This window comes from Vanellus vanellus, assembly GCF_965231255.1.
Source record: "Vanellus vanellus genome assembly, chromosome: 6".
Taxonomy (NCBI): domain Eukaryota; kingdom Metazoa; phylum Chordata; class Aves; order Charadriiformes; family Charadriidae; genus Vanellus; species Vanellus vanellus.
The window spans coordinates 62,604,973-62,749,151 of record NC_138911.1 but is presented as its reverse complement, the minus strand read 5'-3'; the positions used below and the strand labels follow the sequence as shown (position 1 = coordinate 62,749,151).

Genomic DNA, 144,179 nt, shown 5'->3' with positions numbered 1-144,179 from the left:
AGGAAGAAAAGGCAATAATAGCCTTTGCCAAAGATGCCCTTACAACTTCACCATGTCACATATTATTGATCTAAGAACGTCACTAATTTCAAAATACAAAAATGTCTGTGGCTATCCTGAAAGAAAGAAATGTAAGTTAACCGGGCACCTAGGATATGACCTTGGTTCAGAAATTTCTCCCCTGGCTAGAAATCTCTGGTTTATTTAAAAAAAAAAAAAAATCAGCTTGATTGGGAAGTTATCCATTTAAATAGAAATTGTCAATGCTGATAAAGATATTGTTTGAACACTTTTTTCAGAGTACTGAACACAAAACCCACTGAAGATAATAGGATTTTTTCAGTGGTTTGGATGGACTTCATTCATGCAGCTCTTATCTCCTTGAAACATTTAAGACAGATATTTATACTGCTTTACTCTAATTTTTCAGTCTTCTAAAAATCAGGTTTGTACAGTAAAATTCTAGTCCCCTTTTATGGATTTTACCATTTGCTTTACTAATGCACCCAAAATCTCATACTTGGACTCTAGCAATTTTTAATAAACCTACATTAGCAGATGAGCTTTATACTTGTGAGTGATGGGTGTAAACTAAATACTAAAAATATAAAAAGATCATATGTAGGCCAATGTTTAGCCTCAGCTAGATCAAGGAAAAGCTAAAGTAATTCAATAGATCAAAAATTTGCAGTTTTACATAGAGTCTCAGTGGAGATTGCGGTTTGTAACTTCCATCCACGATGGATGGAGTGGCTCTAGATACATTATTTTCTCATCTCGTCTACAGTCTAGCAGCTACACTCATTTCAGTGAAAGTCACGATCACATGAATGTTAGTTCTGCGTAAAGTGTTCCAAGACAAACCTTGCTTCGTTTTGACTATTGGTGATAAATCAAAGCTCAGCAGAGGTGAGCTGAAAATTTATAGTGGATGTATTGACGGATTTGTTTTTGTTAGCTAATTCAGCCTATGAGAGAATGAGCAATAGTCACCCAATAGAATCCCACATCTCTAGATTAAAGATACTCTTACACTCAGTTAAGGCTCTCTGATTACTACCAGCTAATTTCTAATGAGGCTGGGCTGTAATTTGCAGGTTTGCTTCAAGTCCAACTTCCTCCATCCTCAAAGCCAAGTGTTACATCAAATAAGCCTCAAAATTCCCACTTAATTTTGACTTCCACTTAACTCTTTGACTATCTGCCACTGCTCCCTCCCATTCCCACAGCTATTATTTATACAAACACACAGACATGCTCGTGCTCCAGTGCCATTGGTAGCATAAGGATCTTTCGCTGAAAAGGGCCTTCTTTTTGATGTAGAATGGCTGCAGCAGAATTCATCCTTTCCCACAGGCTCCCCTGAAGTTTCCATTCCTGTGAACCTAAAACCAGAAGAGAAAAAAAACCCATAGATGTGAAAGGGAAGCTTTAAGGACTCTGGAACTTGCAAAAAAAAATCCATGGCTTTGTGTTCAGGAAAACCCAAATCACTAGGTTTCCTGAAGCCTCTGGCAGTACCACGGGCAAAATATAGGTCCAGATCCTTGGCGGATGTTAACCGGCAGGGCTATGCCTGGTGCCTCAGCCTCGTCTGGCCCTTTATGATTTCTATGCCTTTTTTTTTGCGTGTGAGTACTATTCATATCCAGGAGCATTCAGCATGTTTTCTTTTCTATATTCTTTTTCTCTGGTTATCTGACTCACTACCAAAACAAATAAACTAAAATAACCCTACACACATGTCTATTGTATTGTATCCACAAAGGATTCTGTTATTACATATGCAGAAGCGGAACTTCTAGAAAATAAAACACGAAACAGTTTGAGTCTCTAAGGCCAATTACAACTACTCTGATTTAAAAGGATTATAGAGAAGCAGGCTCTGTGCAATAATTTCCAGTCTAATTACAATTTACAAAGAATCTTCATTGTTGTCAAAAATATTTAATGTGCCTTGGCATTTAGCAAATAATCTAATTCGATTTTTTTTTTTTTTTCTGGTCACACAACATGATCGCACACAATTCTCCGAGCTGTTTACAGTGAGCAAAATTATCCTTGCAGCTAGATAGTTAGATCCTTCTGAATTGGTAATCAAACATGATTGTGATTGCACTGAATTTTTAGTGCTGTCACAAGTGTGTACTTACTAATCGCACAACTATGAGAATAGCTGCAAAACCCTAAGCTTTATGAATAAAATCCACCACGAGAGCAAGAAAGAGAGTGAGAGAGAGAGAGAGAATGACCAGTCTTTAGTAGGATTATTTGCTGTCTAATAGAGGTCAGAACCCCAATACAGTTTAACAATATAACAGGCATACACCTAAATGGATATGTCAGTTTTTACAGTATTAAATTATTTAGCAGTAATTACCTCAGCATGTGGATACTATAAATGTAGGTCTTATAAGTACGAGAAAATAGTCTGCTTTGTTCATTCAAATTGATGGTTTGGCGGCCAGCTATAAAAGTACCGATAGTTGCCAGTGTTCTGCGTTGTGTGCAAGCAAGAAGTGGATAGAGACCTTCCCCGGTGGAGGAAAATTTAAAATAAAGCTCAGGACTAATGATAAAGGTATGTAAAAAATTTGAAGTGGAGAGTGGTCTCTTTTCACAGAACTGGAAAAGTAGAACTGGAGCACCACAATGGGGCTGAAGAGACATTCCTCTGTGCAGCCAGAGACTCCTGATGTTGGCTCCAGAAGAGCCCATGCTGAGTCTAACAATCCGTTCTACATTGGCTTTTCTGCTGAGATTTCCAATACAGCTGAGAGTTATGAAGATGAGTTTTAGAGGTGATAGGTCTGACTGGTTGGTAGAAAATAAAAATGCCATCCATTGTTATGCACTGCTCAACCTTGATTAAAAGACCAACAAAAGAGAAGCTCCACTGACCAGATGCCAGCAACTAAGTCATCCACATTTCAAAGAATACGTATGATGCAAGACTCATATTTGAGGCAAGGTCCTTTGGATTCTGCAGCAAACTCTCAAGTCTGCAGCAGCTTCCTTCAGTATCTCGGTGCTGACATTTTAATTAATTAAATATAAAACTGGATTATGCAGTTATTAAAGAGGCATCTGCCTTGTTTACTTTGACACTAGAGTCTCAGCTTGAAGAATATGGGATGTAGTTTGTGGTAACAAGATAAACGTTTTATGAGTTGTTTCCCTTAAAAAGACAAACATTGAAATAACACGAATTCAACTGATTCAACAAGATCCTGGATATTTAAGTAATAGTGATGGTATTTGAACATTCATCTTTACATTAGAGAACTAACAGCATTTAGGAAGAATTTCAAAATTCACATTGCTCTGCAATTATTTGAGGTTGTCATCAGATTTGGGAAAATATCACTGCATCATCTTATACTCTACGTAATGTTCACTAACATGAAGGAGCCTTGATATACTCTGATAAACTCCAGGTCTGTGAGCTACGATTTGGATCCTTTGAAAAACAGGAAAAAAGTAGCTATGTTCTTTACTCAAATGAATAGCGACTCTCTGTAGGCAAATGGGTGAAATTAGATATTTCACAGCAGACTTGAAAATAAAGAACTTCAGTTCAGTAGTTTTGTTATACCAGAGAAACTGTTCTCTGACTCAGTATCACGATATTTGCATATATTACAAAACTTCTGCATACCAATTGTGTTGCAGATGCTAAATCATGCAGAAGAATCTTATATCCCACACAGACGTATTCAGTGGATGGGGATGGGGTACATGTTTATCCATTTAAAAAAAAAAAAAAAAAAAAGATAAACATAAAATAGATAGCAGGCATTTTGTTGTTATGACAATTTGGCATCTTCTGAGCAAATGTATTTGCTTACTATATATACATCTTCAAGCTGTCAAGTAATTGGACAACCATTGCCCTCTCCTCATATTACAAGTTTGATTAAAATGGCAGAGGCCAGATGCCCAGCTCACTCACAGATTCTTTAATTAGAGGGTCTCCTGAACCTCCGAACCACTTGAATGAAAAAAAAGAGCAATTAACACTTTTCCAGGGCTCCCTTCGTCCATCTGCCACAGCACAGGTGAAGAAAAAAAAAAAAAAAAAAAAAAAAAAGAAAGGAAGAAAGAAAAGAAAAGATGATAATGGATCCTTTCTCCAGAAAACACTGGACTCTGAGTGTGCTCCTCCAGCCAGTCCATCAAAAACCCTCCCTCCCCCTGCGGAAGATGAAAAGCCTCTAGGTTTTCAAATATGCTAACTGCGCAGTACATCGTCTGGGGGAGAAAAATCATGTGGAAGCTACACAGACGGGCACAACATGTCTTTAATCACCCCCGTTTCCATCAGGCAAGAAAGCTTCACAAAGCTCGGTTGGTTAGATGCAAGGGCTTGACATGTGAGGGCATCCACTTCCCACCCCCATGCTGCCCCCCCAGCCATCCGTGGTATCAAATGAGATCTGTTATCAGCCTTAGTTAGATCATAATGAAATAATTGCAGGACTCAGCTGAGGGTGACTGCAGTGTAGTGAGGTGAATTAATTTTCCCACCACAGCAGGGCATGTCAGATCTGGCCACAAGCAGGTCAAGCCATTATTTTTTTGTGGGTGTGTGAAAGTGATTGACTGGATTTCTGCACTTTGGGAGGGTTTGTGCAAGAAAAACAAAGGTGCACCTCAGTCAGGCTTTATCCTTTAAACGGCAGGCACAGATGAAAGTAAAACAGTTCATAAATTCACACAGAAAGAACCTTTTTATTCCGGTGTAAAAAGACATCTCATGCAAGTTGCGCAACTTCAGAAATTTTGTCAGGCATCTGTAAAATATGCGTTTCAATCCACTCCAGGGAAGATGCTGATTTTTTTGGAGGTTTAGAATAAGTTTATGGCTAAAACGTTAGCAATATGCAACTTCTAATGAACAATATTGCAGCTCCCACTCCCATAAATGGGACCGCTACATTGACGATAAAGCATTCAGTGTGGCTCAGAGAGGTATTTTGGATCCAAATACTTTGAAACATTGTACTGAAGGCCAAACAGCACATTATGTGCTCAGAAAAGCTAACCAAATGTCTATCATTTTTCCCCAGCTATTTGGGGGTAGGCACAATTGTGATTTTCAAAATTTCCCCTGTTCTTGTAGGTTATGAAAATTGCTGCTTTTGTGAATTTTGGTAAAAGCAAACAGCTTTTTATTTAAAAAGAGCTACTCATTTTAATCAGAACTTACGTAACCCTTAGAAAAGAAAGCTACCTTGCAATTCTGATTTTTCTCTTAAGAAGAAACTACCTAAAACAAAAATGAAATTTCTGCAAACGTTTTTCTTTGTACTTCCATATCAAATTTTTACATGCTGTTAGCCCAGCCTTTACATTCACTAACAATAAAAGAAAAAGGTGGAGCCCTACTATAGTGCTATATTATTTGGTAAAGATTTTTTTGTTGTGGTTTCTTTTTTTTTTTTTTTTTAAAGTAGCTACTACTGAGGGAAAAGCCTGCTTGAGTTGTATGGTTGTGTTATACAATTTTTCCGAGAATGGTGTTGTCAAGAAATCATCTTCGCTGAAGCCATCCTCAGAATCTGCTTCGACTCACAGAAGTCCCCTGGCAGTTTCCATTGTGGCCATGAAGAGGAAACACAATGTCTTACCTCAAGAGATGGAAAATGCTCGCTGAAAAAGTTCACCGCCTCTTGCAAACTGCTAGAGATGATTGGAAAGACTCGGAGACCACTGTAATCTTATGGAGGAATTAAGTTAGGTAATTGAAGCTTATGATTTTAATGTAAAATACTCAAGGCTGAAGTAACTACTAAAAACCAGCATTAGGAAGAAAAGACACCTGCCCGGCAAACCTTAACGTTTCCCCTCATTTTCTTTTTGAATCTAGAACTGATGAGAAACAGGGTGTTAGTTACATTCTGTATTCATTTCCCATTGGTGGATGGAGGAGAGAGAGACATTCTCAGAGGTGACTTTGCTAATTCCTCTGTTTCTTTTTTCCCCGTAGCATTTAGAAAAAGGGAAAGAGATGAAGGAAGGGAGCACTACTCAGACTTCTCTGGTTAAAAATAAATGAGATGAGAAAAAAAAAAAAAATTGTGCAAACATCTATATAAACCCCAAGCTGTGCTTTCTTAATTACAGAGGAGGCAGAAACACCTCTAAAATACCCCTAGCAATTATTCACCTATCTTTCTTTTTAGCAACTTTCCAGGTCCAGTCACCTCAGAGGCTCCAGTGCGACCTCCTGACAAGCTGAGTGAGAACAATGTGATTATTTAGCATCAAGAGAATATAAAACCTAATACTGCAGCACCTCAGTTGAAAAAACACATAAAAAAATACATCCCTCAGGAGATACTAATACCAGCCTATACCAATATCCAGACTGCAGCAGGAGGTACCGACAGCTCTTCCTCAAAGAAAAGGAAAGAGAAAAAGTGGACAGTGAAGGATGATACTCTCAGACTTTCCAGACCCGGGTTGTTTTGCTTCAACTAAAGGTGGTGGCTCATTTTCACTCCTGATGCATGCAAACTGCATCGTTAGAGACAGCATATATTAATGCCTCACAAGAAATTGTATGCCAAACCACTTTTAGGGACGATTCTTTCTCTGCAGTGTCTGTTTTCTGGATGTTTTATATACCTGTATCTGTAATATATACAAATGTATGTATATATGTGTGTGTGCATATATTTCTCTCCTGTGTCTCCTCACTGATGAGCCTATCCAACTCTCTCATTAACCCCTGGGCTGCCTCTTCCAGTCCCTCAAACTTGGGCACTTCTCTGTTGCTGAGTGCTCTTTGGGGACAGAGGAAAATACCAGACTCTGGCCCCAGGCACTGATAGAAGTCCATGGAACGTTTTCTGGACAGCTGTGACAGCAAAGGGTCAGGAAGAAAAGGTAAGGAATTTTCTTGAATGGGGAGGAGTGAAAAATCCTTCAGTAGATGCCCACATCGAAGTATTTTCTGGGCTGGCATAACTCACAGCAACACAGGGCTGCTTGATAGTGCTTCGAGCGTCAATTTTTGCCCAGGAAGCCAAAAACTGAGCAATTAGATAGTGGCCCTTTACACATTCATTGTCTTTTCTCAAATATCTGCTTCAAACTATGTTCCTCAGCTCTGTTCCTTGCTGCTTCCCGTCGATGCTGCCCATGAGAAGGGAAGCAACCTCCCCTACCTCCGCAATCCGCTGACAAAGCACAGTACAAAAAAGCTGTTCTCCGGGGCACACACCTGTGTTTTATCGCACCACCTTGTCTCCCTCCCTCCTCCTTCCCACTGCCATCCTCTGATGTCTCATAAACAGAATTTCCTTGGCCTGAGACTGTAAGACCGTCCGGGCAGAGACCTCGTCCTTTTGTACATTTGTAAAGTGCTGCTCCTTCCCCTGGAGTTCAGCTCTTCGTTGCTCTTCCATCTCTTCAACAACACAGAGCTTTATTCTCTCTCCGACATAAAATCCTGCTCTGAAAATGCTTCCGTAGCGTTGTGGGTCTTGAAGCTCCAGTAGCAGCAAGGCAACGTGTTCTATAAATGGCACGAACGCTGATTGGTAATACCATGTGTTAATTGGCAATATCTGCCTTCAGTAGGCTCTGCAATATGTGTTGTATCACATTGACTAGTTACATACCCGTGATAGTAGGTATTAACTGTTTGCAGGATAAATGTGGGCTCCTTTGAAAGAAGCATGTGAATTTAGTAGTTTTGTTTAATTAGCCTTTACGGCCTGTCAAAAGCTGAAAAGTGAAGAGAGCATCCATCGAACGTGACACGCTGTCAAAACCAGGCAAAGCAAGTATTGTCTCCCCCACTGTACAGTTCCCTCAGAAACATCCCCTTGAGATAATCATCTCAGCAGTATCAAATTCTTGGCAACCCTGACCTGATCCAGAGCTCACAAAAGGCAATAGGAGTCTTCCACAGACTTCACTGGTTTTCAAGTGCATCACTGTTGCTCCTTTGGTCTTAGCAGTTAGACAGGATTCAGTTCCCCTCAGGACCACTCTAGATGAGAAAACAGTGACACAGTACAGTGATCTTCTCTAGGTTGTGTTTTTACATTTCCTTTTTTTTTTTTTTTTTTGCCAAACCGGAGGTGTGTTTCCCTGACCATGGAGGGGGTTTCTGTACCCGGTTTCTGTATCCAGAATTCACCGTCCATCATCACCAAGACCCACACCTGAGACCCTCGGTCCCGCCCCTGCTGCCCCAGCCCTGCTCACAACTGCTCCTCCTGGATTTCGGGTGAGCCACCAGACGTTCAGCAACAGCAAACCCAATATCCCATCCCCTGTGTGCCACCAAGGAAATCCCCCTGCCCACACGCTCAGCTCTGACCTGCCATGTGTCATCTGAAATCCCTCCGTTGTCGCCGCCTGATATTTTCTTCCTATTTAAAGACGCCCGGTTGCTGCTTCTTCAGAGCCTGAAAAGGAGTGTTTGGCAAACCCACTGATTTTAATGAGATCTATTATTGTCTTTGGATCAAAGGCTCACTTGATCGCAGCTATTAGCACCTTTCACCATAACAGTAATTTAAGGGTGACCACAGGCATCTTCTGTTTACTCCTCAACAGTACCTCCTCTTTCTTCCACCCAGACTGGAGAGGTCTGTGGGCACATACTTGACCAAGAATGAACCTGGTGCATGTCTTCACTGTCAACAAAGGTGTAGGAGGGGGAAAAGGGAATCTCGGTATTATAATCCACATTATTTCCTTGCAAATTCAGGTGGAATAAAAGTTTTGCTTTTCATCCTTTTGTAGGCACCACTGTAATCTCTTCACTTACACAGCTGGCTTTACCTAACTGGCATCCAATATAAACTAAAGCATTCAGTACACCCCAACAGTATAGGAATATATCTAGTGCCCATTTTTGACCTTGCCTAAACCACTATTATTGGGGGCAATTACTGGTTTTACTAGGCTGGCCTGTTCCACTTGAGAGAAGTCATCTCCATCCTTTCTCCTCTCCTGCCACATACTCTCCTACCACAGCCACTTTATCCTCATGAGTGAAAATAAAACAGAACTTTCTTCTAACAACTTAAGACTTAAATTAGGCTATTTCTGAGAGAAAAGGCAGACCAGAAACGTAGTTATTTTAATAAACACCCAAATTTTACTTTACACAAGACTGAGCTGATAATCAGTTGCTAGTATCTGAGGGTAATATCTAATTTATAATACTGGTATCACAGATTAGATTTTCCAGGCTGTCCAGTTGATGCACAGGAGAATGCCAGGTCTCTGGCATGTCATTATTCAGAACGGGCTCCCGATAAGCAGTGCTGTATGTTAAAAGCCATTAAACATGCTAACACCTTCTTCTATCTTCCAAATATCTCCTAAGCCAGGTGCAGAGGCACACGGCTGAACCTAACATCCTTTTCAAGATATTAACATTGCATATAACCGCTATTTATTATAGGACTACGAAAGAAATAAGGAAAATGAAACACTTGCACTATCTCCAAGAGCAATGGTTTCATTCTGTCTGTTTGCATGACCTATAAAGAAATTTCACGTAACTATTCTTGTCAATCATGTTCAAATAGCTCAGCCCTGCCCTTTTTCTGTCACTCTGCCTTCTCTCCATTGTGCTCGCAATCACCGCTGCCACCCTTACAGCTATTAAAGCAAAACATTCAACCACAAATTGTTAATTTCTGCAGTTATATGTACACTGTCTCTTTTCTGTTTCATGGAACTACCATGTATGTAGTTGATTTTTTATAATGGTTTCCAATTAAATACCACTAATTCAGTCTTAACATCTCATTTTTTACTTAACTTCAAAGGCGACGAAGCAACTTATACACCAAATTAATTATGTCTATTATCACTTAAAGAAATCCACTTAATTCTGTCAAGCCTGGCGAATGATGTAAAAATGTTGGTTTGATAATATTAACATCAACAACTTAAACTGTATTTAAACCGGGGAGGAAAAAAATAGAAATAATTAATTGCTCATCACAAATCTGCCCAATATGGAATGCCATGTGGTTCTGCTTTTCTAATAAATTAGTTTGCTTTCTCTGCACTATTCTTTGTGAGGTATATAAGTAGTTAAAGGAGCATATTGAAAAATGAACAATCAGGCTAACGAGGAAAGTGATTAAAAGTTATTAAAACCAGAGCCAAAATACTGAGGGAGATGGAGAAGTTTTGAAAATGTTGTCCCACGCGAGCAGGACCAGAAAGCGTTCACCTTTTCCTTTCTATTCTTCTGTTTGTATTTGTACCTAACCAACCCGAGAAAATTTTATGACGAAGAATAAAACAAAACAACAAAGGAGAGGAACCGGGACAGTCACATTGCTGTAAGCGCTCAAACCCACGAGGGGAGGAACAAAATTCAGGTGATCTCAGGCCTCCAATGTTAGGGACGCTTGCGCTGCGATGAGTTTGCTGGGGCTCTGCATGGGAAGCGGGTATGGCCGAGCAGACCCCTGTCTCTTCACGTCATGCCGGGGCCAAACGTTGCGGGGAGAGCAGCTACGAGCAGCCGGCACCCCCCCTCGCTGCGCTCCAGCCGGAGCGCCTGGCAGCCAAAGGGTGCAGCGGACGCCGGCACGGGCGGGTGTCACGGCAATCTAAACAGACAGAGCAGAAATGAATTTCACCACCAGAGATTAGCCAGCAAATTAAACTCAACCTCCCTGACGGAAAAGCGCAGGGATGGAAAGCACCTAACTCTTCGCCACGCTCCCGAGAGCGGTCCCTGCCCGCGGTGCTCGCTCTGACACCGGCTCCCTCGGCCCCGCTGGACCCAGCCATGGGCAACGTCCAATTTTTTTGGCTGGGAAGAAGCCAGGAGGAAACGATGCGTTGCTGGTGCAGCCCCGAAACAAGGGATGAGGCCTCAGCGCAGACCACTTTATGCAAAATCTTCCCACAAACCAGAGCGCCGGGTCCACCACAGTAAAGTTCATTACGGTGTTTACCCAAAGGGAGCAATGTTGACTTACACAAGGTGACGGCCCAAAGTCCCACATTTATTCCCAGGGCACAGGCTCATTTAGGTGTCCAGTCTGCCCCCAAAAATAAGCTCTTCATGGTAAGTGTTTGCAGAGTGAGGCACCTATTTTGAGACACCAGAAAATCCCCCGCTCAGTTTTCTAGTCCACATTCTCACACATTTTTATCAGTTTATCTTCTAAGGCCGTGTTAGCCAGGTGCATACCACGACCGGAGCTGGCTGCCAAGGTGATCTTTCTGAGGGCAACTTTGCAGTTTTGAAAGAACCAAAAATCCACATCAGAGTGAAGAGCGGAGATTTCAAAGCCGGGAATGGAAAGGAAAATTTGGGCTGGGAAAGCTACTGTCAACGATGGCAGTGCTTTGGTTAGAAGTCCTGAGATCTGGCAGGGGAGCCCCAGCACAGACACCTCCAGCTCAGCTACGGCCCTACGAGCAGAACGGGGCAGCGGAGCAGGGTGCCCTGGAGCCCCAAAACCTGCTGCCGCAGACACACGCCTGGCACCGGGAGCTGCAAGGGCACCGTGGGGCTGCAGGACGGTCACACCAGCAGCAGGGATGAAGCCTGAGACCACCCCAGCCCTGGCAGCCCATGGGGTGGACAGCAGAGAGGGAGCAGGAAGGAGCCAGGCTGGTTTTGATGGAAATCTGCTTCACTGTCCAGTTTTGAAATCGTTTGGAAGCTGTGTCAGAACAGGCCTGTTCTTTTCAAACGTCTCAGTGCCAGCAAACAAGTGTGTTTTTAACGGAAGAAATGTTTCAGCACAAAAGCTTTGACCAGATTCGCAGAGGAGCACAGTCTGCTCAATGTCCTCCTCAGCAGTCAATCTATAGGATATGAGAGTCTGCTTTAGCCAGGAAAAGGAAAGCCCGGTTTCTCAATTCGTGCTGTCACAGCTCAGACCTTGTACCTTTAGCGGTCAACCTCCAGCATTTAGCCAGGACAGCAATCTGCAACAAGACCTCTGCTGACCGCTGAAGTCCGCGTATAAGCCTGATCCAAAGTTCAGAGAAGATGGCAGGAGGTTTTCCATCAGCCTCAGTATACACAAAGACCTTAATGAAGAGCGTGGATGTTCCCAGACAGTTTTCACACATTCACGACTGTTTTTCCACCCACTGAAAGGGCTGATTTTATCTTGTATTGCTTGAGTCCAACCATGAGATGTACCGATTGGAAAATCTCAGTGCATGAACGAGGAACATCTGCTAAACAGGGATACAGGATTCTGCCCTGACGCAGCCCCTTCGCTCCACTTCAGTGGTGAAAAGGGGATATCATGCCCCCGTTGCTTGCCGGTACTGAATTCCCAAAGCAAAGGAATATTTTCTCCTACCATAAAACCCCCAGAGGCGTTTCCTAATGCTAACCTCACCTCCTTCAAGGCAGGGAAGGAGGGAGACATGTCTGGGAGGGTGTTTGAGGATGTAATCTCCATTTTGTCACCAAAACCTCAGTGGCAGAGATCCCCGTAGCAGCTGTTTCAAATCAAAGCAACAAAGCAGCATCTAACTCGCATGGGGAAAGGACGGCTGGGAAATCGGGGAGTCGGTCTTCTACTGAGCAGATCAGAAAAGAAATTGGTCTTCTGCATCTAGTGTCCTTCTACCAGAGTCCGCCCTCAGGAAAGGCAGCAAAACGGAACAAAAATCACCTATAACACAGAGCAATAGACATGGATAATTTAATAACCACCTGGAGGATGAGCCGTTTAAGCTCTCGGGCCGGCAGTGAAAGCAAGCTGTAAAGTCAGAGCCTTTCTCCCTGGCAAGTCCCCAACGAGCAGCTATTTCTGATTTGCGCAGGCAAAGTGTGTTTATACCTTTCATGCAAATTCCTATGCAAAAGAGGGGCTGCACAGCAAAAATTACCCCTGGCCGCTTTCCCCCGTCGCCCCCGCTGGAGAGCGTGGAGCGTGCTTGAGAGATCTTGTCCAGCCCCACTGGGAAGCTTTGACAAGAACCCTTTGCTAGCACATGGTCCTAAGTGGTATCAAAAATAGTAATTCAGCCATCTCTAAGCAAACAAAAACAGAGTCTGCAAGAGACAAGAGGCTGCCAAATCTGAAGTGATGCATGTAACGTTTTTCTTTCAGGAAGAAGGGATGTTTTCTCTTTCATCTGTTTTCTGTTTGTTCATTTGTTTTCATTCATTTACAAGAGTCTCATTTTAACCAAAGGGGGAAAAGTTGATGTTTATTTACATCCTCTCTGCATAATAAGGCCCTGGCCCTTGCACACATATGTGTAGTACCGCTTAAGTCAATGGGATTACTCGCCTGAGGAAAGTTAAATAAGTACCAAAGTCCTTGAAGGAGCACGGCATAAAATAGCTACCTATGGACATAAAATAGCTGCCTATTGCGGTAACCCAAATAAACAGATTCGGCAGTTGTCCCCCTTTTTCCTCATTTAATCCATAGAGTTGTGTCCTGGTTTATTGTTAAATCAACGTAAAGTTATCACCGATGTTAAGGAGGCGGCACCCAGTCTGATCTCCACGCTGCCCGACATGCAGCCCTTTGTTGTAATCATCATAATAATATTAAATAAAAGATAAGGACCGCTGTCAAAGAGTTAATCATCAAAAGCTGGAAATCACACAGTGAATCTGTCAGTCGTCTGAACTGGACGGGGTCATGAAAATGAAAGGGAAAGAATGCGCAGTCCGCAGACGATGCTTACATGCTAATAAAATCCAGCCAGGCAAAAACATATATGCACAAGACTGAGCTATTTGTCACCCTGGGCTATCATGGCTGTTCCCCTGCCTATTGTAACAATGCCAGCATTCAAAATAGTCAGAAAGGAGCTTACAGGAGCTGAATGCCAGCACATGTGTTTTTCCAGCTGGAGCCGAGTCCTGGACCAGCTTCTGAATTCTAGTTTAAGTTTCTTACTCGCTCCCTCAAACAGGAAAAACACATAATGCAAAGACTGAAAGCCCTAAAATAAAAATGTTGAAGAGAAACTAACGCTGGAAAGAGTCCTAAAAACATAGCTGTGGATTTGGAAGTGTTAACCATCCCCCTGCTGCACACATACCTTCCTCTCCAAAAGAGCCTCGCCGGGGCTCGCCTTCCCGCGGCGCGGGAGCCCGGGGACCACAGACACCCCCTGGCACCCACCCTGCCTGGCACCCACAGCCCAGCACACCCTCAGCCCTACTGGGGCTCTCGGGCTGGGAAGGGAGTTCCAAATTTGCCTCAGCCTGGCATTGAACACTGTATCCTCCAAAAACTTTCAAATGCTTCAATCCTTTCACTGTTTTGGTCTTGCAGTATTACTAGAGCTTCCCTCTCAGCCCCTCGCCTTCTCCAGCAGCAATAGTTCAGTGCTGTGCAAGAGCTTCTTTAAAAAAAAAAAAAAAAAAATCGTTTGCAACCCTCTCCAAAGTTTACAGTCATCTACTCCAGGCATAATCATTTCAAACTCTGCAGCACTTCACATTTGGTTAAAACCACTTCAGTTTAGAAGTGATTAGAGGTTGAAGATTTGCAGTTTAAAATTTAAATTAAACTGTTTAAAATTATTGGAACACTTCACACATTTAAAGCAAATAATATTTTTTTTTATATTTATTTATCCTTCCTTCCCAGTATTTCTGGATTTTCAGTAGCAAACTGCAGAGCAGAGGCAGCTATTAAAGAATCAGAAGGGACCAAAAGTCAGATTTAGGTTTTCAAATCCTAATAACTTATAAACGAGAAAGCTGTGTAAAGGACTGTGTTTCCACAACGGCAAGGACAGCAAAAATATCTGTAGATACATCAAGAGAGAAGCATGGGAATGGATAATAATAGTGTGTGGTTTAAGGCTTGTGCTAAAACATTGCCTCTGATCATCTGCAGCCAAATTCCTTTATTTATAAAAAGCCTGTACTAGAGGCACATAAGCACACTATACTCTTTTGCCATTTCATTTTAGCTTTCTAAGATTTCATATTTTAGTTAGACAAATTAACAGAAGGACAGTAACAATAAATCCTCCTCTCCAAATGAATGTGTCTTTTTCTGCCCCTCCCAAAGACACAGACAACATCCCCAAACTTATCACTCCTGCAAATCCATGTGGCACAACTTATTATCTGTATTTGACCTGTAAAGTAAACCGCTATCTGTTTCAGAGAAATTAATCCCGAGTTCGTCCCAAGAAGCACCAGTGTTTGCGTGGAATTGCAGCTCCGAATTCAGAACAAGAATCGCACGGTGCGCACAGGAACGTAAACCAGAGCTGAACCGAGCTGTTCCACAGAGCACAGCCTTATGCTGTCGGCTCCAAAGGTCTGACAAAGCCAGCCGAAAAAAAAAAAAAAAAAAAAAAATATCTCCTAGTTTACATCACTGCTAAAACCAGGCGATCCCCACTCTCGGGTGGGCTGGGAGGGAGGAGAGGAGAGCAGCTTCTCAAGACGGTTCAAAAACAAATCCCTGTTGCAGATTTCAACCACACACACAGACACACAGACACACAGACACACAGACACACAGACACACAGACACACAGACACGGGCAGGGCCGGCAGCCCGCGGCCGCCCTCCGGCCGCTCCCGCCGCTCCGCTCCGCCCCGGCCCCGCTCCGCTCCCCGCCGCCGCCCCGCTCCGCTCTCCGCTCCCCATCAGCCTCCCGGCACCGCTCCCCGGCCGGGCTGGTGGGCAGCCACCGGCCTTTGTGTACCTGTCAGCTGGAAGAAGACGTGGGCTTGTTTTTTTTTTCTTCCTACGGGGAAGGAGGTGGAAAAGAGGACGGCCCTCATATGCAATTCTTTTAAGTGCCCCTAAACCCACATTTTTATATATATATACTTATCACCGGCTTTCATCAGTGTTCCTCTGGTGTCAAAGATCAGTGAAGGGCCTTTATAGTTAGCAAGGGGTCATGTACAGTCAGTTTTTTATAGTGCTTAGACTCCTCAATATTGCCACAGAAAAAGTAAAGTAACATAAAAGTAGGTGAAAATCAATACCCAACGCATACAGCATCATGTTTAACAAACCCATCAAAAGCAGTTTTCATCCCTCTCTTGCATACCCTTCCTGTTATCATTAGCTAATAAACCATGTTTCCTCATTAGGTTCATTGACAGCTATATATGTACATGAGAGATTAGATATACAGGTTTACTAATTCTTCATAAATGTGAATCCCCACCTACATTAAAAAAAAAAAGAAGAGGGGGGCGGTGCAGAGAAAGAAAAAAGAAAAAAAGTTGGGTTTTTTTTCCAAGTATCCACAAGTAATACTCAACACTTGTACATTTGGTATTCAAATCTTTTATGATCTTTATATTAAAACTTCCTACTTGCCACATGCCTTTTTAAGCAGTACTAGTCTTTGACACACACACTGAAATCTACCCAGTGTGTTAAAGTTATTGAACTGTCGTGAGCTTCCTGACAACAGTGCTCTGCTAATGCCAGTTTTGATTCCACTGACATTAATCTTGGTAGGGCTGAGATGCTGTTAATACTCACTTCCTAAGCGAGGTAACCCCTTCAAAGGCTGACACACACCACCTCGCCTTGTTCATCAAATATATAATCTTACTAAATGCTGTAATCTTAAATCCCAACCTAGAGTAACTAGCAGTGCTTACATTATCATTTTTCTTTAAAGTTCATCTAAAGGGAAAAAAAAATTATCTATTAAATAATTGCAGATTTCAAAAACTACACAATCAGAACTTAGGACCAACACCTTCTCCATATACTGTACCAAACTGCTTATTAAGCTTTAACATTAACACAATCTTAGATTATTCCTGCCTTTCTGCCAGTCCACCCACACTTCCATGCACACAACACACATGAATCTTCCAGAAGGTCCCATTGAAATTTTAAAAAGCTCTTTTTTTTTCCCCCATTTGACAACTTTACATCCTCAAATTAAAAAGGGGGAATGTGGTTATAGCATATGATGTAGAAGGAATTATAAAAATGGGCCTTCGTTGCCAGTGCTATTCAATGACAGCTCATTTTCTTGTGCCAATAGGAAGAACAAGATTAGAAGTGACTCTAATTCTTACCCAGACTTCAGGCCGGTGAAAGTCAAGTTAAAGAAATAAGGCTCTCAGTCTCTGGAGGGCAAGGGTACCAGTCACTTATTTCTTATGAACGCTTGCTGACATGTGCACTAAGCATAATAATAATAATTTTATTTATAAAGTGCTCCCCCACCAAAGTGCTTGGGGCATTGTACAATATCATAAAAGCAATTTAAAATACATTTTAAAACATAGGAAATAATGGACCACCCTCTAATAATAATAATTTTTATTTAGAAAATTATGACAGGAACACTGGCCTAATGTTAGGCACTCCCATCAGCTACAGCAGAGGAGAACGGAAAAAGGAGAAAGAAGGAAAAAACAGGAGAGGAGAAGAAAAGAAAAAGAAAAAGAAAAAGAAAAAGAAAAAGAAAAAGAAAAAGAAAAAGAAAAAGAAAAAGAAAAAGAAAAAGAAAAGAAGGAAGAGGAAGAGGAAGAGGAAGAGGAAGAGGAAGAGGAAGAGGAAGAGGAAGAGGAAGAGGAAGAGGAAGAGGAAGAGGAAGAGGAAGAGGAAGAGGAAGAGGAAGAGGAAGAGGAAGGAGAGATGGAGAGAAGCAGAGAGAGAAGGAAAGAGAATTAAGTGAAAAATCTCTTCTGGTTTTGATTCACAAGTTCTGAGGCTCCTAAAGCATCTGGGTTTAAAAAATCACACATTTGAAATAGAGCTGTTTTCCTATGTATAATGAAAATCATAAGGGAATAATATGACTAGCAAATTGCAGTCAGGTAGTTAATTCTCAGCTCCTGTTAGCTGGCATTGATGCTTCAATTTTTCCAGACTAGTTTGAATTACTTAAATTTCCCGGCTTTCGCTAGGAAGTAAGTGATATTTCTTATAATGTTAATGCAGGAGCAGTTGTTGGTTTTTTTTTTCCTTTCATATACTTTATGTATGTAAAAATTTTAATTAATGTTTATGTAGGGATAAAAAGAAGATTTTTTGCATCACAGGAATGGCCAAACTTGTCACACATGCTAATCTACTAGAGTCAGCAAAGTTACCCTGGGGATATATTTGGCTCTATGTATCACACCATCATATGGAATTCCAATAACGGGCATCTCCTGGGGAATAAGAGAGAGAAACCAGAAAGAGAACTGGGAAGTTCAGGGTGGGATGCTGGAAGATGCTTTGACAGCGCCTGGCGCTGGGCAGCTTCGCCCCACGCTGGTGTGGAAGTGGCAGTAACACTGGCGCACCTATAGCGCCGTCCCAGCCGAGAGCCCCAGCCAGACCCCGAGGCTGAAGCGCTGCTCGCAACCCAGGGCTCTGCGCACAGCGGCGCCAAAAATGGATTTTTTTTTTGCTTTTTTTCAGGAGGCCGTCCATGAAGATGCCCACTGTGATTATCACACATCCAGACAGATTCTGCAAAGCAGGTTCAGACCCACAGAAAATTTTGGCTAAGTAGGACTGGGCAGGTCAGATGATAGAAAGCCTGCCTTGCTAGGCACAATCAGAGAGCATAGATCAGATTCCTAATTAGGACTCTAATAATTATTTTGAAAGGGTGGATATGCTTAACAAGGAACTTCTGCTGAGTGTCCTTGTGCACTCCGCATTTCCTGTGCCATCAGTGGTTTTGCACCCACACTTAGAGGTTAAGATTTTCAAGGAAGACTCAAAATAGACTCATTTTAATAGAAGCTGCTGAATAACTCTCCAAATTTGCTTTGAAAATTTCAACAACGGTGGCAAGGAACCCATTAGTCAGTCTGTGCGCTCCCAAGAGAAAGGATTATAGCTTTACTTATATTTTGGACAACCCCGAGCAACTCTTCGTACTTAGCAAATACAAACACATTCAAATCAGACCGACTGGTCTCGCATTCTCAAATGCGCATATGCATCCAACAGGCAGACGGTTCTGCTCAAGGAATAGAACTGAAATTATTATAACCAACTCACCACTTGATTTTTTTAAGCCTTTTTCTGTGCCGGTTGCACCTTTTCACTGAGTAGATTTACTTTCGTCTTTAAATTGTATTTTCCTCATTGAATTTCCTCGTTGCATGCTCCTTTGCATGTTTCATTGCTCAGCATTATCATTCATTAATGTTTCAGCCGCTTTCTTTTGTCTGCTGCCCTTCTCCTGTTAACATCAAGTTTCTTTGCTAGTCAAATAAGTTATCCCACTCTTTTTATAATGCCTCGGTTTCAGCTTTTTAAAAAAAAAAAATAAAAGCAGGAGGATACAAAATCTTCAAATGGCTTATTAGAATTCAGTATGACTGGCAAGTGTCATTTAAAAAGAGATACTGCACCTTTAATAAATTTAATCCACGTCTGATTACAGAGGAAGAAAGCTCTTTTTTAATCTTACAGGGCTGGAATATTGCAATAACTGTTCCATCTGATTTTAAAAATAAGATTTGCTAAAGGTCAACGTATCTCCTGGCCACATATGCAGCAACATTGAAATTTCCTTGGCCAGGGAATAAAAAGATTCTATCATTAAAAATAAAAGCGCAAGGACATCTTGCAAGCCCATAGGGTTTTTAGAAAGAGAAGGAGACATTTCGTTATCAACTAGCAATCATAAGATTTTTAAGCAATATCTCTAATCTGCTTCTCTTCCCCCCACCCCCGCTCCCCACAACCCCCCTTTCCTTTTCACATCAAGGTCTTTTTATCTTCCAATTTTGCATCTAAAGATGAGGTGAATGCCATTAGCTCAATTCAACCTCAAGTGTAGTCAGATGTGCCTGTGATTTCTGAAAAGCACTGTCTAAGGTCACATTAAAATGTATAAGAGCTTTTCTATTCCTGAGAAGGGGGCTTATTATCCATCCATGGTGTAAGGGAGTAATGTCAGTGGCCATAGACTAGGGTGAAAACAAAAGAGATACCGGGGTTTCAGGCTTTTGTCAGGGAACCTCGCTGCCTCCCTTTTATTGCCGTCTGAAGCCCTACAGATAGTGCCAGACTGTAAACTTGGGCAGCTCTGGGGGAGAGAAAAACAAGTTCAACAGGCTCAGACTCTCCTTCCCTGAACCCGCGTCTTTAAACGCTTAACTCTTTCCGCAAAACTAAAACCCCACAGCACTGCTCGGCGCCCACCCAGGGGTTTTGTTTCCCAGCCGGAGACAGCGGCACCCGCTTTGCTTTGAGCGCACCGGCGTCCTCGGAAACCAAACCCGGTAAATGCTCCTTGGGCTTAGAGTCGGGACAAGATCAGAGCTGCCAAATTTGGCAGCAGCTTGGAGTGCCTTTTTTTTTTTTTTTTTTTTCCCCTTTAATTTAAAAAGGGCTGTCAAGAAAAGTTAATGAGTGTTTACCTGGGCATGATGTCCGTATTTTCCTGCAATTGAATTAAGGAGCTGTCACTCAAGGATAATGCGAGTCATCAGTAAAAAATATTACAGTATCAACAGTTTCTGTTTCCCTTCTTTAAAAAAAAAAAATAATAATGGTCAAAAGGAAAATTCAGTCACAGGGGCTTTTCAAAACCGGATATTCATGGCCTGTTTTAAAACACGTTTCAAATGTAATTGTATATTTTAGACTCGATTCCCATCTCAGACCTTTGTGTGTGATGTTATAGCTTTAAGTACCTTGTGGCTATCCCTTCAGGGCCATGCGCATGGCTGGCTTACAGCAGTCTGATGTCTTTAAGAGACTGCAGGCATGCTCTTTCTACTGTACAGCTCCGCACTGAACTCCCATGACCTGGTACAGAAGATACACTCTCTTGGTGATCTACTCCTGAAGCTGCAAGTAGGCCTTTTCTGGAAAAAACAAGGGATTGTTTCCACAACTTCAACAGCCATCTGCCTTAAGGAATGGGCAAACTAAAAGCATGAGACAGGTTTTTTCTTCTTTTTTTTTTTTTTTTTTTTTTTTTTTTTTTAAACAGCAGGTCTGATTCATCTCCTCTCCGAAGCACATTAAACACAATCTAATTTATAAAGGGTGGGCCAAATGTATTCAGGGCATAATACCTCTGAATGTTACACTAGGAGTTAATCTGACCCATAATTTTCCAGCTTGGTAAATTTTCCCATCTTGCAACAGTGATGCCAGTTAAGTGACTCACTGTGATGAGATAATGTAGTGACTTAATTACAATTGCGAACAATGAAGTTACCGTGCAGTTTGTGTACCTTAAAATGGCACGCAAGCCGGTAAAGGTAATTCCTGGCTTTAGTGTGTACCAATGAGCTTATCAGAAGGAATAATAGATTGATGTTTCTCTCTCTTTGTCAGTAGGGTTGATAGCTTCCGCAATATTTTTTCATGGTACTGCCTATTTTCAAACCTTGCCTCTGAACCCATCAGCTTTTTCCCATGCAGGCGACTGCCTGTGAAAAGGGAGCTAAGGCATGTTTGCAAACTCCAGGCAGCGACACAGATCTGTGACGCAGTCTGCACAATCATCGTGGCACGCAAAGACAACCGCTCGTGCAAAGGAAGCTTTGACGTCTCTGAGATGTTTTTTTGCCTGGTAGACAGTGTGAGTTTGAGTAGAAATCACTCTGGTTCTACACGCGGACAGTGCAGTTGACACGTACAGGTGATCCCACTATGTAGGTTTCGTCTATCTATTCCAAGTATAAATAGCAATGAAGATTCAGCATCCCAGGCTTCTAGCTCAGGCAAGGCAAAAACCCTCCTCAAGTTGCTCTGCTCAAGACCATATCCAAAGGCAGGCCAGCTCTAAGCACAGCGGAGACAAAGCAAGCTCCTCCAACCCTTGTGGAAAGATAACTAGTGTTGCCTTTGACCGTCCTTGAGAAAAAAATGGCCATTGGTTGGACAACACCCGTTCCTGGCCTCGTGTAGCAACAGACACAAAAAATTAAGCTCTTGGTTACAGCACTGCATTTACCTTATTTGTCATTTGGTTACGTCAGTGTTGTCACCTTCCATCAACCCCACGGAGCACAGGCAGCAGATGGCCCAGCTCTTCAGCCTTCTCCCTGGCCTCACCAAGTCTGGAGGCCACCCCTTGCCCTCAGTACAAAGCACACCTGGTGCCTCTCACAGGACCGAGATCGCTTCCTCTGCAGACTCCAGCCAGCCTGGGATCAGAAGGATGAGTTAAATACATAACTTCAAATATAGTCAAAGTTGCAGTAGGCTACTTGGTTGGTTTCCACACCCCACATGCCAAATACATCCTCTAAATTACTTCCTTATTTGTCATTTATGTACTTTTGAATTTTAATGAATAGTTCTCTCGTTCTTTGCCAAACTCCTATATTCATAGAAAGCTGGCATTTCACAAATATCAAAGAGTGCTGCTAAGTGAACCAACCTCAGAGAAACTCAGGAATCATCATTCAAATTCCCTGTTAAAACAGGAAAACAGCTAACTGACATTTATCTGTTAAAATACAAATAATATTTCTGCTTATCCCTTCAGTGATCCTGCACAGCCCAGGAACATCTCCCGGAGTGCCAGGGCTGCAATTTTGTTATGATGCCTTGAGCTCAGCCTTCAAAATCCGTAGCAATATGAATCAGATCGGACTTGCAGTTTTCTGCTGTTCTTTTTAACAGGAAGGCTCCTAAAGAAATTGACCCCTCTTTTTTTGGCAGCCATTTGACAGTAGATCATCTTTCTGTTAGTAACCCACATCGCTGTTTCCACAGTAATACCGCAGTATTTCCACAGTAATACTGCAGAGCATGGACATCAGCATTCTGATAACTACAGCAACGTGCAACATTTGTCTCATATTCGCCTAGTTTTGTTCTATTTATTTATTTCTTTAGAAGGAAGGGTTTTTTTCTGATAAGCAATCTCTGACTTAAGGAACAGCTATAATTTTGTTTAGGGAAGATGAAAGACCTCCTCAGAGATCAAGGAAAAGAAACAGGGAAAGAAACGAAGCTGAAATCAACCCAGGTGATTTTTTTCACAGAGCTTTCCAATATAATGCATTGGTGAAGAAAAGCGAAGACAGATACGAGGCACCAATCACTATATTCTTCCACAGCACGGAGAAAAAGATTTTAGAATCAAAGAGCATTCGGCTATCTTCTGTGATGAGAGATGGCTGCTTTGCTTAGATGGTCTCCACTAAAACAGAGGGAGTGACAACTTCTCAGGTACAAAATTGGCTTGTTATGTGGGCTTTAAAATAAGCTGAAAGGAGAAGCTTTTACTTAATCCAAAGAATCAAGTGTGTGCTTTTAACACACAAAATAAGACAGAAGTTGAGGCCGTGAAATAGAAGATGAATAATAAAAGTACTAAAGTCATAAAGTGGCTTTATGTGAATGGAAATTCTGTATGGGAAACAAGCAAGAAGAACTAGAAGTATCACTAAATAATGGAAAGTATGAGTGCAAGTGAAACCTTGTAAAATGATTCTCATAACCAGAATATCAGTACGGACAGGTTCAATTTATATAGAAGAGATACAACGGGAAGAGACAGAGGAGGGCTGGTTTTGTATGTGAAAAACATCTCCAATGCCAGCAGACGACAATATGAAAATGGAGACTAGGGTAGTGAAATTCTTGGATAAAGACAAAAGGAATGGAAATCAAAGGGGAATCTACAGGAGGTAAACGCTATAGATCACCAAGACTGGAGGAAAGCAAGAATAATAATTCTTGGACCAACTCTCAAGATACTTGTAACCACAGGATACCCTCCCCATTGGAGAGTTTAATTTCCCAGATATTTACTGTGCAGCTCGAGCAAGATACAAGCTACATCAAAGAGATTTTTAAATTGTGTGGGAGACAGCTTCATAATCCTGACAGGAGAGATTCCAACCGGTGGAAAAGTCAACCTGGAAGTAATTCTTCCTCAGAGGCTTGAATTAATCATGTAGAAGCGACCAGTAAAGAAACTTAGAACGAGTTAACTACCATCTTCGTGCACTGAGAAGAAGGGATTCATGGCAAAGTATACATTTTAAGAAGCCATATTCTGGGTAGGAATGTTAATTTAAACCCAATGCTCCTGCCTTCAAATCAGTGACAAAGCAACCATTGATTTTGTTCTTTGATGCTGGCTTTGTCTTCATCTTGAAGTCAATTCACATTGAGGTGAGAATTTGCAGCACACCAGCAAATCTGCACGAAGGGGAGGGATTCACCTAGGAGATGTTACAGAGACACTGTCTGACACCAAACCCCAGTGCCAAATCACACCGCCTAGTCAAGGGAGACATCTCCCCAGGGCGTTTCAACCCCCCTAACATCTGATTGCCCTCTGGATACGACTAGGCTTCTATGTGAAGCACCTTAGGCACCTACAGTTAGGGAGAATTAATCCCCTGTTCGATCCTCACGCGGATGTTGTTATGCTCCCACTAAGAATATCTTTATGTGAAGCAGCTTACTCTGACGGTATCCATATGGAGAGGGGATAGGAAATAGTTTCAGTGTTGCATACTGTATGCTACTTTTCCTACCTAAAGAAGACTGACAGATATATTAAAATTCATCTGTGAGAACGCAAGCTGTGAAATCTCAAAGGACATAAGAAGCGATTGGTTTTAGGGTCTACGCGTAGCTCTCAGCCATTGCTTGACCACAGAATGGTGGTCTGGGTGATTTTTATACCATTTTTGCTTGCGAAGCTACAAGTAACGCTCTCAGGCAGGAGGGCTGAGGCAGGACACTAGCTTCTCTTGTCGGGTCCTTTCTGTCTCTTTTCCTGAGACAGGTTGCTTCCCTGTCTTCTTCCCAGTAGATTCACGTATACATTTTTCCCCCAATTTTTCCCCCATCTGGATAAGAGGGAAGAGAATTACGCCATACACGCTATTCCAGAGGAGATCATTCTCATGCCATCTGTAGTATCGTTAATATTTTGCTATTTTTACTAGGTCTGTCTTACCTGGGATTTCATTTGCCTTTTTCACAGCCACATCATTGTCAATGGCTTAGGCACATCTCTGTGTATTCGTCTGCAATGTTTGAGATGCAGACATTTGCCTTCTGTCTAAATGAGTCTCCTTTTTCTAACAGAAATTCTTGTTATTGTTTCCTAAGTGAAGTCTTTTTCACTTTGTACTACTAAATTTAAACCAATTTCTAGTACTAATATTCTCCAGACCATTTGTATTTCTCCTTCTGCTAGCTTTTGGAAGCATAGAGCCAGTTACACAGTGATGATGGAAACTCTCATGGTTTCTTGTAGCATGAAATCTGGGGCTAGCGGCAAAGCCCAGAACACAGAGAAAAATCTTCAGACTGTGTAAATCAACAAAGCTCCTTTGATTCGGTTTTCACAAGGATGTGCCTCCAAATCTCTAGCATGTGTTCAAAAAAATGTAGTCCAGTTAATGGGGAAGAAAATCCAAGTGCTATTGTCATTTTGATGACTTAAGATTATTATTCATGAAATGCACTGGGACAAGAGAAATCTCATAAAGAAAAAGCAAACCGAGAAAAAAAAAAAACAAATATGTAACATTTAAAATTAACTTGAAGATTTTTATCTTAATATGGAAAATAATTTTTCTACCATAGATTTGAGATGTTAATAAGTTTTCCCTTATGCAGACTAACTTGAAAAGAATACAAATGTCATAATCTGGATTAAAATCATTCCTACTCTATTTGAGATATACATCTCGTAATCAAGAACATCCAGGTCCCCCTTTCACAGGCACTGCTATATTCCCCAGGGGTTTTCCATGCTGAATTTGACTTATGCAGGTAGAAAATTTAGACAGAGCGAGGCTTGGAACACCAACATGCAGGGCAGGAATCTATAAAGCTGAAAAAATGGATGAACTCATTTTAAAACCGATTTTGCTAGATGCAGGCTGTCTCTTAAGGGCTGTCTGTTGCCTCTCCTGGATTCTCAGAGCTCTCTGTGAGTTCAGAGTTGCAGCTCCTTACTGGATAATCACCAAGGCAGCTTGTGATAAGTATCACGCACGGTGATGGAAGCAGTTCAGAGTTTCTGAAGGTAAGGTAAATAGGCTTCCATTAATTGGAAAGAACACTCTTTAATTACTTTTCTAGCCTGGACTAGCCTATTCTAATATATATCATAATTCAGAATACAGTATACTAACTAATGTCTACAGAATTTTCATTACAAAGGGTGAAGAGCTAACTTTTTTGGAGCCAAACGTAGTTATGGCATTGATTTTAACAAGGTCGAGAATTCACCACAGATAAATAAAGTTATTCCTGACTAGCACTCAGTGCTTGTACAAGCAAGAGCAAGTCACTTCTCCGGGCTCCTGTGGTCTCTCCCACAGCTTGTTTTTATAATCAACCCCATTAGCACAGGGACTGTCTCCCACATTTGATTGACTGGACCTAAGAGGGTGGGAAGAGCAGCAAATAAAAGGTCTCAAGGTGGTAAAAAAAAAAAAAAAAAAAGCTGATAAAAATAACAAAATAAACCCAGTACAGGACAAGATTTCTAAGCACCGGACACATAAGAACATGAAAGCCATCCTGGATCAGACGACAATCTGCCCAGGCTGCGCCCAGAGATGGATGCGTGGGGAAGCAGCAGAGATGAAGCTCCAGACTGGAACTTGTCTCCAGTTTACCTGCCAAGCTTCCCACAATCAGTTTTAAAGACCCCGTGAAGCAGAGTTTACTTCTGAAACATACAGTTTAACAACCACCGCTGGACTTCAATGAATATGTCAAATTCTTTTTTTAACTAATTTTTACTTTTCACTTCCACTATATCCTATTCTCTGCTTTGATCGTGCACTGCATGAAAAAGGAAGGTTTTGTTTTGTTTATTGTAAACATAATAATTTCACTGGATTGCGAAAAACAGAGCCTAATCCTTTCCTTATCACATTCTTTGCAATATTAGTTATATTAAAGACTTCTGGCATATCCCCTCAGAGATTCTTTTCCAAGCTAAAAAATCCAACTCTTTCCAATCCATAGTGTATGGAAGGCATTCCTGCGTGTGGTAAAATACATCCCATTTCTGTACTGCTTTCAGGTTACCTTTGTCTCTTTTGAGAGGATAAACATTGAGTTATGATGCAGATTGAGTTAAGATAAAGATATGCCACGAACATGCATAATAACACAACGATGCTTTAGATTTTTCCCTCTATTCTTTAGCTAATCATTCCTAATGTTCCCTTTGCCTTTCTTGAGCTGATCTTTTTGAACAACTCTCCAAAACTATTTCAACATCTCTGGGTACCTATACCATCCTGTCTATAGATAGATAGACATGAACAGACAAGGATTTTAGGGAGGATTCCTCCCATTATATAACCCTTTTGCAGTTACTACCATTGAATTTCATTTGCCATCTTAAAACACAGCCTCTCTGGATCATGGGATACTTCAATCAAAGCTAATAAATGAATGCTAGTCAAAAGTTAATTTTGGCAGATGAAACTTTTAATAATTTTCCTTTATATTAGTTGGTCCTATTGTAACCAACTCAACTCCAAGTTATTCAGGAGTCTGACGAGGTTGCAGAGTCTCACAGGAGTTCCCATTGAAAATGGGAGGTAATATTGATGGCACAATAGATCATACTGATGCAATCTTATAGGAGCAGACAGCATACAAGAAGACACAGTTGATGCTCCATGTGGCAATTGCAGAATTTAGCTGTAGCACTTCGGTTGAATACTTGTACCATCCCCTAATTAAATGATTCCACTTCATAGGACAGTCATATACTCCTCTGATTGAGTAAATAAAGGACTGTACAAACATCTTAGCAAAGTTTTTTTCCTTTTCTTCTTTTCCTTTTGGTCTTAAATGATCCTTCTGCTTCTGCACCTATCATAAGGTAGGAAATATAAGAGTGGAAAACAATTCTGAAGAATAACTAACATAAGATGTTATGGATCTCAGCATCCCTGTGGCACATATGTTTTCAAAAACAGCAGCCCAATATATCCTAACTGAATTATATGTTAAATCTCTCCTGCTTCTAATTAAAGGAAGCTTCCACTCTTTTCCAAAAAATAGGATATTATATATATGTAAAATATCTAGGATTACTGAAGGAGAACATTTTCCCAACACTGAGCCAAGGAGGGAATCATTTGGTAAGTAACGGCAGGAGCCTGATGCCATCCCTCCACTGCACAGGCTACCAGCCAACGAGCACCACACAGCTGCAGTTTTACAGACGGATTTTTGGAGTTCTGTGACAATACCAAAAAAAAAAAAAAAAAAAAACACCAAAACCCAAACCTGTTTTCCACTTGTACTTTCAAGACAGCAAGAGCTTTTCTGACATTTTATTGTATTTATAAAGATATATTCTAAACTAACACATAAACACATTATTTTTTACAAATACAGATATAATAATATACGCATAAGGTATATGGTTATGCTTTTATAGATACGAATAAGATCATTCTATAGGTCCAATATGAAAACATAGATAAATTATACAGTGTAATATCAGGGGCTAAAGGAGTTATGCCCATGATGTTCTCTTATTTATTAATTTTATATGGTACACAGCAGATATACAGCTAGCGGAAAAGCACAAAGAGATCATAGTTCTTAACTTATTTGGAAACTATCAACTTATATGACATCCCATCACTCTTAGGCTGCTACTTTGGCATGAAAAGAGCGAGCCAAATTCACCTCTTCTGGAACATCAATGAATTGTCTGATGGGTGAATGGTCATAGGTTTCCCTATGATTACGCATCACACAAGGTTCATAATTTACTGGCAATTTTATTTTAAAACAAGCCTCATGTTCTATTTAGGATGCATCAGTAATTCCAACTTTTAGTGCATAGCCTGGGACTGGCTTTTGCAAATTTGCAAATTTACCTTGTAAATCTGGAGAACCCCAAAATTAGGTTCTCCTCCTCTGTTTACAGAAGAGAAACGACACATGTGGTTTACAAAATGTTTCCCCAGAAGGAGAGCACTAAACATCTGAGTAATGCATGAGATTTACAAACTAAAGCCTACGAAAGTGGTTTTCCAAGAGTAGCAATGATTAACACAACCCGTCAGAGCTTTATTTATTAGTTGGGCTCTCTTTGCCAACTCCAACCACAGAGTTGGAGGCATGAGCACGCGTGCACTCATACACACGCGTGCACACACACACACGATGAATTTGCTGTTGCCACATGCTATTAAGATATTTCCTTCCTTTCGTACAGAAAGTATTATAGAAGATATTAACCAGCTCTCCCTTTTCTTCCCAGCACACTGTGATTCTCAAAACTCAGAATTTGTGTAATTCTGAAATTCAGACCGGAGGAGGTTTTCCTCATTCTGTGCAGATCAAAGGCAAACAGGAAAAAAAAAAAAACAAAAAAAAACCCAACAAAATTATGCCTCATATACAATGCAAGGGCCTCTTCATTTCTAAGTTATGCAGATGACCCCTCCGCAAAAATAACAATCTCTAGGAACTTGGAAGAAGAAACTGTAGTCCCAGTTGCTTTGACCTAAATAAAGTGTCTGTGTAATTATCTTCAACAGGGCTTGCCAAAACATCATTTTATACTGTTCAAATGCATATTCTAAGAGGGGATGGAAATTTGAGGGACAGGATGGCAAGCAAAGTACATTTTATTTCTCTGAACAATTAGAAAGATTATAATAATACAGCAAATACTGTGCATCCTGCCACTATGTGCCATCTTCCATCCCAAAGGATCTCAATGGGACTTGTCACCAATTCCATTTTTCTCGTTCCAAAATATAACATGTTCAACCTTTAACTATTTTGTTCCATACAGTACAATACATGCTTAAATTTCCTACTTTCCTTTTCATTCTCATGAAACTGTCACTGTGCATTTGTTTGGGTTTATTTTCCAGTGACTTGGGATTCCATGCAGCTTTGATAAACAGGCATCTTTGCTCAAATACAAGACAAATTTTGCTTATAAATCATAACTTCCTTCTTCATTGCAGACATTTTGCAAACCTTTTACCCAAATACTGGAGAAGATTGGGCAATTTTAGTTATGCAATAAGAAAACTGATAAAATCTTATTTTGAAAGGATTTACGTGGAAGCAAAATCTCAGTTCAGTTGGTGAAAACTGAGGAAATGAGAAGTGAGAATTTCCTTTTTTTATGAATACTTTTTTTAAAAAAAGTGAACGATTGATCAAAATGTCTATTAAACAAACAAACAAACAGACAAAGCTGTTTAAAATTGATAATTCATGACACTAGAAGACGTGATTTACAGGATGATGTAAGAGTTCAATACCATAACATCTTTTTTCATGATAGAAGTACAGATTGATTTGTGAGATACACACCCCAGCAGCTGCCTGAAACAGAGGCTATGTCAAAAAATGGGAGAAACATATTCAACGTTCCAAAATGGTTTTGCAGTTTTTTAATAAAAACTGAAGTTCTATTTCCTCAAAGTTTAGAATACTAGAAAAAAAAAAAGAATAAACAGCTCAGCCTTTCTCCTCATTATCTTAAGCTGACATTTCCTTAACCTGCCAAATTAAATTCAAGAGTCTTTAGGACTTGACTGTTTGTAACTTCGAGAGGGATTTTTATAGACAGAAAATGATTCCCTGACTTGGAGCCTGGCCAGGGCACTGCAGAGAGCAGCATCTTGAGAAAAAGCGATCTGGTCAAAACAAGGGATACGCTCATGCTAAACTGTTTAATATAAACCCCTCCTCCTGGAAACGAGACGAACTGTCAGACACTGCCACAGTGACCATCCCAAACAAAGCAGTAAAGCATTTCATCACGAATGTTATCCCACACTGTGTAATTTCAGACAATAGACACTAGTTTGTTCGCAATGAGTTTGAGCAATTTACCAGGAAATGTGAAAGCTGGTCAAGTAGAGAAAGGAAAAAATTTCCAGCCTATTACAGAAAACCTCAATGAGGAAAAAAATAGAGCGAGAGGATCTCTCCCACACAAGGCCTTACTCGGTCGATATCTAGATGCATGCCAATAGCCCCTGTGTTGTTAGAGCTTTATTAGAGCCAACAGTGAAAGGGTAAGTAAGACAAAACCTGAGACTTCCAAAGTTCAAAGCATACGGTAGCTGAGGTACTAGCGACATCTCAAAACTACCATCAGGAGACCCTGTTGGGATCAAATGTAATCTCAGAAGAAATAATATATTTGCGAGGAAGATACGTGTGTTGATCAGATAAAGCTTCAATCACGCAGCACAGCAGTGTCTGGGCATATTATTCACAAATATCACAGATAGATACACACTTATTACGAACTCAGAACATTAACATGAAGGTGGTACTGAGACTCAGTCGGCAGGATGTGGAAAGGAACATAGCAGACAAACAACCAGTAAACATCAGAACAGACTTTCAAAACACCCTGCTAACAGAAGAACCAAGTACAAGCCAGTCTCTTATCATCACAAGAATAAATTGCATTGGCACCAACATCAAGATGCCTGCAAGGTAAACACAAGACTTTGTACAATACTGGCATGAAAAAAAGTAACTCTCTTAAACCCAGAAGAAAACACTGTAATTCTCCAAGCGAGTTGGGAGCTCACAAAAACTATAAAAGAAGGAATTTGGTGTGAAACAATGTTAAGTTGTATAATTGATGAGAATTTTAAGCGTATAAGAAAGTTCTGCTAACCACATTAATGTTGGTATTTAAAGTACGGTAAAAAGCATATTAGGAAAGGTGGCTTCCCACGAAGGGATATTGTATTTTGATGGGCTGATTATGTGACACATTTATTCCTGATATCTTTCAAAACTGTGTTTTCAAGAAAGGCTTTATGAGAGAGGACACTATACGTGTAGGAAGGACTAAAACCTGAACTATGCTCTGCTTTGGCTCTCTCTCTTTCTGTGCTTGAACATCAAACACCAAGGACATCACTTCACTTTTAGTCCACCTTTTTAGCTTACCCAATAACCCTTAACACTTCCTTTCAGGGAAGTATAACTTCTGGGTCCTGCCTCTTCTCCTTTCTTCCCGTGAGTGCAGTAAAGATGAAGCTACTAATGTCCTTCAAATGAAATGACAACAGCTGTAAAAGAGAAGGCATTGTCTGAGGTTCTGAAGAGACATGTTACTTGTCACCTTCTGTGTTACCGTTAGTGCTGTGTTGACTTATTGCTTTTTTTCTTTTTAAAGTGGATTTCACATTTTTCTCTAGCAGCTCCTTTGGCTTCTGCAGGCCTTTGTTTTCTTGTTTATTTTGTTTTTATCTGCAGGAACAATGCATGCTGGTTTTCCCATTGTGTTTTTCTACACCGTGACCCAAAATCTAACACTTCCATTTCTTATTATCTACAACAGAAAATTCCAATATCTTGAATTAACTTTTCTCTTGAGACCACCCTCCTCCCAGCACAGGAACCATCACGTAGCATGGCTGTACGCTGTACTGTGGGTAGACACGAACACTCTGCCAGCGTGCTAAGCCAACCACACTCCACTCAGCCACAGTTAGCAAAGCATTAAAGCTGACATAATAAGCCCAGCTGATAACGAACCCAAATATGCTGACTGCAAGAAGGCAGACGATTATCCCACTTCTTACGATGTCCCATTTTTTGCAGCTCAGCAGGGTTACGTCCACCTACATGTCAAATGAGCGTGCAGCTCACGCGCCATATCAAGGCACCCACCTCCGAGAAGAAGCCAAGCCAATGGATTCACTTTGTGTATCTACAGCCACTAAATATTTGCAGTGAGCTAAAATACACATTCAGATTACAGCTTTCCCTGCTAAGACTCATGTTTAAATAATTTTCAACTTCCTTTTTAATTATGTGTCTTAGAGCCCGCTTTCCAGATTGAATCCTTACACTAGGCAGACTGGATCTATGCTAGAACAGAATGTCTCGTTTCAGCAGTTATCTGGTTGGAGATGTCACCCAGAATGCCAACTGTCTTCTGCAGGGGAGGATGAAACACAAAGGAACAAAACTGAGGGGCTGAGGACCCCACTACGAGCAAACACGGTGAGCCGATTTGGATATGCATGGCATCCCTGTCCAGCAGTGTACTGGTGAGCAGAGCCTCTGATTCTCAGCCCCAGGCAGCAAGGGCAGCTTGCAAAGAGAAGGCAACCAGAGCCAGGCTCAGCCTCCCGAGGCCAGAATTTGCCCCCTCTTGACTCAAATTCAGAAAGAAAAGCAAGGAAGCTGCTACAGATGTCCTGAATTGTTGGCCTGTCCTTTTAGAACAATGTAAATCATGTGAGAGGGATCAGCTGAGGAAGTGAAGGCCTTCCCATCACACGTCTCCCCAAACCCCACCAACTGAGGCAACACTCAGAGGGACAAAGAAATCCATTAATTGTTTTTCCCTGAATAGGTCACAAACATCTCTTGCCCTGTGAACTACTCTCTCCTGTACACCCTGAAAAATCACAAAGCCAGATTATCAGAACTTGTAAAAAGCATCACATTCAACAATCTCTACAACACTACAATGGCTGAAGATTGGATCTGATATGTCGGATGGTTATGGGCAGCAAATTCCAAAAACCCTTTATCATTTCCGTTCTGCCTGTGTGATTTATGTGACACTGCATTAAATGATGGGTTTTGGTTATCTGAAGCTTAATTTCCAGAAGGATTCTCTTCAAAGCTTCACTGCCAAAAAGCAACTAGGAAATTTGTTTTCCCCACTGAAAACAGCTCCTGATTTTGGGCGGCATTGGAATTGGTCATTATTAATCCTTCTGTGTGAATATGATCTCCCACAGGCAAGTAGTCACAGCAGGTACCAACAATACACACCTACGGACTTCCAGTCACTCAGTGTGGGGGCAGAACTGAAGAATTTCTTCCTTTGGTCACAATTATTTTTTGTCTCTGCTTATCTATAGCTTTCTCTGTAGGGAAAGTGATATTTGCTGTCATGGCTTCAGCCTAAGTATATAAGTTAAAAATATGCCCTGTCTCCATTACATGATTACAGGCAGACTTTCAACTCTGATAGTCTATGAGCTAAAGTCAAGGAACGTGCGCCAGCTGTTACAAAACAGTTTTCCTGGAAAATAGCCACCGGACCAGCAGTCAAACTAGGACATTCTACATACAAGGAAGAATAAAATAAAAAAAAAAAAAAAAGCACAGCAGTACAACACATGATTTTAATAAAGTCAGGAATGCCATGAAATGTCCAGAAGAAAACATGTCTATACTAACCACTAAATTTGATGATCCATGAACATTCACTGCAAGAAGAGTACTGTGGCACTGAAACACTCACCCCAGCATCTTCACTTGCCATTGAAATCTGTTACAGAAATTCAGGTGTCTTTCTGTCCTGTCGAAACTTGGATACTTGCTCATCTGAGTATCTGAGGACATCACATTATGTGATGTGTCTCACATCCATCACATGTTCTTTGTTCTCTCATCATCTCCCCATGGAGGAGGAGTATGTGGCGCCAGGCCTCTTGTTTTCCTAGGCATTTTTTTTTTCTGGTTTTGTCTGCACATGTTGCTGCATACTGGATAAAGCAAGGTCACAAAGCATGTCTCACACTTGGAGTGGAAGACTGTGAGGCTTGTGATGGTCCTTAGCTTCTTAGGCTTTTGTTTTAATTGCCAGAGAGCTTTCCTAAGGCTGTATTTCCTTCACAGACAAGCTGTGGAAGAGTGGAAGAGTGCTCTCTTGAGCCAGAAAAGCAAAACTGTTAGTGACCACCACCAGAATGCCATTTATGTAGCTTTCTACAAACGTCAGTGGATAAATCCCAGGTGTCCCCTAGAGAATTCAAGTGAGAAGTTGTGGCTTGCGCCCATTTCTGATCAGAAATGACTTAGCCTAATGATCCTCATACTATGAACTGCGACAACAAGAGAAAATATGGGTACTGTAGCTTTATTTAACACCCAAAGCAACCTCTGCAACAAATGTTCACACCATTTAACTTCAGGAGAGAACTTTGGTGACTAAGACTGAACTCCCACGTGTTCAGAGGCTGGGGTTTCAGAGCTAGCGGCCTACTTGTCCTCCCAGAAGCCCAGGCTCTTATGCTGATTTCCTAGTGCCAGCATGGACACAAATCACACCAACGCTAACCACTGACCTACTCACAAATAAGAATGAATGTAAAAACTCAGGTCCCTCCAGACCATAATATTATGTAAAATCCAGGAGGAGCAGTCGCAAGATGTGACAATACCGCGTGGCCATGATTGCTGGCATATATCATGAGAGGAAGGAGGATGTTTAGTCAGCTTGTCCAGGATGTATTGAGAGCTGTTGGCAGCCGGGAAGGACAGTTTTGGGCAGTCGTCAGGGAAATTACAGATGGATTAAACACTTTGGAGGATCTGGGTATCTCAGTCGCAGGCAAATGAGCAGCTGGGAGGAGAAGGGAACTGTGAGCACCCTCATCGTGGCTGGGAGGTGATTCTCCGGGGCTATCTCCGGTTGACCCTGTGCGTTTTGATGGCAAAGCAAAGCCATTCTGCCATCCAGAACTGATGGTGCAGAAGCCAAGGTGCATGGGAGGACATCGCTAACTGTTTGGGCTTACCTTTTTGGCTATTCTGCTGCAAATTACCCAAAGAAACTGTTATTTCTGGTGGCTGAGTCCCCACAGTGTGGGACTGAAAACCTAAGTCAAAGAAAAGGGAGAATGTGCACGTGTGTGTAAATACGCATATTAGCTATCTTGAAGATTCAAAAGAGAATTAATTGTTCTAGAAGCAAGAAAGCTTACATTTAAGACAATGAAAACAATGTCAGGCCACCGAGAAAAAACAGAGAATCACATGTTTAGCATATGCATATCAAGGTTTTTCATTTTATCAGAAGGGAAGTTCTTTCAAGAAATGCAAAGTATCCTGATTTGGCTTGAACATAAGTATTCCCTTAGAAATGCTAATCAGTTAGGTAAAAATCTACAGAAGAATATTTTGTACAGATCTTTTGTCCTAGATATGGGTGAAACAGGAATAGTATGGTGCGTGAGCATTTTACCGTGCATTGCAAGCATCATTTCAAGGCATCCTATTCATGTTGTGCTTCTAAATGTGCACAGATGTGTTTGGACAGGGCAACACGGGTTAATTGTAACTTTACCAGTTATATATTGCAAACAAAACACTGACAATAAAACAAGAGACAGAAAATCAATAGGGTGTCAGACAAATTAATTATCAATGGTATATGGAGTTAAAAATAATGGAATGAGATCATCCACTTAGTTATTTTCAATGGTCTGCCTCTCTGTGATCCTCTTCTGAGTTCAGAAAATTCTCTACAGGTCTGCAAAAGCAGAATAATTTCCTGTTCAATCAAGCTCCTTTCTCCACCTGCTTCTCCAATGAAAACTCAAACACACTTCACCAGCCTCACTCGTAGCCCTTTGCCTCAGATCATACCACTTCCAGCCTTGCTGGGACCTCCTGGTGCTCTTATGCCTTATTATCCCAACCAGGAAACGAGGACTTCCAATTTCCGAGTACTTCCAATTTCCAAATCCTTCCCCCTTCTCCCACTTCCACTCAGGTGCCCAGCACTGAAACCCACCTAACCACCCTGCTGACCTTCACCTCCCACAAAGCCCTGCTCTTTCTCACTGCCTTCCCATTTCCCTGGCTGGGATTTCGTTCCCACGCATTTCTCGTTCTCTCCTTGGTTTTTTTGGTCTATCCCCTATTTTGCATCTTCCACATCACCCAGGCTTTTTGAACCTTTTCTTCAAACCTGTCTGAAGGGCTTCCTCAGCTCCATCCCACCTGCAACCCCTATAATCTCATGTGCTTCATGCCTTCAGGCCAGGTTCCCAACTTGAGTGATAGTTACAGACTGTCCCTTTCTCAAGACAAAAACAGATGTCTTTGGGCCAAATCCTGAGCTGATATGCATCAGCTTGTCTCCCCTGATTGCAGGGAAAGGGTGCAGTCTCAGAGTAGCTGAGCAGCTCATAGGCAGCTTCGCCTTAGGAGATGACTGCAGCACATCACGCTGAGAGTTGAGAAGTTCTCATTACCCCAGTAATGGCTATGGCTAGTCCTGCCTGAAAGCCAAAGACGGGAGCTGGTATATTGTGTTTTTATAGTTGTGGGTCATTCACAGTTCTGTCAGATACATAATAATCACAACAGACTTTGTTTGGCTGTTTTCAAAAACTTGGAATTGCTTGGGGGGAAAGGGTTGAAAAGCAACAAAAGGACTTAATTAAAGTGTATTCACTGAGGTCACCGAGTTATGACACATACATTTGGTTAAACAATTACATTTTTGTTCATTGTCGCAAAAACTGGCAGTTCAGATTTACAAGGCCAGTTTCTGCCTGTTAACTCGACTCGCTGGTCTGTCTGGAGTCTCCCCTAGTGTCAGCACATGAAAGCAGTGGCCTCCGATAACCAAGGTTTACATAGGACAAAATGTGATTATTTGGGTCCTCCTCCTTGCCTGGATTACCAACCTTTAATTAACAGGACCCAGAGGTCAGTAACTCAGTCTTTCTGCGTTATGAGACCCTTTCATCAACAAATTATGGCTCAGATCACCCCTCCAGGCGCAGCCCCGGGGACAGCAGTAGGTGACGAAGACGAGTCAGCCCAGGAGCAGCCCTGGGAGGCTGAGCAGCTCAGACACGGCCCCGGCGGCGACACACAGTCCCTCTCCTGCCCCTTCCTCGGGGCAGAAAGCACTATCTACCATCAGCCTCTTCCAGCAGCAGCCTAAAACCCTCCCGTGACAGCCCAGCCATCCCTCTGAGCCGCTGCCCGTGGGAGAGGGAAGAAGCCGAGGAACTCCACCCGTAGCACCGCACACCTGGGCACGGGCAGGTTCACAACATCCATACTCCTCTGCACGGACACAGAAATCTGCCCCAACAGGTTTCTCGCCCCAGCCACAAAATGACTGAAATATTCTGCAGATGATAGGTCTCTGAGCAAGATAAATGAATTAACAGCCAGGGCCAAACCCGCAGCTGGGGAGATTTAGAGACGCACTGATTTGATGCAATATGGAGATTTGCTCTTTTTTTTTTTTTTTTTCCTCCCCACCCGATATTTCCCTGCAAACTAAAGCTGTTGTCCAGCAGATTTTTCTTGCAGTAAATTTCGCCTAGATATTCTCCTATTGCTTTGGCCACCCTTCTTTTTCACCCCTTTCATTATTTTTTTTTTTAAATCACATTTTAACCTGATAGCTTTTAAATAAAACATTTCAGTGCTTACATAACTTCCAGCGTGCCATCCTGACTGATGAAAGCCAGCAAATTTCAGACTAAAAACCCGCCTGAATAATGGTGCTACAAATGAAGAAATAGAAGACACTTAGCAGAAAGTTGCCAAGAGAGGCTGCGAGATGCCAGATAAAAGCCGGGGATGTATCTGAGGAAACAAGGCAACTGCAAGAGATAAGAAGGCAGATATAGAGATTTAAGCTCAAGAAATAAAGCAGATTTTTGTAAATCAGGACAACAATATAAAGACAAAGATGAGAGAGGAAACCAGGAAGAACAATATTGAATTTATCAAGACAACACTGAACAAACAAAACAAAACTTGAAAGTACCATAGTAGGAAGAAAGCACAAGAGAGGGAAATATCACTTTATTGCAGTGCTGGGAAAAAGACAGAACTCCGTAAGCGACAGGGCACAAATCATTAAAGGGACTGGAGTATTCTACAGAGACTCAGAGTCCTGCGTTTAGAGCAACTAGCCGAGAAAAGAGTTTTTGCCTTCAAAAAGCATCTCTGAAATCACAAATGAATGGAATGCGTGGCCTGACCAAAGCGTACAGAAGGTCAAGGCACTGGCAGGCAGTTGCCTTTGATAATCCATGGAACAGCCTGTCAGACAGCAGTGTGCCCTTTCTGATGTCTGTTTGGTGTCCTGTATAAAAAGAGCTGTTGGTTCCCCTTGCAGGAGATGTTTGTCTCTCTCACAAACAGCACCAGGGCAGTTGGCATGACTGATTCTCCGAGCAGAGGTGCTGAGAGCTGACTGGACATAAAGGAATATTTTTGGTATAATATGGGCCACAGAAACAGAGATACGAACAATGAACAAATACAGCATCACAGTTGCAAACACACAAGATGGCCCCAACTAGGAGGGCCTTTGAAGATTGTTTCACAAAATTTTAGAAAGGTGCCATGAAGTGCATACACCAACCTATAACAGCAGCCACACAGATTTGACGGTCAGCCCCCGAGTATGACCATAGCAGCAATGTGTGGGGTCTGCATCTTCTTTCTCCAACAGGTGCATACAAAGCATCTAAGATCAAGGCAACATGTACATTTCTCTAAATAATCTTCCATTCTCCAGCCCTTTGTGGCTCAGCAGCTACCCAGGCCAGAGAGGGTTTGTGTGCATTCAGGAATCCCCAGAAGGTTTCTCCTTCCGTGAGCTTACAAAGCCTCCCCTTTAAGGCATGCAAACCTTTAGAAAGATACAGCAAGGAGTTCTGCAGCTTACCTGCACACAGGGTGAAAAAACACTTCTGACCTTCCCCAGAGAGCATCATTTCATCCCTCCCTATCCACCCACACGATTTTACAGACCTCCGATATGTCTTTCACAGGCTGAAGATACTTTTCCTTAATTGCCTTCTTTCCATATCTTGGATCTTTCCTGTGGACCTTCTCTGAATAAGAACCATGCTGATCCACTTGAAAACACAAGCACCACCAATGGTCTTTGCAGCTGATCTGTGGACCACTGGAAGGCAGTTTCATATCAGGATTAATGGGTAAAGGACAGAAGGGACCAGAATGGAAAACATCATTTCTTTAAGGAAAACAAGGAAGGGGAGAGTCACGAGTACATTGAAATGAACTTATTTGGGCCCCACACGTGTGTAGATATGCAACGCAGGTGTAACATAGCGTGTCTGTGATAGACACAAGGGCAGAAGGAACCTCCTTCACCTTTTTGATGCCATGTTGCTTTGAAGCAGCCCAGCAGAATAGGCAGAAGGTGCCAGATATCAGACCAGCCCTTCTTCCTTACTGTCTTACCACTGCAGTCCAGGTTGCCATTGCACCCAAAGCTAAAACCCCTTAAGGGTGACAATAAAATATACATTCCTCCTAAGAAGCAGGAGAGCATTGCTGAGCTACCTGAGCACCTTCATTTCACCCCTTATTCTAACCCTAAATTATTCTCAGAGGAGATGATTTTGCACTGTCCTTCTCTTAACCTCCATTAAACTTTCTTTAACCCTACAGTGGTCCTTAATTTTAGTGAGATCAACCACAGATTAAAACACTATTCAGTGCAGGAGTGACCCTACCCTCCATTTTTGCCTCTATATACGAAAGCCTGGGAAACGATTTCACAGCTGATACCTGTTACCTCCCCCTCCCAGATATTTAAGAGACCAGTCTATTTGTTTATAATATTCATTTGTCCTAGCCCAAGCACCCAAGTGCTAGCCTGCCTGGGGACCACAGCAACTCTAGCAGAGCACTAATGGACAAACACAGAGAAAATCTAGACAAAATGCTTGCAAATCCTTAAATTTTCTCTAACATCACCTACAACCCCCTCCCACAAATGCCAGGGTAATTGCTAACACTGTGGGTATGGGCTCCAATTAGGCAGTCTGCAGAGGGTAAACACTTGGGCCAGATCTCTGAGCTTCTGCTGGTTTTTAGCAGCTACAGATCTGGCCTGGGATCTGCTGTTTACCCGCGACAAAGGCGAGAAAGAGTATGTCTTATCCGTCCTGTTAGCATTCGAGCAAACATCGTGTTTAATATTAGAAGCCAGTATGCATGTGGTTGCTTAGGAATGAGAAACATCCCTTCGATATGCCCTCCGATACGCACTGGGTTGCTGTGGGATGTTTTTGTGCATTCTACTTGAGCAGTTACCAGGGTCTGGAGTCCACGGGAACATGACATTGTAATCTCGGTCATGTTTTATTTATGGGGAGTAGTGCAGCAGATAGGGTGTGTTAACAAACAAAGATGATTGCTTCAGGGGCACTCTCTCGTCCTGAGGTAATTAAGACAAAGTAGTTTCACTGGTTGGGGGATTCATACTGCAGACAACCTTTCCCTTGCTAAAATGATCTGCAGCAACCGGGCCAAAAAGGCTAAATCAGAAGCAACATGGGTAGTGTTTTATCTTTGGTTAAAGGTGCATCATTAAATGGCACTGGCATAAATTACACTTCTTAAAAATCCATATAACATTAAAAAGTACGGAGAAGAAAATGTCAGGCTCAGAGATGTGCAGATTTTCAGCTGGAGAAATATCCGAAGGATTGCTGCTGTGGCCCAGCATCTCTTTCCAGGGCCTGAACTGAAAAGAGTGACTGTCACCAAGGCCACCCTAACCACAAACCCTGAGAGACGCCGGCCTGACAAAACATGTAAACTCGGAGTCAGGCTCAGCTGTCAAAGAGTCTCAGCATCACGAGGGAAATCTATTCCACCATCAAAGGTCACAACTCAGAGACTTATGGCCGCTCACATTTGTTGGTTATTTGCAAACTGTACGGCTGCGATCACAGCCCTGCAGCACTCGCTCCAGAGGCACTCGCAGAAACACGCACAAGGCACAGGGCAGGTTTCTCCAGGAAATACACCCAGACCCTCCTCCTCACCCATCGCCTCTTCTCCCTTCTTTTGCCTCTAGCCCCATTCTTTCCACTGCAGCAAGTCCAGTAGGAAAGCTCCTCACGGCTCCTTCTCGCTCCCCGTGGCAGGTCAGGCTCTCCCGGTGATGGGAAGGTGCGTCGGTTGGCTGAGGTCAGGCTGATCCCTTGTGGTCCAACCCAGCTGTGCTGTGCTTCCCCCGAAAGCAGAGAATGGCCTTGCCCCTCTCAGGTTTTACCTGACCCATTGAAACCAATGGGAGATTTTTCACTGACTTGGACAAGCTCTGGGTGAAGCTTGTATGGAAAAACATCTGTTCTTACACCTTCAGATGTCACTTACCATAATAACACATCTACCAAAGGATGGGTGTTCCTTTAGGACTGAGGAACAAGATCAAAACCCACCAGAGTTGGACTCAGGAGTTCTGCACAAAACTTCTGGTTACTTCACAGAGTTTTTTGTATGACCTCAAACAAATAACTTAACCTTTCTGTGCTTCAGATATACCCATTCATAGAGCTACTATAATAAACATTTTTTCTCTTACCGTTTATACGTGCTGCCCAAAGATATTAAGTCTCTCACAAAGCCAGAGGCAGCAAGCTCCAGCGCTGATTTTCTGGGACAGTTATAGGCATATGGGGTATTTCAGAGGCATCAACAATAAAGTATTTCATTTTCAGGATTCCCCATCTTTCACTAATAGGCTACGTTTGCTGTGTAGGATGCTTAGGCAGTGTTGCTGACTTCTATCACCATTAACCCAGAAGAGTGGTCTGCTCAAATGAGAGACAATTTGAAAGGAAAGAATAAATACGCTTAATGAAACCTGACAGGTACCTTTCACACCTTTCGAGGGAAAGACATTAATTGCCCCCTTTGCTTTTAACTGTCCTACGTTGATATTTTAAAATAGATCAATATAGTATAAAACCAGTATCTTGATTGCTTGAACTGTATGTTTAATTAGGCTAATTTGCATTTTTCTCTGAGTTAAATTAAGGGCTAAATTCAGGTCTGGTGGAAGAAGGAGGAACTCTTTTAAAGGTTATGTTGTACGGGCTTACACCAGGTCTGAATCTGGTCCACAGGTCTCTACTTACGTTTGATAAATCCTAGGCGAAGGCAAGTGTTGCCATTGAACTCCCTTGTTTAGCAAACATTTTTTAAAATCTTTGCTTTTTTAAGATGCCAGTCAAGGGAGCTCTGACCACTGATTTGTAAGGAAAGAAAAGATTTGCCGAGGAATCTGAGCTGCACAAGGTGAAATTCCTTGTGAAGGTGCAGATATACCTTTCTTCTTCTGGGTACCATGGAGGTGTATGAAACCATGTTGGGGGAGAACGCCTTTACAACATGTTTTTCCTTACTTGAAAAGAGTTATCTCCCTCCTTCACTTTGGCTCCTTCTGCTCTTTTGTGGATAAACAATCCAAATTATTTTAATATTTCCTCATCCAACATCCACTGCAGGCTTCTGTCCATTTTCTTTTCTCCCTTCAGGACAACCCTCCAACTGGCCTATATTTTTCTTGAATTGTAAGAACTGAAGCCACAACTGCATATCCAATGCTGGCTGGAGTGGACAGAGTACATTCTGTCATTTGCCTGGCCAGAGGAAGAATGACCAAAGCTTCAGCTGTGGGAAAGCAGCATGGTGAAGAGAAACATACTGGCTTTACATTGAGGAATCACTCATCACCAGGATTAAAGTGGTAACATGAAATTGCGTCTGAACAACAGCTAACAAAAGAAACAGTCTCTGAGTATGGAAAATCATGTGAACTCTGTGGCCAGAGTTTCTGCATATCAAGACAAGTACATACTTCTGGGAAAAATTGCTTGAGAGATTACGTCAGGCTGAAATGACAAAAAAGTTACTTAATTCTGCTGGCTGATCATTCACATACATCACAGAAGTTCCTACTGACATGCGCAGTCTACTTAATTTACGAAGAGCTACTGCTTCCTACTACTCTTTTTGAGGATTGACTTACTAGGGAAGTCACACTCAGTATCACAAAGCAATCAAGGTAATTTGGTTTAAAACTCTTCTTGCTTTAAAAAATCTGAAGAACACCTTAGTCTTCTTGAAAAAATATATCAGATATTAAAACCATTTACCAAGCTGGGGTGGCTAGCACAACTTTGAAAATAACTCTCAGGTGATAAGTAAGTAAGCCTAGTTGCATGGGCTCAATGGACCAACGCTGATTTACACCAAGCAATGTCCCATTTTGATTTGCTCGCTCACAAAGCAGACTTAGAAAATGCATTTTCTAACTCGCTACTAAAAAAAAAATCTGCTGGGAAGAGAATCCATCTTCACAGAGATATCCCCATCTCCATTGGTCATTACCCCTGCTCCGCATACATCTGCTCCAGAGTATCGTAGCATCACGGATGGACAAGACATTCTATAGCCATGGTCAAACACCCATTGCAGAACAAGATGTGCCAATTGCAATTGCACTGCTGAGGTCCTCTGTTCTTCTCAGGCTAGCTTGATCTGTCAGCGGAGAACTGGTTGATCTACCTGACTTTGCACTAGAGTGGACGAGGAGCACCCATGCAGGCCATCCTGCAACTCTTTTATAGAAAGGATAAACTATGGCAGAGGAGTAAACTGCAAATACATACCTGTCCTGGTTTGAGACAATATCAAACTTCAAACCTAGCACATAGAAACAGTTTCATCAGTGAACATTTTTCATACAGAGACGTGACTTTTGACTCAAAATGTGTTTCCTCAACAAGAAAGTTCATGTTGTTAGTGGCTCATAGTTTTGGCATTTTAAATAGCTACTGTTTCATCCTATTACTTCAAGAGTCTTTGCAATGAGCCAAATTACAGACTTAAATTTGAACCTCCTGCAGATAGAGAGGTTTCCACCAAGGTGTCATCCAAGACTTTCTGCATAGGACTACTGGAACACTTATAAGCCATATTGGTCTGGAAATGACTCTACAGTCTCTGATATCTAGTGATAAGGTCAGACCACTGTCCTGGCCATGCTCTGTTTACCCTGAATTTGTGCTGTCTATTGGGTACTGTGATGGGTATCTAGACCTCAGATATGGGGAGTTAAGTCTCTCTTTAGTAAAGATGAGGCTAAGCTACAAACTGAGATGAGTCGGGCATTTCAATTTCTCTGTGTTCAAAAATGCTCAGACATTAAAAGTAATAATTTAAGCCATTGGAATCTGAGCAGAATAATATCTATGACAGGAGACTTTTTGCTAAAATAACTTTGGACCACTGCCTTATTTTCAAAAGTCATTTGGAAATGCAAGGCTTGTTAAAAATCAGTGGGTCTTAGAACTCAAGTTACCTCTAAAATGGGATTTAAACTCCCATTTCACTTAGGTATTTTGAAGTGTCTAACAGGCTTGATTCATCAATGATCCTCCAACACATTCCTTTCATCTGAACATTATTACCATGTGAAACATGATTTTGTCCCTTGTTTATATCTCTTAACATCTCCTTCCCCCTCCTCTTCTAATTCTGTAATTGTATCATTTCGTTCTGTCAGTCATTTGGGGGTATTTTGCAGGAACGGTGCTTTTCTCAGTGAAGCTGCATTATGTTACATCATTGCAAAGAATTCAAAGTATTCTGTGATAAGTGCCTGGTTTCTGATTAGATTGCTGCAGCCACATCCTGAATAGAAACTACTATTGCTATCAATATCAATTTTCCCTGGTTTTGCTGATGGTTCACACTGGGAATATGTCATATGAAGACTTTACTCCTTTGGCCTCCTTCTTCACTCCAAAAATTCTTCTCACCGTCACATCACGGAGAGTTAAATGATGAGAGTCTGTTCCGGAGTGTTTTCATGTCTGCTCGGCTTTTGTAATTTATCTTAGTTTCCCTCATCTCTCTACATCTCACACCAGTGGGAAGACCCATGCACCAAGACGACTGAAGCCCCACATCCTCTAAACACACAGGCAGCTACATCCACCTTTTCATATAAATTAATAAATATAATGAGAAAAAGAATTATAAACATACCTCTTAGTGGTACTTTGGTACTGTGGAAACTTCACATGCCCTAGATTAGTCTGGCTAGTCACCGAACTTTGCTTTATGATCTATTGGCTTCTAGTAAAAAACAGCGTTTAGGGATTTTAATAGTGTCTACTAGAATGTTATATGGATGTTGCCCGCATGCAATGGCTACTCCAGTTGTGATTTCTAGAGAGGAAGCAAGGGGTCTTCATTTATCACTGTAATATCCATTTTAAATCAGCTTTGCTAAAGTAACTGACAATCTTAAGAATATAGTGCTGTGGACTAAAATAAGCTCGGTTATGCTTGTCTGTTAATAAGGAGAAATTCAAATGAAATCAATATTATACTCTAGCTTTCTAAAGGTACACTTGAAACTTGAATCTAAGCTACGTACACAGAGATGTATACATAGTTTTTGCACGCTCACACGCCTATAACTCATTGGACATCCATTCTTTATGCTTAAAACTTTTTTAAAGAGCAATGTGTATTTTTTGCATTACTGTAATTCCCAGCCAGTTTATAGGAATCATTAAAACATGACTGTTTGCCTTCACATTTTCATTAGCTTTGATGTTCTCTGATTTCTACCATAATCAGCACTGGCACTTGCCAAGTCTACATGAAAATATGTAAGTGGTCTTCACTTGCACGGGATGTACTTCACAGGTATCCTGATGGAAAAATAAATAAATAAAATTATACACATGAAAGGAAATCTACGTCTAACTTTTGTGGAGAAAAAGTAATCTGTAAATCAGTACGTTGTCTGTATAATGCAATAGGCTCCTGATTAGTATGGGAAATGGAAGAATTAGAACACCTTTGGGAACTAGCCTCACCCTCGAACTACTGTCCAACCAAGCCCTGAAGCATGTGTCCACTCTCAATAGATGTAGTACCATATTGTTATACCCTGTGATTAAACCCATGGGGAACTGGACCGTGACAAAACTGGATGCATATTGTTTTCTTACGGGCCAAACTTTTTTTCAATGGGTAGGTATGAAATTATATTCGATTCTGTTCTGCATAATGTCCTGTTTAGGAAATGTATAGAAGGATATAATCTTCCCTTGGTGGTGGATGGGCAAAAGAGGTGAATAGGTCTTTTCCACCTCCAGCACGTGTGAAGCCAGAGAACGGTCTGTCATCTGTCACACAGTGAAATGTATGTTGTCATTGAGTAGCTAAAGGTCAGTGTTTAGCTGAGCTAGGAGAATAATTCAGAGCAAATCAACTATTAGGCAAATGTTGCCTTTTTTTTTTTTTGCTTACAAGTTGTCTGCAAATAGATCACAATTTTCTCAAATATATTCATTATTCAGAATTATTTCCTGAATGATTTTGGTGTGTAATTATTCAGAAGCCTTTTGAGTGCTCAGTTTTCAAGCTGTTTTAATTGGACGTACAGATCACGTGGTATCTTTCTGTCCTTTGATAGGGTAAATGTAACTCTTTGACTCTACTTTCTGGTGGAAACTTCTCAATTACAGAGTTAGAGTTCAATGGCCACTGCTATTCTGTTACATGTTCTTATCATTTATGCAAATTTTTTGTATGTAAAACCACTAAGCCAGATTCAATCCCATGGAATACTTATGTAAATCAGGAGTAAATCTATTGAATCCAGAGAAGTAATACGATGTAGAATCAGTGTGAGAAATAAGGCCCTTGAGAAATTAAATCACCTTTATAACACATTTCTTCACTATAATAATTACACCGCTGACTTAAAGTACCTCCCATTTCATACCAAAGTTTGGACTCCATTGGTTTCATTTCGATTTCACAAAGATTTTTCTAACCCTTTTTCCTTTACTGAGTATAATAGAGTTCTTCTTGGGTGACACAAGCCTGTGTGAAACAGGACTATCCAACCCAAGGATGCTGCAGAGAGTCTCATTTGGATTTAGTTGTTTGCAGCCTTGTTTGTGTGATTTCTCACATTTCCTCTGTCAAAAGGGTCTAATCCTGCTTCTTTCCTTCATGCCAACATGTGTGAGTAATCAGGGCTCTGACAGACAAGCTCTAGCAGATCCAACAGCGATGAGTTAAGGTATTACCACTTCCAGGAGGTCCATGCTTCTCCTCGCCAGGCCAATACCACCTCCCCTAGCAGAGGCAGCGGACAGAAGGTCCCCTTGAGCCTCCAGACCCTCCCGGCCACAGGCCACGATGCACAGGAGCAGCTGCTGCCGCTAGATCTTCAAACAGCACATCAACATCTGCAAGGCCTGCAACGCCTTTAAAGCTGACAAAACGACACAGCGGCATAAAGCTCCACTAGAGTGAAGTCATGTTTATGGGGTGTCAAAAACACCCCATTCAAATGCAAACTGTACAAAATTTAGAAGTAAAATGTAACAGCCTTTACAGCTCGCTGCAGAAGGCATTCAAAACGAACGTGGCATTTTGGGAATTACAGCGTGAACTATTGCCCAATATAATTGTCAGCGTCGGGTTCTGATCTCATTTTCACCGGATTTTCATGACTGCAACTTTTCAAAGCCTGTGACTTTTATATCACTCTGAAGCCTTGATCCAGCAAAGCACTTACACACATACCTAAATTTAGATTGTAGATTCAGGGAGCCTGAGATCAGGAAGGGACCATCTGTAGGAGCTCTTCTGTAGCACAAACCACTTAGCTTCCCCTCCTGACTTCTGAGTTGAGCCAAGTCCTTTAAAGTCCAGGAGCAGCGCCTTTGAAATGAATTTCAATTACCCACCTGCTTTGAATCACAAGCCTGTTACATGGTTTCTTGGACCGGGGCCTCCAGGAAATCAGAATCTGGTCTTCAACACTCCAAACCTTTCCTGAGCTTTCCAATAATGGTTTGAGTAACAATTCTCTCATTTAAGATTTCCATGCATTTGCTAAGAGATTGGCTTGATAAAGGGTATCAGGACAGTGAACTGCCTGTAGCTGTCAGCTCTTATCCTCAAACTGCAAGTTGGGCAAAATTCTGCCTTTACCCGTGCCCGCCTTTGTCCCTAGCTGAGGAGGAGGGGCAGACCTTTAGCTGCAGTCACATTTTGGTGCTTCTCACATAATTGCACACAGTCTGTGGCCCAAATTCAGCTCCCGGTTAAATCGGTAAGTGTTCTCCCTATTTGCGTTGGCAGCCAAGAAGCAAAACACATTAACAACTTAGGTGCATACAGCACACCGTTAAGTTTATGGGGATGGGAAGAAACACAAGAGCAAAGTTCTTCTCAGTGTCCTCAGAAAACTGCGCTAATAGCCCCAAACGTCACGTAATTTCCTATCAGAGAATTGACTGTTTTGAGCATTATTCTACCATTTTCTCTCAAGACCCCCTACTCAGGAAATACTTTACATTCTATTTACACCCCAGGAATGTAAGCAGGACTTGAGCATCTGCTTGGCATCATGCAGGTGCTCACGTGTCCTCCCCAAGCAAGAATTCTCTCCTGACTGACTCCCATGAGAACCGACAGAAAATACGGCACGAGCTCTAGCATCTGTACTAAAGCTTCAGCTCCTCACTCCCTTCTTTTTTCCCCTTCCCACCCCTCGATTTCAAAAAAACAGGAAAGACAAGATTTGGAGATCAAGTCAAATGTCCAATTTATTTTTATAACTTGAAACTGGAACAAACGTTGTTTTGAACGAGCGTACAAATGAAATGGTAGACACATGCTGAACTCAACATTGTGACAGTAAGGGAAAAAAAAGAGGCCAAAAATCTTGTACAGAGAATAAAAGGAACAATAAATATTTCACTAAGCCATATTGAAATGACCTCCAGCCATCTCAACATTTTATCCATAATAAAAAAAAAAAGTGCTCTCGTTTTTTAAACAGAGCACAAATACCAAGCAATAATAAATAGTTCCAAACTTGTAGTAAAAGACAAAACCTCCAAGTAAACAACAAAAGCTCATACAATAAGTAATAGAAAAAGGTAATAAAAATATTTTGCCTTGCCGGTACAAATGCAAACAACTTAAATCAACGTTACTTTGCTTTGCAGTTCTAAAATACAAAGAGCACCATAAAAATGAGTTTGCCTGTGATAAACAAAACCTTGGACTGTCTTTTACATAGGACTGGGATGAAATGCTGATTTTTTGACCCTTTCCTTAAAACCCGGTATTTTTCTTTCTAAAACCAGGTTCTCAGACCTGTCCTGTTGCCAAGGGAGTCGCTTGGAGTTTTGCTCTGGACTTCAAAGGCAGCAGGACCAGACACAATGGAAGAAATAAATTCAACCTCAAAATAATAATTAAAAACTATTTAAACTGTTAAGAGAACTATGGCAGCATCCTAGCTATTTTATGTCCATGTAATATTGTGCTTATGGCCTAGTAAACTACAGTTCTTCTAAGCAAGAAGAAAAGGAGGGCCATTTCATTACCGCTACAGTCTGCAGAAACACAACCCTTGTGCTTTTGGGTGACTTATTGTTAGTTTCAACGATTCAAGTCACAAAATTAGACAACTGCTGGTGTTAGCTATCCTGGATGATTAAAATCAACAGGGAGACCAGTGCTCCTAAGCAACTTACGCTAAAATGAAAGGTAAAATTCTTTCTCAAAGCAATGAATTGTGGACTGAAAATATGCGGTTAACTTCTGATCTTCGTTACACCGATGCATGTCCAAAGGATTCTACTGAGTTCCGTGACATGACTCTGGATTTATACGAATACCAGAGATCTGAATTTTCAACAAAAAGTGAAAATGTGCCTTTAAGGGACCACATTCCAGCCTCCGCTATGCTGGAGTAATCCAGGACTAAGAGTGATGAACAATTCCTGATTTCTATCAGTTTAATTGAGATCCAGAATTTGTCCAGAAGTCTTAAGGGTACGTCATTCAAGCCAGGAAGACATATATCTATCCGTTAGGTAGCTGGACCAAATTCTCCCTGCTGTCACACCCATGCCTCTCCAATTGCTCCAGCAGTTCTGCACCGATGAAAGCAGCGGAAGAATTTGGCACGGCCATATTTTTTTTCTTGTTTGTGTTTTAGCTTTACCGTCATTTCCTGCAAGAGCGATGAGCATTCTCTCCTTCCCCCCTTCACTAGAGCATCAGTGCCTCTTCTGCCACCTGTCCTCCCCTCGACCCAGAAGGGAGAGAGCATATGAGAGAGAGAGAGAGAGAGAGAGAAAGAACAGCAAAGAAGAGAGAAATCAAAAGGCACAGGATTTCATCCCAGTCCCTCAAACATTCAGAAATTTATGGAATGTACAATTAGGAGTGAACAGCAGCAAAGCAGCTAATAACATGGACTGGCAAGACCTGTACACGGAGTAGGTCCTGTTCTGACAGGGAAGAGGAGGGCCGTGCCTGGACCAATTTTACTTCAACCCGGTTACAGCTGTACCAACAGCAGCCCGTTTTACCATGTGATGTCAAAGTGGATGCAACAGCTCTCACTGTTTGCCCGTACAACGACTTTCTTCCAGAGGGCGGTGGCAGGGTGCGGGGAGCAGTGAGGAGGGGGTGGCCGGGAGAGGGAAGATGCGTTGGGCAGCTTCTCGTTTGGAAGGGGAGGGGGGGGTGGGGGGGTGGGAGGGGAAATCTCCTCTCTCTCTCTCGAATCTGTGGGGAAGCTGTGGGATGTCACCCCAGACACCTTTACGGGAAGTGAATTTCATTTCACGCGAATAGGCAATAACCATCCAGCCTGGTTCAACCATACCTGGTAAAAAAACCTTGATGCAAGGGGTCCAGGCAACTTTGAAGTTATTTAGAGCCCTGTGGGAACAGCACTTTTTTGTAGGCCATTTCTGACAAAAAAAAATATATATACAACTAAAATTATTTGTGAACAACAACAACAAAAAAATTAAAAATAAAAAAGCACTTAATTATTTTGTTTTGTTTCTTTTACTCAAAGGTCGTCTAACAACCCCCTTTTTTCCTGTACAATAAGGACTTCACATACAAATTTTTTTTTATTTTTGCAATATTTTATCCTGCCAAATTAAAAAAATATATTATGGCAGCCTGTTTGTTTGTTTTTATTTTTATTTCCAAATTCACTAACAAAAAGGTACATTAAATCCCTTTAAAAGGACAAGCGTACAGTTAAAAAATTACAAGCTTCAGTAAAAATACAGCAAGTGCCTACATCATATGAATCAACCAATATCAATATCCATTCCAGAAGGGGAAGGGAATGGGGGAAGGGGAGAAAAAAAGAGAAAAATAGGTACAGGTCAGAAACGTGATTTTTTTTTCTGCAAAGCAATAACAATATTAAGCACTTTTTTCTACATACTTTTTCTACATGGTGTAGCAATCACCTTTTAATCCCCAGTACAGGATTCTATACATTTTTTGAAATAAAAATTCAACACCCAAGGCAGAAAAAAATTTACTAAAACTCAAGACTTTACAGTTACAGTGACAAGAACAAATTTATAGACCCACCATTTAAATTTTACTGCAACATTTTCAAGGAAAAAAGAAAAGTTTTTTTTTTTTTTTTCTTTCTGGTTTTGTAAAATGCCCAGGCATTCTCCATTATTACAAATACTGGTCCACTTTTACAGTAATCAAGAAATTTTAATATATATAATATATACTAAAACCCCGTCACCAAAAGAAAACAATATACACATGGCCATTATGGCATTTTTTTAATAACCTATTAAGCAAACTTTGAAAAAAAAAAGATTGCTCAAACACACATACACACAATTTCTTTTTTACCCTTGTATGTATTCAATACTGTAAACGTATTTTAAGACAGAGTGCACTAAATTTAACTTTTAAAAAAATTAGCCGTTGTTCCTGAATTGTTTTTTCTCATTCAATGATAACAACTTGTAATTTGTGTCATTTGAGTTTTAATTCAGCAGTAAATCATTTCCATTCCATTTCCTAAGCAGCGTTGTCCTGAAAAAAAAAAAAAGGCTGAGAATAATTCAGCTAATGGATGTCCGAAGTTGTGCTGGGTATACATCTTCATTTGATTGGGTCTTATGGCATTTTCATGTCCACTATCTTCAACCAGTAATTTTTTTTTTTAAGTAAGTGTGGCTCTTTTTTTCTAAAGAATGTACTTTTCTTGTTTTACTTTTTTTTTTTTAAAAGTCTTTTCATTTCACAAAAACGTTTTGCATTTGTCTCAAGAGACTCAAATAGGAAGATCAGTTTTCAAGGCACTCATGTCAAATTGAATGGCAGTAGAAAAACTGTCCAATAAATTATTTTTATTTATTTTTCTTTATAGTGCCAGTATTGTGAATGCCATGCTTAGCAACACTGACACTTAATCTCAGCTGTTCCCTTACAGTTTAACCCACCTTTGGGCCAAGTAGAAGAATATGATGTAATTTCTTGTTGAGAAGCCATTTTTCTCTTAACCACGAACAAAAGCTTTAAAGTGCGGGTCAACATAATTAAAATCTCTAACCATAATTGTCCACCGTTTGTTAATATTAGTCATAAAAGGCTTTAAAAAATTTGGAATTTGAAAGTAGAGCAGGTGCATTTTTCTTTACTTTTTTCTGTTGTAATGCTTTTCTCTGCATACAATTCCGTTCTGTTCCTAATTAAGTCAAGGGGGAAACTTTTAGCGACTTCCGTAGGAGCAGAATCTTGCCAAGACAGGTAAATCAACTAGAATTTGTTTTTCTCTTCCTTATAATAACATCACTGTACATCATATAATATAGTTCTAATATTCCCATCCATAAACCAAATGCCTACGAGTTGAAGCTTTTCATTGAGAAATTCACACTTTCTCATCCTCTAGTAATTATCTTAACTACAGCAAATCTGGACTAAAGTAGATGTCCTGAACTCAGATTTACGATTTTGCAGTTTAAAAAGAAAAAAAAAAAAAAAGATGGCATTCGGCTGCTCCAAGGTTTGAAAAGAATATTACAATACTCAACGTGTACTTTTACTGTCTCCGGGAAGAGTGGCAGGAGGGGAAGAGGGAGGGAAAGACACCCCAAAAAGTGACAAAATGGCACCATTATGTTGCCATAGCTTTTAACAACAAGAAGAAACTATCCGACAGTAATGCAGAATAAAGAACGTTTCTGGGTTTTGAATGTAGCTACCTTCTGCACCTATGTCTTTTTTTGTTGCCGTAACTTCAGTGATGAAATCCATCTCAAAAAGGCCTCTATCGTCAGCAACATTGTCAGTGCTACATATTCAATCCAATTCCAAAAGAAAGTGCTAATTTTAAAGATTGTTATCCGCTGTACAATTTTGTTTTCCCTAATCTTCAAGGTATTTTAAGAAGAGGAAAGGAAAAAAAAGAAAGAAAGAAAAAAAGATAGATTTCTGTTCAAATGTTGGCTTCTTCACAAGAAATTACACACGCTTAGCTTAAATTTCAACAAAGCAGCGGCCCAAAAATTATAATTTAAAAAGATATGTTTCTCTCCTACAATGCAAGTAATCTCAGGCTACGACTGGGTAAAATTAAAAAGGGATACCCAACAAAATTTTAAAAGAAATTTAAACAGAAAGAATAAAAAAAAGTACCTGCACATGCCAAAAAATTACAAAAACCCAATAAATACAGAAATTATTGCACAGTTAAAAGGCTCCACAATTTTTACTGCCTTAATCAACCCTCGGGTTTAATAGAACTTTGTAGACACAGGTTATATTTTAAGTGCCAAAGTCTGGCACCTACCATAGTTATGCTAAGTTATGTTTACGGAGGCAAGTTAGGTCATCTTTTCTCAGTTGGCAATAGTTAAACTGTACAAATAAAATGTTACCTAGACCCCTGAAATTTAACCTAGCGGGGGCGGGGGGCGGGGGGAGGAGGGGGGGGGGGCCTTAGCTTCTTTCTGCCTGCTCAATTTTGACGTCATTTGTCAGCAAATGTTCTCCATGCCACTTTTTCATGTGTTTCTCCAGGGTGCTGTAAACACTGAAGGGCATCTGGCAAATGTCGCAGCGGTAGACCTCCTTCCCTATCTGGCCATGCGTTTTCATATGGCGCGTCAGCTTACTGCTCTGGGCACATGCATAGTTGCAGAGCTCGCATTTGTAAGGCCGCTCTCCAGTGTGGCTCCGACGGTGCACCGTCAAATTGCTGCAGTTCTTAAAGACCTTGCCACAGTACTCACATGTATCGCTCCTGCGCCCTTCCTTCGAACTGGGTCGCCCGGGGCCGGGACCGCTGATGTGAGGGGTGCTGCCTCCGCTCGCCGTGCCGCTGCGCCCTGAGAGCCCCCCGTCCAGCATGTCCCCCGGCGGGGTGGAGAAACGCAGGCTCCCGTTCTCCGACGAGTGCTCGGAAGAGGTCGCGAAGGGGGATTGTCGGGAGTCTGTGAATCCGAGGAACGGATCCTTCATGAAGTGCCGCGATGCTGCGTACCCTACCAGCCACTGGGAGTAAACGTTTTCGGAAGGTATTATCGTTGCTGGTGGCAAGTCCAAATCTTTCTCTACCTTTATTCTTTTAGAGGAATTGTTTAAGCTGGGGCTCGTGATAGGCGTTGGCTTGCGGGGGAACAAGTTTGGGAAGGGTTCGCCCGGGCCAAAGTTTCTTCCGTTGACCGTCCCTTCCTCAGTGCGGTCCAGCTCTCCTACCACTGAGTCTTCGTCGCCTGGATCTCTCTGACAGAGGTCTCGAGGACACAAGTCTCGCTGGTCAGAGGACCTTTTCATGAAGCTACTCCTCTTCTGTTTTTCAGCTAGCATGTCGTTATATTGCTGGATGGCACCTAGACTTACATTCTCGATGACTTTTCCCAGGACGAGGGATTTCTCGTCCGGCAGCGACTTGGAGCCGTTTTCTCGGTTACGACTCAGCTCCGAGTCCATGCTGAAGCTCGACTCCGGCCGGCTCTCATTTTCAAGCTCCTCTTCCTCCTCCTCCTCCTCTTCCTCTTCTTCATTGTCATGGCCCAGGGAAGGATCGCTCTCGTTCCTGAAATCTGCCTCACTGGATTTCAGTCCCTCTCCAGTAAGCTCGCTTGTGCCCGGCTCGGGGGAACTAGTGGTGGACAGTCCATCGTCTGACCTGCCCGTCATGGAGCCAGCTTTATGCATATGCGTTTTCATGTGGCGTTTTAGCTTGCTGGCCTGGGAGCAAGCGTGGTCACAGAGCTGACACTTGTAGGGCTTTTCTCCTGTGTGGCTGCGCCGGTGCACGATAAGGTTACTCTGGAACTTGAATGTTTTCCCACAAAATTCACAGGACTTGCTCTTGGCCTGAGGCTGGGGAGGCGTAGTGCTGCTGGGGGGCATGGGGGGCAGTGGTGGGGTGCTCAAAAAAGGTGATTTAGGACTCGGCTGGAAAGGATTCAACAGGCGATGCATAGGGTTGGTGCGACTGGGCGAGACTGGCGGAGGGGTGGAACTGTTTCCTGCCAGCTCTCGAAGCCTTCTGGAGAAATCCATCGCTGGGGACTCAATTGCCATGGGGTTTAAACGCATAACTCTGTCAAAGGCACTGGGATGCTGGGCAACTAACCCCATTTCTTCGGCACTAAGGCGATGTGGATCCAGATGATGACGAGGCGGTGGGCTGAAGAGCGGAGGCGTGTTTGGGAGCCGACCCTCACCAAAGCCAGGGTGTTCACGCAAGATGGGTCCTGTCATCCGCAAAAGATTGAAAGGGTTGTTGTCTCCAAGGAAATTCATCAACGGGGACTGTGCAACAGTCTCCGGTCCCAGAGGAGGAGGGATGGTGATGCGTGGAGTAAGGGAACTGTTTGAAGGGCTTGTTTCCAGGTAGATGCGGAATCCATGTGTGTTCTGGGCATGCTGAAGCAAGAACCAAGCGCTATTAAAAGGCTGCTTGCATGTTGTGCAAATATAGCTTGAAGGCTCATCTTTACCTATAGAAGAAAAACAAAAAGAACACTCAAAAAATAATACGGCGGAGAACATTTAAATACAGTTGGCATGCGCTTTATTTTGCTAACACATTTCCTCCTTGGCATTTCTGAAAGAAGGACTTAATTGCAATGTATTGACTGATATAAATTGTTGAACAGCACATTTACTCACCACACTTATTCACTTAACATGCATGACAAATATCACACATACGCATCGGTGCTATATACGGTTATATCCTCTAACCTGCAAATAAAACCTTCCTTTATGATGCATAAGGATCCAAATCCTTTCACGTGTTTCTTCCACAAACAGGAATTTGTTTCGAGGGAGTTACGACTACAGCCGAAAACCAAGGAAAACGCAGTGTGGTAGGTTTTGCAAGGCACCTGCAAGGAGCTTCAGTGTCATTTTCACTCTTTCATTTTATATTTTTATATAATTCATGCAGCAGTCCCCTGAGATCTTGCTGAATTTAATTTATACGTGCTTCAGTCATGCCAGCATTTCCATTTTTAAAATACTGTGTAGGTATTTAGCTGCACAAGTCCTATTCAAGTCAACGGGAGCTTGGAAAACATACCCTTGCATAAACCACTTTGACATTCTTTTTGCCAAAACACCAAGAAGCCACTCAAATGAAACATCCGGTAATCAAAGCCGACAGCACAGTTGCAATTAACAGTAACAAATGTCGGGCCGTGCTTGAACTGGGTCCCAAGAATTTCTGAGCCTGAGCCTGCCCTCCAATGCAGAAATGCTCACCGGAGCCAAAAACGTTGCTCTGTTTGCCTTTCTAGCCTCTTTGAACAACTGCATAAAGGTGGAAAGCATTCCTTTAACCTTGATTCAGCTTTACATAAAGGACAGGTGTGGACAAGTCTGAGCTACAGTCGTAATTTTGCTCGCTAGAAAATTCCAGTCCTGGGCACAATATAAACTATGTACTATCTTCAAAAAGCACTTCCCCCTCCCCCCCCTTTTTTCAATGCCTCTGCAAGACTCTGATAAATTCATAAATATGTGTCAACTTGAAAACCATGATCCAGGATTTGGTTGGGTTTTGTTTGTTATTTTTAAACGAGGGGGAGGTTTCCGGAAAAAACAACTACCCGTTTTGGAAAATCTAAAACTACTTTCTTGTTTGTTTGTTTACGAAAGCACGTTATTTTGGCTAGCGATGGCCCTGCTGCACCTACAGGCACTAAACTTCCTAAAAGTTCAAAACCTGAACCAAACTTCCCGCCTGCCCCGTATCTGCATAATGACCCTGTCGAAGCCGGCTCCCAGCCTCTCCGCAGGAGCTCAGATCCTGAGCTGAACTACACAACCCCTTTCTAAACGGAGGGGGGGGGGGGGGGGGGAACCGCGATTCACAAAAGCCTGTTGCTTGAGCTTGAAAATGAAAGAGTTTATAAGGCGAACAGCATCGTATTATCAAAACTACTTCTGTAAAGAGGCCTGACTCACAGCAGTCAAAAAAAAAAAAAAAAAAAAAGAAAAAAAATTTAAATGCGGGCACAGGAGATGAGGCAGGATTGCTGCTGACTAAATTCCCCTCTTCTGGCTGTTGCAGGAACGGCTGCTGCTAACAAAACCTACAAAACCTTAGACAAGGAGGCTGGAAGATTATCTGCCTACCTATCAGCCTGTCAGTCTATCTAATCTTATCACCTAACGCACATCCATAAAAGCGTAAAGGGAAGAGCATCTATCAGGTTGAGACTTATTTACAAAGGAAGGTGATAAATGCGGCGCAGCTCCTCACGCTCCTATTGATTTAGTAGGGCTATTGCTGCGGAGAGCAGCTTCAGACCCCGATTTTGGAGAAGCCGGCTCTCCACAGCCAAGAAAAAACCACCCACGACACGGCACGGCGAGCCTTTCTGCCCGGCTGAGGCGGCCCCCATGCCCCAGCCCTGCGCGCTGCGTCCGACGGGACAGACCCGCCTGCTTTGATTAATCTCTAACAACCGCTATTGGAAAAAACCCCACAAATCTGGGGACTGTACTCAGCTTGGAAAAAGTGCCCGTAACTGCTATTGACATTAATGAAAGCCACATACAAACACAGAAAGGAACCGATACATTATCCCTTAAAAATCTCCTCAGCGCCGAGGCAGTTAGGGAGTTTTATGTCAGCTCTGCAGCCAAAGCAACAGTAAATGCTCCCATTATTACTTCAAATATTTAAATTTCTGTTTCTTACAAAAATATGATGAAAATGTCTAGACCTTTAACTTTTCTTGAGCGGCAACATGTGTAGTATAAAAAGTGACAGAAATCACTGAAGCAGACTAAAGTATATAACGTACTCTGTCAAAAGCTTTTTTAACAATATGTTTTACCTCAGCTCACCCTAGAATAGATTTTAATAAAGCCCCTTCTGAAGTGTGATCTAATAGCAAATGAAGTGCAGCATCTTACAAGGTCATATATCTTCAAATTAAAGAGTGCTCTGCACCCTTCACCTTCATTTTATCCACTCTAATTAATCGATTTATTACCCACAGCTGTTCAATTCTTTCTTTTTTAAAGTCACAGCATGCATTCTTTTTTGTTGTGGGGTTGTTTTTTTTTTTTTTTCGTTAAAAAAATAAAGTGTGTGAGAGTGTGCCTGCGTTCTCCTTGCTTAGCTCAAGAGCTGCCAGGAGGAAGAAAGCAGCTGTGTATTAGATGACGACGACGACAACAGCAACACGTTTACTTCAGCAAAGGCACATACGTAAGGAGAAAAATTCCTGAGCAGGCTGAGGATCAAGGCCAATCTAAAACCGAAATGGCTGATTAAAAAAATTACCCTCAAAATGGCAGCTGGCTGGATGCTTGCTACTACATGTTACATGGAACTGAGATGGTTTGTTTTGTTTTGTTCTCCAAAACTTCATCTCCGTGAAATTCAAGTGAGGAAAGTAAATCCCCTTCCTTTTTAGTTTTCTTTCAAACAGAGCAAATTAGTGCTATTAGTGATCTAAGATTTACAAGCTAGCAGTCATAAAACAGTCTTCTCTTCCTTTTTGTTTTGTTTAGCTTTTACGCTCCTTAACGCTCCTCTTCAGGAAACCCCGACACGACGGCAAAATTGACTGCAGGCTACCTGACTACCGGTCTCTGACTGCTTCACGTGTGTTCGTGCCTGTGTATACATATATTTTAACTTTCACAGCCCTCAAATACTCTCCCCAGACTCCCCGTTTGAAAAAAAAAAAAAAAATGAAAAAAAAAATAAAATAAAATGTTCATTTCCATATTATCACTTCATGGTTATCTTGCCTAGAAGTTGCCCTGAGCAGTGTAGATGCTCACTTTTAAGAACAGAACAATGTCAAAAAGTCTTTGAAGATCCACTCCGAACATTTTTATATTCAAAAACTTGCTAAATATTTTAAACATGCCCAGAAACAGCCATGTATTGCTCGAGAATGATCCTTATATTTAATAATGCAGTGCACCTACACTATAAAACTCTTTGTTATAAGGCTACTTTTGATATATGGCGATCTTAATCCCTTGCCACCTGCACTGAAGTCTGTCTAAATACCCACTTTATGACAACTAGCTATATAGGCTTTGCCATATGCAGTCTTTATCACTTTAGCATGTGCTTGACTTTGAGCATGTGAGTAATCAACATCAGTGAAACTTAAGCATAGGCTGAAGTGCTCTGTTGGATAGTGATGAAATTATTCATGTGCTTAGAGTTAAGCACAAGCCAAGACTTCATTAATACTGTTCAATGAATTGCACATGGATTCAACCCTACAGTCTGTAACCAGGCAGGATTTTGGGGGGTGATGGCTCAAGTATAATTTTTTATCTTTACGTTGGTTGGTAAATGCAGTGTACGTATTGAGGTGAGACATCCAGGCCACGAGCCCTGAGCAGTCAATAGTAGCTTCAAGGATGCACTAAAGCCAAACAAATACTGCCACTGGAGCTCAGACATGAGACAGGTTTGCAGGGCTGGATCCTACGGAGACACAGGTGCAGAGGTTCAGAAATATTGATTTGCAAGCGAGGAGGACTGTGAAATTAAAAAACAAGTGGACTGGGGTAAACCTTAAGGGGTACTCTTGTCCCATTCCTGACCCAAGGGATGTCCATACCTATGCATCTATTTGTATCTACAGCAGATGCGCCATTACCCACTTCAAAGGCCAGATGGAGAGCCTACAACCTTCCCAAAGTCTACCTCATTCCACCTCTCCTTTACCATCATGAAGGTTCCCCAAATGCCTAATCTAAATCTTTCTTCCTGCAATTTAAGATCATAATATTTTGCCCTACCTACATGCACGTGAAAAATATAGGAAGCAATTTGGTTTGCACCTCACATACAGATATCATCCAGCCCAGTGACTTGCAGCTGAACCACTTCATGTCTTTTAGCACCCCCTTCTTTCAACTTGATTTGGAAATGCCAAGCGAGAGAGAATTCACTGTGTACTGGAGTAGCCTGTAGCAATGGTTGACTATCCTCAGTATTAAAAATCTGTCTTCTTTCCAATTCAGATTACTGAGTTCAACTGCCAACCGTTAGATCTTGTTATGTTTTTATCTGGTAGATTAAAAATCTGTCTAGTATCTTCTTCCTAAACAGGTAATTATAAACTATAAACTTACTGAACACTCCTGCCTTTTCTGCTTACTGTGACAAAAGATGGTCTTTTCCAGAAATACAAAAATGAGTTCCCTCCATTACTGCGTGACAGATTATGTTCCGTTCAAAATGTCAAAGCAATAACGAGCTTTTTTCTCTTTCATGAACGCCACAAACCCAAGTTAAATGCGGATCCTGCCTCCCAAATTCTGCCCTTACAGGGGGCAGTGAGAAAAGCCAGGTGGGTTTGCCCAGCCCAGAACAAGAGTAGCGTGGGTCTGTGGACATTCATTCCCCCCCCCTGCTCCAGGCAGCCTGAATCCCCCCACTTATCTGTCCTCTGCAGCCTGACCTGTATCATTTAGCAATACGCAGATCTTCCTTGCCCAGTCGGTACATGACTTCCTATATACCCTGAACGCTGAGTGCCTTTGCCCTGGAGAGAAATTTCCCTGCAAATATCCCCAGTTATTCTGGATACCATCAAACAATAATCAGTGTGAGATAAGAACTGTTGAGAATTCATTATTTTCTGCTGGGCTACAGTGACATCCAGTGCCTTACGATTCCTCCCCTCAGCGTGCCTGAATAATTCCATTAGCTCGAACAGAGAATGAGCTCCCCCCTTTTTAATCCCCCACCCATAACCCCTGCCAGGACTGCAGTGAGGACCTGCAGTCAGGTACGCATAACCACTGCCATTCTTTACCTCTAGCAATACTTTCCAGATAATGTTTCTGGTTCCCTTTACAAAGTTACAACAGCAAGCAATAAAAATGTTAAGGAATTTTAATGCTGCTTTACTGCACCTTTAGAAGTTCAGGAAAAGTAGAAACTTGCAAGCTTGAAAGAAAGGACACCTTTTATTGTAGCGCTCAGGAACAGACATGTATCAGGTTCCTGCAATCTTTCCACCAATGTTACTCTCTTCTCCACCACTTGATTTTTAATGAGCATTTAAATAATTACTCCTTGTTATTATGATGGTTACTCTAATAATACCAATAAAGGTAGCGTGGATGCTCCATAAAAAACACACCTTTAATTGAATTATTATTAAATTAAAATGCCATAATTGAGAACACTAGTTTAACAAGTCTCCTTATAAGACCAGCTGACATTAAAGAGAAGGGCATTAAATACTGGAAAGATTTAGTGTTTCATAGTGAAGAAAATACACGGTTATATGTGGTTTGACGGGTCACCTAGACAAAGGCCAAATATTTTCCAGGTGTCTGCAGTGTGGATCTGCAGTGTGAACTATATCGGTTCATACCCGTTGCTTGACTGGGTATGCAAAAATATGTCTAAACAGGTATTTCTGCCAAAAAGGTTTTTTAAGCCATGTTACCACTCTGAATTATCCAAGTTCGCAAGAACATTTACTTATATATGTTTATGATTGAATAAACATAGGCTGAACACACCCAATATCAAGAGTTTTACCCTCCCTATACTCCCTGGAGTGTCTGGAAGCGCTGCTACGTCTTCAGAGGAACGGAGAGTCTCAATAAAAAAGACAGAAGTGTGAAGGAGGGTCCAAACCTGGATGAGGATCACCACTGCCAGTCCAATGCCAGTCAGTACTTTTAAACACCAAACCCAAAGGAACCATTTCTCTTTATACCTCTCTTCATTTTAATTTTCTTTTGATGGCAACATGAGCCGAAGATGTAAAACAAGCGCAACTGCTCCATCCATCCCCAGAGCTAAGACAGTGCATCCATCCCTACTCTGCCTTGTAGAAAGGGCTCGAGAGAGTCTTGCAGCACATCCTGCTGAGTGTGACGAGGACCATCACCAAGAATTCATCAAGTAAGCATCAACTGGCAACTAAAGTTGGTGTTTTATGACCTAGGAAGATGCCTGCAGTCTCACAACCTAAGCACCTCCAATTCTCCACTCAGATAAACAGCCACTCTCTCTCGTAAAGCTCAGCCGACCTGAAGTGCATCTCGGACAAGAAGAGGAGATGCAGGTTTAGGTGCAAGAGCCCAAGCACGAGGGGCCACAGAGCCTGTCATCATCTGGAAATGGGGAAGCTCAGAATGAGGTCGGTGAAAGGAAAGAATGTGACAAGGAAACAAAAATGAAATGTTTTTAAGAGGTGGATGGAAAAATAAGGGTGTCTGAAGAAAGGAGGAGAAGTAAGCGAGAAGTGTTACTTCTCAGTAACAGAATCGTTTCCTCCCATACTAGGCCCTGTTCTCTTTTTCTACCTTGCCTCTTGAATAGCCTATCTCCCCCGGTGCCATCTTCAAACAGAAGAAAAATCACGACTTCATGCAATATTCTTCTCCCACACACTGCCTGCCTGGTTTACAGCTTTCTCCATCCTGTTTCTACCTTGACTAGTGAGATTGCACATTCTCTACAGAGATTATGCAAGAAGCTTTATGCCAAGAAAACCGACAAACCCCACAAGACCCTCTCACTCCCAGCACTGATTTTAATTAGCGATGAGAATATTCTCGAGAGCATTTTCTACCTGTTGCAAAAGATCTACAATAACACTGGTTGACACCAATATTGAAATATATTAATATTACACTACTATTAGTAACGTGCTACTAATTCTTTCTATGCTAAAGCCAACTGCCAAACGCGGTCTTTGGTGGATTAAATGCTGCCCCACTTTTGGGATCCCATTTTATTTTTCTGAAGCCATTTTTGCTTTTCAGCAGTGTTCCTTTTCTATTAGGCAGTACTGCAAATTGTCTGTTTATAGGAATTATCATTCTTGTAATGATAAATATCTTTTTTGTCAAATGAACTATTTTATCATGTGAGTGGAAAACCCAACAGATTAATTACCAATCACACAGTCGAGAAGTCAGACTCTCATGCTGTCTACAGCCAATCCCTTCATAATTCCAAGAACAAAGAGCATGAATCCTTGAAAGATTTAGAGATAGCAATCTGATACCTTAAAATCATGCTCTTTAGCCAAACTCTGATTTGAATCACCCTGCTATGAATTCAAAGTAGCTCCGATGACCACCACTGCAGCCTTCGAATTTTTCTAGATAAGCTATACCAGGTTATCACAAACAAGGATCTTAACTAGGCTTATATGAATATACCAAGTTGTGATTACTTTTTTTTCATTAAACGTTCCCCAGAAGCACTTTATATGTCCTCTCTGGCATTTCTACTTACAAACAAGGAGACTGCAGGCAGACTACAGCCATGCATAACGCAAACAGATGCTTCCTGCTTCTTAATGGACACAGGCGACCTTTGGCTGAAGATGCAGCTTGTGTTCAATAGTCCCATTTTCTGTGCGACTTAATCATACCTCAGATCTGTACTTCCAGATTCACATAAATGAGCCAAATGCACGGCTCAGTTTAATTTCTAGTGCATTACAAAATGGCAATATTATATTTTTAGGTATAAAATGTCAATAGTCATTTTGGGCGACTTCCTTCTGGATGTCCAATTTCTCATTCCTTAAAAGAGTTTGTGGCTTACTGGAAGTTAATGTTCAGCCTGCAGAAGTATAAGAAGTGCTCTTACTTAGCACAGAAAAAGAAAAGAAAATGCTCAGCAAAAATTGGAACTCACGACATGGGGTTTTTGACCCAGAAGCACTATGAAAATGGAAGATAAAAAACATGTTTGTCATCTCTCAACGCCTTCTTCTAATTGGTGTTAAATTCTAAAATACAAAGGCAATTTATAACGCAGAGAAAGGGAGAAGTGTGAAAAGTAAGGAGCAAACAGGAAAATCAATATTAAAAGATCAATAGTGAATGAGTTAACTTTTAAATTAGCCCTTTGTGATACAAGTTTCAATTGACTCCACCTTTAGCATCTAAACAGCTTTGTGTCTTTTAGTTAGTTCCTCTGAGCCTAGACATCAGCTAGCAGATTGAAAGGATGCTTTACAAACCTGTTGTACAAAACGGTGAAAACTATCAGTGAAAATGAGGAATGTAATATGGGAGGGGGGGGGGAGGGGGGAAATGTACCCGCTCCTAAGATGAAAAGACCATAGGACTACTCGTGGCTGGTGGTTTAATATATAGGATCCCATTTACAGCATTCATGAAAAACCCTTGTACTGCTCAAGGACACTTTTAGGCCTTTTCTTTGCATAAGGTATTCAAATGCATTTGAAATAATGTCAGTCTTTTCTACAACATATGAAATATGCCAGCAGCTTCCCTTTAAATCGGTTTCCTGCAAGTAGTTTTGTTTGAAAACTGGCAAGGGCTGGGATTTTTTTTTTTTTTTTTTCCCCCACAGACTTTTCTAAGGTGCCATTTTCTCATCTTACAAGCGAGAATTCTCAGTAATCTGAATAGGAACTTAAAGGAGGATACGTAAAGGAAACTGTCCATGTCATATAATGGAAAAATAAAGAGTAAATTAGGAAACAATAAAAAAAGCCAAAGGGTGAAAACAAATTTTCCTGTTTTTTCCCCAGGAGTACTTCAGTCTGTTTTACTACAACTATTTCTTAAGGGTATTAGGTGCCTATTCATAGTTAGTAAATGAAATAGCGTTTTTGTTTTAATTCATTGCGTCTTTAACAAATGCTAACTCCCATCTCTGCTTCTTTAAATCCACAAAATCTCCACATTCAATCCTAAGAAGTATTATAAAGGCTGTAAATCTTGTTTTAATGGAATGTACATTTAGCTATGAGGAGATAATTGACGTTATGGAGGGCCTAGATGCTGAATTATATAGGTTATCTAATACAAAGGGGACTCATTACCGAAGCACTACAAACAAGTAGTAATATATGTATATTGTTCTGAGTGGCGTTATAGCAAAAGTGTTCGGGTCTGCAGGGATTTATAAAACACAAGAAAACAGCAGACATGCACTTGTAAATTTGTCTCATTTGTCTCTGAAGTTAAAGGTTATTCCCTTGATCTGAATTTGTAATAAAAACATGCTAGACTAAGGTTTGTAGAGAATGTTTGAATATGTAAATTGTGTATAATGATAGGCAATTATAGGGTAAAAACTGGACCTTATGAATGTTACAGAATTGCATGGAGCATCAAAGTATTTTCCTTCAGATGAAATATTTATCTTTTATGCATGTTATAAGCACTTTTTCAAAGGTATTCAGCAACCTATTTGAGTGGAGAGTTGACAAAAATCAAACCATTATAACCAACTAAGACTGTGGGCTTGTGCACAGGAGAAGCCACAGCTTTTTACAAAATATACATAATAAATCTCTTGAACTAATGGTTCCGGAGATGGATCCTCAAGGACAAGTTCCACTGATTTTCACTCCCTTAGATGAAAGCTGGTCAGATGTTTCTGGATTTTTTTTAAGAAGACGTGGGGGTGGAAGTGTGGGGAGGGAGACTGGGGAGAATAACTAGGTAAGAACGTGAATTTTCTTGGACTGATTCAGCGAAGCCCCATTTCCCCTTCAGTTCGTTGGCTGCAGTTTTCAGGGAATATCGTGAAAAAGAAAAGAAAAAAGGATGCTGCAGCGAGATAGAAAGGAGTAAAGCCGGGAGATGATACTGTAGTTTATGCTACTGAAGATAAGGTTTTCTCCTTCTCTGAGCACGACAGTCTGTTCAGGTTAACCAACTGCAGTGTTAGAATAACTCCAGCCGACTTGTCACAGAGTACAAAAGTCATCAGCAACTGAATGTTCTTTTCTGCACCGCAATTAAGACGAATCAATACGACGTGCCACAAATGGTATTTTACTCTCAATAAGAACTCGGGCTGAGTTTATTCAGAATATTTTAGCGCTTCCCCAGGGGATTTTGGTCCGACGCAGATGGCAAATAAAGTACTCAGCCTAGGGCTAGAGCACATTATGCTAATTCTAATGTCAGATGTACTTTAATATACAGCTCTATTTAATCACCCCATTATTTCACATTTCCATATGAAAAACCTGCGGCACTTCTGCAGAGCTTTCACTCTGCGACAATGCCAGCTTCCTTCAACTAGCTCACTGCGAAAGAGAAAAGAAGACTGGTCATTCTCGCCAGTCAAAATGTTACAGTTTCAAAGTTTCAGTATTCCTGAATTTAAAGTGGGTCTTCCAGTGCAATTAGCAAATCGCTCAGCTAGAATGCTGATATGTACAAAATGCTAAGGAGGGGTGATTAAAAAAAAATATATAATAATAATAATAACAGCCCTCCCTCTCTACCTCATCCGCTCGCGCACGCAGACACAGGCAGGCACGCATCTCAAATCCGCCTGCAGAACGGTAATAATAAAATAATGAAAATATTTTCATAGTGCAATTCAACCAATATTCTCCACACTTGTCACCAAAACACTGCTACTCCCGGCTGCGCGGCTTCCGTTACGCAGAAGAACAGGCATGGCTGGCACAGCTGCCAACCTACAGATGTCTCCGAATAAAACCTTCCTTGTGTATCAATAATTTTTGCCTGCAACAAACTACACCTCTAATTAGGTTTAGAAGCCACGCACCTTCAGCGTGGGCCGCTATCCAAATTAGCTGCAAATTTACCTTGATGCCACATCTCTGGTGACCACCGAATTTGAACCTATGGACTTGAAGGTAAAAGGATTCAAAACCGGATTTACATTGAAAGGAACGAAGGAAAAAAACTTCGCTGTGGGGCTCTGTTTCAAGCCGTGTAGGCTCTTGATGTGCAGACAGGGAAAGCAGAAGCAGTCCTCGGAGCACCTCTTCAGCGTCCAAGCTCTCCCTTCACAGAAATGCTGCGAAGGACTCTTTAATTTAGCATTCGTGTACAGTCACCAGTGAAATGAGTTTCGTGGTCTCAGCACAAGCTTCCCCCAGTTTGGCATAATTGGGGCTCCATGACAACTAGCACTGCACATCAGGGGGAGCCAGGTCAGGACTGGATTATACCGAGCCGCTATTAGAAGAATGTAGAAAGCTTAAGTCGACCTTTTTTTTTTTTTAATCATTGCATTAAACCTACAACACATTTCACAAAAAAAAAAAAAAAAAAAAAAAAAATCTATTTGGGAAAAGACCTACTTTTTTCCTCCTCCAACCACCCAATCTGCATCCTTTAAAAATTGTTCAGCAATGCATGCAGCAGCCAGCACCTGGGGCCAGATCTCACCTGGTTTCACTGTTACGCATCAACATTTAAAGATACAGAACTGCGCTGCTGTGCCTTGACACGGCATATGCCACAACTCCCATGTCCTAATTTGAACACAGCGGATGCTATCCCTCACACTGAAGGCAGAAATGCTCACATTTTCAAGCTTTCTTTTAATTTTATATGGATATATGTGTGTATGTGTGCGCGCGCGCGCGTGTGTGTATATATACACAAATACATATTTATATATAATTTGCTCTTTGTAAGACTGGCTATTAATACAGCACTATGCACAAAGGAGGCAGGGGGCTGAGTACAGGGCAGAGGTCCATCCTTCCGCAGCTATTCGGACTAGACCTTCAAAAACACGACTTAATCTTGGGAGAAGCGGATACAACAGTTTCATCCTACTGGAAGTTTTGCCTGAACGGGAAATAACAGCACAAGTCGATTTCATAAATTAGGGCAACTTTAAGATTTGTTAAGTAGAGAGTATTTCACCCTGGGTATGGGGAGCTAAATTCAAAAGAAGAAAAGGAAATGACTGTTTAATATCCCAATACAAAGCCCACCAAAGTCAGTACGAATCTTTCCACTGGCTTCAACGGGCTCTGGATGAGGGTCTTCTTCCACACTGGGATTTGTTAGTCTCAAGACACTGTCTTCAATGTAGGGATAAATCTGGTTTGTGGTGGTGTAGTTAAAAGAGAACTGAGTTCACAGCAGCTATAAGCCTAAAGAACCCAGCTGTAAATATTTTAGAGGAATAAATGGAGACATATCTCATAAAGTATCTTTAGTTAAAAGAAAAACAGTTGAAATAGGAGAAATACATAAACTGAAATTAATCCCTGACAATTCTGTTTCTTTTCCTTATGCTGATATTATGGTGGTTTTTGGAAGTAAAAAAGGATAATAATAATTCTCGGTAGATCTATCCTATTTCTTTAGCTCACTTTACATAAACTGACTGCATTCTTAAACTCCGTTACTAAGAATTCTTTGAAAAAAATGTAGCTGAAAGTAGCAAAAGGATTTTTTTAAAATAACATATTTATTCTTGGCAATAAACAAATTTGTGGAATCCCATTCATTTTCCATCATTATGGAAATTTTTTTGAATGCCAGGATGTCTGCAGACACGTCTTACACTAAAAGGTTCCTACAGGACTCAAAAGTCCAGTAAAGGAAAATCCCAGACTGGGTGAACAAAGAAGCAAAACGAGAAGCATTAAAAGGCTAAATATAGGGGGCAAGAGGGGGGGAAAGGGAAGGAGGAAGGTATAAAATACTTTCGATGAAAAATAAAACGCATCAGTTACGCAGGTATCTCGGGGGTTGCTCTACATTAAGCAATTAAATCGCAGTCTATGACTATGAAGTTGCAAAAGATGAACCTCCAATCATACTTCCTGAAGTGCAAAGATAAAAATACTAATTTTGCTCCTTTAATAGGTGGTGGTTTATGCCACTATAACACTGCAGAAAACAATACCAAGGTTGGCTTAAAAGACGATGCTAAAAACTTCCTTTTTTATTTCCATACAATCCAGATTGATCACCTAAGAGAAGCATAATTAAACAATGCTAAGCATCCCAACCCCTTTGAGAATGTGCTGCCGAAAAATATTTTTAGAACAATCACTGTAGTAATTCTTCTTAGTTGTAGAAACACTCCAAATCAGAAAGTCAATTTTTCCTCTATTTGCAGAAGTGTGCTGGTTTTCACTGGAAAGGCGCCTGTGTTTTGTTTGGCTGCTGTTCATATACTGCCTTGGCAGGATTTCCTTGGATTGCTTACAGTGAACATTGCTCTTGCATACAGTAGCACTCCCATTTTAACCGTCCCAGCCACACGTTTTCTAATAACACACGGAGAGCTGCAAAATCCCTATAAGCGCAGCTCTTTAAAGCAGCAACAGAAGGGGGTGGGGGCGGAGGACCGGAGCTGGGGGGAGGCTCTGCCCCTTCAAAATCCAGCGCTGCAAAACAGAGGATAGTCCTTTTAAAAAAAAACAACCAATGTGAATTGTGTTTAAGGAGCAGCTTTCCAGGAAAAGAAAAAAAAAAAAAAAAACAAAACAAAAAAAAAAAACCCCACAGCTCCGTGAAGAGGGCCTGATTCAGCTGATTCACCGAATCTGATCTGCGCTGGCTGAGCTCTGAGCGCCACTCAATTGGGTCTTAAGTACCGTTTATTTTATTTTTCTTTCTTTTTTTCTTTCTTTTTAATTTTCCTCCCCTTCTGAGGGGTGTGCAGATAACTTAATAATTCCTGGTATTACCTCACGTCTTTGACACCCTGCACCTGAGCCTGCGTTCCTCGCGCATCCCAATTTTCCACCCCGTCAGGGGGAGGCTGGGGGTGCCCGGGGAGCACAGGGAGTCCACTGTGGGAATCAAACGGGCAGGCGAGATGAAAGAGGAGGACATATATCTCGCTGAAATAGTCGCAGGAAACAAATGCAGCATTTCTACCTACGGCTGAGAGAGAGAGAGAAAGCCAATAACAAAACCGTTATTCAGCTCCGTGCCCTTTACAAATAGGACTGACTTGTTAGTGGACAGCTGCGGCTCAGCCCCCCTCCACGCCATTCCAACTTGCTGCCTCTGCCACCCCGCTTTTGGAGATCGACGGCAATTTGCATCTCCATGCATCTCATTTCTCGTTAAGTAAGTTGATTAATTTGGGCGAGGGAAGTTGTCATTCAAAAAAAAAAAAAAAAACCAAACCAAAACCCCACCAACCCAGAAATTTCCACTGGCATTATTGCTGCCTTTCAAAATTCCCTGACCTCCCCCCCCTGCCCCCGGTCCAGCCCCCACTTCACACCTCTCTCTCTCTCTCTCTCCCTGTCCCTTTTTCCCCCCTTCCAGCTCTCTCCCTCCCTCTCCCTCTTCCTCCCCGTTGTTTACAAAGGTTTCATTATGTTTTCAACTAATCAGAAAGGCCTACTAATACACAATTAACATGTGACTATAAAAAAAATAGCTTCCAGAAGAAGGAAAAGTAATTAAGCAGAGAATGCTTTTCAGTAAGTGCTCGCTTTAACCCATCGTCAGAGAACAGAGTCTAGGTTAGTCCACAATGGATGGAACAGATGCCAAGGGCGAAATGTTAAAAGCAAATAAAAAAGGACATTATTTTCTTTGGGAATAATAACTATCAACGCCACAAAAACGAACATCAGACTGCAGTTGTTTTTATCTGACCTCCTCCGCTTTCCTCCACTTTTCTAAAGTGGCTTTTCTGTGTGTTTCATTAAAATAAATACAAAAATAAAGGTATCGTTTATTGCATCTTTGCTTCCAAGGTGACAGGAAACCAAGTAGCCAACACCACCATCCAAACGGCACAATGCTGTAGGTTATTAAAAAGATTTTACTTTAAAATATTTCAGGCCTGAACGTACACGTAACCTAAACTCCCAGGGAAGTTGATGGGAATTCTGCCCAAGCAATGACAAGGGGTGTTGAACCCTCTGCACGTTGTGCTGTGTTATCACAACGTACAGGGACTGGAGGAGACAGTTTTAAAGGTTGTACTGTTTGCAGCACTTCAGTTATTAACTTTGGATCTATCTGCTGAGACTGTCCTCAGCCTGAGAGCTGCCACACTGAGGACACGAGCGTATTTATAACATACTACACCATATACATACATGTGTGTTGGGGGGGGGAGGGGCTAAATTAAAATGTTATCTAAATAGATTCAGCCTTTTTTTTTTTTTTTTTAATCCAGGGATTATCAAAATATGTCCAAACACCCCCTGTGTTCTCAATGAATTCAGCCGACCTCCACAGCAAAAATGGTTCCCTTTGGAAAAATATATATTCCTCTCAATGTCTATCCTTGGAGTAGAGCATTTGGGATATTTTTTATTTCTGCTCCCCTCCCTCAAATGAATTCTAAAACAAACGGACACTTAGTTCTGTATTTTGAAAACCAGATTCTGCAAGGAGCTCGGTGTTTTCAGGAAGATGCTAAACACCGCTTTGGTCCCACTGAAATCAAGGGGGAGCTGAGGGGTGTTGAGAGGAACAGGTCCTCCAAAGTCACAAAGGACCACATGCAATAACAGCTCCTTTTCCTGACATTACCCCCCCACCCCCCCACATCCCCACCCCGCAATGAATTTATATTCCAAACTATGTCTCACATACAGAGTATTTTTTACTATCCAAAATCCCATTAGTTTCATTGGCACTTTAGGTAATAAGATTTGCATGGTAAAAATTCCATTTCTATTAGATTGGGTCCATAGGACTCACCAGCCTGATATGATTGTCAGAGGAAAGGGAGGATCTGTGGGTTTGTTACAATATGAGGATTTGTCCACACAGAATTTGGCACCAGTTTAATCAAAAGGACTCACTTTAACCAGTGCAAAACCCCAGTGTAGCCTCTATTTCTGTCAGCTTAAAACTGGCTATATCAGGAAATTTCTCGCTGCAAGTTTATATAGGTATGCTAAAACAGGTCGGCTAAACTGGGGTGGCAATCAGTTAAAACAATCTATACCCTAAAGTATTGCGGATTATCTGTCTGAAAGACCCCTTTAGTTAAACTAGTGGAAAAGGATGTTCAGGCCAGACCCAAATGCTGCATTGGCTTCACACAGGAAGCCTGTAAGAGAAATTATGGCATCCTGGGCTGGAACCTCGAGGTCTCTTTCAGGACAGAGTGAAATCAGAAAGATCCCATCAGCCAGCCACTACTGCTTGTGCTCATGGGAGAACATAAAACCTCTGGGTCATGCCCACAGGCAGGATCTCGTTTTCAACCATGGCCACCAGCAGAAGCTTAGGGAAAGAAATAAAATAATTTACTGTAGACAGTAAATTATCCATGGCCCAGCAATGTGCCCTTGTTGCCAAAAAGGCCAATGGAAGGCTGCATAGGGAAGAGTGTGGCCAGTAGGTCGAAGGAGGTCATTCTCCCCCTCTACCTTGGCACTGGTGAGGCCACAACTGGAATACTGTGTCCAGTTTTGGGCTCCCCAGTTCAAGAGGGACAGGGAACTGCTGGAGCGAGTCCAGCGAAGGGCAACTAAGATGATTAAGGGATTGGATCATCTCCCTTATGAGGAAAGGCTGAGAGAGCTGGGACTCTTTAGCCTGGAGAAGAGAAGGCTGAGGGGAGACCTTATTATGGCGTACAAGTATCTAAAGGGTGGGCTGAAGGAGGATGGAGCCAGGCTCTTTTCAATGGTTCCCAGTGACAGGACGAGGGGCAATGGGCACAAGTTAGAACACGGGAAGTTCCGTTCAAATACACGGAAAAACTTCTTTCCGGTGAGGGTGACAGAGCACTGGCACAGGCTGCCCAGGGGGGTTGTGGAGTCCCCTTCTCTGGAGATTTTCAAGACCCGCCTGGATGCAGTCCTGAGTAATGTGCTCTGGGCAATCCTGCTTTAGCAGGGGAGTTGGACTAGATGATCTCTAGAGGTCCCTTCCAACTCTGAAAACTCCGTGATTCTGTGAAAGAACATGTGACTCAAGAAAAAAAGTTCACAGCTCGACCCTATCCAGACCTCCCAGCTCTCAGCAATCAATAATCTAGAGTTTTTCAGTGCCAGCGGCTGATCCAAACCAGATTACCATTTTTATTAACCACCCATCAAATCTTCCTGATTTTGCCTAGTCCTTTTCTGAACCCATTTGTTACTTTTAGCCCCTGTGATGTCCTGCAGCAATGAGTTCCACACCTCCATTTGATGTGAGCAAATACTACGTCGACTTTAGGTCTACTGCCTGACTCGTGGGGCATTCATCAGGGACGCTTGCACTGCCAAGCGCAAGCGGAGCGTGTCACGGCAGCAGACCATCGCAAAATACACCCTTAGACAGCAAAATCACTCTCTCTGCTTTCACACCATTCTTACTTCAGCCAAATCCTTACCGATACCACAGGAGACTGGCTTCTAATAGCAGATGGAAAATTTCAGGATTGGGCACGAGTCAGATGTGGCAGCTCCTTCCCAAACCATCCTTCTTTTAGTTTGTTTGCTTTTGATTTCAAATTGGCTGAATAGTCCCTTCTTCTGTTCCTAGCCTGGCTTTAACATCTAATCTAGGTTTAAATATCTCAAACAAAGGAGATGTATTTACCAAATGCTAGGAGATGGGTTTCTAAGTACCTTGCTGAAACTTGGCATTTTTCCACCTCTTAAGAACACTCTACAACCTGAAAATCAGTCATGGTCTGGACGTTTTTCCTACTGCTCATTTCACATGTAGTTCAGTTCACCTATTATTCATGGCTGTAGCTCTCATTCTGAAAATGCACCTGGTGCGTAGCATCATGCCCACGCTGAAGCCCCATCGGGTTCAGGGGCTTCATAACCTCTGGAAATGGGGGGCTGGAGCAGGTTGTCACACTACTGATCGTTCCCTGTTACTTGAATCATATTCCCTTTACCTGCTCCGTATTTAGCTGGCTCATATGTTTTTAGTTCTTTTCATCTTCCCCTATGAAACGATCCTGCCAACATTTTAATCACTTTTGGTTTTCTTCTCTGAATTACCTCCAATTTGACAACACCCTCCAATTAGCAAGGTGCACAGAATTACACATCATCTTGGGTCCTTGTCCTCTGGAAAAATAGTTTCTCATTTAGTCCTGCTGCAGATCAGATCCTGACTTCAAGAACACCCTGGGATGGTGAAACTGAGGACTGAATTTGGCCCACGTGTATAACAAAGGCTGACCGAAGTGTCAAAATTGAGAAGTAAGGGTATTTTCCACAGCTCGGTGTCATTGTCCCTGGATCAAGCAGTGATCGAGAGCCTTCCCTCCTCTACGACCCCTGAGACCGGCAGATGGAGCTGGGTGACGGAGGGATTAATCGACAACCTCCAGTCTGGACTGGTTTGCCTTTATCAATCTCAGGCAGATGCTTAACTCTACTGAGAAGTTATTTTCTAACCAAAACATCATGGCACGCCAGATTTACCAAAAAAAAAAAATGCAATTGAGGGATATGGGATGCAAAGCAGCAAGAAGGGCCCCGGACATGCACAGAGCAGACAGCAATCAGCCTGACTTATAGCCAGAGTTTGGCGGGAGGCTCCAGATAAGCATCCAGGAGTGTCTGACAGGGGACAGATAGTGAGGATGCCAAGGAATTGTTTGGGGGATCCCACTGGGGTATAGCAAGAAGTAATGGGATTTAATTGGGCCAGTGACAGTGTGGGCTGATTATCAGGAAAACGTTTCCTAACTCTGAGGCCGGCAAATCCTTAAGAGAAGCCCCAAGCCGGCGGCGTCTCAGACGAGGAGGAGCACTTGAGACTACATGACAAAAATAATGTCGCATTGCCAGAGTCGGGGCAGCATTATGAAACGGGCATTTTCTGCTTTCTAAATTTACAGCCGTGATTCACAAAAACGTATCGGGTCGCTCCAAGTACCCCATTTAGAAACGCCGGACTCAGCGTGAGCTGCGCACACCCCCTCCAACCTCAACGGAGGCTGTGCCGTATGGGAGCCTCGGTGTGCTCCAGAAATGAGTGTTATCAATATCAGTCACTGAGAGATCAGGTCAAAACTGTTAATATCTCATCAGTCACGCGAACTGCGTCTCTTTCCCAGCACACACCTACAGATTTATTATTAGGGTACTTCAGCTCTTTTGTATTTTTAAATCAAGCTGATTCACATACTTTAACGTTCAATATACAATTAAAAATATATGATGGTAAAAGGCTTTTTGCTAACTAATTAGGAAATACATATGATGTATATTTATTAATTACATATTATCATCTTTTTAGACCTAATGATGTGTGCTTTCTCAGGCAAGATGACCTGTTACTCAGACTAATTGATTCCATTTTCATATCTAGAAGCACAAGGTATTTTTATCTCAGCTTGGTCATTTGGCTCTATCCATAAAACATGTTCTTTGGGTTTTGCTGGGAGCGGGAGGGTGGGAGGGAAAGAAGATTGAACGCTTGAGTCAATATTTATCCCTTTGTCAAGATGGATGAGGAATGGATAAATTTGGTGTATATGCTGCGTCTACTGAACTGGCAACATGGACTCCGCTCAGCAGACCCATCAAAGTCAACAAATACTGTCCCCATTAACTAACAGTGAACGCCAGGTACCAGACATACAGAGAAGTCCTGACTGCTTCGGTGAATCACATGAACTTTCACAATGACAAAAGGAGCAGCCCTACCCACTCCCTCAAGAGGTGAGATAAACACTCAAGGTCATTGAAGTGTTGAGAGAAATAATAATATAATTTTTGAGGTATTAGTTAAAAAATGCCTGTTTCTAGAGCCTCTTCCTCCAGCAAGGAAGATCCCCTACGTTTAGTGGCCTTCAGTTCTTCCAAGCCCCAATGCACACACAATTGTTCTCAACTGCACTCTTGTGTTTGAAAGAAGAAATTGGAGTGATGCATAAACCTTGCCTTCCTGAAGACTAAAATGGGACAGGGGCATGAAAGCTCCCCTAATTCCCTAGCCCTCAAAGCATGAAAAGGGACTTGCATCTTTTTATTCTTCAAATCAAAGCGGACTTAAATCAAAGTGGTCACTCCTGCTTCACCCTATGGGCCTGACCTTCCTCGGAGATTCGGAGCAATTTGTCACATCTCCTGCACAGTGTGGGGTGCTCTGAAAACACAAAGCACCGACCGGCAAAGGCTGGAGCTGTATTTCACACGGCTCCCCACCGCCACTTCTTCCTCTCCTGGGTACACCAATGTGTTTGGGTCGGGTTTTGGAGCTGGAGGCTGACTGTGCGCAGACCAAGTTCCTCTGCACCTCGGCCGTGTGCTGCCCCCCTGAGAGCCATGGCCAGCTCCGCAAGGAGGAAAGGCTGTGGCCATGGCACGCACGATTTCGGCAGGACGGGGCAGGGCTGGGAAGGGGCATGAAGACCGTGAAAGGTAACCAGAGGTACTGCCTGCAACAAAGCCACCGGGCTCTGACGAGGAAATCCAAATGGCAGCGAAGGTGACATCTGAAAGCTGCCCACAGAAAAGGACCATGAAGTTCCACTGAAGCTACAGGGAACTAGAGATGTGAATTCCTCCCTTCAAATCTCACTCTGTGACACACACACTCCGTTCCTGTCTTTTTCTCACTAATTATCCTTCCCTCCTTTGCCAGCTTCCCCTTTGTTTTACCTCCTATCATCAAGCTCTCTTCTGGTGGCTTCTGTTTAATTTTTCCACCACTGAAGTACCAGTCGGAAACTAAGCAGACCAAATTTTGCCCTATTGTAAATCTACCAGAGCCTTTTACCAGAGATAAATGTAGCCCTGCCGACACAATAAGGTGTAACGGAGTGGCATACGGAGAGATCTGATTTTTATTACTATAAGGATACAGACAAAGCAGTTATGTGGTGATTATTATATAACCCACACCTTTATAATGGACAAAGAGGAGTCAAACTCGTGCACTTAAGTAATAAAAGGTTTACAAATGGGCCTCTTCTATTAATGTAAATAGTCTTCTCTATTTTATTAAGAACCATCTATTGTGCAGTGAGCTAACAAGCAATCTTCAGTTGCCACCTCGCGTGCCTGCATTGCATAGTACAATTCCTCCTAGATAAATATCTTGAGAGAAGCAGGAAAACAATTAAAACTAGAAGGTAATAAATGATGAAGAAGCCTATGAACAGCAAGCTGGCCCTCTTCCCAGTCTTCATTCATGCATCAAAAAATCCCATAGCTCTGAGTCTTTGAGAGGGCAGCTGGGCAGTAGGGATGTCCACAGTAATATAAATGGGAATTAGATATGATCAAATGTGCTCATTGCATTTTCAACAGCACATGTAATCTTCTCCCCCTTTCCCTCCAGTTCCCCCACCTCTCACCCTGCTACCAGAATAGATGACAAATGATCCTGTAACCAAGCAACTGGGCAATTGAAGAGTTTCAAAGTTCCAGTACATGATAGTTTAGCTATGATCATTTGGGTGATCAGGCTCCGCCTGGAGACGCCATCCCTATTTTCTGAGTTAAATACCTTTGCTCTCTCCAAATAGCTTTACCCTGGCAAGGGTTTGCAAGGGTTGGCGAAGGTAGAATTTTGTCCTCGGAGCTTAGCAGCTCTGTCCGTTACTTCTGCCGCTCCCTGACACAGGCAAGAGGATGACGACCACCGAGGAAATGAAGATGCATCTACTTGACAGTCACCTGCATGGCAGCAATGGAGGCAGCCCAGTTAATACAGCCTTGATGATACTCCATCGGTGATACCCCAATGAGATTTCACCTCCAGCTAGTGAGTGCTCATACAGAGTCCGTCGGTAGGTACACTTAGCACAGTTTAATCCACCACTATTATTCTATTTCTTTCCATAATGCAGTAACACTATTTATAAGAATTAAGTCAACGAAAACATTTTAAAATATCTATAGCTTTTTTTGTGGGCCTATTCTAACTGTAGTAGCCCTTTCCACTGGGGGATGGATTGTGAGATAATTGATTTTGATGCCACCACGTGCGCCCTTGCTTTAGACTCAGGACACATAACTCACGTGGAGGTCAATTATCTCATAGTACAGTCCCCAGTGGCAGAGTCTATGGTTTATAAAGATCCTACACTAGAAAAAGTATACCATTATCACAGGCTGGCATTTGTTTCCAAACAAAAATTTAATGGTAAAATTATGTTTATTGCCTATCCACGTATATGTGTGGATACGTGTGTATTTATAAAATATATATTTAATATAAAAGAAGTATGTTGAATGTATGTCTATTTGTACAGGTATGTCTGTAACTCTCACAACTACAGTACCTTTGATGTAGAGGTCGAAAAATATACAGCAAGGATTTTTAACTCTTGCATTGCAAAGGGAATGTCTATAGTAAGGATATTCAGTTCTATCCATTTGAATAAACAAGGGAAATAAATGTCTTTTAAAGAAATGCAGCCCAGAATCTGCTAATTGTTTTCAAACTCTGAGCTGTATTAAGCCCCCTCAAATCCTTGGAAATCCTGGCAATATTGAGTCAGCATTCCCATATCATCCATAATTATTAACTAGCTACCACAGATGAAAACTATTAGTAATAAAACTCGACCCTATCAGGTTGACCCAAGATTAAGTTTTCTGGCTGATCGCTGAATGGGGATGGTCAGACATGCATTTGTACATCTCCATTTAGCAATAGGGGCCCAGAAGAATGTGGCAGTATCCTAAAGAAAACTAGTCATAGGTAACTAAACCCCCCACAAAAGACTTGGCAAGCCACCCTGAGATCCCACTGCCAAATTCCAAGGAGGGGTGAGCGCTTTCCAATCCCCAGCAAGCATTCAGGTTATACTCTTTGATGAGGTAGAGGTTAAATCAGTATCAGGTAACAAAAATTGGTGCAAACAGTGGCATCTTTACCAGGCTGGCGTTCTAGGCTGCGCAGTAAGAGGTAGAATGCAGGTAAGGGGATATGGCAGGAAAATCAGTGAACTGGAAAATATCACATACCCTTCCTTCAGCCCAGCTCCTTGGTGCCTCTCCATAAGCACACTCCTCCAATCTCAGTTTTTAAGTTACATCCAATTTCTGACCCCAGGTGAATGTTGAAAGTATTCACACCTTACCACTTACAGCTCCATCTGTTTTTTACCACCTTAAACCTGCAGAATATAGCCTCAGCCATTTGAACACCGAGCCTCAAGTCGATGTTAGCCCCAGTGAGATGTTTGCCAGTGGAACTGAGATGTGCCTCAAAGTGAAGGCAGTGAAAGAAATTAGGAAAACTATCTCGGGAATATGCATCCCTGGGAAACTTTAAAGCTAAATGAGACCTATGTTCCTTTTCAAAGTCAGGCTGAAAATCAAAGAGCTTCAAGTAAGAAAACACACACTTCGGGAAATTAAAAGGTTAGTGCAGCTGGAGTTTTTCATCGCTGCTGCTTAGTGTAGGTTTATTGGGCACTTTTAAGTAGAGAAAATAATGTCTAGCAAAGATCATCTCCAACATGCAGAGCTTCAAACCTGGAACTATTAGCATCCTCTTCAGGGTGAATAATTACAATCAATAAATTCACCCTCTTCATCCACGTCAGAATTACTGTGGCTATGGATAGTGCAGATATGCTGGAGGGATTCGGGAAGTAACCCTCCCCATTGCACTGCTCTCACTGAATTTACATTCCATTGTATTGGGCAGTAATTAACAAAAATGAAACGACTAAAAAAAAATTACTAAAAAAAAAAAAGACCACAAAACCAAAAGAAAAACCCCTGCAGATCTTGTGAACTATGGGAGTGCAGGAGGCCAGGTCCCTGTAGAGTCTGGCTGGTTTAATAACACTAGTAAGAAAACAAGAGTGGTAAAAAGAACGATCAGAGTGTTCAAGAGCAGCGAACAGAATATCAATCACAGCGCAACTGCCAAAACGCTGCCTGTTCTCCTCCTTGCCGAGACACTAACCCTGAACAATTTGCTGCAGCAAAGGAGCAGATTTAATGAAACAACATGGCCGGAAGGGTTGCGGTGGCAGGATGCCCGGCAGACCGCGCTACGTGGCGCGCAGGCACCGGTGCAGGGCAGCGCGTGGGCTCCCACCTCCTCGCAGGGCGCTGATCCCCTCCCCGGCTCCCCAGCGAGATGGCAGTCCCCGAGCAGCCCTGCAAGAGGCAGAGCCAGGCGTCCACCCACTCCTGCCCCCTCCACCCTTTCTCCTCTGGAGCAAACCCCAGGGATGCAGCTCAGGCACTCCAGAGCTGGGCTGGCGTTGGAGATGCTGACGTGACATGAAGCAGGAGAGGAATGGAGGACACTCTACTCTTCACACACTGGTGCTGGGAGAGACCTCACTCTTCCCTTACAATAACCACTTGGAAGCCTCCATGGATGCTGACTTTTCTCCCCCAAACAGCTCACTGATCTTCAGGAAGACCTATTTGCAAACGAACTGACAGTTCACCCTTAGTAGGGTGAAAGGACTCGAGCCCAGAGGGCCCAGCACGACCAACTTGAAACTTTCAGTCCGTCAGCTTTTGTCCCAAAATGTGCCCTCCTAAGTTCGAACACAGGTGACCAGCACGTCCTCCGTCTACTATTATGATTCCTGCTTGATTAACAAACTGCTCAGTCTCCCGGAGCACGCTCTGCAGCCCCGCACGCTGTATGCGGAGCACCACAGGCCCATCAATTCAGCGTGACACGAATCCTCACAGTGGAGTGATGTTTTGCACCGGGCTATTGTCCACAAACCATTATTCGTCGGAAAAAAAAACCAAAACAAACAAAAGGAGAACATTGGAGATACTTTTACATGATACTTTTCTGGTTCCTGAAAATGTGAGATAATGAATAAAAATGTTCATTACAGAATTATTCACTTTTCTCCATGATTCACGTCCCAGTAATTACCGTGACCAGCCTAATAAAAACTGCTACAAAACGAAGGTCAACTAGCAGTTAGAAGTGTTCATTTTCATTTCAATGTATTCATCTCTGGCTCCTAATGGCCTCATTTTCTCCTATGCTCTTTAATAAATACCACTGAATTACAGGTTAAATAGCTAAATTAAATTATTGCAATTACAGCGTGCAGAGCACTGAAACTGGTTTACCTTTCCCAGTTCAATTAGAGGGGAAGTTTCAACAGCCTGAGACTCCTGATTGCTGTCAATATTCCGAATCACTAGGAATCCACACTAAAGGCCAGGTTATTTGGTTAGAGACTGGGTAATTTCTACACCCCTCTTCCCTCCTGTATAAAGAGGAACGACTTGAGCGCTCTCAGCTAAAACAAAATGAGGCAATCGAAGTATTTTGGGGGAAAGCAACCGCAACGCATAATTGATTCTTTTTGACTGAAGAGGAGGAAGCCTTGAAGTGGCTCAGGCTGAGGGAGAGTATAGGAAACGACAACCTTCTTCCTCTAAAGGAGAGGCAAGTACATTTTAATAAATATGAATGCTTAACCTGCCATCGGCCCACAATTATTTTACATGTACAAATTAAAGATGTTCTTCATTATTTAAATATATTCCAGCATTTGTTGATGTTGCCCCTTCCACAGGCTTAATTATTTAACATCCCTTTATAAGAATGAATATCTTAATAATAAGGGCTGTTGGAAGATAATTTTTTTCTTAAAAAGGTTTGTTTCCAAAAGATCCCAGAGCATGCAGCGATATTTGTTGTGGAAGAGCTCCCCCTTACTTCTTCACTCTCATGTTTGCGAAAAGCACCAAAAAAAGCTATCAAGGATGGGGGATTCTTTCCTGCAATGATAACAGGACATGAAACACAGGCACACTCAAATACAGTTAGAACAAGAGACTGAAATATTTTGACTGCTCAGTGCTATTGCTATTTCTAGCGTCAAGGGGAAAGGGAATCTGTTTGTCTTCCACCAAAATCCACATGTTCAAAGCCACATGTTCTGTGCTGCACTTAAACAGAGAAATGATACTGTCACTGTGAGAAAAGTGAGGTGGACCGCACAGCTCAATCACTCACAGGTTTGGGTTATTCCTTTTTAGGACACCTACGGGAAGTAGCAAGAAAGGGAGCTACTTCGTGCCAAGTTGAGGAGCCACATTAAAACATCTCTAAAGCCAAAGTAAAAATATATATACTCATTAAGGTAATTGGGAGCGTACACAAAATCCTGTTCTTTTATTACCTCATCTTTAACATGTTTTCCCACTACAAGTATTTAATTCCTGGTAATCAACTGGGCGTAAGCAAGAACAGAATACAGCCAACACACCAAAAAGCAGTTGGGATTAATATCGATGTTCAAGAAGGAGACGCTGATAGGTACACAACTGTGAATTAAAAATGCCACCAAGTCCTTGCATGTGCCCCATCAAGGCTGTGGAACATAAACACAATTTTGCCCACTGGATTTTGGGTTGGGTTTTTTTTGGATGTGGATCCTGCTGCAAATAGCCTTAATGAGCCACAACATTTCATTGGTGTTTGTTCACAGTAGCTTGAGCAGAGCTGTATCCCTATCATCTTTTCTGCAAATTATAAACCACACTTCTCATGAACTTGAGTGGAGAGACAGATCCTACATGTGAATTACCAAGAGAAGATCAGATCTGCAACAAGGCAACCTACAGTGCGGGGCAGATCCTGAACGTACCTTATAACAATGCAAGAGCTAATTAGTGGCAGCACCTAGAGCCCGGATGGAGAGAAAAGCACCATACAGCGCTTTGGGTGACTCAGCAGAGAAAGCCAGAAACACAAATTGAGAGAAAGTATTACCAGGATCCCTGTGAAGTCCTGAGTAAAGAGTACGAAAGGGCTCAGCGCACATGTGAGTAGAGAAAGAGGACGAGGAGTTCTGAAGGTGTGAATTTCTCAGACTCATCCCTCTAACCAGACTTGAAAGGTTTGATTCTCCACCCACCCTTCCTCAACCTGAGAGCAGGGTTCAGTTCACATACAACCTTGTGAACTGAACCCTGCAGGGCTTGAACAGTTCTAGCCAAAACTGCAGCAATGGAAATGAAGTGAGTGTTTTGTGATAGCTGACAAATTAGGTTACATCTCTCCAATTGTGAAGTATATCCACTCTACAAGGTATGTTTCCACTGCTTTCCTCCCAGATCTAAGAGGGCACCCATAACACCCCAGGGCTGAGTGACCCATGTCTGGACTTTCAGATCCTATTTGGAATCTAGCTGGGACACACAGGGCATGGAAGAGACAATTGGAAGGCTTTTCTTATGTCTATCACGTTAAAAAAAGCTCACGGAAGATAACTGTACCAGCCAAGCAACGTAATCAATGTATAAAGCCCATTCCTTTTCACAGGACACCACGGATCCCATCTTGCAGATTTGACTTATGTGGTTAAAGTTAAAACAAGTTTGAAGGCTGTGGACTACAGCTGCCCAGAACGCTTTTACCAAAGATTCTTGACAGCTAAGATGATCTGTGTTAAGAGCTGAGCTTCAGTGAAATTTCATCAGAAAGACTGTGCAAGAGAGAGAAAGGGAGTTGCCTAGTGGTCAGGGACCTCCCTTGGTAGTCAGGAGACGCATATTCAACTCCTTTTGTCACACTGCAAATGATCAGGGAGAAAGATGCTGAAACAACATTGATACCGACCCAGAAGCCATCAGGTTTGAACCAAAATATCGCACCTTTGCCTAAAAAACTGAACACACAATTCCATTTCTCAGAAATCTTTAAGTTCAGGCTTCATTCCAGTAGGAAGAAAACCACAATTTGAAACTTCAATAATTGATGCAAAGTGAACATTTCTTCTCGGTTCTTAGGACACAAATCCTTATGAGAAACCTGATAGGAGTCAACACAAAGTTTCTAGTGGGTTGAACAGACCAGTTTCACACCTAGATCATGTGGGGTTTTTTTCAGAACACCACTGCCAACACCTGAAAAAGTGAAGGAAGCTGAATTTTTCTGGGCAATTTCAAGCTTTTATAACACTATGAAGTTCAAGTTTCCTCAGCTAGAAGCTATGTAGGAAAGAATACTAGTGCATTAGTAACAGACAAGAAAAGGAGACGTAAAATTTACTGCTACAATTCCTTGAATTACAGAAACCAATCAAAGCTCAGACAACTTGGAAACACAAGCCAATGCTAACTTCTTTTTGACTCTTTTTGTTTTACTCTGTGAAGCATAGTTTGTACCCTCTAGGGTGAAGCCTTTATTATACTCCCTAGGGAAGAAACACCACCTAGCTGAAGTCACTCCTTCTCTTGTAGCTGAATTGCCACTCCCTTCTTCAAGGTGAAGAGAAAGGGCAATATCACCATAATGCACTATCGAGATCTCAACAATTGCAAGAGACTCCAAACCAGCCTCTCAGGGCTGGTGGCAAACTGCATTGCCTGAGGGAGGGTAGCGATAAAGTCTAGAGACTTCTCCAGGGCTGACAACTGTATCACAGCAGTCAGATGCAATTACGGACTGGAGCAGCTAGCAGGAAAGGGGATTGACGGTGACCAAGACAGTGGAAAGGCCTGGGAGAAAGCAGACCAAACATTAGTAATGCAAAGTCAATGCCTAGATTGCTAAATCTATGCGTTACACAAAGGACCTCCTTTGGCAACCGTTACTCAAGATGACTAACGTTTGCTCATGCTGACTGCAACGAAAATTAAGCGCCTGAGACACTGCTACCTAAGGTGAGGAAGGGTATGTCTACATGGTATTTGGCAGGCTGACAAAGGCTCACCCTGCCTGCACTCCAACCTGGCCAGACGCAAGCCAGCACCGATGCGGAGGACGTGTAGCTGTGGTTAGTACAACCCCAAACCCGAGCTAACAAGCCCTGCAGAGGGACGGGGCTGGGGCTCAACATCCTCATTCGCACAGCTGTACGGCTTCCGCTGCAGGGCTGGCGCGTCTCCAGTTGGCTCGAAGCATGGGCAGAACAAGCTCGTGTCTGCTTGCAAAATACCACGCACACCTACCTTCGCACAGCTCTGACTTTCACCCAAGAGGTTGAAGAAATGAAGAAATCCCACATGAAGCAGCCATTCTGGATTCTTGGCCTCCTCAAAACCCAGAGGTTCACACTGTGGAGACAATCCTGGTTTGCTCTCCTAGCGGGCCCCAGGTATCGAGTGCTTAATCTCAACGAGATAAAATTAGTTCTATTTAAATCTTTCAGGTCCCATCTTTTTTTTTTTTTTTAATCCATTTTGCCTGTTCTCAGTTATGGTAAAAGTTAAAATTTTAGCAGATCCCATGATTTCACCAGAAATGCTCTAGTATCTCCATGCATATGTTTTAGCCCTCCTAAGTAGGAATTTCAAACGTACTTTTGTCATACCTTTCAATTCTGACTACCTTGGGCCAAAATACTCTTATCTGCTGCAAGATGATAACTGCTGACCTGGATTATGGGCTTAATCCAAACCCAAAGCAAACCACTTTCAGCCATACATTCGCTTTATGCCTGTTGTTCATGTAGCGACGTGACCAGACCAGATTTCTAGAGACTGGGAGCTTACTAACCAAGTCCTTGCCCAAGCCCTTTTTTTTCTTTTTTCCCCTGCCTGTAAAATGGTCATACTCACCTGTGAGGGCTGATTAGGAGAAACCACAAAGATGAACTACGCTACACAATCTCAGGCAAGTTGCAGCATTTTTAAGGATTACCGCTCCATTTCTAAACCACCAAAAGACTACACTTCAGAGAGCAGAGGAGTCAAAGAAACACTACACTCCCTGATCCCGACACAGCTTAAATTCTTAGGAATCTACGTGTCAATGTGATGGCCACTATTCATAAGTAACAAGCCTGGCCACTGTACCCTGGTGCTTTCCAATCAAACCGGGTCGCTACACCCATTGCCAAAAATAATGACTAATGAAATGACTAAAAGGGATGGGTAACTGAAAAGCAGAGGCTGCAGGAGGAGTGACACAATACTGTGAAGTATTAGTTCTGTCAGGGAGCCCGGCGCTGTTTGAGTATTTTATATCCTTTTCTCTTCGGGAACACAATGCCAACCCAGTCTGGTCATTTTATTACATAGGAGAGGGGAATTCCTCCTTGCAGCAGGAACCTCGTCGCTGCAAAGGAAAAAGTCAAGTCATCCAGAGGAACACAAAATGTTAAAGCAAGGCTCTGTATTAGAGCTTAAAGTAAGACTCAGAAAGGCAGAAAATGACAACCGAACCAGATTCTTCTCTTGCTACCTACGGTACACAGACATAAGAAGAGAGAGAAGTGAGAGGGGAGCGTGGCAATGGCAAAAATGAGTGGGCTGTGCCAAACTTTCTCTTACTACCCTGGCCAAAATGGCCTGTTGTCTCCTGAAATACAACTTAATGGCATTCAGGGAGCAAGAAGCCTGATCTAATGCTCACTGAATCAATAGCAATTGATTTTCCTCATAACTCCCATGGACTTTGTCTATGTCCTGCCCTGAAAGAGTTCATTTGTTCCCTCGCTATTTGATCGTATTTCTTCCTAGAGTGGATCTCCAAGGGTTGAATTTCTCTGAACATACAAGTTTGTTCCCAATAACCCTGTTTGGGTTCTTGCACTGCTTGCTTTACTTGCATACCTGTTTGCCTGAGATTAAGCCTCCCATGTTATTAGCCTTTCCACGTCCCTGCTACAGAGACGCACCGGGGGGAAAGGGAGTTGGCCAGATTCACATAGGGACTGTGTGGTGGGGGCAGTAGCAAGAAACCCCAATTCCCACTGGCTTCCCAGTTCGGCATTTGAGCTGCAAAACTATCCTTGCTGTAATGACTCGTATATTACTGTTGTTTGCTCACTCTTCAAATTAGAAGTGCTCTGGGCTCCTTGGGATGAAAGGTTCTAGTTAAGTACATATTGTTGTTGTTGTTGTTGTTATCATTAAGATTATTCACAAATAGAAGTGTCAAGGTAGATTCAGAACAAGTTCTGCTGAGGCTCGTATATCTTCCAGGCATCTATCCGTGCTGTTATATAGTATTAAGGTATGAAGAGGGAAAATCATGTACCCAGTCTGCACGGTGTTTGAGTGGCCTGCCAATTCCAGCTAATCACCAAGTTATTTACTTCCAGTTTATTAGGCCGAAACTGCCACTAGCTGTTGGCAGCCTCTAATATTTACACCTTACTTTCCTGGGGTCTCTTCAAGCACTGCTGTAATAAAAAAGCCATTTCTTCCAGGTTTAGATGCAAGAATTAACACGCAGAGCACCACGCAAGGCCAAGCCAAATTCTGATCTCAGCTACAAATGTGCAACCCCATTGATTTCCAATGGCTTAATTTGCAATGGTCTTGAGCTGCTGTACCTGAGAGCACAATTTGATCCACTGTTTTCACAGAGAGGAGTAACAGCAGTACCTCTTATACGCTTGTGAGTATTTTAAACACAGGAACAGTTGGACAAACATCAATCACCATCAATGGCCCTCAGATTCATTTCCATCACATCCAATAAAACCCAGATCAAGCTATTACTCAAAAAGTAGCCCAAATTATTCCCCTTCATTTTATATACTACTCTAGCTTTCTATTATTTCAGTATTTGAGCACTTCTGAAACTTCCACATCTTTATCCTCATAATACTCCCATCACAGAGTGAAGAGTTGGAATTCCTTACTGAACTAGTGGGAGACTTTCCATGGTAAAATTAAGGGACTTTTCCAAGATCACAGGGAAAATTCAATGCAGAAAAGAAGGCTTGGGTTTAGATTTCCTAAACTGAAGGGAATAGGACATGAGATACAAGAATCTCCTTCTCTTATTAATATTTTTCACCAGATAGCAATACAAGCATACAGTAAACTCTCAAATCCACTCTCAATAATTTTCAACATGGATTTTCCTTTTTTAGCCAGACACAGGGTCCGTTCATTGCTATCGCTTGGGATCTCTGGACAGGAATGCTTTATTTCCTCCCAGTTGTAAAGTCAGCCTGTTGTTGTCTCCTAAAGCTGCCTATTCCAAGGTATGCTCCCTGTGCGGTGTTCTCCTTTGATTTTAGACGCATGATTAAAACTTACAGCCTCGGTTGTGTAAGGCCAGCAGAGTATCTGCCCATGCAGAACAAACATGCGATTCCTGATGCTGAGCCTCTGATGTGCGTTGAGCTATGTGCTCCACGTGAAGTTCCCAACCCCTTCACGCCTTCCTGCTGCCAACACAAGGGAGTTCCACAATTTGCTCAGGGCCAGGCGCACCTTTATTCATAGGAAAACCTGCTAAGGAGCAGCCAGCGCAATACTGACTCATAGCACATGTGTACTTGCTCAAATGACCACTTCCAGAAACAATAAAATACTCTGGACAAGCCCTGTCCTGCAAAAATTGTACATTCGCAGCTCATTCGGCAGGCTGGGTTCATTGCAATGAGGAAAGCCACCGTGTTACAAAGGATAGCTTTCTTTACACATTTTCTCAAGGATGTTTTCTCCTACCCCACGTAAGGATGTAGGAACAACCAGTCAGGAGACTACACCGAGAGAAACTGCAACACGTTTTGCTGACTACACTGTAAGCTGTGCCCCATCTCTTGACTTCAGTCCTGGCTCTCCTCCACAGAAATGAAGTTTATCATGCACGACAGACTGACCAGTAATGGTATCAGTCACGGGAGTCTCTCACCGGCTTAATTTAGGATAGTCATACTTGCATCAATTACCTTTCTTCCCTATAAGAAAAGAAAGCTAAGAAGAGAGTAGAGAAAGAAAGAGAAGTATAGGAAGACAAAAAGCAGGTTTTGTTTTTTTAATAACTTGAAAGTATGACCTGATAGGGAGAGAGCTACCATTTATTTTATTTTGGGCTACTTTCCGATTTCCAGGCACTTTGTGAGGTATATCAGTTGGGAACTGTTGACATTATATAGCACAGTCAGGTAGATATAGGTCAGGAAAAATCATCAGAAACCATCTAAAAGGCCAGGTTTTACCCCAGTAAAGTGCAGTTACTTTAACTGAAAAAGTATCGCTGATGAGTTCATTACCGTCTATGAAACAAAACCCAAAGATTTCAAGAAATAATTACATTTTGAATTAATGTCATTATAGTTACATCCCAAATGGAGAAGACAGCTAAATATAAAACCGGTCTCTCCTCTGTTTTCACCTGCCTGCTGTATGTGGAGCCCTATTCAGGTACCAGGGAAACAGAAGGTCCCACTGGAAGTACTCTTCTTTGCTGTAGTTTTTACAGGACTACAGTACAGAAGCTGATGTAGCCAGAGCTCCGGGATGCCACACCTGTCCTTCTCCATGACTCCAAGACCTCTCTCTGTCCCTTGCGTTGTCCACCACCTCCCCTCTCTCTCTGTCTCCTGTCATACACACGTATCCCAAAGCAGCCTGATTTATTGACAGCAAGGAAGGTTTGTGTCGATCTTTACATCTCCGTCCGTCCGTCTGTGAAATAGTTTTCTAGTCTTGCTATTATCTCAATGATGATTCCATGAAAAGGAAAAATGCAAAGGCCATTTCACAAAAAAAAAGCCAAGTGACTAAATCTGTTAAGCTAACTATTTTTTTCTCTCTTGTTCACAGTAATACTGTCAAACATTTAAAGAGACCGGGGAAGATTTTTAAAAGAGGCTTTAAAAAGCAAGCTCTCTCTGTTTTTTTGGAAACACTGCCAATCCTACTGCCATTATCAGAAACGCCTGCCCCTGGCCAAAATTTCTCCTCCTCCGCTCTGACACGCACTGGCTGCTACCCTGCTGTTCCACACTGCCTGGGAAGGGGGACTCCAGCCGCCAGGAGAGCACCGCTTGTGAAAGGACTGTGAAGCATCGTGCGTTACTAAACCGGAGAGCCCACATAAAAAAAATCCTGTTAGTACCTGCTTTTATCTAAAAAGCTGTTGCACTTATTGTGTGCAGGTGTCCGTCAAAGTTGGCCGGACACTACAAGAAACCGATCTTGTGCCCAGGCAATTCAGTCTTTTGCTCCTTTTACTGTCTGCTCTCCACAGATCTGCATGAACTCAGGCTAGCAAACTCTGAAAAGCAATTCGCCTGGCTTGCCAGAAATGCTGGAGCATCTAACCAGCCCGCAAATAGAAAAGAGAACAGTTATCCGCTTCTTTTTTTTTTTTTTTTTTTTTTTTTTTTAATTGGGTTGAATTAACTTCAGAAACAGCACTGTGCATGCAACAGGCACTGGAAACTGAACTTACCTGCCCTTGGACAACATACCAACACTACTGCCTGAGTAAAAACGGAGACACAAACTCCTGGTTGTAATCAATTCACAGCGCGTTCTCCTGAACTGGAGTTTGTCAAGTATTTCTGACAATTTGAGGATAACGCTGTCTTGTGTATAGGTATTTCACAAGCAGAGAAAAAAAAAAAAAAAAAACAAACAACTACCTGGGATACATTATTTGTTAACTGTGCATTCAGCTCGTGATAGGTGTGTGACTCTGAACTGTATTTGGCATCCAACATCTCTCTTTTGATAGATAGCGGTATCTCGGCAGCCTGCTCTCTGAGCCTGGGCAGACAAGGAATGGGCAGCACACGTTCATCAAACTAACATCTGCTTTCAATTCTCATTTATAGATGTGGAATCCTTTCAACTGGACATTAATCATTCTCTACAGCAGCAATTAGATACTTGAGACAGATCAGAACAAATCAAATTAGCCTTATTTATTAAACAAAAAAATCCAAAGGAGCAAATAAAAAAGACATCAGACCATCCTGTGTGCAGCAACAGAAAAAGAAATTAAGGTACTGACACACAGGAGTCTAAAAGCTTTCAGGTGCTATTTTCAAAGCCTCAACTGTAACCAAATAGCAGAGGGCTCTACTGCAGAATGCCTCATGGATTATTTTAGCAATAAGTTATAATTGAAAGGATTAACGTGAATGTAATGTTTCCCTTCCAAAAATTCCAGGAATGCAAAAATGACTCTCATCTGCACTGTGTGACTCATGGTTTTAATGCTGGAACTTCATTTTCACTCGTGAGGAATTCAAGCTCAGGGAAATGTTACCACAGAAATCCCCATTTAATCAACAAAGGAAAATCTCTCTCTCTTTCGCTGCAGTTAAGCAAAGCCCAAGAATTGTATCTTTGGAGAGTCTGGCTTGGTTCAGCTTCAGGTAAAGAACATGAGGAGAGACACCGCTCCCGCCAAGGGGTCAAGCACATCACCCCGAGGAGCCCAAATTCTCCAGACTAGCTCGAACCAAGCAGAGCAGCTTCCTCTTGCTGGGTTTCCTCGGCTGAACGTGGCAGACCTTTAAGCAAGCCAGGCGGGGGACACTGCTGCATTTGCAGGGAAATTCGTAGCAAAACATCTGTAGATCACAAGACAAACCTGGACTGGTTTAGGGGAAGGCGCGCAGGTATCCACCAAACACCTGACACTTGCTTTCTCTACCTTGCCTTCAATTGCTTTTTCCAAAAACTGCTCTTATTTTTTAATGAGGAAACAATGTAACGTGTTTGTTACAGAAAACTGGCAATGCCGAAGTGAAGAAGAGCTCTCACCATCTAGATTACATGTATCAGCAGCATTTCAGCGTTTTTTTTATAAGCCGGGCTAAATGTTAAGCAGATGAGAAGTTTCATGAAAGAATACGTCTGAGAATGGCAAGCGGGGTTTGGCCGTCCACACACAAAATGATCCTCATCTGCCTCTGCCATAGATCATGAAGCTGATCATCTGCTCCCCTCCAGTAAGCCCCATCCCACGCCGGGCTGCCTTTGCTGCTGGAAAGCGCCAGGGAGGGAGGAGGTGGTCCAGAGGAATCGCGGTTCTGCTGCACGCCATGAAAAAATGCGCTGCTTTATCACCTCTCCTCTCAGCACCTATTCAGGGTGTCCATGGGTGGGATGGAGGCTCTCATGGGAAGGAGGAAGACACTTTTTCCAGTGAACCCGTCAGACCTCTCCTCCTTTGGTATCCACAGCCTCCCAGGCTGATCCTTCCCTTTCCCTTCCCCGGCTCCGCATACACCTGACTGTAATAACAGCAGAGATACCATCTGGGGTTAGCTCATTACATGTTTATTGCTGCTTTTTTTATTTCTTCATAAATATAAACTGTTGTTACCTGTGCAAGCCTGTGCATCTAGCCCAGTTCTGGTGAGCCTTAAAAGCCCCAAATTGAAAATAGCCTAAAGACGTGAAGAATCACGGCCGTCATCGCAGCCCAAAAGGCAACCAGTTAGCCGAGGTATGGAGGGAGAACCATTGCAACGTGCAGCATGGAGGGATGGCTTTATATTTCAGATTTCCTGGCTCACAGGTACCCTGTTAGCTAGTTAGATGCGGTTATAAATAGAAGCGCCTGCTGACATTAATCACAATACTTTGGCGATGTGGCTACCAATCCGAAATTACGAAAGGGACGGGTACCTCGCAAAGCTAAGCCCAGTTTATCGTTGGCCAGATCGTCTGTCAGCCAGCGAAAATAACCTTTCCTCCATGTTCTGTGATCTCATGCAAACGGGAATCTGAGCACGAGAGAGAGGAAGGGGTCTTGGGTTTTTTTATTTGATTTGATTTTTCATTCGGTTCAATGTAACTTTAAGAAATCTGCTCCTCCGTTTAATTTCATCTGTACCACTGGCCAAGAGAAATGCACTAATTTATAAGTTGAAGCAAGCCTTGAGATAATGTCACCCACCATTCATCCAAATTTGTCACTAGCATCCCATTAAAGCCATAATTATTTTTTAATTAAAACTAAGGAAGCTGGCATGCGTGTGCCTACTTTATACATCTGTTATGGGTTAAAATAGCTTTTAAAAAATGTTTTTTTAGACCGCAGTCTTTTGTGGCCATGGCCTATGCCAAAGAAAACGCAAACTTGCTTATTTTCTCCATGGGGCGCAACACTGCCTATGTGTGCCTGAACAGATTCGACTGGCCGTGAAAAGAATTCTAAATAAAACACAAACATGGAATTTGGCAACGCCACAGAAGCGAGCTTAAGACTAATTCCAGCATGCGGACGGCTCTCACACAGCAAGTCTGGCTCCACTATAAATGAAACCAGGCTCTGTAAAATCGCCAGTAAAGTTTGAGTTAGGATTTAAAGAGACAGCGCTCTTATTCCAAGGTTTAAGGGGGGGGGTAGGGGGGAGAACCACACGCGCGCGCGCGCACACAGTTGCATACCCCAGCTTATTAAGGAAATTCATGCCGGCCCAATAAGTCTGCACATTGCAAGAAGCTGTGTTTACTTTCAGCAGTCATTTCCATTAAAAAAAAAAAAAAAGTGAAGTTTCAAAAATGTTTTTTTATGAAAAAAAAAATGCCGCAATTATTACTGCAGGGACCACTGAGAGAGACAGCAATGAATGAAGGACCTACCTGATGGCAAAGTTGAAATGACACATTAAAAAAAGAAAGAAGTATGAAAGTTTGGGGCAGAGCAGGCGAAGGGGAAGGTGCAGATGAGGAGAAGCTCCATGGCCAGGGTGGCCATGTCCAGAGCAGCCTGTTCCCATCAGACAGCCCAGCAAGCAGGATGGTGACTCACTGGGACTTGCTGGGAGGGAGCTATATGCCATACAGCCCTGTGCTGCCATGGAGAGGGGCAAACCTAACTCCGGGGCAATGCAACTCCCCCCGGGGTAATACCTCCCCGGCAGCCCCAGCCAGCCCCAGAATAAAGACATCTGCGAAGAAAGAGTGAGGAGAAAGTGAGAAACAGCATTCACTCATCTTTACCTATTAAGGAGAAAACAAATTTAAGAAATCCCAGCTTATAATCACAAGACACAACCTGGCAAACTTAAACAGGAGAGGGCAAGGAGCAAATCATTTAGGGCAGCGATGGCACTGTCTCCCACACACCCTCATTCTCCCTTACAGCTCTGGATGACATCAGGCCACGGAATTAAAATTAAACCTCAGGTGCCCACCTCAAACCCCAACCACCAGTTGTTTTTTTTCCTCGAAATAGGGGGAGCAGAAGGAAAGTTTTGCTGGCTGGAGGGCTCTGAATGTGGGAAGAACTCAGACATCTATGAGTGTGCTCAACTGCACTAACGAGCGCTGACAGCGGTGGTGGAGGCAGGGGGTAGCACCACGGCAGCTTTCACACCGCTCCTCGTGGAAAACGTGCAGGGAAAGCACGAAGGAAATTGGGAGGGAGTTTACAGCAATTTCACAGACTTTTGTACAACTATTCTACGCATCTATTGATAACGACAGTGAAGGGTTTGGCTTTAGCAGGCTACAGAGTTTTTAAGATTCTGCCTCGACTTTACAATGGAGATATTAGTTCAGTTTCAGGAGAATCCAGAAGAAATAGAGAAAGAGCGTCTTTTTCTATTATTTCATAGGGTTTTGCAGAAAGGTAAAGTTACTCAATAATCTTGTCCTCACTGTATGCAAAACCACAATGATCCTACTCCCACAGTTTAATCAACAGTTCACACATTTTTATAAAGGATTTGGATTAATCAATCCGTAAACACTCAGACCTAATTTTTGGACAGACTTTGCATTATAAGCCTATCTGTGCCGTAATAAATGAACTTTCTCTCTCTCTGTTCAACCGGAGGAGAGGAGAAAATAACCCAAATTCTGTTAGAAGATGCAAACTGAAAAAAACAAAACAAACAGTTCCCCTGCAGGCAAAGGGTGCTGCTGCCAAGTTGGGGTCTTACTATGTTCCACAAATTTTGGTTTTTCACCCTGAATGCCATGAACAGTTTTAAATGGTATGTGTTTCCCACCGATAGTCTGATTCTTACTTAAACTTCTGTGCATCCCTGAATTCCACAGACCACGTTCACAGCTGGCACAACAGCACAATGCCACTGAAGTCAGAAAACACCTCGCAGAAAGATGCTCAGCTAAGCATCCCCAGGCAGTCCCTAACCCATCCCTCAGTGGGCTGCTGGCACGGTACAGCACGCCCTGGAAGCGCGACGCTTGTCATGCAGCCATGGAAGAGACGTGAGGATCAGGTTTAGATATGGGCCTCACGTGAAGTAATCTAGGTCAATATAGGACACGTAAGGAGAGAGTCTGACACACAGAAAGGAGAGGATGCTCCCCTCGCATTGCCGGGGGACGCACTGAAACTAATACATTTACAGTTGGCTCCAAAGAGCCGAGTGACGTTTAAACAAGCATAAAAGCTGCAGGTATGGTGTGCAAACTGGCCTCGCTCTAACCAGAGATTCTTTATGTTAATAGCAAAGACAGTAAGTTAGAAAGCACCGTTTCATGGCGCGATTCCAGCGCCTGTCTCCCCACTGCCTTGCTTAGTGCCTGCATTAACCTCATTCCAGAAGTCCCAGGACCTCTGACTCTTACAGCTGAATTCATAAAAAATGTAAGCCCTCGCTATGTGGGATTTTTGCCTGCTTCCCTCCAAGTGCATGTTTTACTGACTCATTGAACCTGGCTTCCCTAGCTTGTGCTACGGCAGGTTGCGTTAGCTGGAACAGGGACCCATGGAAATGGCTTGATTAAGACAAAAACAAGAGGGAAATAAAGACAGAAGAGGCACGTACCATACTCTAGCCTACCAGATTTCTGTACATACTGCAAAAACGCTTGGAAAAAGCCTGTCCAAAAGAAAGCAAACAGCATAAAAACGTATGTTGCTAACAGTTGCTCAGCTGTTTACTGCTCAGCAGAAAGAAGGACCGACGCGCCGCACGCAGGAGCCCAGTGGGGCACACGCGAGGTGCATCAGCATGGCTTCTTTGACTCAAATCCCTTTTTGAACATAAAGCGTCCCATCTGAGCACAGAACCCTTCCTTTCATCTATTTTTATGAAGCACTCGGAAAAGAAAAAAGAACCCAGGTCCTCTGAATTAGGCAGCTCTGGAGGGACGTGGGGTAATTGTTTTGCAGCTCTCTGGCCTAAACCTGAGCCACCCCAGGAACACGTGATCCAATTCCTCTAAAAAAATAAGAATAAAATAAAGCTATTTCACCACAAAATGTACAACACGTCACTGTTGTCTCCACCTTTGCCACTCTGGCTTGTGAACTAATGAGCGGTTCTCATCGCAACTACCTACACCATACACCGTGGCTCGCCCTACTTCCTTTGACGCCGAGCATCATATTTGTGCACAAGAGATTTATCTCTGTTCTCACCAACTGAACAGCCCAATTCACTTCCTGGCTCAGACACACAAACACATCCGCACATAGCTGACAGAAAGCGAGAAGAAAAGCAATGACAAAAAGCTACTGCTGAAGGGGCAGGAGAAAACTCCATCCTGAATATGCCAGGTGAGGATGTACAAGTGAACTGTTTAGCATATGCTATGTACAACTGAATGGCAATTTACTGAAAGAAAGAGAGAAATAACGAAAGAATTGCAAACATTTATGCCTCCTGCATGTGTATAAAAAAAAAATAATCAGCTCTTAGAAAGCTGGTGCGTTGCCCAACCAAAAGGCAAGGCACCTGACAAACACTACCCCTAATTTTGTCGCTTTGTAGGTGATTGCTTCCTTCCTTCTCTTCCTGCAGTTGATTTCTTCTCGTTTTAGGAAGTGTTCACCAAGAGGCATTCAACTCCCTGAAAAGGGGTGGGAAGGAGGGGGCAGCAGGGAGAGGCTGGTCCTATCCTGCGCAGCATCCCTGGCGGTTACTCTGCTGCAGAAGCATGAAAGCCATTCCTGTCTCTTTGCTGAATACGAACACACACCATACTACAACTTCAAAAAATAGGTCTGCTCCTCCTCCGGACAACCGAGGTGTTTTTGGACCTAACGGCTGCCAAAAGCTACAGCGGTGCCCAAACCTTGCCTACTGCACCCCACTAACGCAGTCTTTATTTACGCTGGTGTCTTCTGGAAAGCACTGCACAAACGCCAAGAAAAGGGAAGACTGTGATTTGTTTGGGTCTTCTGTCAGAGCAGCAGGCAACTTGCCATCAGTGGTGCCTCTTTGTAACCAAGCTACTCTCTCCCTTCCAAACTACTGATACTCCCAAATATTTACTGAATCAAGGGGGGGAAATAGGGCTTCTTACTCATGGGAACAACAAGGCACAAGAAAGGAGCCCTGCAAAAAAAAAAAAAACCTGCTCGGTGAGATAGAGCAGACATGTCCTTGCCTCGCTTTCCCATAACCTCTCCCCTTTTGCCTCATCTCCCACCTGATACCACCAAAGCCTGTTCGTGCTTTAACAAAGATGGATCAGTTGCTGTGCGGTCCCCTGGCGCTCACCTATACTCTGAAGTCACCTACTCCTAAGCCAGCCATCGCTCAGCAAACTCTAAAAGGAAATAAATTCGTTCATTCCAATAAGCAAATTATAAAATCACCTTCATCCATCTTGTTCCTATATTTTTAAATTTGATTGTGGCCAGAGAATTGCTGGCTGGGAAGTACCCTTCCCCCACTCGCACATACACCCTTTAAAAATGCAAAATCTAGCCCTCTATTTCAATATTTCTGATGTCAGTGACCGGTGTCGGCTCTCCCCATACAGTAACTGCTTTAAAGCGCTGCATACAGCACTGCATTAAAAATTAATTACACATGCTATTTTATTGATAGTGCATAATGTAATGAGCACCAGCTGTGCTAAACATCCAAACTCCTTTTTAAGACAGCTATAAAAAAAGAAAGAAACTGCACTTCCAAATGCTTCTCCTGTCAGAGGAGAAAAACAGCAACATCTTGGATGGATTTGAAACAGGATTCTTTGATTTAGCTCTCCATTTGGAGCGTTTGAAGAGTTCAGACTCTCGGGCTCAGCGTAGTGGTATGCGATCGAGTTAACTCTCTCAATGTTGGAGCCATTGTCTTTACTGCAGGCAATGTTGCCTTGAACCCTTTTGTCCCGAGACTACCAGATTCGGTTCCACCATTAATAACGCAATTAAGGGCTTTGCTTTTTTCCTGGGATGTCTGGAAATGGCAGGCGTCCACTTTAAAGCACCTTTAAATATCGCTGTTGCTCCTGCTGGTTCTTAGCTTGACATAATTAGGACTTACAAAGTTATAGTGATCGGGCGTCTGTCTAGAACAAAGCCTCAGCCACGCTCAAATTGCCAGCGCTGCTGCCCCGTGCAGCACCCTAATTTTAGCCGCCTCTTTGCAGTCTTAAGGTCTCCTCGCTGCCTCTTGACAAACACCGCCATTCAGTCAAAAAATCAGTTTGTGATTAGATCCACCTCTTTCGAGTTTGGACGCGATTTTAGTATCTGGTGAGACAGAGCGCTGCATAGACAGACAGGTCACATATGATTTTAATACTTGGATAGATGGATGAACACATAGATTGATAGGTAGATGAAAAGATGGATGCCTACACTCAGCCTGATGCATTACCGGTTTTAGTATATACATCTCTCACACATCCCTGCACTCTGTAAGTACCGTCCACAAAGTCAATTCTACTATAGCATGCATTAAATATTTCACTTAAAATAAATAAATACACGTAACCATGACTAATAGGGACAGCTCTCCGGAATGTTAGCCAGTACTTTAGGCGAACCTCTTCTTTATGCAGCAAAATGAAAAGATACATTTACAGTGAGTCTTGGGGAAACTATAGGTCTTTGTCTGCCCTCAGACACATGCACCCAATTCCTCTTTCTCCTCTCAAAAAAGCACCCAGTGCTGATCAGAAATCAAGTTTTAGTGGACCTTTTTTTTCTTTTTTTGAGATTCCATTCAATGAAAAATGAAGAGCAGAGTGTCAGCCATGGTCCTGGGACTTGATGAGTTAGGAGGTTTTTGCTGGATACGTCTGCGTTCTCCCCTCTGATTACTGTTTTGTTTTCCATTGATCCTCCTGCGCTAATAAAACCCAGTCTGGAGCGAACAAAAGCTTGCTTCTTGTTCTAGTAAGAAATGTGCCGAGTGCATACCATATCATTAACATAAAAGTTTTTGAAATAATACTGCTTTCTAGACAGACTGTATTAATTGCATCAAGCTTTTTACAGCAGGGTGGTCTAATCTAGCTCTTCTTATTGGCTGACTCCAGTTATAAAACCAACTCAAAATTAATACGATGACATAATTGAAGGAGGGAAAAGTATACTTTTAAAACCTACTATTTACTTATGGGTACTTCTTTTATCTTTACCGTCACCTTAACCTTTGCCAAGAAAACACCAGACTAGTTAAACGATGCAGTAAGAAGAATTTCAGTAGCCAAGTAAATTGATATTAACTTTACAAGATGACTGTGTGATTTGCAGAATGTCCTAATGACTAATGCAGCTGATTCCTTGAATTAACAGGAGCTTGTTCCTCTCTTCCGAGCTATGGCCCCATGCTTTCCTCTATTTCAGACCTTAAAGTTCGCAGCCCTATCCATTAATCACCGCTGTCCATGCCCACTTGCTGTTTTTATATACGCAACTAAGTATCGTAATTGCTTTCCACCTCCTTCCATCAGCCTACATGTGGGAAGGAAGCAGTTTCACTGATTAGCTGAGTATATGTGTATACTGGACAGATTTAATTATCTTTAGAGCGGTATATAAAACCCTCGCTCGTGGGCCCAGGTCCAAAGATTTTGGATCAGGTATACACCTGAACGCAGGCGTAGGGGATAAATTATTATCCATGCCATTCCAATTCCCTTTTTCTTATGCCGATTATAATTCCATTTCCGGGGCTTTTGCGCTGCAGGATCTTCAGGGCAGGGACTTTTTTCTTTGGAGAGCACACTGTAAAGTGCCATGTACTTCTGCGCTGAGATTTTCAAAGCTCGTTTCTCGTTAACTTTAATGGGAAACGGGCATCCAAATCTCTTAGGCGGCTTTGACAATTTAAGCCTTAATGTACAATATTAATAAATCAGCATCATAAAAAGAGCCTTATGAAGATGTATTGTGAAAAAATAGCCCCACAAAAAGCATTGCAGTGTATGTGTGCATGCATACGGGCATATACTTTTCTTTACATAATTATGTCTCTCAACAATCATTTGCATGGCTCTGTTATGCAAAAAAACCTGTGTGTGTTTTACAGTTACTCTGAGCAGTTGCAATTCATTGAAATGAAATAAAAAGCAGGCTCAAAAAAAGCACCCTAATCTGGCAAGGGGTAAAGCAAAATGAATGCTTTGCCCATTTATATTTTAGATCCAAGCTACACAACCCTGTGAATTTCATGACTCTATTCCAACTTCTAATTAAATAGGCACTAAAAACATTTAAATGGGAGAACCCAATTCAACAGAAGCCTCTGAGGCAAAAAATAAATAAATAAAGAGACTGAGGGAGAGATTGTTCCAGTGGTAGATATTATTTTTTTTTTAAATCACGTGGAAAAACATAGACCTTTACTTGCAAATTCCTCATCCTGTGGTGCCCTCAACACAAAGAACCGAACAAAGACAGAAGGGACCACGACCAGCACCAGCAGAGCGACACAGTGGACACCCAGGCGGACTTCCCAGCATCATTTACTGTGATCGAATCTACTATCAGCAGCACGTTTTCTAAAGACCGCAAACAGCTCTGGATGAGGCAGGCTGACTTCCCCTGTGCATGACTGAATGCTACTCAGCATTCCGGGCCATTGCTCTTATCTAGGTCGGAGATTTCCAAACGCAGTTTTCCACGTGCGTACCCCAAATCCCACCGGCAGCCAGAAGTTTAGATTCTCCAGCGTAAAACGTCTGGGACTTTTGAGGGCCCGATTTGTGAGTGCCCAGCAGAGATTTGGGAGTACCTGCAACTTCAAGCCTTCAGAATCACAGCCTGCTTGAGAACTGCACGGAAAAATGCCAGGTCCTGAATTAAATGAATGCTGAAAAACAGGAAAGGTAAGAAATGATGAAGGAGGAGGAGAGGCGGGAACTGTTGATGGCTTTTTTTCAAAGAAGGAAACAATTCCTCAGAAGCAAGAGCAGGGGCTGACAGAATAAAAGGCTAATCAAGTTGGAGAGACAAGCAGATCCTCTAAAGCTGGAGCAAGTGACTGTTGTAAATGTCTATATTAAAAAAGAGGGCACAATGCAGGGATCGTCACTAGATTATTAGTCAACACAAAGAACTCACTTTTTCTTCATTTCCACAACACGTCTGGGGGGCTAGAAAGATCCTGTCACCCTTGCCACAGGGTTTAAACCGTGCCCAGGCTCATATACAGTGAATCCTCCGGGAGCTAAGAAAGGGTTAAGTAGACATAATCTCCTTTTTCAAGGGAAGAAAATGTTTCTTTCAAGCAGAACTTGACCAACTACTGTCATAAACATGTAGCATGCACTTTGATATAACCTATTCTCTAAGTGCCGCAGACTGCAGCAGTAATTACAGGAAGCCATGATAACAGGTCTCTCTCTCCACAGAGCTGGCATCGCTCTCCCAGCGAACAGGCGATTCTGAAAACGCGCAGCGCACAACTCCAAAGTGAGAACTCCAAGTACGCAAAGTACAAAAGCCTCGCCTTCCCACGTTCTTTAATAAGTTATTCCTTCCTTCCTTTTCTATTTTTAGGTGCGCTTGCTTCCCTCCCCACTAGCTGCTGGCATCAGAAGCAACAGGGAACCAGGGCATCCGGTTCACGGTTACTACCTGCCTACCAAAGGCACCTGCGCGTATACCACACCAGTGAAGATGGAGAACAGCAAAGCATGAGATCAGTTCCAGTTTGGTTTACTGGTTACAGGCAGGAGGGAATGGGGGAGACAGGGGAGCTATCTGACTTTCTGATCCAGTGTTCAGCATTCGGAAGAGCCCGTCTACACCCGTCTCAGGCCAGTTGGTCAATCTGCTGGGGCTGATGAAGCAGAGCCTGATTAAAACAGCATCCCCCCCCCCAATGCTGTGTATGACAGCTTGTATAGGAAATCTGACCAAATCCACCGCATCGCGCATTGCTGCGAGCGCAGTGCCCGCGCCCTGGCAAAAGTGCCCGGGCACAGGCTGAGCCTCTCCCAGGAGGCACAGGAGCCTTCCTCACATGCCCTGAGCTTCACCCAGGGTCGAAACAGGACCCTGCAGAGCACTCTCAGCCTCCTCTCGAGAATATTTTGTCTTTCAAGACCAAGGGGTTCCTAAGGTACAAATTTAAAATTTCTTGCTAATTTTTTTGTCTTGCTTTATTGCAACGACGAGAGATGTATACAGGGACGTTCTCGTGAGACGTAGCGTCCTGCAGCCAGGTGGTACCACTGCTTGGGGAAGGAAAAAGCTGAGCACAGCAAAGTTTTGCCAGCTTCAGGGGGACACCAGGAGCCACTCCCCAAAGGCTTTACTCCTGTCTCTCTCAGTCCTCTGGTCCTCACGCATTACTTACCCAGCATCATTCTGGGAACTCCCTATTAAAACTCCACACACGTTGGCGTGAACGAAGGCTGCAGGGTTTGGCCCACCACAGTGAGACTCCATAAACGCTTGCGGATTTTGCCACAGCTGTATTTTCTTTTAAACCCTCCCCATTTTCACCTCTCCAGCCCACAGTTCACCATAGACCAAACTTTGCAACTGAGCCACGCTCAGAAACACCCACTGATTTCAAAGAGATCGCTGGGTCTGAAATGATGGGGTCTGGCGACAATATGTCCATGTCCTCTCTGGATAGCTCGGTGCGCCCTCATTTCCACATCACTTTCCCCTCCTCGCGGTGACAAAAGTCAGGCCTCCGAAAGGAATAAAGGAAAAGAAAAGCTGATGGGGGAGAGGCGAGGGATGCGTGGCAAGTTACCAAGGAGCGCTTTCTCAAAGCAAGGGAGAAAACGGCATGGAGCACATACATCCTGCGCGCACATGGACGCGGAGGAGAGCCTTTAATATGAATGATTGGGGAGGGAGGGAGGGAGGGAGGGAAAAAAAAAAGGAGGAAAAAAAGAGAATACCTCAGATGTTAAATGTTATCCAATTAAGCTTAAAATAAACAGCCCACAGAGATGAAATCTTGATACTGGGGTATCACATTCTGTGAGGAGTCTCAGACATTTGTTCACAACGTGGCACTATCGGCCCGGCAGCGGCCGCCGGTGACAGCTGAGGGTGGGCAGGCAGGAGGGGAGGGATGGGGAAATGGAGGGAGTCGCACACCCTTTCCCACTCCCCATCCTCCGCCAGCGTGGAGGGGGAAAGAGGAAGGGGAGGGAGGGGGTGTTTTAGGGCATTTTCTCTGCTTTCCCCACGCGACCCAGCAAAGGCAGCTCTCCCACAGCACAGACGACATCACTTGGCAGCACTACTGACCTTCAGATAGCAACAAAAAAAAAAAAAAAAAAAAAAAAAAGTGGTTTCTATTACCTGACAACTGACAATGACATCCAAATGTGCCTGACGTCTCAGTCTGAATCTCAGTCTGAGTCCCGCCAACTGAGACTGCACGTGCACCACAGCAGGGCAGGCTAAGGCAGGGCGGGAGGGAGGCCAGTGCGCGGAGAGGTGACGTGATCACGGATGTGTGAGGGTGGGAGGAGGCAGCTATGGGAGCCCCCGGCAGGTTTGCAGGCCTGGACGGCCCTGGAGAAAAAACAATAGAAAAAACTGTCAGTCGGACCTAAGTTTGGAGGGACAGAGGAGGCATCATCAGGGGGAACGGGCGAGGCGGGGGCTGGCTGCCTAACGCGCGACATGCTGGGTCTGAACCCCTCTCCGGACCCGGCTGAGGCTGGCGGGGTCGTGCCAGGCAGGGCGAGAGCAAGAAGAGACCTGGGGGACCCGCGAACCCGGGCTGGGGGGGTCTGTGGGGGGCACGGAGAGGGGCGAAGGAGGGGGGCCGGCTGGCCCTGGCGTGGAGCAGCGCCGGAGGCGGCGGACGTCGCCACCGGCACTTGCTGAGGGAGGGAATCAAAAGGGGGATTACTGTTTTACGGCTGTGTTAATGCATTGAGCCGACACGAAACTGGGCAGGCTTTCTGCCGAGCCGCCGCTGAAGCGGGCTCCGCACACCAGCCCGGACAAAGCGCGGTGACTTAAGAGCTTAAATGGCTTCAGCGAGGTGCCAGGAGCCGCGCTCCCAGAAGGAAGCATTGGCGGCCGCTCTGCCGCCATCCCGCTTGAGCTGCGGCCAGTTGTGCACTTCGCCCGCCCCGAATACGCAGGCTGCTCCCCTACCGAGCCGGCGGAAGAAGGGAACGACCTTCTTCCCGGTAGCTAAAAGATGCTGCTATTTCTTTTTAACCCCTCTAGGAATCACCTGCCATTTAAAAGCTGTATTTAAGAGTTTTCTCCCGCTCCGCTGGAAACGCTCTCTCCTCCCGGCACTAGTCCAAACTGCGCTCCGCCGCTTCGAAAAACTACAATACAAGTCTTAAATATCGAATATACACCCACACAAATACAGAGGCGCACAAACACACACACACGGGCACAACCAGGTAGGAGCTGCGTTTTTGGCTGGCACAAATTAGCAGAGTTTCAAGGGAAGTTGAGTGAACGGTACCGCTTCACGGTCCACCCAGAATCCCATCCCCTTCATTTAAAACTATGCCTGCCGCTTAATTGTTAAATAAAGGCTAGCTACTAATCAAGGGCAGTTTCTAAATGAAGATATGTGGTGGAGCGGTGGCCATTAAAAAGCTGGCATTTGCCAACAGTTACCGCACAGTGGTAGATCAGAAACCACAGTTTCCCCCTGTATTGAGATCAGGAAATATGTGTGTTAATTGTGGGGTATCTCCTGGCGAATGCTCTCTTTTTTTTAACTGGTGACAATTCTGTCTGCGCATGTCCATGTGCCATGCAAACACCGTGGCAGCAAGGAGAAATATTTATCTGTCCTCTCTCCAACCTCAGAAAAGCAACATTTTCTAAGAGAGCTTACCCCGTGGCAGCAAGGAGAAGTATTTATCCGTGCTCCTTCCAACCCCAGAAAAACAACATTTTCTAAGGGAGCCTCTCCACCTCAAGAGTCCCGATTCGGAAACTAGGCCTGCATGTTGATCTGACAGCTACACATGTGAGGCGAACGGGGATACTTCATCCTTGGCACCGCATCCAGCGCTCCGGTCTGCAAGGACTGCATTTGATTTTGCCGTTTATCTTAAATGGCTAAGAGACCACCAGTGCAAAACATTTGTGTGAAGCTTTTGCCAAAACCACAAGTGAAGAGTCTAAATTCCCTGTGTAAATACTTGAGCTTCAAGCATCAAGGATAAAATTTGTGCTCTTTTGTGAGGACTGGTTTTAAATAGAAGCCATCTCTGTGGCTCGTGGGACGAGGAAGGATTTTTTATTTGGGGGGCTCAGTTGCTTGGCTTTTGTAACCGTTTGATCTCCCTGGAAGTACTACACAAGCAGGTAATGATAACTACTATCCAGATCGTACTTACGTTGCATTTTGGGCAGGACTGTGCCCTAGGCATGTGGAAACTGGTATCAGAATGAATTTCTATGTGTGTGAACCCCTCTACTGCCACTGTAACACATATGAATAACAAGTTTGTTTGTTTCATGGAACAAGCAAAAAGTAACGGAGATTTCCTCTAATGACTTAAAAGAATTGTATCTTCCTAACATTATAAAAATAACTAGGCTAGCATAGACTATGTTAAGCCACCTGGGCACTGGTCCTTGCTGGGAAAGTTGTGAGGTTGAAATCAGGACTTAGAGTAGGGCCACAGGGCAGCTATGTCTCAGCTTACACCCAGACGCCTGTGGCCCCGCCGTAACTAAGGGCACAGGTCCTGCAGTCACTCAGCCCTCTGCACATCGTGGTGCCATACTGCAGGTTTTAAGGGAGCTTGTCACATAGAGGAACTGTATGAAGCCCACCAAGTGCACCATCAACTACAACTGCATGGGGGTTGAAGGGGAGGAGCACAGGTCCTAGCACGCAACACTACCCTGACAGCAGCATCTTTCCATCGGCGATGAATTTGATACAATCTGCACAGCCCTGAAGTGTCTGAGAAGATGCTAAGAGCTCACCAGGTAGGCACACGGAGGCCCTCCCCACTCTTCTCCAATATGTCTCCTGTAGCGTAGAAAGGGAATTAGGGTTTCAAATAGGAGGTTTCTAACCATCTGGGCAAAGGGAACCTGTAAGAGCCTTCCAACAGAGGGACTGGGGGCAAGCCAGCAACCCGTTTTAACAAGGTGCCTAACAAATTTCTGGGAAGGACTATATGAACCAGTTGCCAGTGAAGGGACGGAACTGAATGTATCACTCAGAAGGTCTTTTTCTGTCCTTTGATGTATGTATGAGAAAATCTAAAAAGTGCTAACCTTGTGTGAGAAAGGAAAGGGTTGGTAAGGAAGAAGAAGAATGGGCAAAGACAGTCTCTGGCAGACCCTCAGGGAGTCCCACCATCACTCTGGAGTCCAGTGCTAAGAGACAAAGATCATGGGGCTGCCAGACCAGGAGGCTGAGTCAGCCCCAACAAGCAAAGTCAAACTAGGTGATCCCCTGCTCCTCTTTGCCACCACTTTAGGCTTTGCTTCTTTGTCACAAATCATCACACTTCTATAGAATCAGACTGAGTGGCAAATAATGAACAGGGAAATCATATCCACTGGCCTCAAGGAAAGGCATGGAGAAATGGAGCGCTCCACCGTTAGGTATGTGATACTTCTCCATAGCTATAGAAAGAGTAACAGTGTTGCTCAGAAACGCTCAGCTTGTGTTTGCTAGGAGCATGCCCATGTTTTACATCTCCAGCTCTTCTTCTGTGGGATTTTTCCCCATAAAGGCTCTATTTAAAGCTGAAAATTAAGACAGGGGCTCTACTGTTCTTCAACTTAACTGCTACAGGTGACAGACAAACACAAAATGAACAAAAAGATAAAAAGATAAACAGATATAGGTAGATGGGCAGACGGTATCCTAAGGTGGTGCTGAGAGTTTTCTGCTCAACCCACGCAGCACCAGGTGAGGGAGGGGAGCCTGTCTCTGGAATTCTACGGCCAATCGACCACATCATGTCGCACATGGGTTTCAAAAAGAAAACACTCCTGCAAGCCCCTGACTGCCACAAAGAGCACAGCCCCAAGCGGCGCTGAGGGAAAGCAGACCGCAAGAGCCGCGCCGCAATCTTAAGAGGCAAAAATCCAACCTGAGTGGGGTGAGCGGGCGCACACGTGCAGCTCTGCGTCGCCCGGCCATCGCTGACACGATGCGGGAGGCTCGATTTTCCTCTTGGGTCAGCACTGGGAAATCACTCACCTGCACTGCAGATCTCAATTATATATTCTGCATTCATTCTGCATGGATGCGAAGGGGAGTTTTGCACGTAGCACGAGTGTGAAACACGCACAGGGACTGTCACCGTGTAAATAAGAGATCTGCATTGCTGCAGGAGGATTTTGTTCTCATACTTTAAGCAGGCTCGGCATATACTCAGTGCCTGTGCATGGCAGTAGCTCACAGGTTATGTTGACTCCCAGGCACCGCTAAGAGTATTTTTTTTGCTCTCTGCTATTTTTAAACTTGCGAAGAAGAAAATAAGGTAAATTGGACATGACCCCAGAAGATGGAAATGAGCATAAGAGCCTAGATGAACATGACAAAAGCCACAATCAAGGCATAAATTGCATCCTTTTGTTGTCCTTCTCCCCGAGCCCAGGCATGACTGGCCATATGACACGGTATATGTAAAACACCACACTCCTCTGGCACATCCGTAGAAAAGACCCTGAGCAGAGCACAAAGATGGAGCTGCAAGCAGCGTTCACAACGTCCCACCTCAGTGCGGTTCACAGCTGGGGACCCCATCTTAATTTAGGAGATCTTGCTCTACGTCTCACGTCGAATGTAAATGCAGCCACACGTAGCTGTGTAGCTGGTGCGTCCCTGGGGTGCTGTGTGCTTGCCGGGGCGGATGGGTGCCTGGGTGGGTGCCTGCGCGCAGGCAGACAGGCGGGTACACAGGCAGACGTCTAAGCCACTTAACAGGGCAGGAACCAAGTTTTTCTGTGTGTCTCTCTCTGCCTGTCTGGTGATGGAAAAATCAATCAATAGCCGGTTAGAGACTAAAGCTCAGTTCCACTATTAAAAAACTCCCTTTCAATAAAAACATCTGTTCAAACAGCGTACGGCTACAAATGCAGAGCGCAGGCTGCAGCCTCGTCCCTGCCCTGTGCCCGTCATGTTCAGGGAGAGGACTGCAGATGTTTTGAGATGGGTTCTACATATAACATTGCAGCAGCCTTGAATAGACACATCCAAAAGTGAAAGACAGATCTGTTCACTAATCTTTCCAACAGATTTTTTTCCAAGCTTTTCCTGAAACAAGTTGTCTCATCTGTACTACACCCTCTCATACAGACTGTTCCCACCTGACATTATTATCCTTCTACCATATCTTTTTACACAGACAGCACTGATGAAGCAAATGTCCACGAGCACAAATGTGTACGCACACCCAGCGTACAGAGGCACAAACATTTCCAACAGCCATGAGCAGAGCAACGCAGGCACAACCCCGCCAGCGGGGGACACACGCAGCATCCCCCCGGGAAAGGTGGGAGGACTCAGCGGTATAGGCAGACACGCCGTTATACGCACTCCCACACGGAGACCGGCGCTCAGCCGGACGCACCGGCCTTTACCTCTTCCCCCGGCACACACACAGCAGTTTCGGAGCAGTTCCCCTGCGCCGACTTAGGATGCTAAGACTAAAACTTTGCTCAAGCTGGAAATGGAGAGGCTGCACTGGGGAAAGAAGAAGGAGGGCAGGGAAGGGATTTCTTGTTATATTTTGCTCGGGGATTTATTTTTTTTTTTTTGGCAGACAAGGATTCCCTTTGAATTGATACATTTCTTTCTCCCAAGAATTTCGAATGGTAATGCATAAATGAGTCATAGATCAAGAACAGCGACGTGGTGAGCAAGAAGGAGAAAGGGTGTGAGTGAGGGGCACTGGCACAGAAATTTGACAGTACCCCAACTCCCCCCCCTTCCTCCCCCCATGCCAAGACATTAATTCTCACAAGTCGGAGAAAATTACTATGCATGAATGCAAAAAGCATGATCAGGAGTAATTAACATGGCTTCATATGCAAATTTTATTAATGCAGAAGTACAAAGTCATTATGCAAATGAAACTTACGTCAACTCTCTTGACAAATATTCATCTCTAAAGCTCAAGTTTCTCCCTTCTAATTTTTTTTTTAATTTTTTGGTGTAAACCCCCCCCCCAAAAAAAAAAAAAAGTGACGAGGACTGTTTGACAAGTTTGCAAAGTTGTTTTTCAACCGGAGAAATTTATTCTTGCATTGTTGATATATTTTTTTTTGTTGTTGTTGGCAGGTACACGACAGCTCATGGAGGAGAGCGGGAGGATGGGGGACGCGGGCTACCAGCAGCAGGCAGCCAATCAAAACGCCAGCGGCTGTAATGAGCGCGATTGATGACTGTTTGGCTTTACTGCAGGGTAATGAACTAGAATCCAGTCTGAGGAGGAAAAAAATATGAATATTCATGAAGCTGTGCTCCTGCCTTTGATGATTAAAGAAATTTTTAATATTCAAATAAGCGCTTGCCAAGTGATTAACAAAGAACAAGCACGCAGGAATATGGAAATGGAGCTGTGGAAGATTTGGGAGTCACAGTCTGTGCAGAAAAGACAGCACAAAATTTCATAAACAAGATAGGCAGATAACCCAATTCAAATCCGAGCAAATAAAGGGGGGGAAAAAATCCCCTTCTTTTTCATCAGTTTGGATATTGTATCAGTCACTTTGTTTTACAGTGCAAAGGAGAATAAAAGCAACCGATGCAATAAGATGGGGGGGGGGGGGTGGACGACAACCCAAACCCCGAGAAACCCAACCCAGCAATTACAAAGTAAGAATCCTGGGTGAGAAACCGGTAGGAAAATGATGGCTAAGTCCACCGTCTGCTGTGGGCTGTTGCTTTTCAAAAGCAGGAGCCTGCCTGATGCTGAGAGCCTACCGGCTACTGAGAACCACCAACTTGTTGTATACGACAGGCGGGAGTCAAAAGTATCCCGAAAAAAACAAGATGGGTCCCTGCCATTACATCCCTTTCCTCGGCTAGAGGGTGCACCGTGGGGCTTGACCACCGGCTGGGAGAGGAATGAGGGAGCGCAACAGAAAGAAGAAATATTATTGCCAGAAAAAAAAAAAAAAAAAAAAGTGCAAAAGGCGGGTGCAAGGAGGTCTCTTTTCCATGTCTGAACCAGAAAGGTCCTCCGCTCCCCACAGGTTTCTGAACAAGGATACAAAAATCCAGCCACGTTACAAAATGTCTGATAAGTTCAGGCTCTCACAGTTTAATAGCTTCACTAAGGATTCACACTGAAGCACATAATAACAATATTAGCTGCTAAAATGACTTTGCAGTTAAAATACATCTAATTAGCAGCCAGCGACATCCTTTTCTTTTTTTTTTTCTTTTTGGAAAAAAAGTTAATTTCAGGGCTACCTTATACCAGGATGAAATGTGGTTGAGCTCCTTCTTTTACTCAAAAGCCAGAGTAAGGATGTCTTCAAACTCTTAGGGCACTGGAAAATAGACTCACCTTCTTTGTTATTAGATCCTGGGGTTTCACAGGCCTGTTTGGCTTTTCTGCAGATCTTTAAAACCTCTGGTTAATTATTTCCTATTTTAAAATCTAAAGAAAGCTAGTCTAGGTACCATTTAATAATTAGCTGGTGTCTTCAGACTGTAACATTCCAACTCTACTTTGAAAAAAAAAAAATAGTAGTAATAATAACAGCATGAGGACAATGCTACAAAATGCACAAAACGGCCATGACCGGAACCTTCAGAGCTGCCGTGAAAACACATCATGGAGCTAATGGGATTTTTCCCCCCATATCTGCTCCGTTTTCGGAGATACAAAAGTACCCACTATTGATGTACCAGAGGAAAGAAAAGGGAAAAAAAAGAAAGGAGAAGGGAAGGAGAAAGGAAAAAAAAAAAAAAAAAAAAGAAGAAACGCCTAAACATAAGTAAAGATAAGGTTAAACACCATGCAAGGGTATTGCTGGGAGTCTTTCCTCTGAATAATGCCGAGACCTTTCGAAGATGCCTGTTGTCTCTAGGTGTGTGTGGGCGGGTGAAGTGTGATATTACACAACACACAGGCGGCAGCGGCTGTGCACAACCGTACTGATCGCAGCGCTTGGCTGTGAAACTCAGCTCTCCATTTCCTGGGCTGGTCGTAGCTCGTGTCAGACCCTTGAACACCATAAATGTTATCCTTTGTCTACCAGATTTCTTGGCTTTATTTTAATCAATGCATTTTCATTTTTAATGACAGAGAAGCAACTACCAGCTCATAGAGTTGGTTGCTCTGGAGCCCTTCTTAAATGGCAGTTGAGTTCTACCATATAAATGTGAATACTTAATATTTATGCCACATTTTCTTCCTTTCTTTAAAAGCACCCCATTTACATATTTCTGGAGAATAATGATACTTCAGCAGGGCAGGTGAACACACATTTCAGCATATGGAGTCAATGGGAAAAAGTATTAAGAGTCAATACTGTAAAAATCAGCCCCTAAATTTAAGTGGCTTGAATTGAGCGTGCAGCTGTGGTTGCCTGTCAGTAGTTAGATGCTGTAATAATAATAATAATAACAACAACAACAATAATAACAATAATAATAATAATACGCCTTTCATTTCTCTAGTGCCTTCCACGCAAAGATCTGGAAGCACTTTACAAAGATAAATAAACTGAACTTGGAACACCCCGTGTGGTTAATAAATATCCTAATTTATCTAAATATCCTGTTTTGAGCATGCAACTCTTCTCGCTGCGTAAAAATCCACATTTTAGGTTGGCCACATATTTGCGCATGGCATTTTGGAGGCTCAGGCATCAAGGGCAGGCTGTGGAGATTTCTACTTACCTAAGAGACCATGTGGATTTCCAGAAGTAGCCCACATTGTGCCTGCAAGATTGCTTATGCAGTGCCAAAACCCGTCTTTTAGGAAATGGCGGTGTGGGTTGCCACTGGACTGGCTCCTGGGCCGGGATGGGGGCCCACGGGGGCATCCAGGTGCCACACGGCAGCATCCCTACAAGCCGGGTCCCCGCAGGGGCTCCTGCAGGACCCGTCCCCCCTTCCACCTGATGCTCATCCAAACCCGGCCCCTTGTCTCTGCTTTGAACACAAAGCTTAGCGAAAAAAAAACGAACTATCTTGACTCACCCCAAATAAACACACAAGAAAAAGGACTCTCGTCCACCCCGAGGCTGCATTCATCTCCTCCTTCCACTGTGCCCTCTGCCCACCCCACGCACGCAAGGCTTTGCCCCAGGAGGACCGTATCCCTCTGCTACGAGAGCAACCAGGGGTGAGAGCAGGTGAAACAAGGGCAGGATTGGGTCTAAAACATCGTAAGGTAAATACAGGTTATCAACAGACGCGATATAAATCTAACGCAGGGCATTTTCTCATCTCAGGAGGGCCGTCTTGCAGACAGGGCTCTGGGCTGGGAAGGGTGCCGGGGCGCACACCCATGGGCACGGTCCCGTCCCGGAGCTCGGCGTTCCCCTTCCCGCCCTCTGCCTGTCTGGTTTGTTCAGCCCCAAAACGCTCCCAAGCAGAGCCCAGCTCTCGCTCCGGGGGTGCGGAGCGCCTAACACAATGGTGCCCTGATCCGAGCTGCAATGTCCAGAAGCTACCGCAATAAACTAACAAACAACAATAATCACCCTGATTCGCGGAGTTTGTTTTCCAAAAGACATAAAGGGTTGACAATAAACAGTTCATCAATTTTCCCAAGTTTGTTCCCCAACTCTTGTAATTGAGTCCTGGGGAGTTTCAATGGTTGTAAAAATCCTTGTGGGGATTAAAATTTTTAGTCCTCATCATACTGTGAATATTTCTATATAGCAGCAAAAATATTTCTGATGCAACGGAAACATATAAGCACCTCAACAGACAACTGACGCAATTTAACGGGCCCTGGAATTAATAAAGGAACTCAGTGATGAAAAGAGCTGTTTCCAAAAGGCAAAATAATATATACAGGCAGCTAGAGAGTGAAATACCACTACAAATAATCCGAGGGCTTGACCACAACGGCATGGTCAAGAGGCTAAAATGAAGGAAGTGAAGTGGGCAGGGAAGACCCCCAGATAGCCAGGAGCCAGTAACAGCGGTGGACTTCTCTGCCTTGGCCATTCGGAACTGAGCCCTGCTTACACCTGCAGACACTGCACTGCACACACCTATCCTAGGGCAGAATACGGCCTCTGGAAAAGACAACAGCAGCATTTGCTGCTCGGGAAAGTATCTCTTCCTTGCTCCAAAGTTTGCCTTCTACTAGTATTTTTGAAGTTTTTCCCCTGGCCCACACTAAAAAAAATAAAATAATTAAAAAAAAAAAAAAAACCACGGGTGGAATTAGGCAGGATGAGGCTTCAGCAGCTCTTCAGCTGTTTGGTAGCAAAAATAATTCCTGGTAGGGGAGGGAACTTGGGGAAAGAGAGGCAGATGAAGTCACTCTGCCCCTCTGTGCCTCAGTCTCCCCATCTGTGAAAATCAGCTAATGACATCCACCTGATTTCATTAAATGTCCTGGAAACTAAAAAGACTCTGTAACAGCAACATATTAAGCAGCAGCGCCGTTAACTGTTTCACTGCTGGAAATGCGAAGGAGGACCATCAGGTGATGCCGATGTCCCTGCAAAGCACAGATGGACCAACTTAACATAGAGACACAATTAGCTTGGGCAGAGAACCACAGCTCCTGGGTTTTGGGGCTCACCCCTTGCCTAAAGCAATGTAAGTGTAGGCACTTTATAAGTGCTGAATTTCCATGTGAAAAATAGTCTACCTGCCCAGTGTGAACACATACATTACACTTCGAGTAATATAACAGTGTTGGGGGGGGTCCCATTAAACTGCTAGTTTATAATTTGGAAATTTTCCCTTGTGCAGGGAGCACGTTCACACTCAGCAGAGCATTTCGCTAACGCCAAGCAAACTCACACAAGCAAAACAGGGCAAGTGATCAGGGAGAGGGCTGAAGCAACACAGATTCTTAAAATGAGGATTCCCTTTGAGTTTTGGATCTCTCAGGGGAAAACCAATCCAGCTGCGTGTGTACAAGCGGGCCCAAGTCTGATAACTGAATCCGTCAAATTAAATGAGTGGCGCAATCAACTGGAGATGGTAAAACAATCCAGCAAACGAGGGGGACCCTGAGGATCTAAAGCTTCAGTCCTCGATTTACTGGACACCAGCACAACTGAGTAAATAATGCTCTCTGAATGGAAAAGAGGCTAGAAAATTAACTAGCTTTTAAATAGCGAGCGAAAGCAGACAAATAAACCGGCAACCAGGAATCTAGTTCAGACTACAGTGTAAGTTAGAAAAGGGAAATAATAACCCGGCGTTTCGTTTGCACGAGGAAGCACGTTGCGAACCTGCGCCCAATCCTGCTGCTAAATAGCACAATGAGAAGTTTCACCCAACGACTTGGATCTGAGAAGGATTTGGCCAGTCACAGCTGCTAATTAGACAGGATAACTGAACCCTGCACCAGGCGAGGTAAAGCACAAGTACGGTACGAAAACAACCCCTTACTCCTTTCACTATGACACAAAACTATGAGCAAAGCCAACTACAAGAAACCAAGAACCGTTCTGCGTACATGACATTTTTTCTGAGTTATATTTTTCTGGACCAGATCCCCCGTAACTCCCAATTCACTCACTTATTTGTACAGAACAGCATCTTTCTCCACGAGATAAAAGTATAAGACACACAAAAAAGCTTTTTATTATCAGGTCTGCTTAAAATGGAACCTGAAGTTGATTACCCAGGAAATTGTACCAAAAAAAAAAAAAAAAAAAAAAAGAGACAAGGAGAACCAAACAGAGATACTGTACACACTGAGGTGAAGCAAAAGAATTCCTTCAAACATTCATGGTCAGGATAAGAAAGTGATATTAAATTCATACCTATCGCCCCATTAAAATAAAAGCTAGTAGGTTTTTGTTTCGTTTCTGATGAAAATGTCAATACATTCAAACGGCAGCTTAGTGCTGTACATCACAGCCTAACCAAATCTTTCTGTAACCTCTTGCATTACAAGCAAAATCTCTAAAATGTCACCAACTAAAAAATTGAACTAGCCTGTAATTAGTTTCAACAAAGTAGTCCTTTTAACCCTAATTTTCTCGATGTAGATGGCATTTCCGACGCAAGCATTATGAACCTTCCTTAAGGACAAGCGGAATCAAATTGTAAAATCATAAGCAGTGATCGAGTAGTTCTTCCTCTAAGCAAGCCTTTTATTTCCCTGTAATAAATTCAAATCCAGTCTTCAGCCTCTTAATAGGTGATCAGAGAAAATATGCATGCACACCTAAACCGCTACAACAAACCTTATTTTTTAAATAACACTTCAATCAGTAATATAATAAAGACTGTTATAACACGTTAGCACTGGTATCATTATTCCTTATGATTCAATATTCTAATGACTGGCTGTAACAGAGGTTTATGTTCTGCCGAGGTTTATACCACTATTTAATGTAATTAAGCAAACTGGCAGCCAAAGCCTCTGTGGAAATATCATTTCTATCGCAGAGTATTCCCACCAGAAATTCAGCGGAATCATAACATACAAACTTTGATTCTGTTTATTTTTTTCCCCTGTTCTGAAACTGATCTGGCATTTCTTGGACTTAGTAAAGTGGAAGAAGGAATTAATTTGGCTTCTGTAGACATGTTATTATTGACAATACTAATAATCTCTGACAAATGGGCCGTCCCCGCTCCTCTCTTTCAGCCGGCACTGCAGCCTGCAACATCGCTTTGCAAAACCCCAGAGCCGGACTTTCCTGGTGCCGGCAGCCCTGTGCGTGTACCAGCAACGGGGTTTTAAGTAAGCCATTAAAATGCTAATATTCAGCACGGGCCAGATCCCTGCTACCACCGAAAGCAGAACTAAAGCTCCTCTGGAGACAGGATAAGGCCCTTCCAATGTGATCAAAGAGTAAATACATGCAAAGCTCTGATGGGAAAAAGGATCTTTTTTCTAATTTTAAAACCAAACAGGGAGAGTCCACCAGGCTCATAATCCACGGCACAGTCACATCTGGGATCACTGACATCTGGGATAACAGCAGCACAGAGCCTGGGTCCAGGCTAAAAAGTTGCCACTTGAGGTCAAAGAGGAGCACTTTATACCCAGGATTGCATCAAGACAGAGTTAGTTACCTTTTGGGCTACACTCCCCTCCACTCAACGCAGCTCTGCTGACGACAGCCGATGTGCCACATATATATACATACATATATACACGCACATATAGCTGTGCACAGCTTTGTCACGTCTGCATTCGCCCCACCTTGCAAAGGGAGCTCAGCCCCTTCAGCAGCAAGAGGTTTATGGGGCCACCCAGGAGCACAGGGTCAGGAGCAGAATTCGGCCCCAAAACCAGAGTTCACCCGCTGCCTGCAACAGCAGAGCTTGTGAGCCGACTCGGTTAAAATAAAGGCTTAGTTACCTCTCCCTCCCAGCTGTACAGCTCTCTGTAGAGGGCGGGGAAAAAAAAAAACCCAACAGCTGAAACAAAACCCACACCCATTTGTGAGGGGGAACAGGACAAGGAATGATAACGAGAAAGGGAAAACGTCTGGTTCCTATTATTGCTATCTCCAGCGCTTTCACCTCCACCAACAGCTTAAAGGAGGGCTTCTGGAACAGAAGTTAAACTTTCCTTAATCTGGGCTCTTAAACTGCCAGGATCTGGTTACGTTTTCTCCTTCTCCAGATTTTAATACTTTTATTTTCTATTCTAATATGGGGGGGAGGAGAAGGGGGAGAATCTCAGTGTCACTGTAAGAAAGAAGTCACCGGGTTTTGCGATCCAGCAGCTTCCTTGGCAGAGGGAACTGCTGGTTGGCATAATCCACTCGTTTGACAAAACTACTATTTCTGGGCACGGGCTCAAAAACAGGTAGGAAGCAAATGCTGAGAAATAAGGAAGTAAAAACAGCCAACAGATTTTTCACTACCGAGAACGCCAAGAGTAAACATGATTTATTTAGCTGTGTTTAACATGTCTCTTCTGCACTAGACTGCAGAAATCTGCTTGCATTTAGAGCAGGAGGAGGAGGAGGCAGGGGGGAGGGGATGAAAAGGGAATCCATTACGGCGCTCCGCTGGTACTTTCTGAATTGTTCAGTCACACAGTTTTATTGAGTACAAGTATTTTCTAGCCCAAAATATATTCATGTGTCAGAAGAAAGCAGCACTAATCTGCTGTTAATTAACAAGCTGCTGCTAACAAAAGATGAAGGACCCAATTCATACAAACAATATTTACGTGGGTGTCGCATGATTTTGTCACAGATCTTTTCTTTTCTCCCCCCCCCCCCATCCCCCCTGCTTCCTCCTCTTCCTCAGCACCCAGTTATAGGGATGCAGCATGAAGGAGTCCCAGCTCCTTTTGGGACCGGCACCCACAGGGGAGGTGAGGGCACTCAGCCTGGTCCCGACCCGGCCAAACTCGGACAGCATCTCTCTCGCCTGAGGCACGTGGCTCCGGGGCTCCCATCTCCCCGGCGCGGGGAAGGGCCCTATCGTACGCTCCAAAGTGAAATTTCCTCAGATCCTTATTGAATTACGAGGCAGAAGCCATCTTCTGGCGCCGTGCCCGCAGTGGCAGCGCTGCCGAGTCTCGGGGAAGTAGCATGACGCCTCTCATCCTCCATCCATCCATCCATCCATCCATCCATCCATCCATCCATCCATCCTCACCGGCAGCACGCGGGCTGCGAGAGGGGATGGGCGAGATCGCCACCCTCCCCGCTGCCCTGCCTGTGATTTCACATTTGTTTAATCTAACCATTTTACCGAGGAGTTGGGAGGGGGGGAACTTGCTAATGGCAGGGAGAACCGGAGGGATTTGGGATTGTTCAAAAATATCAACGCACGCACAAAAGGGCAGGGCTGTGAGCAGTGAACCAGAGGGCAGCCTCCCCGGCCATCACCCCTCTCCCTGCTGTCATTTGGGACGGTGGCGCTTGTGGCCTCATCCAGAGGGGTGCTGAGCGTGGCAGGCTGCCCCGAGCCCCCGCTGGACGCAGCCGGGTGCTTTGGAAAATCAAGCCATTCACATCTTTTCTGCCTCATCCGAGAAACGCGAGTGCCTATCTGCATATCTCCCGTGGGCGTTCTAAAGCTGGCGCTGGCAAAGAGACGGGGAGGGTTAAAACTGACAGCAAAGGAACGCTAAAAATTCCTGGACTTGCTCCACTCCCGGGAACAAAGGTGGGCTTGCAGGGTTTTGGAGAAAGGGCTGATGGTCTCCTGTGCTTCACCCATCAAACCACGCGTACCTGCCCGGGAGAAGGGTTACCGGGGACAGGGTTTAGGCTCTGCGCAGCACTGCCATCGCACAGCCAGGGCTGGGAGAAGCGTAGGGACAGGAGGGTGGGAAACAGAAGTAATCAAGCATGATTTTAGAAGTGCCAAGGTTCTCCAGTGGTGGCATGCTGGGGTGGTATTTCTGCCAGTGCAGTGCTCTGCACACCCCAGTTAGCGTCTCACCCCAAAAGGCCATGGTTTCCTCAGTAAGAAACAAACTCCACTGGAGCGTACGCACATCTGCCCTTCCAGGTTTTCCTCTCTGTACCCTTACCCTGTTCCCCAAAACGTGGGGTTTTCACCGCAAAAGTCACAGCCACCCTCTCAGCACATCCCGCGGGCGCCCTCGCCAGCGCCAGCGCCCAGCCCCACTCGCTGGCCGCAGCTCTCCCCCCACCACCGGTTGCCCCCACAGGACCTGCTCCGGGCAGGAGCCCCCAGTAAGGACCAGCCCTGAATGTCAACGAGCCCCGAATCTCCCCGCATCTTCCCCACTTTGTGCATGTCCAGACACACCTTTGCCATTTCTAGGCCAGCATTTTAACGAAGTCCTGACCTGGGCTTTTTCAAAGGTCTATTTTTTTTATTTTGTCAAATTTTTTTTGTGTTGAACAGTGATATTTGAACATTGACATTTACCGTTTGAGAAGCAAAGCGAACACATTTAAACAAGTGGCTTAAAAGAGCTAATGAAAGAGAAACAGATCCATCTGTATTGTATTCTCCACCCACTATCGCTCAAAAAAATAAACCCTTCCAGACAGCAGGGAAGTCTCCCAACAGCAAAGACAATAGGAGTTCCCAAGCTTCCCATCGAGGGAGCGAGGACAACCGGTGCATCACCCCACCTAAGGAAGGCTTGCTGCAAAGCCGCTGGTGGCCCGGCACAAACCATAGCCTGAGCAGCCGCAAGGCTCCGGCGCTAACAGAGACCTCACCAATCCAGCTCGTCAGTCCTTCCAAAACAAGCAGGTGCCTTTGCTAGGGGTCTCTGACAGACACGCTGCATCCGTAACCTCCCCCTGCTCAAATATTTCTAATGAACACTAATTGTCAGGTAGGGAGCACTGAGGATTGAGGGTGTTTTTCCTCACCCACAGAGCAGACGTGGTAGGGATGAGGTGAGTCCAAGGCAACACTCTGTCAAAAGCCCCCTGACCCGAGGGATGGAGGGATGCAGGGATGGGTGGTTATGGTGGCCAGCAAGGATGTCCTTCACTCCTGTGTACTTGGTGCTGCTAACAGCAAACTACTTTCTGCATCCCTTGCAAGAAACAGCTCCAATTGGGTATCCTCGATCAACCTCAAAATCCAAACCCAAAGTGCATCATCTTAAATGATGAACTTTGCACAGTGAGGACGGTATCCTTCGGTGGAGTCTGAGGGGGCTGGAGTCGGGCTCAGGGATTTTTTTTTAGAGGGGGGTTGGGGGTTACTGTTTTTTAACTTCTTTCTGCAAGAAGGCCCTGTACCATAAACATTAATCAAACACTATATTCTGCCTTTTAGTCTTGAACAATTATGAGTACAGTTTTGTGATCTTTAGCCATATTTACTGATACTCAAAGGCAGATTCTATCTTGTTAGATTGTTATAAATGGGACCCCAGGGAATCGGCACACAGGCGGAGGCAGATGTGAGAGAGAGCCTTCTCAGAGCTCGGGTGTGCTTCGGTTTTCTACTGCTGAAATTACGAATGTTTTGCAGAAAAAAAAAAAAAAAAGGACTTTCAAATTCTCTGCCAGATCATTACAAAGAGCTGCCCGTAGACTAAAAAAAAAAAAAGTTCCATTGAACTTCAGATTTTTTAAGGTTAACTGTTAAATTTCAATGTGTGGTTTACATGTGCTGGCCACTTGTATGCACAAAAATTTCAGAGACAGACACAGGAAAGGTCTCTGGTTATAAACCATTAAAAAAAGAAACCCACAAATTCTCTCTCGTTCCCTCTTAGTTAAATATATTGTTTCTGCTCCAGACCTGTTTCATAATACCATAAAATAGAGGCGTGTTTCCGACACTAGATTTGAGAAGCTGTCACATTAAAGGTAAACTTTTAATCTGCTATAGACAAACAGCACACATTTTTATTTCCCGAGTAACAGCTCTGGAGAAATGTTTAAACAAGAATTTAAGAGCTTTGTGGTAAAGCCACATAGAGGGGTCTCAGACAGCTACTGGGTTTGAGCTCCTTTTCTTTGTTGTTGTCCTTTTTTAATTCTTTAAATAACCTACGCATAAGTAGACTTCTAGGAGCAGAGTAATCAAGATGCACCGAAAAGTGAACCTCTAGGCTTGCTTTTATTTCTAGTTAATAAAAAAGAAATGTTTAAACTGAAACACGGGCCCGAATTTCTAGCTGCTCATCCCCATCTTTTTATTTTCTTGGGACTCACAATCGAATACTTTTAAGAAGTTAATTGTGTCACAATTAGTAACACATTAGTCCTCCGATATTTTTAATAGCAACCCAGGTTTTTCCCCAAGGCACTTAAAAATGGCAGGCTCCGCTACACTCTCCTTTTTTAAAACCTCCCATGCACTTTCTTCTTTAAAAACCTCCCACATGCATTTCACTTGGTCTGAAAATACCAGCACAGATCTTAATCCTGCCAACGCTTACAGACATGCTTCACTTTCTGCGCATCAGTAATCCCACTGACTGCGAGGAGACCCTTGGCGTACCTACAGCCCGGCGCAGGCTAAGGATGAAATCCTGCCTTCGCCAAAGCCAATGGCAAAACCCCCACTGACGTCAATAAAGTTATGATTTCACATCCAGTTGCTTGCAGGATTGGGACCATCCTCATTTCAAGGTACTTTCCCAAACTCTTGTTGTTTTGGTTTTTTTTTTTCCGCTCCTTTTTTCTTCCTGCTCTTTCTCCCCCTCACCTCCCACACTCACTCTTGTGGGGCCCCATATTGAGACCACTTGAAAACTTCTGCCTTTCAAATCCCTCCGCCAGGGAAACCCCCTCGCTGAGACGGGAAACATCCTTTGCAGGTAAAGCTGAAAGAAACCATTTTGCCCCGCTGCGTGCGTTTGAGTAAACTAATTAAAACCCGGGAACTTGGGTTCCAAACGACACCAAGAAGTAATCGTTAATACGAGCTGAAGTTCAATGGGAAGTTCCAGATATTTAAAATTAGCTGTAGGGAAAAGAAAAAAAGGAGGGGGGGGAAAAAAAAAAAAAAGAAAAAAAAAGCAGGAAAAAAAAGCGGAGGGAAAGGATTTTTTGTAATTTTACCGTCAAGCCGACGCGGTGCAGCTTGGACTGCATGGGGTTAAAATGAATTTGGGGGGTTGCTCTACAGTGAAGGGGGAATAGCGCTGCTGAGAAGCAGGGGAAGCAGCGGCAGGCAGCCGGCTGGGAAGCGCGGCAGTGCTGGGAAGAGCAGGCAGAAGTGAGCAAACCAGCTGAACCGCTTGCAGAATTAATCAGTAACAAAGAGGCTGGAGCTGTTGGCGGGCTTCAGCCCTTGAACCTGGACTCTGCTCTATAAATTTCAACTTGGAATGGCTCTCTACTTGTTGAAAGACAGGTTGGCTCCCGGCCAAGCCATAGGGGGAAGAAAAAAAAAAAAAAAAAAAAAAAAAGAAAAAGGCGGCCCCAAAAAGAAAAAAAAAAATTCCTTCTTGCTCAGGAAACTTCCCTTCAGTTTCTAACTCTCTTTATGAGCTAGTAATAGGGCACTCTAGAAAACGGGAAACGAAAAGCCGGTATTGAAAGGAAAAAATGAGCCGGGAGTTGGTTTAATAAAGAAAATAAAACAAGTAGGTGCTAAATTCAAATCTGGATTTTGCCTGCACGTAACTACATCAGCTATACCAGAAGACTTCAGAGCGCCTCGCCAGTAACTCAAAGGAGACTTTCACAGTTACATTAGCTGGCTGCAGGTTTGACTCTGAAAATAATAAATGTCTTAAAAGAAGAAGCGGGCTGTTTAATCCCTGTCTGCAGTCTCGTCTTGTATTCTCCTCCCCCACCACTCCACCTTGTTTAAATGACCATTACGAAAGCAGCGTGGTATTAAAAAAAAAAAAAAAAAAACACGTAGAACCATCATTTATTCAGCGGTATCTCTTTCCTTTCTTAGTTTTCCCTTCTTCAAACAGGGGTGTGCGGGAGAACCGAGGCTCTGCTCATTGCCAAGGCAGTTTCAGCCGCAAATACCTCCCCGCCGCGGTGCTTTCCCAGCGTAGGGCAGAGGAGGAGCGGGCTGGGGCAGAGTGAGGGGCTGGAGTGTGCAGGGGGGCGGGGGGGAGAGAGCTGTCAAAGTGGGAAGAAAGAAGGCAAACATCTATTCAGAGGCCAGGCGCGCTGAGCAAGGTCAGCTGCAGAGACGCGGCCCCTTGCAGCAGCTCTGCAATTACATCCGAAGTCTGCACAGCACCCAGAGTCCCACAACCTGCGTGCCAGGGCTGGCCCGGAGGATCTAGGGCAGCTGGGAGAAGGTGTACAATGATTTTAATTGCTGTTCTGAGATGCTAAAGGGTGGAAGAGATGCTCTTTAGCTAGAGCAGGGGGCTGATGCTCTATACCGCTTGCAAAAATACGCGCAGATAAAATACCCTAATGGGAGAGTGGAGAGAGAAATATGGTAAGTGCCAGCCGTGATCAAAAGGTGAAATAAAATATCGAAGGAAAATGCAGCCTAATCAGAGCACGGAGGACAGGGATACACAATCTCTTCACCAAAAGTGGCTGTTAAGGTAAATTAGATTAATGACTCCCACCTCCCTTCCTCCCCAAACTCCCTTGCTTTTAATGAAGGGGCTTACTCTAACGCTGAACGCCGTCCAAGGCTGCTGGACATTTAAAGCTACATACGTAACACGCCTGTGACAGACATGCATCCTGTACTTCCACTTTCCTAGAAAACTGGGATCTGCTACTCGGTAGGTCTTTTCCATCTGCAGCTTTTATGACCCTGCCGAGGGACCGGCGAGCAGTGTCCCCCTTTTCTCACTCAAGAAATAACGCTACCAAATGCCAGGGAGAAAAAGCGAGTTTTAAGAGCTGTTGGGCATAACAGTGGTTTGTGCTGATCGCGCTCGAATCTTTCGGCAAAGGCGTACATGCAAAGAGGAAAAAACAACAACCGCTAAGTAACCACTTCACATCTGCCATTAAGATTATTAAACTCCTTACAAGCGGTATCTACCCCACCTTCCCCACTACACACAAACATACACACACCCCCAAGCTCTCCAACGAGGCAACGAGGAGCCAAGACGGCTCTCCTCTCCCGGCTGCAGCAACCACATTCGTTCCTGTTAAGGGGTTAACGATTCGTTTCCACTACTTCTCTCGAGAAAACCTACAATGAAAACATTGGCTCACGAAAGCGTTCTCACTGCCAGAATGCCACAGCGCGAGTGAAAAGTCCGTTTTGTTTTCATTACATCTCTGGGATTTCCGGCTTAACTCCTGAGCTTAGACACCAAATCCCTAGATACCCCACCCACCCACTTTTTCTTCTTCTTCTTTTTTTTTTTTTTTTTTTTTTTAACATTTCTACTGCACAGCCCACCAATTACCATTTGGAGGGTGGGAGGGAACGGGGAGAAGGAACCATGCTGAAAAGGATGCTCTCCTCAGACCGAGCACGCGCGTCTCCCAAGCCGAAAGCTACCCTGTTTCTCCAGGCTTCCAGGGCTGTCCACTGAGAAACACGGTTTTACTGCTACACCTGGCTTCTCTCCTCTATTTCTCACCCTCCAGGTTCCCATCTTCCCACACACCCACCGAAGCCAGCGCTGAAACTCAGCCCCAAATCTACGCCCTTTGAAGTTATGTGACATGACATAGAAATCCAAGCCTTTCTTGTACAAAAAGTATGATTACTTCACAGGTTTTTGTTTTGGTTTTTTTTCTCCAGTTATGATAGAAAAATGTTCCAATCTCCCAAAAACCCTAGCAAGGTTCAACCTTTATGTCACAGCCGATTTGGCCACTGTGTGTATAGGCAGCGCAGTTCAAACACGGGCTGAGAAAGAAAAACAATCTATGGAACAGACATGAAGGGAGGCAGCCTCATGCTATAGCAGCACTTCTGTCCTGCTGAAGAAAAGGAACCATTTCTGTGCCTTTATGTATTTATTCACCGTCAGAGAGGAACAGCAGCTTCTCCTATCTATACGGGTGCTTTTCTGTTTTCTAGTACTTCCACACAACCGGCTTTCCTTCACCTACATCCCAGTGCAAAATTCCCCTGCGAACCACACAAACTCCTTTCTTGCAATCAATACCCCGCCGAGCACAAGCCTATTGCTATTACTCACATCCACACAAACACCAAAGCTGTCTATAGGATGGTTGGTCACTACTTTTACTTTGCTCCTAAGAGTTGCTCACAAAGTTGCAAAGAAAAATGAGTAATGACTGGCTGAGCGGTGCCTTTTTATCATTTACCATTAGCATTGTCTAAAAAATCTACCAATCTTTCCATGCTAATAGTAATCAGAGATACACATATGGTTTCGGTCTCTCACACGTGGCCCAAGTATAAATAAAGGCAACAAACCATTTTCTTGGGTGACATTTTGACTGGGCTCTACCTCTGAGTAAGTCCAGAGTCCTTCCACTGAATTAAAAGAGGGTAACAGCAGTGCCAAGCTCTTGAAAATGAGAAAGTTTTGCTCTTAAAGGAGTGACTCCCGATACGCATCCACCCCGGAGCGAGAAGACTCTGGCCACGTGTACCGAATGACCTTCTTCAATCCCCTCTCATCAGCCTGCGAAATGGCACTTCTGTCGAAAAGGTTTTACCTAGCATTGTCACCCGTAAAACCGAAGATGACTATAACTAAGAGAGATTAGAGCGAGAGAAAACAACAGCAGCGAGCCCCCGTTTCGCAGTTTGTCACCCCACGCCTTCGGGGGCAGGTCCCTGCGTCCGCCGCCCCATCCACGTGGCACGGCACCGCCGGTTTCAGGGGTGACAGCGGAGCAGCGTGGGGCGAGCAGGACCCCCCCACAGTACCTGCCATCCCGGCCTCGTGGGAAGGCGTCCAGATAACCGCACACGGGGTGTAGAAAAAGGACTTTGGGGAAAAAAAAAAAAAACACAAAGAAACAAAAAAACCAACAGGATGGTGAGAGGAACAAAATAAAAAGCTAAAACCGGCAGGGAGAATCGAGGGTGTAATATTCCTCAGCGGGGTGGTTTCGTCTTTTTTTTTTTTTTTTTGGCTGTTTTTAAAACTCAGAGTGATTAATTGCACACTTGACTCTCGGGGATGCCGGGAAAGCCTCGGTGGGCTGGTGGGGCCGGACCACGGGCAGGACACGGCTGGGGCCAAGCTGGGATGGCAGCGGGGAGAGGGCGGCTGGTGGCCCCCGGGGCTGGGGCTGAGCAGCGGGCGCTGGAGCGGAGCCACAAGGGTGCGGTGGAGGTTCAAGCAAGGGGAAGAAAGGGTTTTGTAATCAGCAGGTTGCTCACCTTTAACTCTTGCCGGGATGAACGGGCTGCTCGCCGCAGCCATGCCATCCCTCGCTGCCAACTTGGGGGGAAAACCGAGGGGAACCACCCTCCGCTCCAGCCCCCCTCAGGATCCCCGAGAGGGGGGATCACGTCCCCTCCACCTGGCCTCACCCGGCAGCCTGAAAACTTTAAGCCGTCAATGTTTCGGCACAGCCCCTCATCAGGCCTGAAGCCACAAGCGAGCCAGGGGAGGGCAGCTGCCGCCGCAGGCCTCTCCGGCGGGCTGGGGGTGCCCTGTCCCCAGAGGAGAGCCAGGCTCCCCCGGCGCAAGCAGGGCTCTGGGTGAGATCACCCGGCTTGTTTTTGTCCCCAGGACGCAAGGCAGGACCTCAGCCGAGGTCCCCAGGGTGCAGGAGGCTTTGCTCGTTATCCCCGCTCTCAGGGGAGCTGCGGCTGACACCCTCCCTGTGTGTGTGACCTCCCCCCCCCCAATGCTGCTCAGTCGCTCCAATTAGCAAAACACATTGCTAAATACCTGGAGAAGCAGCAGAGGAGGAGGAGGAGGAGGCGGCCAGGTAACTCCTCTGCGCTCAGGGAAAGCCTGGCAGATGTGAGGGAAGATACAAGCCTGGAAAAGCCTCACAAAATGGATTTCAGCTGCAACCCGAATTTCTCAGGCTCTGTTACCACACACTTCTGGAAGCCTCTTCGTCCTCACGTAACATTTTTCCTAGGCTGGCTTTGACGAGTCACTCCTGCAAGACCCACCGCCCTGGGGAGACGTTGGCGGCCGGACCCGTAGTCACAGCGGCCTCGGGAAGGGGATGGCTCCCGTGCCCCGCGCCGGCTCAGCGCTGCTCAGGACACCTCTCCCCAACCTGCCCAACATCGCTGCCACCGGCCTCGGGTTGTTTCAGCTTGCGTTTTCCTCCCCTCACGTGCGAAGGCATCACGATGGCTGTCTGAGTCCTACAGTTAATATGGGTGCGCGGGTCCATAATGGTACATTGTAAGTGAATGTCTCAGGGTAGACAGCAATAATAATTAGCTGTCATGATTTGAAAAAAGGATAATCCATGCCATTGAGTTAACAATCACTCACACAACACACATGGATTTAACTAATCTTAATTTGGAGAAAAATAACAATTCTAAATATATCAAATAGCCTATTTCATGGCAACCTGCGGCGGTGTTTATCTCTGGCTTCCAGCACATGCGAGTTATTTAGTTTCTCTCACTGGCAGTTTTACCATTCAAAAGCCTGAAATGAACATTCGTGGAGCAGGGGTTGCAGTTAAATCCTGCCTCTGACAGGGAGCCTTTTTTCACGATGCACATCTAGTTCAAGTACATAATGTATGGCGCCCAGCACTGGTGGCCGGGACGGGATGAACAAGGAATTCCAATCAACTCCCTCCCCTTTCCTAGTACCATCTTTGCAGAAATTAACTATGCTGTCTTAATGAACCTCTGCTGCTGGTGTGGTTGTCTGTCTGCGAGGGTACGCTGCCTGGAGCACGCAGACCAGCCAGTGAAGGTGGAGAAGGTCTGGTCCATGTGGTGCCTGCCCCACCAGGGCTCCCTCCTCTCTGCCGTGGTTCTCTGAAACCATCCAGCATTAAAAACAAGCCAACCAGTAATTTTTCTTTAATCTGGATCATTTCAGAGAGCCCTGCTAACAAACAGCCTGGTGGCCTGTGAGCCGAGCAGGGCCTGTGAGGAGGAGAGGAGATACCATCAGTCAAAGGACAGCAGGAGCCACCTCCCCAGGGCCTTCTTCAGCCAGGACAGGTCACCTGGTTACGCCCAAGATCTGATAAATATGAAAGATAAAAAGATGTATAAAATACAACGGTGGCCTAATTGTTTCCAAAATACCTGCCAGCGGTGAAGCAAAAGCAGCAGTGACTGATAACTCCTAGCCAACTCATTGGCCTGGCTGTGTTTTGCTGTGCAGCAATCTGGTACATCTGTTTGATACTATCACACCCTCTGTACGAGAACCGATTTTCAAACAGGTCAGCCAATTTGAAAAAAACAAAAAAAACAACTTTACAGGACAGACTGCTCCTAAGCAAGTCACGTCCTCCCAGTGCCAGCTAACATGCCACCACACACCTTACGGACAGTGGTAACTAAAGGGAAGTGCCTTGAAAAGTGTGGATTTGCAAGTTACAAGTCGGGAAAAAATGACAGACTTCATCATCAGAAGGTCTTTAAAAGCTGACTGCAGAGATAAAGTTGCCTTTGTCTCTACCGATATGTAGAAATGTCAGTTGGAGATTTGCGTTGCGTGCATGCAGATTCTTGCAGGCTCCTGAGCTCTACCTGCCTCCCTCAAAGCAGTACAAGGTCTGTTGCATGGTCAAGAGCCATTCAGTGACCAGAGCAAGCAGCTACCAAGAAAGAAAGAAAGAAAAGCAAACACAAAGAAAAAAAGGGCAAAGAGAAGAGGGAAGACCTCAGGAACCCGGAGCACCCTGCGTCAGGGCGAACGCTCATCCCAACATCACGCCCAGAGGGAAGAGAGGTGCAATGGCAGAGCCAAGCTCAGCGCTTGACATACCCTCCCTGCACTCAGCCATGGGAAGCTGTGAGGGTTGGCGGCTTAGGCACACCGCGGAAGGCCGCGCAAATCATTTCGACCAAATAAGAAGGTCTGGAAAAATAACACAAGATCAAGGAGAGGAGCTGAAACCTATTTGAGGGCAGCAGCGGTGGCAGCATATTTCAGGGAGCCGGAGTGGCAAGTGGGTGATTTCTGGTTTCCCTCTTCAAATATAAAGACTCAATTATCTTTGAACAGCTTGCTTTACACATGAATTGACACATTTATTTTACAATAAATAACTGAAAGTTATCTATGTTTCCTTTACTGTTAATCTACACAAAGAAATAATAAACAGAGCTTGTCTACAAAAATGCAACTACTGCAGTCCTCAGAATTCAATTAAGCTAAAATAATTAATGCTTCCACCATATTAAATTACTTTATACATTTGAGCCACTGAAGTTTTTTTATTCTTTAATCTTTTTCGCCTTTTTATTTAATAAAAAAAAAAGTTAGTTTCAAAGGGGGGGGGCTGGCTAGGAGGGGGAAAAAGAGCATGATTTGCTGTTAAAATGTAATGGTCTCCTTTAGCTGACACAGCATGTAGAGTGTTTTGTGCCTTTGATTAAAATAACATTTTAAATGCTTTGAACAAACATATCTCCCCGTACTTCTAAGGGATTATTTTACATATTTCTTGGTGGAATAAAGAAATTCATTCTTCCTGTCGCAGTACAGAAAGGCTAAGAATATCTTTCGTCACATATAAAGTAAAAATACTGTAGGCTGTTGCATTATTACCAAAAAAATAAAAAAATAAAGGGAGGGGGTGGCGGGGTGGGAGAAAGCTGCCTTAGAGATTAAGTTTCCCTTTTATGAAATCGTATTTAGTCTCTTTTTTTAACAAATCTAACAACAATGCTCTACAGCCGCTCACTGGGAAATACCTTTAATGTTAAATGCAGATTCTGATTTTCTTGGCTAATGCAGAAAGCCTTTCTATTGAAATATAAATAAGGGGTTTGGTATATCCCACTAAAGCCTTTCCAGTGAATGACTTCTGTGGGTTTTTCATGGCTACCCTCCATGGCTGTAATGTGAGGCTTTTATCCTACTATTGAAAACTATCCGCTGCTATTAAAAAAAATATGGAAGGACACTGCACCTTTTTATCTCAGAGCTGGGCTCCTAATTGAGAAAGCATTATTACTGCACTATTTAGTGGATGTCCCTATCTCCGTGCACTGCTGAGAAAATGCCAATCAAACGATAAACCCTTTTATTTTTCTGAATTCAAAATCTTTCCTACATATTTTCATTTGATATTCAGTTTAGTCTGAAAGAGATTAGGTGCTCCAGACTGGCTTTTACTTTATTTTTTTTTATGCCTTTTCCACGTGTGAACACCCCTTTCGCCCTTTCCCCCAGCAGATTTTCCTCATGGCAAAAGCGTTGGTTATATCGATGCTGACCCCCAGAAGCTGGGATGGGACGGCATCGTATTCCAGCCATTGTCATATTCCACTAAGGAATAAGGGCTAAACTTGGGCAGAGATTAGTGAGAGATGAGATCTGGACTGCAGCTACAGCATGGGTCTCCTGGACCAACCTCACTAAGCACTGGGCACACTCTGCAAGGGGCTGAACGCCATCAGCTTGAACAGAGATGAACAGCTATTGAGGGTGCTCAGCACCGTTCAGGAGGCCTTCAGCAGACTGGGGGAGAAGGTCCTGAACACTTCTCTTCTGCTCCCACCAAATGGGAAGGAAATCCAGCCTTCAAAGATGCTACACCATAAGGTAGTCATCTCTGCCAAGAAATGTGTTCACAACTGCAAAAGGATGGGGAAAGTTGAAAAAGGATGAGGAAAGGATGGAGTAGGGTTGCTTACAATGCTACAGCATAGACTGCCACTGCTAACGTCCCCAAAGCCACCAGCTGCCCCATGCCAAGATGGTGACTGCACCCAAAAAAGATTCCTAGAAGACAACGAGGTAGTCAATGGGTGGCATATGCCCTCTCTAAAGAGGCAGATCATCTGGAGAGCTGAAGACTGCAGCAGTTCAAAGCCCACATCCTCATTTATACGATGGCCAAGCCCGTCAGAGATGCTGGGGATTGACTCAGAGACCTCCAATGCTAAAAGCGGGAATCTCCTAAGCTTCAACTGTAAAGACAGAAGCCTCTTACAAGTCTTCTGGGGATCCCCTCATGGGAACATCTCTACTACAGACACGATCCTGGACTGTCAGATCTCATCCCATATGACAATTCCTAGAGAAATTCGGGTAGCGGCGGCAAAGACAAATTGCCACTGGTCTTGTGTATGGGATACAGTCGATTTGAACAAAAAAGGCCTGTTTGAGGGGAGATCCTCTGCTGCGTAACACAAAACCCCCCACTCGCTAGCCGGGAGCAGAGCCTTCCTTTCACCGCTGCGGAGGAACACACCTGCAGCGGGGAGGAAGGCCCCGCGCCGACGGGCGTTCGGTGCATGGCATCTCGCCCAGGTGGGTACCATCGCCCACCTGCCCACCTCGGAGCCGGGGCAGGGGCCTTGGGGGGGGGGGGTGGGGGGGGGTGTTATTCGCTGAGTAGATGTTAACTGCACCGCCTCTGAGAGTTTGAGAAAAAGAAATGCCTGCAATTTGCTCACCCGAGCTAGCCTGTGCCCTCCCGAAGCCCTGTTTGGGGCATGCATGTGAATGGAGGTGTCGCCCACCCAACTCCAGCCATCTGCAGACAGCCGGGACAGGCGGCGCAGGCGGCAATGCACACCAGGAAGCTGACATCTGCCCCAGCAGAAGGAACAAGCAAGGACTTAATGAACCCCCACTTTAGCCCTCGCCACCAAATCCTCTTCTCACTGCAGTCAGCGGGAAGAGGATTTTTCCACTGTCTTCAGTGGGGTCAGGATTCAGTCCTTCCCAGAGGGTCTGTGTGTTACAAAGGGTGTCTCAACTGGACTGAATTGAGTATCTCGCCAAAGCCCCTTATCCTTCCACCACTGCAACCTGCTTAAAGACGCTCCTGAAATCGTTTCTGACCCCGACCTTCTGCTTTTTCCTATGTGTCCAGGCTGCCACTGGGCTCTCCCGGGGGATCGAGAGTCCCCTCTCTCCGGGAGCTGGCCCTGCGCAGATAGCTACGCTGAATGAAACATGGGGTGGACAGCTCTGCTGAGCCCCGTGTAGCCGTGAGGATCCTCCAGACCGATGGCTCCCATAAAGACCTGTTACTGAAGCCTCTGTTTCATGGCACTTTCTAGAGGGCTCTCGTTAAAAGATTACCTAGGCAGTTGATTGAGTGTAAAACATGCTGTACCTGCAATGTTCTCCTGCTTGGGGCAAATTCCTTTTGTAGGCGTGAGAAGACGGTCTTCTTCATCGGGTGTGACTTGGATCCCGATTTCCACTGGCTCTGACACTTTCCTGAGCTCGGCGCGTGAGGAGGGGGGAGGGCTGCTCTTATCCATGCTCTTTTCATAGCAGGCACCACCAGTGCCATTGCACTGTTTTCTCTTGTGCTCTATAAAAACCAAGATGTCTCCCAGCGGGAAGTTCATCTGACACTGTCCACAGGTTAACAAGTCGGGGTCTGTCCCGCCTGCGGCGATGCTGATGCCGCCCGGCTCTGCTATTGCCAGGCTCTCATCCTCGTCGGCGAGTGCCGGTTCCACATGGTCAGCCTCTGCTTTACACGGACAAGGAGAAAGAGGGAGGAAAGGGGCGAGGGGAGAAGAGAAAGACATTGCTTTGAATGTTCGCAGACATCACGAGAGGCCCAGCCTCCCCTCACCCGCCCAAAGAAGCCAAGACTGATTAGATCTTTCTTTTATTTTTCAGCTTTTCCGCTCTCCCAGAATGATTTCAATGCGTTTTGCAACCAAGCCTGCCTGAGACAAAATGGAAAGGCTGACCTGGCATAGCTCTCCTGACAGCTCCTTCCCACTGCTGCCAGCGCTGCAAGGAGATCAGCAAAGAGCCATTTTGCAAACGCTCGAGCCCCGAGTCCCTTTCTGAAATACTTCCTCTCTTTTTACCCCACCTTCTCGTTCCCACCGCACCTCCCAGCCATCTGGCCAAGGCCCCATCCAGCAAGGCTGATGCACCCGAACCTCTCCGATTTCAGAGAGAGGGGGGAAAAAGTACTCGCGTGCTCCCAACAAGCAGGACCAGGCTCCGTGTGGCATACGAAATTAGTACAAAGATACCGGCAAGGTTAAATGACCACCCATTAGCACGAATTACGGCAAACTGTTTGCAAGAGGAAGGCAAGCAGGGTACAGTCTCATGGGAAGTTAAAAGGGTTTCAAAAGTGTCTACAGGGGGAAAGAGAATGAGGCACTTATTTAACATACTGGAATACTGGCGAGCCTGAAATCTTCCACTCGTTTTCCCGATGTCATATACCCCTGCAGTTGCTATATAGGTTAATAAAAGTTTTTTGTTTAGATCTTGCCCATGGACCTGCTGGATTTCATACCGTTACCCGCAAAGACCAGGAAAGCACTTCTGAGTGACCTGCACGAGTTTCTGAGAAATAAGTAACTTCTCATTTCACAATTAATAAAAGACAGTGCATTTTCAATGGGTATTTTGAAGATAATTCTTACATTATAAAATAATTACGGATCACAATCTATTTCTGGGGCAAAACGTGTTTTTTGGTTTGTTTTCTCTTGTTCCGCCGTGTAACTGCCAAATGATACAAACCTTGGTCTTTACTCGGGCAAAATTTCCACTGACTTTTGCCTAAGGCTGTTTTGCCTCTGCAAGGACTATAGGATTTGGGCTGAACAAAACAGAGGAACTAACAGTATGTAAATCAGCAAGTGAGACCTCTAATCGAATCAGGATTAAAGGAATAGGAGGAAAAATGTTCTCTGTTAGCCCGAGCGGTTTGCTTACGGATTTCCTGGGGAAAGCAAGTCACACAAATATCTCAAAAGAAGCGAGACCGAGATAAACAGATGTTACAATCCAGATCTGGATTCTCCTCCTGACCGAAAGCGAATGTTTTGTCCCACTCTTCATCAAATTGCAATAAAAAACCCCACATAGGAAGGGGGCAGGAGGTAGAAGGTGAAATGTATTACCTGGCAACAAAAATGGCTAAGCCTTGAAAAAGGCAGTTTAGAAAAAGAATCGCCCCCGGTTTTGCCTTCCAGAATAAATAATTGATCGGTGTATCCACCAGCTGTATTACAAGTTGCATCAGAGCTCAGGAACAGCGGAGAGCAGCAGCACCAGCGGCAGCAGGAAAAGGGGACGGGGACCCCAGAGATGCGCCCGAGCACGGACCGTCCTGCTGGAGCAGAGGATGGGCACGGGAAGGCTTCCGTTTCCTAACTCGCACCGACCTTACCAAATACGCAGCACAACACTCCTTCCGAAAACCAGTAATTACCTTTTTCCCCTTAATCTAAGTTTAAAAGGAGTTTGGAGACAATGCTACATAATTAATTCACCAATTTATATCATGAAAAGATGCCTCCTTGCCTCAGCGAAAATGTAACCGTAACCCTGCGCTGAACAGGGACTGCTGGGAAGGGAGCGGATGGCTGCGAACAGCGTGTCACGATGCAAAAGGTAATTATTTAGTGCTGTGGTTCCCTTTAATGATCTAACATTGAGCAATATTGTTTATATTGAAGAGAGCTTGCACCTTTAATTACCAATTACATATACATCATTTTAGAGCCAAAAGAAAAGGACTGTGAAAAGGGTCCTTTAGAAATGTGCGCGCTATTTCTAGGAAGAATTCCTATTAAGGGGGAGCAGAGTGTCAAAATATTAAAAAAAAACAGCCACACGCACACACACACACAGAGAGGCACACACAGGCACACAGATACACATGCGGGAGATGGGACAAAGAGCTGGAAAAGGCAACACAAAACCAGGAACTGAACCAGGGGTCGTAAGGAAAAAAAGGTGGCAGAGAGGGAAAATGCTTGTTCCTAGTTTCACCTAACATTCCTGTAAAGCCTTCAGGTTCACGTCTGTCTCTCCAATTACATAGGCTGAATTTTGGCATTTATATACATAAAACAAATAAAATGAAAAGCACAGATCTCAACTTTATTATCTTTTTGATGTGAGGATTATTATTTTTTTTGCCTGTGATTTAAATTGTGCTCTTCAGAAAATGTAGCAAAACTGCTGCATTTGATAAGGGTCCTGACCAGGCGTTTGCGGGAACGTGAAGGAGGTTTTAACAGCTAAACTGTTGCGAATTCTTTCTTTTCAGTTCTACACTTCATTTGAATATTAGTAAAATCCACATATGCCTGTTCACTTACACTCGCTCACTCTCTCTTTCCAAGGACTCTGCAATGGCACTTTTTTAAAATAACATCTGGTATTCCTTCATATTTTGGCAGTCGTCACATTACCGAAAATCAGCTTTTCGTTTTCTTGGTACGCCGAGCCCTCGTGATCAGTAGTAATTGGGTTTCAAACTATCAAAAGATTTTTTTACTCGACTCTATTTCTGATTTGAGCTTAGTAAATCATCAAGCATGAGACCAGCCGTACACCCAACAATGCAGAAGCTATATTAACATCCCCTTATTTGGGACGTGGAAAACAGACATAAAAGAATGAAAAACAAAATACTGAATAGATCTTCAAATGCATTTTATCCATGTCAATTTGCATTATTTTTTTTTTTACTTGGAATAAAAAAAAAAAAAAAAAAAAAAGAAAAGGCTTCCTATTGACAACTCAATTAAGCCATTAAAAACCTACATTCAAGTAACATTACAGGAGAGATTTAAAACCCACAAAGGAAAAGAGAAAAAAGCCTGCAAGTCCAGCCCATAACGCATCGGGTCATGCCTAGTTAATACAACAGCCAAGATCTTAGGCTGTTTAAGGAGTCCTTTAATACCAATGGGGCAATTTAGGCCAGTCTCAATCTAAAGTTCTGACTCCACTTGTGTCTGTGGGTTTCAAATGAGTCGCTTCACATTATTTGAATTTAACTCTGTGGTTTTGTTGCTGTTTGTTGGTAGCTGGGTTTGGGGGGAGGAGGGTGTTTCCTCACGAGTATTTATTTAAAATTAATTTATTTTTTTTTAAGAAGGAGAAATCAAGCCACACGAAAAAGGAGAATGGAAAACATCTCATCTCCCTTACGTGGGAAAAAGAACAAAAAAATGCAAACGAGCTATTTCCAGCCAGGACTCGTGCCCTGGTTCTTCCAGGTGTGTTAAGGTGTGCCCAGCGTTTTCCTTGCACCCAGAGATTCCTCCGAAGAGGACTGCTTTGGCATTGCCTGCCGAGGGAGCGCAGCGAGTTGGGGATGGGCGATCTATCTACCGGACATCAGTGACACTGTTGTTACCCGATGGCTTCATAAAATTAGCGCAGCCGGACAACCTCAGTCACATGCTCTTTACTTTGAAAAGTGGTATTTGCTGCCTGACTCGAAGCAGCATCTCCAAGCTCTCTGGCCACCTACCACACCAAAACACAGTGGACAAACTCCTTAATTCCATAAAGGCACTGTCGCAAAACCACCAGCGCTCCTACTTCAGCGTGGTGACATCATTGGAGCATATGTGCCCCATGCAAACAATACTCTCATGCCGGGTATTAAAGCGAATGCACACGCTAACTACTTTCCGCCTGTCAGATGTCTCAAAATCGTACCCATTAATAGTGAGAAAGACTCCGCTGCTAAAAATCGTTTCCAAGGCCTCTAAGGACAAAACTGTGGGGTTTGGGTGAGGCTGGGTCCAGGCAGCAGTCATTTATTTTTCTCGCCTTTTCATTGCACTGCAGAACCAAGGTAAGAAGGGATCTCAAAGTTTCCAACCTATTCCCTTCCTTATTTTTCCCGTCCCGCAGCACCGAAAGGAGCCAGAGAAAGGGGAGAGAGGGAACGGTTTGGTGCCCGGCCAAAGCGCTGCGTGTGAAACCTCCCCTCTGCGGTCGGTTTTCTGCGCAAATCGATAACGGGGCAGTTAAGGTGAGCGCTGCCGGTGCCTTTGCTGCAGAGGTGCTGCTGGGTGCCCTGCCTGCCCCGCCACCCCACCGCGGCCACCGACCGCCCTGGTGCCCACCCGGGGAGCGAAGCACGGGCTACCCCGAAGACCAACCCGCCTCCGGGACGAGCTGGAGCTGCCCGGGGTCCGCCATGGCGCCCAAGGATGGGAAGGCGCCCGCAAGCGTGCCGCAGCACGCCGAGCGCGCCGTTCTCTGCGGCACAGTCGCCGCCGTCTTGAAGGCACCTCCAGAAAGAGCTCAGCCCAGTTGGGGAGCGAGCACAAAGAAGCGACTCTCTCTTCAGGGTGTTGGCCCAAAGCAGGCCTGAAAATGATGTCCCTTCAATCAACACCCACATGTCACATTTACTGTAACATCAACATGCTTAACGGAAATAGCTCGGATCACACGCTCTCGAGCTGGGTTATCGCCGCGATCGGTGTCAGGAGCCTCGCTGCACAAAGACTAACGCTGCTCGAAGCGGGCGGCGCGGCTCCTCGCCGTCGAAGTTTATCAATAACCTGTTCCCAGCGCCTCCCCGCAGCTCCCTGCAGCTGCAAGGTGCAGCGCTGAGCTTATTTATGCCTACGAATTGCACCAGCTCAGCAGTACCGGGCACCGCTTATCTGCCACCCATTTTTAATTTTTCTGAGGACTGAAAAAGAATTGTTTGTAGCATTTTAGATTTTTTTTTTTTTTTTTTTTTTTGAAATGAAAGTCTGAGGCTGAGTTGGCCGAAAGAGGCAACGTGATGGGGAAGCCCCAGAAGCACAGGGGCCCGCAGCTCTGCCTCACTTTCCCCGCCACTCTCAGGCATGTGCAAAGTGCACAAAGGCGGCCGGAACAGCGGCGAACCTCCGCCGCCGTGCAGCTGCCGAGCTGCCGCCGGCCGGTCATCCGCCGCGCCGCACGTCAGCCCGCCGGACGGGCAGCACAGCACGGGGGGTGGCGGTGGCCGGGGTGAGCTGGCCACCCCCACCTGCCCGCAGCAGTGGGATGGAGCCCACCACCCCGGCGTAGCCCACCGAGCCGCTCCCCCCCCCCGGGTACCGACAGCGAGGGGACCGGGATCCAGCGGTGGAGGGAGGGAGGGTGGAGGGGAATAACCCGTTTTGCTCCGACGCCTTAGCAAGCCCCACGCACAGCTGGGAGTTAGAGGACTCTCCTGCAACAGACACCTTTTGCAGAAGTAGCCGGAATCTCGCAGAAAGCGGTTTAACCCTCTGTACACACCTGAGACGGAGCAAGCCCCAGCCCCGCCACAAAGAACCAAGGAACTGCATCGGGGTTTAGGGAAAAGAAGGAGGGAAATGACACAATAAGCGCGCCGGACCCAAACGGAACAAAAGCCAGGAATATCCAAGGATCGGCACGAATCTCCAACACTTGTCAGATGTTATTTCATCAGAAACTATGTACAGTGTTAACGAAGGGAGTGGCGTGTCTCCTCTTAAGTAAACTATACATTCATAAGAAAATATTTACTGCTTTTGAGAGCAGAAAATGCATAGGCTCTTCTATACACTGCAGAAGCTGTAAATCTCCGCAGATAAAATGGGATGTGATGATGTGGTATAAAAGCATTCTTTGTTCCCCAGTGAATACATTTGTTTTATTTAAAACTAAACGACAACCAAGGAGAGAAAGGAGCGCTCGGTGCCACAAAAAGGGAAGGAGCAGTATTTGGGTACAGGCTTTTAACTGGCGTAAAAAAGGATACTGGAAGCATAGATTCTTACCCAAGCATTTAAAAGGCATGATCAAAATTAAGTAATTAGTTTTGAACGTGTATTAAACGCACAACAGCTCTGTTCTTTTCTTAAATATCAGGCTCAAAAGACTGTGTTTCTCAATTGTGTATGGCACGCTGTTGTTCATATACAATTTTCCTAAGCCTTTTTTTTTTTACTTTCATTGAACCATATTCATTATAACATTCAGCGAATTTATGGCTTCTTCCAGTGGCTTAGTAAAAGAGGTCATAAAAAAGTTAAGTAAACCAGTGTGTTTTTTTCCTCTCCCTTAACTTTGGATTCCTTTTTTATACCGTGCTGTCTAGTGCTTAGTCTTTGGAAAGTACCTTGGGCATATCCAGCTCACACACAAATTATCAGCTGCTCCAGGAAAAAAAAAAAAACAAAAAAAAAAACCAACCCGGAATTTCTTGCACTGAGGCAACTACACAAAAGACTTGCATATGTCAAAAATACAGAACTAAGTCCCTGTGAATGCTGCACCATTAATCAAATCCCCGATCTGGTGTCACTTTTGCCAGTAAAATGATGATATTCTTCTAACCCCCTTCTACTGGCGCGTGCCTGCAACGCGTGAAGTGTGTCCCTCTGCTTTAATTTGTTTTCGAATAGTCTGCTTTAGGCATTTTTTATATATTCCTTAGAAAAAAAAAAAAAAAAGGGGGGGGGGGGAAGAAGCTGCTACTTAAAGCTCCAGCAAGAGTCTACAGTACCAAGGCGGCAACAGCTTTTTGGAAGGGAAAGCAGAAAACGAGCAAATTTAACTGATGTTCAGGAGCTGAACACACAACTGCCTCTGAGGCTGTAACCGTGGGTGCGGAGGAACGGTGTGCAGCCTGCCCAGATACATTTTAAGAAAGTAAATAAACATGAGAGAGGAAGGTGCTGTAGTAAGAGCAGCTGAATGAATCACGCATTTATCAATGCACGCAGTTATTGATGTCTTTTCCCTCCCTCGTTACAAAGATACATATATATGAATCTGTCTACAGCCAATGCTGATGCTTCACCAAGCGCTTTTACGGCAGCGCTAACTTCAAGGCAGGCGGTAACCCCCAGCCTCCCCCTTATTTTTCCGCATGCTTTCTCTGGAGGCTACCGAGGGGAGACCAAACTCAACCGGTAACTGCAACACAACCCTGAAGAAACCAAACTGCAACCAAAAAGAAGGAAATGCTCTGGCAAGGAGGCAGAGAACCGTTCTGGGGTAGCAGGTCTCTGCGGGGAGACTTTTCCACCAGGCTTCATCCTGGAGGAGAGGGACGGGTGGGAGGCAGAGGAGGGAGCGGGAGGAAGGGGAGCACGGGTGTGCGTGCGCTGGGTGGGCAGAAGCGACGGGGAGGAGGGGAGGGGGATCGTTCTTTCTCTTGGTAAAAGTTAACAGTCATAGAATGGAAGGAGAGCCACAATCGGCAAAGTTTGAGGTTTCGGGAGGAGAGAAGGGAAGGTTTTCCCCACGGCTGGGGAACACTAGCATCAGCAGCGGCCCAAGCACTGTGCTCTTCAGCTTACCAGTCTGTCAAACAAGCTGGCTGCTTTCTATATGCTTCCAACTAGCTCAATTCAAACATTAAATGAAGTAGAGAAATCATCAGATAAATTGCTGGCCCTCCCTACCCAAGAGTGAAGGGTTTTTGTACAGCTGATGACAGCCCTGATCTTTTGTCTGACCTAATTTACTTCTCTTTCAGGTTAGAATAAAGCGCGCTTTCCTTTCACGGGATAACCTCCATCCACCTATTGCGCTCGAAAAATAAGAAGAGGCTCGTGCTATGTTAACCATACCATAACTCGATGAATTTCTCAGGTTGGGTGAAATAAACATCCACTGATCAAAGCTTCCCGTGTGTATGCCACGAAATTATATGTTTGGGCAAGAAAGCGTCCCGCTAAAGTCCATCCATGACGCGCAAGCCGATTGCAGCAGAGAACAGCACAAGCCCGACGGAGCAGCCTGCGAGCTGCTCAGCAGCAACTTCTACAAGACAGATGTGATTTTGTGTTTGTTTCTCTAGAAAAAAAATATGCTTATTTTCATTTGCAGGAACTGCACATTTTTTGCTGTAAGGACCCGAGAATCAAAGTACGGTAAACTACCTAATATCAAATCCTCTCAGCGGGGGTACATGTGGCTTTCTGACATGTAATTATGGATGTGTACGTCTGTTTTATTGCTGTACACACCTTCTAGAACTCCGGCTTCCTCCCTCTGTGTTTTTACATGCACTGGAACAAACAAATGGGTCTCCGTGGGTTACCCCCCCCCCCCGCACAGAGGCTCGCTCATATACAGGTATCATCACCCCGATCGCTATCTGACAACAACAAGTTGAGCATTTAAACATTGTATGTTGACAATAAAAGGCATCGTTAAAAACTAATTTTAATTAAAAACCCCCGTCCGCCCGAGTCAATTAATCAGCCGCGATCTAGCTAAAAATAGATTTGCCTCGCTCGCAGCCCCTCTCAGCCAGCGCTGTATAGATCTTCGCATGGAAATCGATCCGACAACTTTACGGGGAACTAAAAAAAAAAAAACCACTCGGCAGGTCGGTGAGCGGTGCGAGCGGCGGCTGTGATTTCCCAGGGCAGAGCATCCCGCGCCGGCCGGGCCGGAGCCAGCCCTGCCATGAGACAGGCTGTGAGCTCCCCCTAGTCGTCAACACCCGCCACTGGCAGCCGGGCCACAAGGCAGGCTGGCGAGGCGACTAAAAAAAGCCAGCAAAGTTTATTTTGGAACGGTGGGGGTTTTTTTCTTTTTTTTTTTTTTCCCCCATCCGCAAACAACATAGAGCGCAGAGCAATGCAGGTAAGAAACGTGGAAGAGAAGCAAAAGTCTTCTACAGTGTATTTATTTTTGAGCGAAAAGATGCGCTGGCAGCAAGCTCAGCCCTGGGAAGAGCCGCTGAAGAGGTGTCAACTGAAGTCGGTAACTGATATCAATAATTTGTACTACTTCTACGAGCGCGCACTCCTCTAAGTCATAATTATTGTCAAATACGCCACAAGACAACCCTTTGTTCTGCAGAGAAACATACATTTTGCGCAAGACAAGGGCTCCAACCATTCCTATTAAAAGCAGCCAGGTTGTAAAATCTTGAAGACTTTTATTTCTCAATATTTAAATAAGCCTGACAAAATATGCTCTGCATCTGCCGACCAGCAAAAAAATGCAAAATGATTTCTCACCCGCTGTACATCTATTTAAGCCACTGAGCACATCAACCAAAAAGGACGGAACAACCTAAATTCACAATCTAGTTACTCTGCACCAGTTTGTAAAAAAATATTTTAAAAGACCAGAAAGTATGAAAATGTGATAGTATTTTTTTTAATCTCGTAAGTCCGATACAAATATATTCAAATGGAAGGCAACCTGGAAGTCGACAACACACAACGTTGTTTTTTTACCCTGTCCTATTTAAAGCCAACACATGTAACATCTTTTAAAAGCATGTTAAGCTTTTCTGTGCACAACTATGCGGGTATTATAAAAAGTCAGCCATCTCCAAAACAATAATAATTTCCTCTCTAATTCTTCAGTCACCGCTTACGTTCTCTTTGTATTAGAGTCGACTACATTGGTGTGGATTTGTTTTTTTCTGTAGGAAAAAGTGCATTAATTGCACTAAATCTAAATGCATTTTAAAAGAAGCTCCTTGAAGCAATTTGCAAAACTTTGACATGCAAAAAAATCATAGGGGTTTTTTTCATTATTTTTAATGACTACATACAAATACAAAGCAATAAAGGAAATTATTCTTTCTCCTAGGGAACCTGTTGACCAGGTACTGAGGAGCCTCCTTGGGAAACCTGGCTTTCTACCTGGAATTCTATGATTTTACTGTGCCTTTCCCTCCCAATCTTTCCTGCTGCTCTACAGAAATGTTCTTGTGTTGCCGCCTTCTGCAAAACTGCTATCAGTGAGCTTTTCACATGCTCTCTCGCCTTTCACATTGCCTTCAAATGCAAAACGCAGGGGCAGTTTGAAAACAGATTTCTCAAGTTAAAAAAAGAAGATCTTAAGCTGGAAAATCAGCAATTTGAATCAAACCAAAATAACGTTTCTTTGCACAGAGCAGCTCAACCGCTCAGCCTCCTCTACATCATCGCCTCTTTTGCTTTGTCCACCCATTTAAGTGAGCTCAGCTACTAAGTTTGTTCCATCCACCACCGCTGAAGAAAGGTCCAGAGCTGCTCTTTTCTCTCCCTGTTTCCCCCCCTTTTTGTCCCGCACATGCATCCATTACAAGGCTGCCTGGGTGAGCCTGGCAAGGACAAACAGGCCACTCCGCTTTGCAGTCTTAAAGACCACTGTGCTAAGGAGAGGCTGCAACTCCGGAGCACAACTACATTGCAGCCTCTCTGCTTTTTGTGTTTGTTTGTTTGTCTTACACTCAGGATCTAAACGTTTCTCTGAACACCAAGAGCATGAAACCCAATAAACTCCAGCTGAGCAGTGTCAGAAAACCCTTCTCTCTCCCTCCCCATCTCTCTCTCAATCTCTCTTTCCATGCCTGGCACAGACCTCCAATCCATCCTGAAATGCAACTCTCCTGACAGATGCCAAAAAGGGAGAGAGAGTGGGGGGGGGGGGGGGGGGGGGGCAAAAAAAAAAGCCCACATGACATAAATGCAAGATTTCAGAAAACAGTATCAATTCTTCCCGGCTTTGGGGGCTTGGCTTGGGGTTGGCTTTATTTTGTTGTAAGTGGTTTTGCTTTCCCATTCCGTTGCCCGCTACTTTCCAAACTCCCCCTTGCAGAGGACAGTCTCCCTGCCTGCTTTTTTCCCCCCACCAGTGACACCTTCCCGAGGCGTGGGGGGGATTGCGACCCCCCCCCCCTCCCCACACACACACACACACACACACACGCTCTCCTGCACGCCTGCAGCTGAGACTCAGCGCCTCTGCGCTGCAATGCCTGAGCTTCCTGCTCCCCCCCCAGCCCCAACCCCAGCCCCAGCCCCCCCCGCCCCCCCCTCCCCTCCGGGCTCCCACCCCCTCCTCCCCTGGATACCTTCGGGTTTTTCTGCCACTGTTCAGTATGCAGCCTGATTTCTCCGCCAGCTTCCTCAGGATGGAGAGATAGATAAATACAAGAGGGGAGGGAGGGAAGCTGCGAACCGCTCTGTTCTCCATTCCTCCCCAGCCGCCCTGCTAAACCCATTGTACACGCAGCTCCTCGGCACCTTTTAATGCTCTCCTGCCTCATTATTTACTTTCAAGTAAAGCGATCGGAAAAGGAGATCAAATTGGAAGAACAAACCTACCTGGCTCTCTTCTCCACCCCACCTCCCCCCCCCCCCCCCCCCCAGCACCAACAGCAGCGAGGAAAGAAATGTTTCACCCCTTTAAACAAATTCAGACGTGCGCAACAAACCAGATTTTCCGCACACCCCCTTTCAACACCCCGCATCTCCCCGCAACTGAGACAGAAAAGAAGTGGGAGCAATTGCACGGGGCGATTTAGAGAGCTTAGGTTGTTGATGCTTTTTCCTAAAACAACAACAAAAAAAAAAAAAAGTGAAGAAAATTAAGAAGCCACCACCAAAAAGAAAAAAAAAAGGAAAGCATTTTCCAAAACGGACGGTTAGAAACAAAAACGCAATTAACGAAGGGGAGGGAGTTGAGGGGGGGGACAATCCACCTTTTATGGCGATGCAAATCTGACTCCAAAATAACAATGAATTAAAAAACAAACCCCCCAGAAAGAGCTGAATACCAGATGCATCTTCATTTGTGCTCCACCAGCTGATGGGCTTGGGGGGGCCGGGGGGGGGGGGGAAGGAACGGGTTAAAAAATAAAGGCGCACACCAAAAAAAGGGGGGAAAAAAGGGAAAGACACAGCAAAAGAAATTGAAAATTTGGGACCCAAACCGTCCCCCCACAACCCTCCGCTACGGAAAGAAAAAATATCTCGCAGGAGGT

The 144,179-nt window shown here is 43.8% G+C and overlaps 1 protein-coding gene across 1 annotated transcript; it reads right to left on the bottom strand.

Annotated features, from left to right (window-relative positions):
• Positions 1 to 54,263: 54,263 nt before the first annotated feature.
• On the bottom strand, positions 54,264 to 132,183 carry BCL11B (BCL11 transcription factor B; the record flags this gene model as incomplete). Its single annotated transcript, XM_082485599.1, has 2 exons — positions 131,823 to 132,183; positions 54,264 to 56,275 (listed from the first exon to the last, which is right to left on the bottom strand). Exons 1-2 carry the CDS (start codon positions 132,061 to 132,063, stop codon positions 54,264 to 54,266), a joined length of 2,253 nt encoding a protein of 750 aa, XP_082341725.1. The 5' UTR covers positions 132,064 to 132,183.
• Between the last annotated feature and the right edge of the window lie 11,996 nt (positions 132,184 to 144,179).